This window comes from Mobula hypostoma, chromosome 1 (assembly GCF_963921235.1).
Source record: "Mobula hypostoma chromosome 1, sMobHyp1.1, whole genome shotgun sequence".
Classification (NCBI taxonomy): Eukaryota; Metazoa; Chordata; class Chondrichthyes; order Myliobatiformes; family Myliobatidae; genus Mobula; species Mobula hypostoma.
Window position 1 is genome coordinate 198,725,246 of NC_086097.1, and position 142,394 is coordinate 198,867,639.

The 142,394-nt window shown below is 42.1% G+C and overlaps 1 protein-coding gene across 2 annotated transcripts; it reads left to right on the forward strand.

The window, feature by feature from the left end:
• The first annotated feature begins 16,317 nt into the window (after positions 1-16,317).
• Positions 16,318-121,175, forward strand: tatdn1 (TatD DNase domain containing 1). 2 transcript variants are annotated; one of them, XM_063062923.1, is made up of 13 exons: positions 16,401-16,471; positions 31,687-31,752; positions 38,075-38,134; positions 41,038-41,087; positions 48,953-49,016; positions 49,225-49,368; positions 49,501-49,543; positions 58,201-58,286; positions 63,271-63,311; positions 72,725-72,801; positions 83,523-83,593; positions 96,538-96,664; positions 120,266-121,175. In XM_063062923.1, the coding sequence occupies exons 5-13, from the start codon at positions 48,956-48,958 to the stop codon at positions 120,366-120,368; spliced, it is 753 nt and encodes a 250-aa protein (XP_062918993.1). In that variant the 5' UTR covers positions 16,401-16,471; positions 31,687-31,752; positions 38,075-38,134; positions 41,038-41,087; positions 48,953-48,955; the 3' UTR covers positions 120,369-121,175. The 2 variants fall into 2 exon arrangements, with proteins under 2 accessions (XP_062918984.1, XP_062918993.1); XM_063062914.1 differs by lacking the exon at positions 38,075-38,134 and having other exon boundaries at positions 16,318-16,471.
• The last annotated feature ends 21,219 nt before the right edge of the window (positions 121,176-142,394 follow it).

Here is a 142,394-nt window from a genome sequence, read left to right on the forward strand (position 1 = left end):
GGATCGACTAGGCTTATACTTGCTGGAATTTAGAAGATTGAGGGGGGATCTTATTGAAACGTATAAAATTCTAAAGGGATTGAACAGGCTAGATGCAGGAAGATTGTTCCCGATGTTGGGGAAGTCCAGAACGAGGGGTTACAGTTTAAGAATAAAGGGGAAGCCTTTTAGGACCCAGATGAGGAAAAACTTCTTCACACAGAGTGGTGAATCTGTGGAATTCTCTGCCACAGGAAACAGTTGAGGCCAGTTCATTAGCTATATTTAAGAGGGAGTTAGATATGACCCTTGTGGCTAAAGAGATCGGGGGTATGGTGCGAAGGCAGGTACAGGGTTCTGAGTTGGATGATCAGCCATGATCATACTGAATGGTGGTGCAGGCTCGAAGGGCCGAATGGCCTACTCCTGCACCTATTTTCTATGTTTCTATGTTTCTATTTACTGGCTGTAAAGCTGTCATGGGGTAGTGAACGTTGCTTTTGTTTCTTATGTTTTCATAAATTTCAAGTCAGAGTGGGATGGAATGCTTGCCATATGTAGGTGGGTGAAGTTACAACAATGTTCAGCAGACTGATTTTCTTTCTGGATGTATCTATCTGCATGATAGGCACCCCAGACCGGAGCATTATGACTGAAATTCTAAGTATACAATGCTAGAGCTGATTTTTAACTTCAATGGCACTTCTCTGTCACACAACCACTGCAAATGACAGGAAGAGAAACTATAAGAATATCATTATTTTCAAACTCTCCTCCAAGTTGTAAACAGTTCTGCATAGTAGCATAGAATCATAGAGTAATACATCACGGAAACGGGCCTTGCTGCCCAATCGGTCCTTGCCAACGATAGCATCCTCCCTGCTAGTCCCACATTCAACCCATAACCCCTCAAGTCCCTCCCCTCCATATATCCATCTATCTCCACCTATCAAAATGCCTCTTAAAATGTTGCAGATGTACCTGCCTTCATCACTTTGTCTGGCAGCTCATTCCAGGTACTCATTACACTCTGTGTAAAGGAGTTACCTCTGAGGTCTTTTTTACCTCTCTCTCCACTTCTCTTTTATCTGTCCCCTTTAGTTTTAGACTTCCCTGCCATTCACTGTAATATAGTGAATAATATATTACAGTGAATATACTACATTACAGCTCCTACCCTTGCTTGAATATCCAAAATGCATCACCTCACACTTATCTAAATTGAATTTCATTTGCTATTCTTCAGCCCATCTCCCTATCTGATGAAGATCTCTTTGTAATTCATTGGAACCTGCTTCACTGTTGACAACATCTTCTAATGTAGTATCATCAGCAGACCTGTTAATCGTGTCATGTACATTTACATCCAAATCATTTACCTCCGTGTGAAAAACAGGTTTCCCAACATTGACCCCTGGGGCACCCCATTAGTCACAGGTCTCATCAGAGAATTGACCTTCAATCACCAACCTCTGCTTCTTATCATCAAGCCAACTATAAATTCACCTCACTAACTCTCTCGAATTCCATGCAACCTAACGTTCCAGATCTGTTTGCCATTTTGGACCTTGTCAAAGGCCTTACTAAAGTTCATAAATACATCATCCACTGCCCTACCTTCATCTTGAAAAGCTCCACAAGATTTGTCAGATATGATCTCCCGTGTAAAACTCCCAGAATTTTACAATAGCACAACAAGAGAAAATCTGCAGATGCTGGAAATCCAAGCGAAACACACAAAATGCTGGAGGAGCTCAGCAGGTCAGGCAGCATCTACGGAAAAGAGTACAGTCAATGTTTAGGACCGGCTGAAGGGTCTCGGCCCAAAACCACAACTCGACTCCTTTCCACAGATGTTGCTTGGCCTGCTGAGTTCCTCCAGCATTTTGTATGTGTTGCTTGACCCTTACCATAGACTTGGACAGGGATAGGAGCAGACAGAATGGGAAAATATTCACTGGAGGAGAATTATGATGCTATTAGGCATGAACTTGGGACTGTGAACCGTGAACAGATATACTCAGGCAAAAACATAATGGAAATGTGGAGGCTGCTTTGGGAGTACATGCATGAGGTTCTGGATAGATTTATCCCATTGAGGTAGGGAAGAATGGTTGACAACAGATAGGAACATCTAGTCAAGGGGAAGAAAGAAGCTTGCTTAAGGTTTAGGAAGCAAAGATAAGACAGGGCTCTAGAGAATCAAAAGCAAGCCAGAAGGAGCTTAAAAAAAGTAGTCACGAGCATAAGACGGCCTTGGCAAGTAGGTTTAAGGAAAATCCCAAGGCACTCTACACGTATATGAGGAACAGGATAACTGGAATGATCAGGGATAGAAGAGGAAACATATGCCTGAAGTCAGAGGAGGTAGGGGAGGTTCATAATGAATATTTTGCTTCAGCATTCACCAGTGAGACCTTGATATTTGTAAGGAAAGCGTAAAACAGGCTGACATGCTAAAACATGTTGCATTTAGAAAGATGTCCTGCAATTTTTGAAAAAGGTTTGGATGGATTAGTCCCCAGGGTTGGACGGGATACACAGTTCCTCAGGTTACTACTTAAGCAAGAGAAGAGATAGCTGCATCTTTGGTGTTAAACTCTGCATCCTCGCTGGCCATTGGAGGATGGCAAAGGTTATTCCTTTGTTCAAGAAAGGTAATAGGGATCATCTGTGATGATCCATGATTTCAAAATGAAATTCAGTAGGCACTTGCATGAAATAAACTCTGGAGGTCTATGAGAAACGACATGGGGAATGAGACTGACATCATTTAATAAATAAAATTACCTCCTTCTGTGTTACAATGACTCTATGATTGGTTAGTTTGCTTTGCATTTTAGTTGTGTTAAGGTTTTTTTTCTGAGGCATCTGCTTGTTGTGTCAGCTCTATTCTATCATGGAAATTGCATTGCAGCATACATATTTTCCTGTCAGCTGTTTCAGTGGTTCTCACAACTATCCCCTATGAGGCAAGTATTTACAGCACAACATTTATCTGACTTTGCATTACCTTCTCAGCTTTCACCCTTGCTGGAATGATTTGAGCTCCTTTGAAGTGGCCATATGACCCATGTTTCAGTCTGAACTTTAGTTTCTTCATGTTGATTCCCTTTGCATCTTCAGTCACTTCTCATTCCATTGCAGCAGGAGAAAATGAGTTGTAAACAGAAGAGTACCAGTAAAGAAACAGGGCCCAATCTCAATGTCACAAAAGCTTACCATAATTAAAAGCTGAGAACAAAGTTACGACATTTGAGTCATGAAATACCTTTAAACACATGAAGGAAACTTGAAAACGCAAGATAAGTGTTAACTATAAACAATCATATGGCTGTAGGCTCACTGGACAAATGCAAACTGAAATTAAAAATATCTAAAAATTGGTAAAAATAAAAAGTAGAATTTCATGTATTGAGATGATTTTAACAACCTTGACAGCTCTGCAGCCGAGCTAATTAAACTCTCATCTTCCTCTTATAGTCTAGCTCTGCTTCCAAGTTGTTTCTAGCTCTAGTTCTGTTACCTTTCCCCAAAACACATATTATCTGCTATGGTCTTTACACCAGCAAGTCTATTGGGTCTTTGTTGAATCTCTTCTGGTGTGGTGCTAATCGCAATATGAATCAAAAACCTCTCAAAGTTGCGTTGATGGTGTTTAGGAACAAACTCTTATTATCAAACCAGGACTGCAAAATCCAGGACAATGAAGATTATTTATTCCACTTAGATCTGGCAGGATATCTTCAACCATCTTCAGTGTACTATTAGTAGAACACTTTGGACCCACAAAGGCCAAGCTTGATACCCAAGATAGGAATACCTGCTGGCTTTATAATACTGTATCTGCCTCTTCCAGTCCTTCAAGATCTAGTTTTAGTTTTTCTTTGACAGCTGCCTTAAGAATGCACTATTGATTAGTTACTCTCATTTGGTTCCAGACAGTAATTTTCTTTCCTGCTCTTTAAAAACACATGCAAAAATCATCTAACAGCTACTCCCTGGTGAAAACAGAAATTGCTACTACAATACCATCATCAGATTCTCTGTCTATTATCAGTTTAATTAGCTCGGCTGCAGAGCTGTCAAGGTTGTTAAAATCACCTCAATACATGAATTTCTACTTTTTATTTTTACCAATTTTTAGATATTTTTAATTTCAGTTTGCATTTGTCCAGTGAGCCTAGAGCCATATGATTGTTTATAGTTAACACTTACCTTGCGTTTTCAAGTTTCCTTTCAAATGTTTAAAGGTATTTCATGACTCAAATGTCGTAACTTTGTTCTCAGCTTTTAATTATGGTAAGCTTTTGTGACATTGAGATTGGGCCCTGTTTCTTTACTGGTACTCTTCTGTTTACAACTCATTTTCTCCTGCTGCAATGGAATGAGAAGTGATTGATTTTAAACATACGTGTCATCCTTTTTCTTAAGCTCAGCATTTCTCCTTCGACCATGAACCCCATTTGCCACTTGCTTGTTTTAATATGTTGTGGTTCTTTCCATCTGTAGAACTATGTTGCCTGCCATTTACCCCACCTCATCTTTGAAGAGCTCTGAGCGTGTGCAGAGCTTTCTCAACAGATGCTCTCATTCATAAAACATTAATTCTCAATATATAATTCAATCTCTTAGGTCGCTATTTACAAACAACAATTAACAGTTTCTGTTGAATTAAGTATCAAATGTCTTCTAATTCACTTGACGTCTGTAAAACTTGAACCGATACACCATCCCCCTGTATTGCGGAATATAGAATATCTTCCAGTATTGTAGTGGTAGGTTGGATTGTTTGGTAGAATCCTTTGTGATCAACCAAATGCAACAACACCTTCATGTTCATCCTCTCCTCTTTGTTAGCCATTTACAACTCGATTAAGTCAGAACTTTTCACCTTCTATTGCTTCCTCTCATTTGACCAGTTATTTGCCTCAAAGAGAAGCTACTAAGATTGCTTTCTCCTAAAGAATGTACAGCCAAGTGGAAGAAAATCCATTCTGGCATTTCCTGTCTCTCAGCTACATGTCTGCCATGTATCAGCTTAATATAGCAATCTAATATCTGTAAACATGGCAGTTGGCATCCTTTCTTGGCAGACTAATCCAAAATCTGTCTCTTTTAATGTTCACCATACACTATTTCTCCTCTTGCAATTCTTGTATAATTTCTCAGAGGTGTGATCCGAGCAAAACCCCACATTAACGTGACCTTTCTGACAACATGCTGCATTTTGCTGTAACCTATAGATGTTTGTTCTTAAAATAAAGTATTCCTTGTCATTTTCTGTACATGCTTGGTGAGTCATTACTGAACTCATGGACTGTGATGTCGTCACCCTCCATTTGGCAGCACCCTCTGATCTGGAAACATTTGGTGCTTACTCCTGTTTTTACCATGAGATAGTACTGTGTGGCACTACACTTCTGACATTAACATCTTAATATCGTAAAAATGAATTTGCTTTTATTCTACTTTAATCAGTCCTCATACTCTTTGCTCTTACCATTCCATTTATTAGATCCTCTCTGGCTTATCCACTCAATTGCATCTTTTTGAAAACTTTAATAGTGTCTTTGATCAATATTGCAACTTGGAACTCTCAAATGTACACTGCAATTTATGTATTTATAATCTATTTTGGAAACTGTAATTTCCCAATCCTGTCTTAAGGGATGATAAATCAATTTTAAACCTCCCCTCCACATCCTATCTTGTCATGACATTTTAGGATTATATATGTTTATAATCATGTCTAAGAATCAGGTTTATAATCATTGACATATGTACTGAAATATGTTGTTTTGCAGCAGCAGAATGGTGCAAGACCTAAAAATTACTTTAAGTTACAAAATAAATAAACAGTTCCAAAGATGAAAAAATGAGGTAACATTTGTGGGTTCATGGACTGTTCAGAAACTGGATGATATAGGGGAAAAAGCTGTCCTTAAAAAGTTGAGTATGTTCACTTTGAGGGGGTCTGTGAAAAAGTTCTATTCAAAATGGGGACCTTTCTTATCATATTTTGGGAGTCTTAAGGAATTACCTACTAGTTGAGGGCATTTGATTGTACTTAGGAAGTTGCCTCCCATTTAACACACTTATAATTTACCTCACAGGGTGGTTGATGAATTGTAAATATGAGTGTATTTTGGATCATCTGACATGTTGCAGATGTGTATGAGCTGTCGTATTGAAGTAGTGTGGGGGTACGGTTGTGAAATGTCCATACTTGTATTTGTGAATTGTTGTGTTGTAGCTATATTAGCTGCCATGATATGTTCGGGGAGGGTGGGTGGGGGGGAGGTTTGTTTTGGGGGTATGATACTAAAGCAAAATGGAGGAAAATGTAATCCATATATATTCTGTATTGTGTCATTCCTTCAATAAAAAAAAAAGTTGAGTATGGGTCGTCAGGGTCCTGTACCTCCTCCCTGGTGGTAAAAAGGTGAAGCGATCATATTCTGGATGGTGAGGGTCTTTAATGATGGATGCGACCTTCTTGAGGCAAGCCTCTTGAAGATGTCCCTGATAGTGGGGAGGATTGTGTTTGTGATGGAACTGGCTGAGTCTACAACGCTCTAAACGTCGTCCAATCCCATGTACCTGAGCCTGCATAGCAGGCAGTGTTGCAACCATTCAGAATACTCTCACCGTACACCTGCAGAAATTTGCAAGACTCCACATACTCTCCTTGAGCAGATAAAAACCAACATTGTCATTCCAGATATTAATAAGCTTTCTTTAAACTGCTTCCAAAGCATTAGCATCCTTCCTTAAATAAGAAAACTAATTACATAAATAGCACTTCAGATGTGTACTCCCCAAAGCATAATTTCCAAAGCCTCACTGAAGCATAATTGAAAAATAACTTCATTGCCTTTGTACTAAATTCTGCTAGCAATAAATGATAGCATTATTAGCTTTCCCAATTACTTGTCCTTTCATACTAGCCTGTTGAGAATCACACTAGGTTACTCTGCATTTCAGAATTCTGCAATCTCTTTAAGTGCTGGATAATAGGGAAACAAAATGTGCTCTTTTGTAGCTATATAACTTCTTCACAAGTTGTTTTCCTACCCATCTATCTACATCATCAGCAAATTTAGCAGCCGTGCTTTTATCTTCCCATTCAAGCCACTTAGCCCACACTCAGTGATCACTTTATTAGCCATAGTCATAGTCATAGTCATACTTTATTGATCCCGGGGGAAATTGGTTTTCGTTACAGTTGCACCATAAATAATTAAATAGTAATAAAACCATAAATAATTTAATAGTAATATGTAAATTATGCCAGGAAGTAAGTCCAGGACCAGCCTATTGGCTCAGGGTGTCTGATCCTCCAAGGGAGGAGTTGTAAAGTTTGATGGCCACAGGCAGGAATGACTTCCTATGACGCTCTGTGTTGCATCTCGGCGGAATGAGTCTCTGGCTGAATGTACTCCTGTGCCCAACCAGTACATTATGTAGTGGATAGGAGACATTGTCCAAGATGGCATGCAGCCTGGACAGCATCCTCTTTTCAGACACCACCGTCAGAGAGTCCAGTTCCATCTCCACAACATCACTGGCCTTACCAATGAGTTTGTTGATTCTGTTGGTGTCCGCTACCCTCAGCCTGCTGCCCCAGCACACAACAGCAAACATGATCGCACTGGTCACCACAGACTCGTAGAACATCCTCAGCACCGTCCGGCAGATGTTAAAGGACCTCATTCTCCTCAGGAAACAGAGACGGCTCTGACCCTTCTTGTAGACAGCCTCAGTGTTCTTTGATCAGTCCAGTTTATTGTCAATTCATATCCCCAGGTATTTGTAATCGTCCACCATGTCCACACTGACCCCCTGGATGGAAACAGGGGTCACCAGTACCTTAGCTCTCCTCAGGTCTACCACCAGCTCCTTAGTCTTTTTCACATTAAGCTGCAGATAATTCTGCTCACACCATGTGATAAAGTTTCCTACCATAGCCTCAGTACTCAGCCTCATCTCCCTTGCTGATGCATCCAACTATGGCAGAGTCATCCAAAAACTTCTGAAGATGACAAGACTCTGTGCAGTAGTTGAAGTCCGAGGTGTAAATGGTGAAGAGAAAGGGAAATAAGACAGTCCTCTGTGGAGCCCCAGTGCTGCTGTCGGACACACAGTGTTGCAAGCACACGTACTGTGGTCTGCCAGTCAGGTGATCAAGAATCCATGACACCAAGAAAGCATCCACCTGCATCGCTGTCAGCTTCTCCCCCAGCAGAGCAGGGCGGATGGTGTTGAACGCACTGGAGAAGTCAAAAAACATGACCCTCACAATGCTCGCTGGCTTGTCCAGGCGGGCGTAGACACAGTTCAGCAGGTAGACGATGGCATCCTCAACTCCTAGTCGGGGCTGGTAGGCGAACTGGAGGGGATCTAAGTGTGGCCTGACCATAGGCCGGAGCAGCTCCAGAACAAGTCTCTCCAGGGTCTTCATGATGTGGAAGGTCAATGCCACCGGTCTGTAGTCATTGAGGCCGCTGGGGTGTGGCGTCTTCCGCACAGGGACGAGGCAGGACGTCTTCCACAGCACAGGAACCCTCCAGAGCCTCAGGCTCAGGTTGAAGACTGGCGAAGTACTCCACATAGCTGAGGGGCACAGACTTTGAGCACCCTGGTACTGACACCATCCTGTCCTGCAGCCTTGCTTGGGTTGAGACGTTTCAGCTGTCTTCTCACCTGTTCAGCTATGAAGCCCACCATGGTGGTTTCGTGTGGGGAAGGGGTATAGTCATGAGAGCAGGGTGGGGGACTGTGAGGAGGGTTAGGGGGGAGAGTGGAATATGTGTTGGTTGGGGGCCGACAACAGATGACTCATGTGGGAGATAGGCAGGGGCCACAATGTCAAATCTGTTAAAGAACAAGTTAAGTTCATTGGCCCTGTCCACACTGCCTTCAGCTCCTCTATTGCTAGTTTGCCGGAACCCAGTGATGGTCCTCATCCCACTCCAGACCTCTCTCATGTTGTTCTGCTGGAGTTTCCACTCAAGCTTCCTCCTGTACCTGTCTTTAGCCTCCGTGATCCTGGCTTTCAGGTCCCTCTGTATTGCCCTCAGCTCCTTCCTATTTCCATCTCTAAATGCCCTCTTTTTAGCGTTCAGGATGTCCTTAATGTCCTTTGTTACCCATGGCTTGTTATTTGAATAACAAAGGACAGTTCTTGTCGGAACATTGCAGTCCACACAGAAGTTGATATAATCAGTGATGCACTCTGTGAGCCCATCAATATCCTCTCCATGTGGCTCACAGAGTGCCTGCCAGTCTGTTACCTCAAAACAACCCTGGAGCGCCTCATAAGCCTCCTCCGACCATTTTCTCACTGTCCTCGAGGTTGCAGGTTTACTCTTCACCAGAGGCACGTAGCAGGGTTTTAGATGCACCAGGTTGTGATCAGACCTTCTCAATGGGGGGAGGGGAGAGCAGCTGTATGCATTAGGTCCACCTTTACATCAGCTCATTAATGGAAATATCTAATCAGCCAATCACGTGCCATCAATGCATAAAAGCATACAGACCCCCCCCACCCCGCAAATGACTTTAGCTGATTTAATAAGGTCTAATATTATAAGGTCTGTTATGCCTATAGTACGTCAGTTCATCAATATATTGAAGAAAATTACTTAGTATGTTCACCGTTTTTACAGATGGATCAAAAGATAATTTAACTGGGAATGTTAGTGCGGCTGTTTCTGTGCCTGAATTATAAGTAACTATAAAGAAATGACTTACTAATCATTTATCAGTATATACAGCAGAACTGGTTGCCAGCATTTTCGGCTTGCAGTGGGTGGAGGAAATCTGTCCAATGTAAAGCTGTAATTTGTTCAGATTCCTTTTCAGCTCTGATGAGTTTTAAAAAAGGTCATTCCAGCAGTAGGTCAGACATACTGTTGGAACTCATCAAACATTATTTTCTGTACAAAGTATTGGTTTATATGTTTGCTTCTTATGGATCCCTGCATATCGAGGTGTTGAGGGGAAGGAGTGGGTTGATTATTTAGCCAAGAAAGCTGTTAAAAGTTTAACTGTGGATACAGATCTTCCACTTAGCAAATCAGAAGCTGAGGGGTTGGTAGGAGGATTATGACAACTTGTTTGATCATAGGCATAAAGGGAGACACTTTTATAGAATACATAAAACTATTGGGTTTATGGGAGAAGGGGGTAAAACAAGAAGGGAAGGAATTATTTTGATGCAACTTGTAATTGGACATACTATGATTAAATATTCCTGATATAGTTGGAAGACATTATTCTGGGTTGAGTATGTTTTATCATCATTATAAAACAGTTGAACAAACTACATATTATTACAGTGTGAAGCACATAACGTTGAAAGAAATCAAATGTAGGCTTCGGGGATTGATAGTTTTCATTTAAAAACTTAAGTTATGGGAGTGACTTTAATTTAATTCACAATATTGTCTTTCATTACTTACAATCTATAGGGCTTTTTGGGGTAATTTAGCTTTCATTTGAAGGAAGTAGTAAGGGTTTTTTCCCCAGTTCTCTGCACCACACTCCAGTCCAGTTGGTAGTGGTAATGCACCTTAAAGTTGGACTGCCAACAGCAATAAAAAGTCAGAAGAAGAGGTTCAGTTCTTGTTCAGACCAAACATCAGAAAGTGGAAGAAATGTGATCTAAGCGGCTTTGACTGTGATGCAACATGGGGTGATTTTGAGAATCCTGAACTACTGATTTCCTGGGATTTTCACGCACAATTGTCTCTAGAGGTTACAGAGAATGGCGCGAAAGACAAAAAAAAATCCAGTGTGTGGCAGTTCTGTGAGCAAAAATGCCTTGTTAATGAGAGACGTCAGAGGAGAATTGCCAGACTGGTGCAAGCTGACAGAAAAGTGACAGTTACTTAGATAAACATGTGTTACAACAGTGGTGTGTAGGACATCTCTGAATGCACGACATGCCAGATCAGACCAGGGCTACAGCAGTAGAGAACCACCCCGGGTTCCACTCTTGTACCTAATAAAGTAGCCACTGATTGAATATTGAATAAAGTTAAAGCCCAATACCAATACCTGAGGTACACTACTTGCTACCAGAAAAAAAACTACCAGTATTTATGCATATTCTAATTTTTCTGTTACCTAGCTAAGTTTTCATCCATGCTAATATGTTCCTCCTGAACAACATTTTATTTTCTGCTATGTTTGATCTGGCACCTAATAAAATGCCTATCCAATACACCTACGGGATCTCCTTTAGCCAAAACACATTACTTCCTCAAGTAATTCAATAAATTAATTGAAAATTATTTCCCTTTCATTTGGTCTGATAGCCTTGAATTTTTTCAAGTGCCTTGAATGTTAGTGTTCTGATTTGAGATACACATAATTTTCAGTCAGATGGGATCTTCCCACAATCTCAGAAAACATGGAAAATAAAAACCAACGTATCATCAAAATCACAGATACATTAGAATTACTTCCTTGGTGATGGTACTTTTCTCAAGTTCCTCCCTCCTTCCCATTCCTCGATTTGCAGCTGTTTTTGTTTTCTCCTCTAGAGTGAACATGGACGTAAAATATCTGTTTAATAAATTGGCAATCTGACTGCTTGTCATAATTAATCCACAGACTCATTTTGTATAAGACCACAAGATATAGGAGAAGCGTTGGGCCATTTGGCCCATCGAGTCTGCTCCACCATTTTATCATGGTTGATCCATTTCCCTCTCAGCCCCAATTTCCTGCCTTCTCCTTGTAACTCTTCATGCCCTAACTAACCAAGAACCCATTTATCTCTGCTTTAAATACACCCAGTAACTTGGCCTCCACAGCCGCCTGTTGCAATGAACTCCACAGACTCACCACTTGCTGACTAGAGAAATTCCTCATCTGTCCTAAATGGAGGTCCCTATATTCATGAGGCTGTGCCCTCTGGTTCTAGACTCCCCCACAATCGGAAACATTGAGCCTTTTCCACATTCGATATGGTTCAATGAGATCCCCCTTCATTCTTTTGAATTCCAGTGACTACAGGCCCAGAACCATCAATCAATCCTCATATGGTAATCCCTTCTTTCCCAGAATCATTCTTGTAAACCTCCTCTGAACCCTCTCCAATGTCAGAACATCTTTTCTTAGATAAGGGGCCCAAAACTGCTCACACTATTCCAAGTGAGATGTTACCAATGACTTATAAAGCCTCAACATTACATCCTTGCTTCTATATTCTAATCCTCTTGAAATGAATGCTAACATTGCATTTGTCTTCCTCACCACTGACTCAACCTGAAACTTAACCTTTAAGAAATCCTGCATGAGCACTCCCAAGTCCCTTTGCACCTAAGCTTTTTAAATTTTCTCTCATTTAGAAAATAGTGTAAGCTTTTATTTCTTCTACAAAAGTGCATGACCATACACTTCATGGCATGTATTCCATCTGCCACTTCTTTGCCAATTCTCCTAATCTGGCTAAATCCTTCTGCCAGCCTCTCTGCTTCCTCAACATTATCTACCCTTCCATTTATCTTCATATTGTCCACAAAACTGGTCATAAAGCCATCAATTCCATCTCCCAAATCATTGATATATAACATAAAAAGAAGCGGTCCCAACACAGACCCATGTGGAACTCCATTAATCACCAGCAGCCAACCAAAGATGGCTCCCTTTATTCCCACTCTTTGCCTACTGCCAATCAGACACTGCTTTATCCGTGCTAGAATCTTTACTGTAATACCATGTTATTCTTATCTTTATAGATATACAAACTCCTTACAATTTATTTTTAACATTTCTGGGCAGATATCTTTACCTTTCATTCTAATTCTTCCTTCCTTAATCTTCTCGTCATTCTTTGCTTTTTTAATAATCTGTCAAATATTCTTACTGCCAATCATCTTTGCACAATAATAATAGTTTTTCTTTAATTTTCATACTACCTTCAAATTTTTTGGTTAATCACAGATTTTGGGTCCTTTATTTCCTCCTATATAATTATTTTAATTTAGCTTTATGCAAATCACATCTCCATTTTGGTTTTCTGAACTTGGGTGATCTCACCTTTTCGTTCTAAGATTGTCATTAATTACCAGAGTCACTCCTCCACTTTTACCTTGCACTTTGTTAACCTTAAGTATCAAGAATCCTTCAGTATTTAAGTCCCAGTCTATTAAGCAGCTGTTATGTATCTGCAATGAGTATTATTTATTTCTATTTAGTCCTCAGCACAAATATTTTAGTTTGAATGCTATAGGCACAGTTTTGATGCTTTAGTATTTTTGTAACCACCAACCTTATCAGTTGAAATATCCTTAGACTTGGACTGTACCCTACCTTGTACCATATTCTTTATCATTTCCCTTATGGATACCTTTCCCCTACCCAGTCTACTATTCTCTGATTTAGCAAATCTTCCTAACTTTGGTCATCGTGACATCTGAGGTTCCCATGCGTCTGTTTCCGCCCCTGTCTGTAGTTCAAATCAGAAGACCCTAAATAAAGGGATGTGACTACTTTCTGCTGCAAAGTGTCTCCCCACCTCGAGGGAGGTCTTGACCATAAGCAGGCCAAAACTCCTGAAGACAGGTGGCAGATCAACTGATGAATCCCACTGGTGATAGCACAGGACAGTCAACATCTTAGTCCACCTGCATTTTTAATTCAATGGGTGAGTCTCTATTCCTTGATGTGTTACAATATCTGAAGCTCAGTCTCCAGCCATAGCTTCCTGATCTATGAACACTTACTGAGAGACATTTTACCCTAGTTTACATAAGCAACTGTAAATTCCATCTGGCACAGCCATAACATATCACTTGCCCTGCTGACCGGATCAGTTAATCATTGAATTCAGTCCATTAAATCTGCATTGATTCCTTGTGAGAACTATTTACCTAGTCCCACCTGCTTCCGTAACCTACAAATTATTTTTCATGTATTTATCCAGCTCTCTTTTGAATCCTACAATTGAGTCTCACTCATACAATCCTGGCAGTGCATCCAACATTTTAATTACTTTCCTCATATTACGTTTTCTTCTTTTGCCAGTCACTTTCATTTTCTGCCCCAAAGTTCTTGACCTCCCCACCAATAGGAACAGTAGCTATCTAATTTATCTGAAACCTGACTTTGACTTTGACTTATTGATCTAAATACCCCTGTCAAACTTCTTTGTTCTGAGGAAGGGAAACCCATCTTCTCCAATCTATTCACGTAAATGAATTCTTTTATCCTGGAATCATTTTGGTAAATATTTTCTGCAACTTTTCTAAGGCTTATTGGGATCTTTAATAGATCTTATTAGCACATTCATTATCACTGACATAAGTTTTGTGACAGCATTATAGTGTAAGACATATAAACTTACAAGGTTACTATAAAATTACTATATTTTTGTTACAATAAAAATAGTGTAAAAGAAGAGTAATGAATTATTGTTCATGGACCATTCAGATATGAATGAGGGGGAGAAGCTGTTTCTAAAATGTTATGTGTGGGTCTTCAGGTTGCTGTACCTCCACCCTGACAGTAGTAATGAGAAGAGGGCATGTCCCAAGTGGTGAGTGTCCTTTTTGCTACGCTGTCTTTTGAAGATGTCCTCGATGGTAGGGAGGCTTGCACCCACAATGGAGCAGGTTGAGTCTACAAACCTCTGTAGCCTCATTTGATCCTGTGCATTAAGGCCTCCACAGCAGGCGATGATGCAACCAATCAGTGTGCTCTGCACTGTACATTTGTAGAAATTTGCTAGTCTTTGGTAACATACCAAATCTCCTCAAACTCCTAGTGAAGTATAGCCACCAATGTCACTTCTTCATGATTGAGTAAATATGTTGGTCCCACAAAGGAGATGATGCAAGAAGGTGGAGTGGCCAAATGTGTAGGTTGACAAATAAAATTTATGGCTGTAGGAGAGTTAGTGTATTGTGCATTTAAAAAAATGTTGGGGCTATCTACAAGATGGCACTGGATTAAGATGATTGTCATGCTCTTTGCAGATCTAGTCATCACTTCTATTATTATTGTTCTTCTCTTTTAAATCTAAATACCATGTCTCTAAAAATTACCGATGCACTAATGTGATGAAATAACCTGAAAGAAGGCTTTCACATACATCTGGCAATATTAAACCAACTTACTTTAGTGCATAAAATATTTCAGACTGAAGAAATAATTAATGATTTCAAGGAAATAGGTAGCAATACACAGGAGATGGAGAAGGGTGCCATTTGGAAGATCAGTGGGAACAGATATGATGATCACATTTCTTTATGCAGGGTCTTCTGATTTGATCTGTGATCAGGTTGTTTAAATGGTTGTTCCACAAGTGATCTCATATTTTAGAGGCAGCAGGGAGGTCACAGTAGGTGTAGCGAGTTAGCTATATGTCATCAGCTTGTGCAAATCTGATACTTGGCTTTTACGGAGTAATAGATATGAGAAAGTCAAAGTTAGATCCTTGGGGGATGCTGCAGTTAATAGCTGTGGGGAATGGAGTTACTTCAGGTGATTCCTAGGCTAAATAAGGATAAATAAAAATAGAAACAAGTGAATGTGGTCCCAGGCAGCTCCACAATTGGTGAAAGTATAGCTATCAAAGTAGGATTCAATATTATTATTTTAAGAACTGTGGAAGGGACCGGTGTGTTTTAAAGATGGGTCCACGATAACAATTTTGAAAGATGAAGGAAAAAGCCAAAGGGAGGTAATAACAATATGAGTAAATACTAGGTTGATGAGAGGTATAATTTTAATGAGATGTTACATTGTATGGGGAGAGGAGAGTCAAAACTATAGAAAGCACCTTGGAATAGGCAGCTAGTTAAAGGCTTGAGCAATTGGGTTACACTGTGATATGAGATAGGGTCGACGACATTTGTTGAAGGTATGCAGTAAAAGTTCCTATTGATGCTATTTTTGGAAGGATTTTGACATGACGTGAGGCTCTGAATAATGTATTCGCCACCTCTTGGAGAGGACGAGATTCCAGGAAGAAATGTCATCCAACTACTTCTGAATCACTTTGGTCCCTAAGATATGTATTTGCAATCACAAGTTCGAGCTCGTGTATGAAACCTAACATTTTACCACCAACGCTTAACGCACCCCAGCCTAAAATAAAAAAATTCTGCAATGGACGGATATAGTGAAATAAACTGCAGATGTTGGAAATCTGTCACCTTTTCCACAGATGTTGTCTGACCCGTTGAGCTTCTCCGGCGTTTACTGTTTTAAAAATCTTGTTACGATGTGATAACACAGGCTGCTAAAGCAGGTTTAACCGTACGATGGATCATTATTTGCAGCACATCATTCCACAGTTAGTTGGATCATCGACTGTGGAGGGAGCAGTGACTAATCACTGTCTCTACACCGACCTACCCGGGTTCAAACTGCCTGCCTGCTGAGGTCAGGGGTCGGTGTTAAACCAAACAGTTCCGGAGACGGATGGCGGCTAAATTCCCTGCCGTACGGAGGATGGGCGCCTTCACTTTTATCGGTGAGTCTTTGAACGAAAGTGCAGTCCTTTGGCCGAGGACTTGAGAGGGGACATTTAACATTAGGGAGCGGGCGGCTGCTAATAGAGGCCTTTCTGTGGGCGGGACTCTTGCCGTTGCTGGTTTTAGCTCTGTAGGCCGCTACCAGTGGTTTCTGCCGCTGGTACTCGGCTCAGGTTGGGATCCAGTCCCTCCAATCACCCTGAGGGACATTACAGCGGAGCACATGTGAGTGGAGCTCCCCCCGCCGAGCCCATCCCAGCCTGGCTGCAGATTGAGTTGCTAACGACGTTAACCCACTCTGGCTCATTCAGTAAACCACCTACACCTTCTACCTTGCATTACAACATCACTGAAGGACGTTAAATTTCTTTTCTTTGCCCAGAATTGTACTCTGAATTGCCCTCTCCATTGATGTTGACTCATGGGAGATGAACTTTGTCAGAAGCAGGGTAGAATCATGACTTGAAGGTGGTTACTTTGTCCGAAATGCAGATCTAGATGTGTGTTATTACAGAATTTGCACGAGATGTAACTTTGCAGTAGGATATTTAATTTAAGATCTTTTCAAGAATATAGATGACTTTAAAGTACTACTACTAACATCAAAATATAAACGGTAGGACAGATAAAATAGGCTAAAAAATGCTGTGCCCTGGAATTATGTTGAAAACTTTGGAGAAAGATGAATCTCGGATCCGTGGAGTTTAAACATAAATATTGATTGATATAAGTTAGAAATGGGATGAGTGAAAAAGATATCAAGCTGCATGAATTATTAAGATGAAAATCGATTTTAATACATTGCATTCTCATCATAACAGGATATAGTTAAAAGCAGAATTACTCTAATATAAGCAATATCGTTGCCATTATTCTGCAACAAAATTTGTTTACAGCTCTGCTATGGTGATGGGAAAAGTGATAAGAGCACAGTTTGAAAATCCATACAGTATCTCATTTCCATTTACCAAAAAATGTTTTAATGACTTTGTGATTTATAAATTATTAACATTTCAGTCAATTGAGAAAGATAAAGAAATGTGTAAGTTATTTCATTTTTGCTTAGAAAGAAAGAGACCTCTGCTGAATTAAAGGCCTAGTGCCAAGGTTAGGGCTAAACACCTTTTATTTAAATCCACATCATCTTGAATTTTGAATGTAAGCAAACACAGAAAAAACTGGGGAAATCTGGAGAGCATGTGTGGACAGAGAAACAGTTAATGTTTCAGTTCTGACGCAGAGCTCTGAACTGATGTACTGTACTAACTTTCTATTTCCACAAATGCTGTTTGACTTTATGAATGTTTCCAACATTTTATTTTTTTAATTTCAGATTTCCAGCATCTGAAGCCTTTTAAAATTTTTCTTCCTTGACACTGTTTGTTAGATATTTTAAGTTTAAGATGTTTTATTTTAAGATGATGCGGTTATTCAATAATGCTGCAATCAATGTGTTCCAGTGATAAGAATTTGAAAATTAAGGCCAATGTCCTGTTATCTTGAATACTTCTAATGAGATTCTACATGACTCTTGCTTGCTTGAAAATTCAATATTATCTAATTATTCTTTACATCTTAGTCTTCTGATTCTGAAGATTTTTTTTATTGTTCTTTACTGTATTGCCCTGGAGACTGGAATAATTTCTTCTCAAGATTTCAGAACACAGACCATATTCAGAATTGTGGGTCATCTTATATGATTTGGTAACGAACTGATTGGATTGTAAATCAACTTAGTTCTAACGTAATTGAAATGCTGTGAAGTCAACGTGATTAGCATAATTTTGAGGGGAAAGATTTAAGAGGGAACTGGTAAGCATTTTTTTTCCCACCCAGAACATGGAAAGTGTATGGAACAAGCTGCAGAGGAAGCTGAAGAGGTGATTACAATTGCAGCTTTTTGAAGACATGTAGGCAGATACAGTACATGTACAGGAAGGGTTTGGGATATGGGTCAAATGGAGGCAAATAGGACTAGCTCAGGTAGACATGGTCAGCATGAACAAGTTGGGTCTGCTTATGTGCTGTATGACTATGATGAAATTGGTGCATTGTAATCCTGTCTTAAATTCTGTTTGCCAAATAAGTTTGAAAGAATATTTACTCACTTTGACTTGTAAACCCATCGGCTAAAATATAGCAAACTGTTAAAAGACTACAACATGTCGAGCAGTAACAGTAGAGGCAAAGGGAGCATCGATATTTGAGTTGAAACTGTATCAGAACTTTTCCTCAGTGCTTGTCTTTGTTTAATCCTCCAGGCTACAGTATAGCCGCTGTCTTGCCTTCTTTATAACTATATCGATTTGTTGGGACCAGGTTAGATCCTCAGAGATCTTGACACTCAGGAACTTGAAGCTGCACACTCTCCACTTCTGATCCCTCTATGAGGATTGGTATGTGTTCCTTCATCTTACCCTTCCTGAAGTCCACAATCAGCTCTTTCATCTTACTGAAGTTGAGTGCCAGGTTGTTGCTGCAGCACCACTCCACTAGTTGGCAAATTTCACTCCTGTACGCCCTCTCATCATCACCTGCGATTCTACCAACAGTGGTTGTATTGTCAACAAATTTATAGATGGTATTTGAGCTATGCCTAGCCTCAGAGTCGTGTATATAGAGAGTAGAGCAGTGGGCTAAGCACACACTCCTGAGGTGCACCAGTGTTGATTGTCAGCGAGGAGGATATGTTATCACCAATCCGCATAGACTGTGGTCTTCTAGTTAGGAAGTCAAGGATCCAATTGCAGAGGGAGGTGCAGAGGCCCAGGTTCTGCAACTTCTCAGTCAGGATTGTGGGAGTGATGGTATTAAATGCTGAGCTACAGTCGAAGAACAGCATCCTGATGTTGGTGTTTGTGTTGTTTGGGTGGTCTAAAGCTGTGTGGAAAGCCATTGAGATTGCCTCTGCCCATTGACCTATTGTGGTGATAGGCAAATTGCAATGGGTCCAGGTCCTGCTGAGGCAGGAGTTCAGTCTAGTCACGACCAACCTCTCAAAGCATTTCGTCACTGTTGATGTGAGTGCTACCAGGCGATAGTCATTAAGGCAGCTTAGGCACTGGTGTAATTGTTGCCTTTTTGAAGCAAGTGGAAACTTCTGCCCCTAGCAGTGAGAGGTTGAAAATGTCCTTGAATACTCCAGCTCGTTGGTTGGCACAGGTTTTCAGAGCCTTACCAGGTACTCCATCAGGACCTTCCACCTTGTGAGGGTTCACTCTCTTTTGAAGATAGCTTAACATCAGCCTCTGAGTCAGATATCACAGGGTCATCAGGTGCAGCTGGGTTCTTCACAGCTGTAGTTGTGTTCTCCCTTTCAAAGCGTGCATAGAAGGCATTGGGAATGGAGATGAGGAGGAAATTCTTTAGTCAGAGGATGGTGAATCTGTGGAATTCTTTGCCACAAGCAGTTGTGGAGGCCAAGTCTTTATGTATATTTAAGAGAGAGGTTGAATTGGTCAGGATTGGTCAGGGCATGAAGAGGTACAGGGAGAATGCAGGAGATTGGGGCTGAAAGGAAAATTGGATCAGCCATGATGAAATGTCGGAGCAGATGTGATGAGCCAAATGGCCTAATTCTGCTCCTATATCTTATGGTCTAATACATTTTAGTTTACTCAATCTGTTCTCATGGTACATTGGCCATTTTTGGAACCAATCTGCTAAATATACATTACATTTCCTGAATGGCATTTTTTTTTAAGGAGACCAGTCATAACTGTACATAACTGTAGATGGTAAACAAAAGAAAATCTGCGGATGCTGGAAATCCGAGCAACACACAAAAAAGGCTGGAAGAACTCAGCAGGCCAGTCAGCATCTATGGAAAAGAGTACAGTCATAGATGCTGCCTGACCTGCCGAGTTCCTCCAGCATTTTGTGTGTATAACTGTGGATGGAGTTCTTCTGGTAAAATGGCGGGGTGCTCGGAGGCAGCAGCCACTCTTCATCCAATCGAAGGTGTATTTGTTTGCCTTGCATGTCTTTTTTACAGTTGCAAATCACTGTTGGATACTAAGAACATCAAGTACTGCAGGACTATGCCACCAGTGAGTTACTCAATAGCGATGGAGCTAGACTTGCTGTATATCATTGTTGTGTTGTTGCCCTGGAGCTGTTGTGCTGAGACAGTGTGCGGTCCAAAAAAAATGTGCAAGTGATGGCCTTGGACATTTTGTGATTGCAAGAGCCTATTGGACATTGGTAACACAGAATACTGCAAATCCAATTCACTGGTTCATTGGTGACACTGTTGATGGGGGAGCTGCATTGCCTTGATTATGGCTTGGGCTAGGCCCAATCCGCGAAAACCGACCAGGAGAGGGGACACCAAGGTGATGTGGGAGAACCTCTATGGAGCGCTCTGTAATCCGTACTTGGGTTGGAGACTGGCCACTGCCGCCAGTGCTCCCTACGGTGTTCACTCTGTGCTGCTCTTCAGTGTTCGTTCGATGGAAGAACAACTTGCCATCAATTCTATAGTCATGCCACTCAGGGACTTGGGCTATTTTTTTTGTTTTTCTTAAATTGTAACCATATGTGTTTTTTTTTGCTATGTGCAATGTGTTGTGCGCTATTGGTAATGCGTGGCCCTGGAAAATGCTGTTTCGTTTGGCTGTATTCATGTACAGTTATACTTGAACTTGATACTCAAATGTAGTTTCACAAAAGACTTGTATAATTGCAAAAAAAAATCTGTTGTACCTGCATGTCAGCTTTCAATAATGTGTGTTGAAGAACACTTTGTTTCCTTTGTCGTAGTATTGTCAGTTAAAAAATGGTCTGCTTTTCTGTTTTCTGCACAAAATGTTCTTGTATGTTTCCACATTATACTTCATCTGGTATGTTCTCACCCACTCACTTGTTCTCTTTATATGCTCTATTCGATCACAATTCCACCTTATTGTTATTAAACCCAGAATTCACATTTGACTCCAAGACATATTGTGGATATTGATTCTCTGCTGCCTGACAAATCACAGCCTGTTAACCAACAAAAGACCTGTTTATTTCCACTCCTAGTTTTCTGCCTTTGGACGCATGTTGTAATATTTCCTCTCCACTTCCATGTGATTTAAACTTAACCTCCTGTAAGGGATCCTAGTGAAAGATTTCTGAACATCTAAAGTGTACCACGTTCTTACCTATGCTATTAGATACGTTGTCAGGGAATTCCGATAGATTAATCAAGCATGGTTTCTGTTTCGTGATTCCATACTGAATTTGCACAATCCTATGATGTTTCAAGACAACACACACAAAATGCTGGAGGAACTCAGCAGGCCAGGCTGCATCTAGGAAAAGAGTACAGTTGATGTTTTTGGGCCGAAACCCTTTGGCAGGACTGGAGAGAAAAAGCTGAGGAGTATATTTAAAAAGTGGGGGGGGGGGGGTGGAGGCAGGGGAGAGAGAAACACAAGGTGATAGGTGTATCCTGAAGAGGGAGGGGATGAAGTAAAGAGCTGGAAAGTAAATTGGTGAAAGAAACAGAAGGCCATAGAGGAAAGAAAAGGCAGAAGAAGCACCGGAGGGAGGTAATGGGCAGGCAAGGAGAGAATTTATTGTGTTACTTTTTTTCTCTGCTCCTCATTGGATTCCATATGTATTGCCTTGAATCTCTGCCCTCTGGTTATTGACCTTTCTGGTAAAAAGAGTAGGAAACAGACAAGACTTTCCATCAGTTGATTTTTAGAAACAGAATGTTAGTGCTAAGATGAATGAGGTATTCTGATTTTTTTTTTCAACTGAATTCTCACTATTGTTATACTCACAGGTATTGATCTGTAAGCATAACTGTTGGTTAAGTAGTCTGTACGACAGCTCTCCTAGTTTAGAACACGGGGTTCTGCAGATGCTGAGAATCCAGAGCAACACATGCAGTGGCATGCAAAAGTTTGGGCACCCCTGGTCAAAATTTATGTTCCGGTGAATAGCTAAGCGAGTAAAAGATGACCTGATTTCCGAAAGGTATAAAGTTAAAGATGACACATTTCTTTAATATTTTAAGCAAGATTACTTTTTTATTTCCATCTTTTACAGTTTCAAAATAACAAAAAAGGAGAACAGCCCAAAGCAAAGGTTTGGGCACCCTGCATGGTTAGTACTTAGTAACACACCCTTTGGCAAGTATCACAGCTTGTAAACGCTTTCTATAGCCAGCTAAGAGTCTTTCAATTCTTGTTTGGGGGACTTTCACCCATTCTTCCTTGCAAAAGGCTTCTAGTTCTGTGAGATTCTTGGGCCGTCTTGCATGCACTGCTCTTTTGAGGTCTATCCACAGATTCTCGATGATGTTTAGGTCGGGGAACTGTGAGGGCCATGGCAAAACCTTCAGCCTGCGCCTCTTGAGGTAGTCCATTGTGGATTTTGAGGTGTGTTTAGGATCATTATCCTGTTGTAGAAGCCATCCTCTTTTCATCTTCATCTTTTTTTACAGATGGTGTGATGTTTGCTTCAAGAACTTGCTGGTATTTAATTGAATTCATTCTTCCTTCTACTAGTGAAATGTTCCCTGTGCCACTGGCTTCAACACAAGCCCAAAGCATGATTGATCCACCCCTGTGCTTAACAGTTGGAGAGGTGTTCTTTTCATGAAATTCTGCACCCTTTTTTCCCCAAACATACCTTTGCTCATTGCGGCCAAAAAGTTCTACTTTAACTTCATCAGTCCACAGTCCAAAATGCATCAGGCTTGTTTAGATGTTCCTTTGCAAACTTCTGATGCTGAATTTTGTGGTGAGGATACCGGAAAGATTTTCTTCTGATGACTCTTCCATGAAGGTCATATTTGTGCAGGTGTCACTGCACATTAGAACAGTGCACCACCACTCCAGAGTGCGCTAAATCTTCCTGAAGGTCTTTTGCAGTCAAACGGGGGTTTTGATTTGCCTTTCTAGCAATCCTGTGAGCAGTTCTCTCGGAAGGTTTTCTTGGTCTTCCAGACCTCAACTTGACCTCCACCATTCCTGTTAACTGCCATTTCTTAATTACATTACGAACTGAGGAAACGGCTTCCTGAAAATGCCTTGCTATCTTCTTATAGCCTTCTCCTGCTTTGTGGGCATCATTTATTTTAATTTTCAGAGTGCTAGGCAGCTGCTTAGAGGAGCCCATGGCTGCTGATTGTTGGGACAAGGTTTGAGCGGTCAGGGTATTTATAAAGCTTTGAAATTTGCATCACCTGGCCTTTCCTAACGATGACAGTGAACAAGCCATAGCCCTAACAAGCTAATTAAGGTCTGAGACCTTGGTAAAAGTTATCTGAGAGCTCAAATCTTTTGGGGTGCCCAAACTTTTGCATGGTGCTCCTTTTTTTTCCACTCTAAAATTGTACAAAACAAAAATAATACACTAATCTTGATTAAAATGTTGAAAAGAATGTTTCGTCTTTAACTTTATGACTTTTGGAGATCAGTTCATCTTCTACTCACTTAACTATTCACAGTAACAGGAATTTTGACCGGGGTGCCCAAAATTTTGGATGCCACTGTACATAATGTTGGAGGAACTCAGTAGGTCAGATATCTATGGAGGGGAACAAACAACCAATGTTTTGGGCTGAGACTGGAAAGAAAGGGAGAAGAAGCCAGAATTAAAAGGTAGTGGGGGAGGGGAATGAGTACAAGCCAACAGGTGAAACCAGGTGAGGGAGGGGAAATGAAGTAAGAAGCTCGGAGGTTATAGGTAGAAAGGTAAATGGCTGAAGGAGGAGAAATCTGATAGGTGAGGACAATGGACCATGGAAGAAAGGGAAGAAGGAAGGGCATCAGAAGGAGGTGATGGGCAGGTGAGGAGAAAAGAGGGGGTAAAAAGTGAGCCAAAATGGAGAATGGAAAAATAGGGAAGGGGTAGGGGGAGAAATTACCAGAAGTTAGTGAAATTGATATTCGTTCCATTAGGTTGGTGACTACCCAGAAAGTTATGAGGTGTTGTTCTTCCAACCTCAGAGTGGCTTTTTCGCGGTAGTAGAGGAGGCATGGACTGACATATCGAAATGGATAAATGGAAGTAGAATTTAAATGGTTGCTGCACAAGTGATCTCACATTTTAGGTGCAGCAGGGAGGTTATGGTAGGTGTATATTTATATCTAAGACAAGGTTGGGTAGATTTTTGCATAGAAGGAGAATTAAGGGTTATGGGGAAAAGGCAGGGAGGTGGAGATGAGTCCATGGCCAGATCAGCCATGATTTTATTGAACGGTGGAGCACACTTAACAGGCCAGATGGCCTACTCCTGCTCCTATTTCTTATGTTCTAATGTAGCTACATGTCATCAATTTGTACAAATTTGATTTTTTGCTTTTAGACCATTAGACATGGGAGCAGAATTAAGACATCTGGCCCATCGAGTCTGCTCTGCCATTCAATCATGATTGATCCTTTTTTTTAATCTCCTCCACCCCAGTTCCCGGCCTTCTCCCTGTAACCTTTCATGCCATGTCCAATCAAGAACCTATCAAACTCTGCCTTAAATACACTCAATGACCTGGCCTCCACAGCAGCATGTGGCAACAAATTCCACAAATTCACCACCCTTTGGCTAAAGAAATTTCTCTGCATCTCTGTTTTGAAAGGGTGCCCCTCTAACTTGAGGCTGTGCCCCCTTGTCCTAGACTCTCCCACCATGAGAAACGTCCTTTCCACATCTACTCTGTCCAGGCCTTTCAACATTCTAAAGGTTTCAATGAGATCTCCCCTTCTTCTTTTTGAATTCCAGCGAGTACGGTCCCAGAACCATCAAATGTTCCTCGTATGATAAACCTTTAATTCCTGGAATCATCCTTGTGAACCTCCTCTGGACCCTCTCCATTGCCAGCACATCTTTTCTAAGATGAGGAGCCCAAAACTGTTCTCAATACTCAAGGTGAGGCCTCACCGGTACCTTATAAAGCCTCAGCATCACATCCTTGCTCTTGTATTCTAGACCTCTTGAAATAAATGCTAACATGACATTTGCCTTCCTCACCACTAACTCAACCTGCATGTTAACCTTTAGGGTGTTCTGCACAGGGACTCCCAAGTCTGTCTGCATCTTAGATTCCTGGATTTTCTCCCCATTTAGAAAATAGTCCGCACATTTATTTCTGCTACCAAAGTGCATGACCCTGCATTTTCCAACATTATATTTCATTTGCCACTTCCTTGCCCATTCTTCTAATCTGTCTAAGTCCTTCTGCATCCTACCTGTTTCCTCAAGAGTACCTACTGCTCCACCAATCTTCGTATCATCTGCAAACTTGGCAACAAAGCCATCTATTTCCATCATCTAAATCATTTATATACAACATAAAAAGAAGTGGTTCCAACACTGACCCCTGCGGAACACCACTAGTCACTGGCAGCCAACCAGAAAAGGATCCTTTTATTCCCACTCACTGCCTCCTACCAATCAGCCAATGCTCTAACCATCGTAGTAACTTTCCTGTAATACCATGGGCTCTTAACTTGGTAAGCAGCCTTATGTGTGGCACCTTGTCAAAGGCCTTCTGAAAGTCCAAATATACAACATCCCTTTATCTATCCTACTTGTAATCTCCTCAAAGAATTCCAAGGCTCATCAGGCAGGATTTTCCCTGAAGGAAATCAAGCTGACTTTGTACTATCTTGTCTGTGTCACCAAATACTCCATCACTTCATCCTTAACAATTGACTCTAACATCTTCCCAACCTCTGAGGTCAGGCTAACTGGTCTATAATTTCCTTTCTGCTGCCTTCCTCCTTTCTTAAAGGTTGGAGTAACATTTGCAGTTTTCCAGTCCTCTGGCACCATGCCAAAGTCCAATGATTTTTGAAAGATCATTTCTCTTTTTTTGGCGTGTGCCTGCATGCGTGCGAGTTTGTGCATGATGTCTTTTTCATGGCTTTTACAAGGCGCGGAGCGAGAGAGAGACTGTGTGGTGCGCCACTCCTCACACAGATATTTTCACAGTATTTTTCCCTTTGTTTTATGAGGTCGAGTCGCGATCTCGACACTCAACCCGGCACGGATGGAAAGCGTACTTGGGAGCGGACCCGACTGATTTCGAACCCGGGAACCTCCGCTCCCGAGACTGGCACCAATGTCATTGTGCCACCAGCTGGCCCAGAAAAATCATTTCTAATGCCACCACAATCTCTAATGCTACCTCTTTCAGAACCCTGGGGTGCAGTTCCTCTGGTCTGGGTGACTTATGTACCTTTAGGTCTTTCAGCTTTTTGAGCATCTTCTCCATTGTTATAGGAACTGCACCCACTTCACTTCCTTCACACACTACAACATCAGGCATACTGCTAATGTCTTCCACTGTGAAGACCGACACAAAATACTGATGTATACTTTCTACTTTATACTTTATTGTCGCCAAACAATTGATACTAGAACGTACAATCTTCTCAGCGATATTTGATTCTGCGCTTCCCACTCCCTGGATTACAAATATTAAATATTAAAAATAGTAAAAATTAGTAAATATTAAAAATTTAAATTATAAATCATAAATAGAAAATAGAAAAATGGAAAGTAAGGTATTGCAAAAAAGACCGAGAGGCAGGTCTGGATATTTGGAGGGTACGGCCCAGATCTGGGTCAGGATCCGTTCAGCAGTCTCATCACAGTTGGAAAGAAGCTGTTCCCAAATCTGGCCGTATGAGTCTTCAAGCTCCTGAGCCTTCTCCTGGAGGGAAGAGGGACGAAAAGTGTGTTGGCTGGGTGGGTCATGTCCTTGATTACCCTGGCAGCACTGCTCCGACAGCGTGGGGTGTAAGGTGAGTCCAAGGACGGAAGATTGGTTTGTGTGATGTGCTGCGCCGTGTTCACGATCTTCTGCAGCTTCTTTCGGTCTTGGACAGGACAACTTCCATACCAGGTTGTTGTGATGCACCCTAGAAGAATGCTTTCTATGGTGCATCTATAAAAATTAGTGAGGGTTTTAGGGAACAGGCCAAATTTCTTTAGTTTTCTCAGGAAGTAAAGGCGCTGGTGGGCCTTCTTGGCAGTGAACTCCTCTTGGTTGGACCATGTCAGGTCATTTGTGATATTGACCCCGAGGAACTTAAAGCTTTTGACCTGTTCCACTTGCGCACCACCGATGTAAATTGGGTCGTGCGATCCACTACTCCTTCCGAAGTCAACAACCAATTCCTTTGTCTTGCTGACGTTGAGGGATAGGTTATTGTCTTCGCACCATGCCACCAGGTTCTTAACTTCCTCTCTGTACTCAAACTCATCATTACCCGAGACACGGCCTACAATTGTTGTGTCATCAGCAAACTTATATATTGAGTTTGATGGAGACTTGGCTACACAATCATGGGTGTAGAGTGAGTACAGCAGGGGGCTGAGTACACAGCCTTGTGGGGCACCGACGCTCAGAGTGATTGTAGAGGAGAGCTTGTCCCCTATTTTTACAGCCTGGGTCCTGTCTGTGAGGAAGTTGAAGATCCAGCTGCAGATCTGAGTGCTAAGGCCCAGGTTCCGGAGCTTAGGAATCAGTTTATTTGGAATGATGATATTAAAGGCAGAGCTGTAGTCAATGCAAAGGAGCCTTACATATGCATCTTTATTCTCCAGATGTTCTAAGGAGGAATGTAGGGCCAGAGAGATGGCATCTGCCGTTGACCTGTTGCTCCTGTAGGCGAATTGCAAAGCGTCGAGGTTGACCGGTAGGCTGTGGTTGGTGTGTGCCATAACCAATCTCTCAAAGCACTTCATAGCAATTGATGTCAGAGCCACAGGTCAATAGTCATTCAGGCATGCCACCTTGCTCTTCTTCGGCACTGGGATTATCGTTGCCTTCTTAAAACACGAGGGGATCTTAGACTGAAGCAAGGAGCACTTGAAGATATCAGCAAACACTCCAGCTAGCTCGCTTACACAGGCCTGGAGAACCCATCCCGGGACGCCATCTGGGCCCGTCGCCTTCCTTGGATTTATCTTCAGGAAGGTCCTTCTAACGTCCTCCTCAGTGACGATGAATCTTGATGTCACCAGGTCCGGTTCATCCAGAGGGAGTGGGACGCACCTCTTTTGTTCGAATTTTGCGTAGAATACGTTAAGTTCATCAGGAAGAGAAGCCCCACAGTTATTAGTTATTGATTTAGTTCATCAGCTACCTCCTTGTCCCCTGTTACTATTTCTCCTGCCTCATTTTCTGGCGGTCCTATATCCATTCTCACTTCTCTTTTATTTTCAACATACTTGAAAAAATTTGACTATCCACTTTGATATTATTTGCTAGCTTGCTTTCATATTTCATCTTTTCCCTTATAATGATTTTTTTTGTTGCTGTCTGTAGGTTTTTAAAAACTTCCCAATCCTCTTATCTTCCCACTAATTTTTAGAAACATAGAAAAACTACAGCACAATACAGGCCTTTTGGCCCATAATGCTGTGCCAGACATGTACTTACTTTAGAAATAACCTAGGGTTGCCTATAGCCCTCTATTTTTCTAAGCTCCATGTACCATTTTGCTTTGTTGTATGCCCTTTCTTTTGCTTTTATAATAGATTTGACTTCCCCTGTCAGCCACAGTTGTACTGTTTTACCATTTGAGTATTTCTTTATTTTAGGGGCAATAGATGTAGGAAAGATGTTAGATTCTTGGGGGATGCCAGTTAATAGCTGTAGGAATGGAATTACTGTAGGTGATTCCTTGACTAGATCATTGCTCCCCAACCACCGGGCTGCAAAGCATGTGCTACTGGGCCGCGAGGAAACGATATGATTTGGTGATATGAAATGATATGAGTCAGCTGCACCTTTCCTCATTCCCTGTCACACCCACTGTTGGAACTTGAACGCACGCGAGGTCATTACGCACGCCTCATCCATGTCAGCGTGGGAAGAAGATCAACTCCTCCAGCTTGCAAATGACGGTGGGCTGAAAAGTATGTTTGAGATAACATCTCTGCTGGCATTCTAGATCAAAGTCGAGGCTGAATCTCCTGAGATAGTCATGAAAGCACTAAAAACATTGCTTCCATTTCCAACATCATATCTCTGCGAAGCGGGGTTTTCTGCAATGAATGCAACGAAAACTAAATTGCGGAATAGACTGGACATAAGGAACCCCCTTCGAGTATCGCTGTCTCCCCTCACCCCTCGATGGGACCGTCTTGTTGCAGGGAAACAAGCCCAGGGCACCCACTGATCCAGCGATATTGGTGTGTTGCAATGATTTTGTATGTTCATATGGGGAAAATATACGCTGTGTGTTTAATAGCCAAACGTTACTTAAAATGTTATGATGCTATTGACTTATGTAAGTGACTTATAATTGACTTATCACTATATTCATGCGAGGGAAATATGTGCTGTATGTTTAATATTACATTCGTTAGATAAACCCTTTTAGAAACGAAACTGAGTGTATTAGCCACTTAGAAGTGACTTATAGTTGACTTACCACCTATATTCCGGTCGCGATTAACACCCCGCACCCCCACCGGGTCGGCCAGTCTGCAAGAATATTGTCAATATTAAACCGGTCCGCAGTGCGAAAAAGGTTGGGGACCCCTGGACTAGATAAATAAAAATAGAAACAAGTGAATGTGATCCCTGGTAGCTCAATAATAGCTTTAGGAAAGGAGGTGAAAGTATAGATAGCAAAATCAGATTCAGAATTGTTAATTTAGGAACTGTATGTAGAAGGGATAGAAAACATCCAGTTTTCAAACACAGAAACATGACAGCCTTATACACATGCAGGTGCCTGAAAAATAAGCTGATAACCAAATACAATGGATTCTGATTAATTGGGACACATCTTGGTACATTTTGGCCCAATTAAGTGGCTACCCTGTTTAGCTGAAGTTTTATGGAAAGAGTTAGAGGGAGGGAACGTCGACTCAGACCATGAGAGGCCTGCGTCGGGCACTTTCATGCCTTACAAGGCGCAGATTGGCAGTCTATGTGGGGCACCACTCCTCCCACAGACACTAGAGCAATGTGTGGTTAAGTGCCTTGCTCAAGGACACAAACACGCTGCCACAGCTGAGACTCGATCTAGCGACCTTCAGATCACTAGACGAACGCCTTAACCACTTGGCCACGTGTTAAAATAGTTAAATAAATAGTTAAAATGTATATTTAAAAAAGACAACCTAATATAAGTAAGAAATTATGCATTTAAATGAAATACAAAACAAATAACACTAAATACTACTACAGTATGAAGAAACCGTACTTCCTTAATAGTTATCAATAGCGGGATTTATCCAATGTACATAGCCAAGTTCTTTTGATTGTAAATGAATAACATCGGCACAGACATCAAGTGCAGATAATGAAATGCCCTCGTACAATGCATTTGATGTTTGCATCCTTCAAATCTTCATTTTGATTGTAATATGCAAGATGATAGTTGCTACCTTCAAATTCTACATAGTTCCTAACTTGCTGAAGTAATGAAGTAGGTTCCATTTTCAGTCCCACCCAATCTCTAAGCCTGAGTGCTTAAAACCGCAATTAGCAAAACAGTTTGAAATTACAGTGTTATTACTTATTTCTCGCCAACTATCAGTGACAAAAATCACTGAATTTGAACACACACACAACTGATGCTATTTAAAAATTATTTGCTCTAAGCACGAGAGCTGTAGATAGTGTCTAACTGCCACATAAATGCACACAACTGATACTAGTTAGAAACTTCGTCAACAGTCACCTGTCCCAATTAAGTGGGATAGTGTCCCAAATAAACGAAGGGAATCCTGGCTATTTTCTTGACTAGTTTTTGCTCTTTTAGAAGTTGTACCAAATAACCAGCTTCAGCGATTAACAGATGGCCCAATTAATCGGAATCCACTGTATAGAATATGTGCCAAGACATCTGAAGGAAAGATATTTAGAGAGAGAGAGTGGGGGGGGGTAACAAAGAGTTAATAAATTACAACGCTGCTTTTAATAAATGAACACCATTCAGTGCAGTTTCTATTCTTCCGTGGAACAAATTTTCAATTGGTTTGCTTCCTGAAGTGGTGCTTGCATGGGCCAATTCATGAAAAGTTAATGATAACATTTTGTTTTTATCTTTGGTTGGGAATTGCTTTCATTCTAAAATACAAGAGGGAAATACACAGAGGTATTTGCAATATAAATATTAATGAAGCTAATTACAATCTAAAATAAGTTAAGTTGATTCTCTCGGTCTTTATGTTGCCCTTCAATATTTGTTTTTTACCATTTAATTCCATTGATTTCTTTAATTTGTTTCATCTATTTTACTCCTTTAACAGATATTGGTATAAATCTGACAGATCCTATGTTTCATGGGATTTATCGTGGTACTCAAAAGCATCAAGGTAAGTGTTACAATAAAATATATGTCATTTTCGTATTCAAAGAACATAATTTAAATATTTTGTGAAATGGTACTTGTGCTTGAGCACAGGAACTTAGTATTTTTAAATTACTATGTTGTACTTGATTTCTAAATTTTGTACTTAAATGTGAGAGAACTTTCAGTTCCCTTTTAATGGTCATTAATAGATGGTCGGATAAGCAATTACAAATTTGAATTAGTATTTTGTTCTGGTGAAATGAGTAAGGTCAGATAAGATGGATTACATGTCTTTAATACTATTAGCATTACTACATTATCAAATAGTCAGTGAAGAACATTTTCAACTATTTAGCTGACTTCTTGCTTTTTTCCCTCGGGGCATGGTTGGCAGTTAACATTGTAAGCTGATGTGCCTAGAAATTAGATTGCAATGCACCATTATTTTTGGTTCACTTCATGTTGACGATATCCTGATTCCTAGACCGTAATGCAGGGTTTTGACCCAAAGCATTGACTATCCCTTTTCTTCTCCAAGTGTTGCTCAACCTGCTGAGTTCCTCCAGCAGATTTTGTTGCAAAGAAAAAACAGAATTTGCATGACATTTTTGATTTTTCAGTTATATGGAATCAGTAACAGTTTTTTCATTCAGAATCCCGTTTGTGTTTGGTATTCCCAAAAATACACTGGAAGCTGCACTCCCCCGATTTCGAGTTTTTGCAACTTGCTTCTGTTTGCTTTCATTGCTTTCTCTCCTACACCCCTAATATAAATAGCCTGTCTGGTTGTTGCAAAGGGTAGGTCAGTTATTGATACCGATGCCCCTGTGTCCACTAACATATCGCATTGCCGGCCCCCTAACAATGCTGTTGTGTACATCCGCGGGCCACCAGTGCTGGCAGTGGGGCCCGCTGCCACATCCATTTTTGACCTAGGAGCCGTCTTTACTAGCTGTATGATCTGATCAGATTGGTCAGACTGGGCTGCGGTGGGCTGAGAGATTGCGTGTCTGCTGTGACATTCACCTGTTTTCCTTTCCTTTTTTTTTTGGACACTGCCTCCAACCATGTCCCAACAGGCCACACCTGTAGCATATCAACTCCTTTACCCTCCCATGTCTAATCCAGCAGTTCCTTGCTTCATGCCCTGGTTGCTGACAAACAAAACAAACTCTCTGGGACATCACAGCAGCTGCATCCACTATAGCCACCTTACAACTTCTGTTGCACTTTCTCAGTCTATCTCACTGACCCACGAAACTACCGCAGAGTAGGTCGACCCCACTGTTATGACTAAATCTAAAACTTCCTAGTGGGCTGAGCTCAGGTCTTCCTTCATCATTTTCAGGAAGACTTGGTCATCCCTCCCTGGATTATCCAACCCGGAATACTCCTCATACTCTCAATATTTACATTCTGCATAATCCATAGCCGTCTCTTCTGCTTTTTGATTCACTGCCATTACCATTCCCCAGTTACTCTCACCTTCCCTCAGTCACTTCCTCGCTTCCCCTTTAAAAAAGCAGTATCTTTCTTTATTGTTGACGTTCTTGGTAGTTGCCCAGGTACCATCCCACACCCCCTGGGCCATATTGTTCCATATTTTCCTCGGGCACCACTTTTACCAACACATATATATCTTTAGGGTGCATCTGGTGAATTTCAACCATTTCCTCGAGCTTGCGCCAGAATTCTGAATTTCTAGATGCAACTTTAAGTGAGGGCAACCCTGATGAAATGCTCTTTCTCCCTGGGGGTGAAGGGCTTATGAGTGGTCATAATCAGAATCACAGGCTGGCTTGGATCATCAGAGTTCTTGGCCTGGTGTTGCTTAACCTCAATAGGTACCATCCCGACAGATATATCTGGGTAAAACCTCTCCTTGAAATATCTCCACACTAATTCCCACACTAAGCAAAATATAAAAGACGGGTACCAGTTGAACAGCACATACTTAAAACTGTAGAGTATGTGCTGTGCGATCTGCCACTTTTGAGCCCCTGAACTCATGATGCCTGCTGTATTCCTTTGCATCACACTCGCAAAATGTGTACGCTAAAATGCAGCTCTCCGAGCGAGTATACACGCCCCCACCCTGGCGCCCTGAACCGTCAGTAACCACCCTTCGCAACTGGTGGTTCTGTCTCACCAAATTAACATGCAAAGTTTCTTCTCTTACATCAACACTTGCATGCACACGCACTACTTTTATATCTACCAGCAACGTTCTCCGCGTTCATGATACCTCGTGTTCCCGTGTACCACTGACCCGAACAGATCCAAGTGTGAGTGCTAATTTTAAAAAATACTCACCCATTTAGGCTGCTAAAATCATTGGCCTCACAATGGGTCACAAAGGCATCCCACTCCTGACACCAAATGTTGCGTGAATGAAATCACTGGAGAAAATTCCTGGTAGATACAAAGCAGCTTCTTTATTCGACAAAACAGGGTACAGTAGGCATCATATGGAGATATTTTTGGTGGAAAGGTCACCTGGCCCAACGTGGGGCACAGTATTTTATGTGCCAAACATCAAAGGACAATTCCATGTTTACAAAGTATAGACGATGCTTTTTTTTTTGAAACTTACATACAAACTTCAAACCTCCTGATTCTCGTCCATACCACAAATGCCAGCATCATCTGGACTGGGATTCACAGCTTTTAGGAATCCATTGTACCAAATTAAATCCAAAATACACATTCAAAGGCAAAAGACTGGTAGCCAAAGCCATTTGCTAAATGTAAATGACTTAAACCCAAAAATCACTCTAACACATGACATTTTTGATTTTTCAATTATATGAAATCAGTATGGTTTTTACATTCAGGATCCCCTTTATGTCTGGTATGCTGACATGAGGAAGACCCTATAAGTGTCCTTTATCATTCAGTAGTGTACAGTTCACCTCAATTTTAAGTGCAACATTGCACACCAGTGTTTGTGGATGTGTGTCAAGTGACTGTGAGGCATGACTTAAATTTACTTGGGTGAACTCCATTTTAATATAAGTACTTGGATCTTCTTCAGTAATCCCTTCACCAATGTGTAATATTGCCCTGAATTTGCATCCAACGAACTGCTGACCTAACCCCTCCCATGTCCAATCACACCCATGAACAAGCATTATTTGTCTGCCCCCCTCCCACACAAGTCTTCCTTCTCTGATTACTAACCTTTATCTACTGACCCTAATTGATCCCTGACAGCCAGCTCTTGCCTTAACCACTCCCCTCATCAACTGGCCTGGATTTCCTCCTCTTATCGCTGAGTCTCTGGGGAAAATACCCCTGTGGATCTGGGGCTTGAAGAAAACACATTTCGTATGCAAAACTTATTTTGTAGAACAGGATGGATGACTTAATTTCCTAGCAGCACGCCCCAGAATATTGATTATAGTAACGATGGGTTAACATGACTTTACTGATACACACTATGTTTTACTGAAATGTAACTTACATCAAGTTATGTATATTTTTGATACATCCTGAGGGCTTCTCAATACACTAGATGGACCATATGACATCCTCCGGCAAAGTTAGAGGCAGAGGGGTCTGCTTCCTAATCAACTTCTCTAGGTGCTTGGATGTGATGGTCCTGGTGAGTTCCTGCACACCCAGCTTGAAATAACTAATGGTGAAATGTTGCCCATTACTATCTGCCAGGGGAGTTCACTTCAGATGTCCTGAAGGTAGTCTACAGGTGGCCGTGAAGCCTGCACTCAAAGAATGATACTCTGAGTACAAAGTATAATTCTTTGAGTATCCCACTTCAAAGTCAACAGCTTTGAAATGGGATATACTGAAGCTTTCTTCATTGCTGATGACTTAAAACATGCCAACTTCAAGAGTGCATTGCTAAAATGCTACTAGCATGTCTCCTGTCCCACCAGTGGTCCAAACCTCCTTGTCCATGCTAAACAGCCCTCAAAGATGCTACTGAGCCAACCCCTGCCCACACTGTAGTAAATCAGAGTGCCAGACTGTGCTCCTTCTCCCTAAATGCAAATGGAAGCTGATACATGAGATTGAGTACAGAAAGCCATGTAGTGCTGGTCTGAGGAAATAGATGAGTTTGTAAATGGCTGCTTTGTAGTCTGGTCCATTTTGGAAAAAGTCAGCAGATCACCACCATCAAAAATTTTATCAGCAAGTGTTTTGAGAACTGTGTACCAAAGAGGACAGTCCAGGTCTTCCCAGGCCAGAAACCATTGATAAATCAGGAGATGATCCAGTCCCTTCTGAAGACCAGGACTGCAGCTTTCAAATCAGGTGTCGCTGACCCATAACTGAAATTGAGATGTGACCTCTGTAAAGTTATCGGAGAGTCAGTTGTGGCAGCCCTTGCAAACTATAACGGCTTACACGATGAAGTCAGGCAGTATCGGCAACAACAGCTCATCCCCTTCCAGTTCAGCTAATACATTCAATACACATTTTAACTGTTGGGTGTTAGTGTCTTCACTATGGAAGGCACTAGCACCATGGTGCAAGTTCCAGGTGTCAGAAGGCATGAAATGTGTGAATAACTAAGGTGAAATTTCTTGGGAAACTGTAAGGTCTGAAGGTAGATAAGTTACCTGGACCAGATGGTGTACACCCCAGAGTTCTGAAAGGGGTGGCTGAAGAGATCGTGGAGACATTAGAAATTATCATTCAAGATTCTGCAAAAGTTCCAGAAGACTGGAAAACTGCAAGTGCCACTCCACTCTTCAAGAAGGGAGAGAGGCAAAAGAAACTGTAGGTCAGTTAGTCTGATCTCAGTTGTTGGGAAAATATTGGAGTCGATTACTAAGGATGACGTCTCAGGGTACTTGGAGACGCATGATAAAATAGGCCATGGTCAGCATAGTTTCCTCAAGGGAAAATCTTGCCTGACAGATCTCTTGGAATTCTTTGAAGAAGTAACAAGCAGGATATTAAAAGGACAATTGTTGATGATGTGTACTTGGATTTTCAGAAGGCCTGTGACAAGGTGCCACACATGAGGCTGCCTAACAAGCTATGAGCTTGTGGTATTACAGGGAAGATTCTAGCATGGATAAAACAGTGGCTGATTGGCAGGAGGTAAAGAGTTTCTGATTGGCTGCCGGTGACAAGTTGTGTTCCAGTTGTGTTCCACAGGGGTCTAGTTGGGACCAATTCTTTTTACATTATATTTCAGTAATTTGGATGATAGAATTGATGGCTTTGTTGTAAAGTTTGCAGACAATATGAAATAGGTGGGGGGGGGCAGGTAGTTTTGAAGAAGTAGAGAGGCTACAGAAGGATTTAGGTTAGGAAAATGGGCAAAGAAATGACAGATGGAATGCAGTGCATGACCATACAGTTCCTGACACTGTAGAGGAAATAAAAGGTTGGACTATTTTCTAAACGGAGAGAAAATTTAAAAACCTGAGGTGCAAAGGGACTTGTGAGTCCTTGTGCAGGATTCCCTGAAGGTTAATTTGCAGGTTGAGTTGGTGATGAGGAAGGCAAATGCAATATTAGCATTAATTTCAAGAGGACTAAAATACAAAAGCAAGGATGTAATGTTGAGACTTTATAAAGCACTGGTGGGGCCTCATTTGGAGTATTGTGAGCATGTTTGGGCAACTTATCTTAGAAAGGATATGTTGGAACTGGAAAGGCTTCAAAAGAGGTTCATGAAAGTGATCCAGGATTGAATTGTTTGTCATATGAAGAGTATCTATCTGATGGCTCTCGGCCTGTTTTCACTAAATTCAGAAGAATGAGGGGTGACCTCATTGAAACCTATCGAATGGTGAAAGGCCTTGATAGAGTGCATGTGGAGAGGATGTTTCCTATGCTGGGAGAGTCTAAGACCAGAGGGCACAGCCTCAGAATAGAGGAGTGTCCTTTTAGAATGCAGATGAGGAGGAATTTATTTAACTAGGGAGTGGTGAATCTATGGAATTCTTTGCCACAGGCAGCTATGGAGGCCAAATCTTGTATATTTAAGGCAGAGGTTGATAGATTCTTGATTGGTCAGGGCATGAAGGGGTACGGGCAGAATGCAGCAGATTGGTTCTGAGAGGAAAATTAGATCAGCCATGTTGAAATGGCAGAGCAGACTCAATGGGCCAAATGACCTATTTCTGCTCCTATATCTTCTGGTCTTGTGGTCTAAACTGAGGGATATTAGAACATCACTACCACCTCAACAGTCTCCAGGGCACCTGAACCAATGCCACCATTTGGACATTAGATGAGATTTCCAATAGTCAACCAATAATGTGCATCTGGCCCAGATGGTTTCCTTGGTCATGTCCTTAGACCCTGTGTAGATCAGCTGGCAGTCATATTTGCTGACTTTTTTTTTTAACCTTTCTCTGCTTCAGTCTAAGGTTCCCACCTGCTTTAAGAAGACTATTATCACCCTGGTACTTAAGAAAAACAAGGTAATGTGCATTAATGACTACCACCAAATGGCTCCAACACCCACCATCATGAAGTGCTTTGAGATGCTGGCCTTGGCACACATTAAATCCAGCTTTCCAGACCACCTCGACAGAGAAATCCAATCTATTGGAGATGTCATTTCCCTGGCCCCACATCTCTAGAGTATCTGGACAGTAAAGGCACCTATGTTAGACGATTGTTTATTGACTACAGTTCTACCTTGAATACTATATTTCCAAGCAAACTTATCCCAACTCTCAGACCTGATACTCAACACCCCCCTTGGCAAATAGATTCTTGATTTCCTGACCAACCAGAGTAGTCAGTAAGGATAGGCTTTCACTAGATTATCCTCAACACTGGCACCCCACCAGGCTGTATCCTCAGCACACAACTCTACCTCCTATGCACTCGCGATTGTGTGGCTAGATTCTACTTTTACTCCACTTACGAGTTTGCAGTTGATACCACTGTTGTATCACAGGAAGGAGATAGAGAACCTAGTGACATGGTGTCATTTCAGCAACATTTCCCTCAGTGTCAGCAAAATAAAGAGTTGATCATTAACTCCAGGAATTTGGGGGTGGGGGTGGAATTACACATGCTCCTGTTTAGACCAACAGTGCTGAGATCGGGAGGATTCCAAGCTTCAAGTTCCCAGCTGTGAACATCACCAATGGCCCTTGCTGGTCCAGCCGTGTAGATGCTACACCCAAGAATGCTCACAGGTGCTTCTACTTCCTCAGGTGGCAAAAGAATCTTGGCATGTCCCCAATTTTTATCAATGCATCCTGTCTGAATGCATCATGGTATGGCAACGGCTCTGCCCACGACCACAGAGAGTTGTAAACAGAGTTCAGTGCATGATGGAAAACAGCTTCCCAACCATGAATCTGTTCTACCCGTTTTGCTGCCTCAGTAAAGCAGCCAGCATGATCAAAGACCCCCCCCCCCCAGTACAACTCACCCGCATATTCTCTCTGCTCACAACTCCCATAAGGCAGAAATTACAAAAGCCTGATAGCAGGTATGGGCAGGCTCAAGGGAAGCTATCCTGTTGTTTACTAGACTATCAAATAGTCACCTAGTCTGAGGTAGAATGTTAACCTCACAGTCTAGCTTATTATGATGGCGCGCCTTTTTGTCTACCTGCACTGTCCTTTCTCTGTAACACTTTATTCTGCATTCTGTTATTGTTTTACCTTGTACTATCTCTCTGCACTGTTGTAATGAATTAAACTATATGAATGGTCTACAAGAAACATTTTTCACTATTCCTTGGTACATATGATAGAAATAAACCAATTTAAAATTTAAACCATGCAGTTCAGGTGTCTGACTACTATTGTACTTAGAGTGACCTCTTGTGGTAACAACAGTATCCTAACCTAAAGGAGACATGAGAGTGCACGTGCAGGGATCTGGCTCCTCAACATCAGCTGTCCATATCCTTCCACAGATGCTGCCTGATCTTCTGAGTGCCCCCAGCAGTTTGTTTTTATGTATCCTAGCATACTGAATTGCTAATGATTTTTCCATCCTAACTTGTATTCTTAATCTTATGCAGGATTTTCTTGGAAATGATAACTTCATTTAAGTATTCTCCATTCCAAAACAAAATGATAACTACACAAGTTAGGAGAAAATAATGAAAATTCAAATTTTATCCAGTGCCAAGGAGAAAAATATAAAGCGTGCATATATAAAACAGCTTCTTTTAAATAATGCCTGTTAATATCAAAGCAATGTGTAAAAAGAAAAACGCAAACAACAGGAATTCTGCAGATGCTGGAAATTCAAGCAACATACATCAAAGTTGCTGGTGAACGCAGCAGGCCAAGCAGCATCTATAGGAAGAGGCGCAGTCGACGTTTCAGGCCGAGAAGTCCTGACGAAGGGTCTCGGCCTGAAACGTCGACTGCGCCTCTTCCTATAGATGCTGCTTGGCCTACTGTGTTCACCAGCAACTTTGATGTATGTTGTAAAAAGAAAAAGATCAGCATGTCAGGCATTTTCAATGGAAAGAGGAACAGTTAATGTTTTCGGTCAAAGCATTGTCAGAAATGGGGAAAGAGAATAAGTTTTGAGTTGCAGAGGATGGGGAAAGTGATGAATGTGACCCAAGAAATAGGGTGAGGCCAGGATTGCCATGATGATTGTTGTCATTCAGTCAGTCAGTTACAGGCAGTTTATATTGAGCACTGTTACAACTGTACAAGACAAATAGGTCAGAGTAGGAGTGGAATGGAGAATTAGAGTGACAGGCAACAGCACTCTGAGTCACCTCTTCAGACTGAAAAACAGATGTTTTGCAAAGCAGTCTCCCAATCTGCATTTTGGTTTCTCCAATGTAAACAAACTGACATTGTGAATGCTATAGAATTGGTATAAGCACCAGCCTAATGTACAATTCCATGACTCTACATTTTTATGTTATCTTTGCCAGTGGATTACTTAATATTAATTGACTAAATTAATTCACTCCTTGTAAAATGTCTGAAACAGTTTTTTAAGACAAGGTAGCTGCTGCATAATTGAAAGTATTTTTATTTGATCATTACTGTCCCCTCAGTATCTGAAAATAGAAATATTAGATAAATCCTGAACAATATTAGAAGCCCTCCAGAGATACATTATAGAGGAAAAAGTAGAGAGAATAAACCGGGACAGAATTTGGAATACCATACTTCCAAAAAGGAACAAGCTGTAAACTTGTTTATGATGGCTACTTAATTTTTCAAAGTAGCCACATATTATAATCGCTTACCGTAATATTGGCATAGTGACCTCCCGTATGCAAAACGTTATTTACTTACCAAAGATTTGGTAAATAAGAGCACTTGAACACTTGTCTCATGAGAGGTTTTTTTTAAATACACTATTTGTTTCTGGGCTCTTACAGATGACTTTCTAGATGTGGTGCAGAGGGCAGTAAAAACTGGAGTTCAGAAGGTAAGCAAAATTCTGCTAAATGTTGAAGAAGAAGAACTTTTAAAATTTTTGTTTAAAGTTCTGTTTGTATGCTGTTCAGATATTAGGAGATTAAGACTGAATTGCCAGATTACTTTATAACATTAAATCAAATCCTAAATTCATGGCATGCATAGCAGCAAAATTGATCCTGCGACTGCTACACGGTTGTTATACTTGCATTACACGCTCAGCTCCAATGAGGGGTCGAGTCAGGAGCATTCATGCTGTGACCCTGTTAATCCGAAAGGAGACCAATCCTGACATTACGCGCCAGACCAAGTGATCCATTGGGTGGTAAAAGAAGAGATTAACGCAATAGAAAGGAAGGACATAAGCCGGGAAGATGTGGAATCGATATGGGTAGAGCTGCGTAACACTAAGGGGCAGAAGATGCTGGTGGGAGTTGTGTACAGGCCACCTAACAGTAGTAGTGAGGTTGGAGATGGTATTAAACAGGAAATTAGAAATGCAATAAAGGAACAGCAGTTATAATGGGTGACTTCAATCTACATGTAGATTGGGTGAACCAAATTGGTAAAGGTGCTGAGGAAGAGGATTTCTTGGAATGTATGCGGGATGGTTTTTTGAACCAACATGTCGAGGAACCAACTAGAGAGCAGGCTATTCTGGACTGGGTTTTGAGCAATGAGGAAGGGTTAATTAGCGATCTTGTCGTGAGAGGCCCCTTGGGTAAGAGTGACCATAATATGGTGGAATTCTTCATTAATATGGAGAGTGACATAGTTAATTCAGAAACAAAGGTTCTGAACTTAAAGAGGGGTAACTTTGAAGGTATGAGACGTGAATTAGCTAAGATAGACTGGCAAATGACACTTAAAGGATTGACGGTGGATATGCAATGGCAAGCATTTAAAGGTTGCATGGATGAACTACAACAATTGTTCATCCCAGTTTGGCAAAAGAATAAATCAAGGAAGGTAGTGCACCCGTGGCTGACAAGAGAAATTAGGGATAGTATCAATTCCAAAGAAGAAGCATACAAATTAGCCAGAGAAAGTGGCTCACCTGAGGACTGGGAGAAATTCAGAGTTCAGCAGAGGAGGACAAAGGGCTTAATTAGGAAGGGGAAAAAAGATTATGAGAGAAAACTGGCAGGGAACATAAAAACGGACTGTAAAAGCTTTTATAGATATGTAAAAAGGAAAAGACTGGTAAAGACAAATGTGGGTCCCCTGCAGACAGAAATAGGTGAATTGATTATGGGGAGCAAGGACATGGCAGACCAATTGAATAATTACTTTGGTTCTGTCTTCACTAAGGAGGACATAAATAATCTTCCAGAAATAGTAGGGGACAGAGGGTCCAGTGAGATGGAGGAACTGAGCGAAATACATGTTAGTAGGGAAGTGGTGTTAGGTAAATTGAGGGGATTGAAGGCAGATAAATCCCCAGGGCCAGATGGTCTGCATCCTAGAGTGCTTAAGGAAGTAGCCCAAGAAATAGTGGATGCATTAGTGATAATTTTTCAAAACTCGTTAGATTCTGGACTAGTTCCTGAGGATTGGAGGGTGGCTAATGTAACTCCACTTTTTAAAAAAAGAGGGAGAGAGAAACCGGGGAATTATAGACCGGTTAGCCTAACGTCGGTGATGGGGAAACTGCTGGAGTCAGTTATCAAGGATGTGATAACAGCACATTTGGAAAGCGGTGAAATCATCGGACAAAGTCAGCATGGATTTGTGAAAGGAAAATCATGTCTAACGAATCTCATAGAATTTTTTGAGGATGTAACTAGTAGAGTGGATAGGGGAGAACCAGTGGATGTGGTATATTTGGATTTTCAAAAGGCTTTTGACAAGGTCCCACACAGGAGATTAGTGTGCAAACTTAAAGCACACGGTGTTGGGGGTAAGGTATTGGTGTGGGTGGAGAATTGGTTAGCAGACAGGAAGCAAAGAGTGGGAATAAACGGGACCTTTTCAGAATGGCAGGCGGTGACTAGTGGGGTACCGCAAGGCTCAGTGCTGGGACCCCAGTTGTTTACAATATATATTAATGACATGGATGAGGGAATTAAATGCAGCATCTCCAAGTTTGCGGATGACACGAAGCTGGGTGGCAGTGTTAGCTGTGAGGAGGATGCTAGGAGGATGCAGGGTGACTTGGATAGGTTGGGTGAGTGGGCAAATTCATGGCAGATGCAATTTAATGTGGATAAATGTGAAGTTATCCACTTTGGTGGCAAAAATAGGAAAACAGATTATTATCTGAACAGTGGCCGATTAGGAAAAGGGGAGGTGCAACGAGACCTGGGTGTCATTATACATCAGTCATTGAAAGTGGGCATGCAGGTACAGCAGGCGGTGAAAAAGGCGAATGGTATGCTGGCATTTATAGCGAGAGGATTCGAGTACAGGAGCAGGGAGGTACTACTGCAGTTGTACAAGGCCTTGGTGAGACCACACCTGGAGTATTGTATGCAGTTTTGGTCCCCTAATCTGAGGAAAGACACCCTTGCCATAGAGGGAGTACAAAGAAGGTTCACTAGATTGATTCCTGGGATGGCAGGACTTTCATATGAAGAAAGACTGGATGAACTGGGCTTGTACTCGTTGGAATTTAGAAGATTGAGGGGGGATCTGATTGAAACGTATAAAATCCTAAAGGGATTGGACAGGCTAGATGCAGGAAGATTGTTCCCGATGTTGGGGAAGTCCAGAACGAGGGGCCACAGTTTGAGGATAGAGGGGAAGCCTTTTAGTACCGAGATTATTAAAAACTTCTTCACACAGAGAGTGGTGAATCTGTGGAATTCTCTGCCACAGGAAACAGTTGAGGCCAGTTCATTGGCTATATTTAAGAGGGAGTTAGATATGGCCCTTGTGGTTACAGGGGTCAGGGGGTATGGAGGGAAGGCTGGGGCGGGGTTCTGAGTTGGATGATCAGCCATGATCATAATAAATGGCGGTGCAGGCTCGAAGGGCCAAATGGCCTACTCCTGCACCTATTTTCTATGTTTCTATGTTTCTAAAAGGATAAACCCTCGGCCCACTGGAAATCATGAAAATCGTTAGCCACAACATCGGAGGCTTCAGCCACTGTAAAGCAGAAATTCTGACAAACTTAAAACCGGACATCTTGTGCATACAAGAAACTCATAGGCTGAACAACCAACCCTATGTGCCAGGAATGCACTTGGCTATTGACACCCCTAGTCAAATTTATGGAAGTGCAATCTTTGTTTAAGATAAATCTGTTAGCAATGAACACAGCAAACATCCAAGCTGGCTCAATGGAACTTCTGAAAGTTGAAACAAAACACATAAATATTATCTCGGTCTACAAGCCCCCTAATGAGCCATTCATGTGGCCACCTAACCTAGATCTCCAGGACAAAATGTACCTCATTATTGGTGACTTTAATAGCCATAGCGCCAACTGGGGATACGAAGATGACGATGCAAATGGAGAAGAAGTTGTATCATGGGTTCTCAACAACAGCCTTGAGCTACTATATGAGTCAAAGGACACCCCTACCTTCACAAGTGACAGATGGAGAAAAGGATACAACCCAGACCTTGCCTTTGTTACCCCGGCAAGCTCCAACCTCTTCACACGAACAGTCCTCCAACATATACCCAAATCCCAACACTGCCCAGTCCAGGTAGAATCCGTTACAGTTCTGAGACCTGTACCATCAATGTACCTACCAAGATTTAACTTGAGAAAAGCGAATTGGACATCTTTCGCAGAATCCCTTGTTCAACTTATCGATACCATACCACCAGAACCTGATCGTTATGATGAATTTGTCCAACTAATCTGGAAAGTAGTGCAGCAGAACATACCTAGAGGCTGCAGAACCAAATATATTCATGGATTGACTAGTGATATCAAGCAGAGTTATCATGAGTATGTCAACTTACATGACCAAGACCCGTTTGGTCAGGACATAATTGAAATGGGAGGGTCAGTTCTGTCTCTACTGAGCCAAGAGAGATAACAGCGTTGGCAGGAACTTATAGAAAACACGGACATGACCAAGAATAGTAAGAAGGCATGGGCAACTGTTCGGAAACTCAACTCAGACAATAGACCACCACAGAGAATTGCTGCCGTAACACCCAATCAGGTTGCCCACCAACTAATACTAAATCGTCGACCAAATAACGAGGAACGGAGGCAAAAGAAAAAACATCAGGAGATGGAGTCAGCTCTCTCAAATGGGAATAACAATTTCCTACCTCTCACCCTAGAAGAATTAAAGGATGAAGTATCACAGCTAAAATCCAACAAAGCTGCTGGCATAGATGGGATTCTTAATGAATTCCTTAAACATCTTGGACCTAAAGCACTCCACTGGCTTCTGTCCCTTTTTAACTGTTGCCTAAGATAATTAAAAATACCTCAAAAGTGGAGAAGAGCCAAAGTTGTTGCTCTCCTAAAACCCAATAAAGACCCAACATTCCTAAAAATTACAGACCGATTTCCTTGCTCTGCACCCTCTATATACTCTACGAGAGACTTATATTGAAAAGAATATCCCCCTTAGTCGAAGATCTTCTAACACCAGACCAAGTCCTGAACTTAACCCAATATATTGAGGATGGCTTTGAAATGTGACAAGTTACAGGGGCAGTATTCGTTGACTTAACAGCAGCATACGACACTGAATCACAGAGGCCTTCTACTGAAATTATCAAAAATGTTAAAGAACGAAACCACAGTCAAAGTATTAAGAAGCCTCCTAGAAAATCGTAGATTTTATGTAGAAATAAATGGAATTAAGAGTAGGTCTCATCCACAAAAGAACAGACTACCACAGGGATCAGTCCTGGCACCTCTACTATTTAATGTTTACACAAACACCAGCTAACCTTTCCTAACACATGCAGGTTTACCTATGCAGACTATCTATGCATAGCAACACAAGCTAACTCCTTTCAAGAAGTTGAAGTACGACTTACAGCAGTCCTCGAAACAATGAAGCAGTATTATGAAAAATGGTCTCTGAACCCAAATCCATCAAAAACTCAAGTGTGTGCATTCCGAGGAATCGAGAAGCAGCTAGGAAACTCAAGATCTTCTGGTGTGGGAAAGAGTTTGAACACCATCCGACTCCAGTTTACCTGGGCGTGACACTGGATAGGTCGCTCTCATTTGCCACTCACATCCAAAAAATACGAGAGAAAGTTGGCTCTCGCAATTCTCTCTTGACAAAATTGGCAGGCATGAAATGGGGAGCTAATGCTCACACACTTAGATCAACTGCCCTAGCACTCTGCTGTGCACTTGTGTGGGGCAGATCAGCACATGCGAAGAAAATAGACCCTTTGCTTAACGAAGCCTGCCGAATAATCACGGGCACACTGCACCCCACACCCACGAACATCATTTACAGACTTGCAGACATTGCTCCCCCAGAGATTCGAAGGGACACTACAACAACAATTGAAAAAGGTAAACAGAACTGGGATCCACGGCACCCACTACATCATCATGTGCCAGTTTCCAACTTCCTGAAATCGAGGAAAAGCTTTGCTACAGTGGAGGAACTACCGCACGGAACATCCTCCCAAACATATAGGGTTGACCTCTGGCAACAAACAGAAGCCAGAACCCCACCAAACAATACAGTGCAAGACCCCACAGAAATGTTGCCAGACAGGGCACTGCTTGATAGACAGAAGTGGTGCACTCTCAACAGAGTGAGAGCGGGAGTTTGTAGGTTGGGAGACAATATGGTGAAGTGGGGTTTAAAGACCAGCGAATCCTGTGAGTGTGGTGAAAGGGTGCAGAACATGAAGACATTCTGCGCAACTGCCCACTCTCACTTGATTTAGCTGACACTGACCTGCTCAACATCAACCAAACAACACGAGTGGCTGGCTGTCTGGTGTGACAAGCTGTGGTGATGAGCTTCAATGAAATGATTGTTCCAAAGATTTGAATCCTTTATTCCATCCTGTATGAAGGGTGATTGATAAGTTCGTGGCCTAAGGTAGAAGGAGTCAATTTTAGAAAACCTAGCATATTTATTTTTCAACATAGTCCCCTCCTACATTTACACACTTAGTCCAGCGGTCGTGGAGCATATGGATCGCTTCTTTGTAGAAGTCGGCGTCTTGGACCTCCAGAAAGTGGTCCACAGCAGGGGTGAGGTGGCCTAAGGTAGAAGGAGATGAGTTATACAGCTCTCGTTACATGCACGTGCAGTTCGACTCTTTGAGTGATTATGCAGAAAGTTTGAAGTCAATAACTCATCTCCTTCTACCCTAGGCCACAAACTTATCAATCACCCCTGCTGTGTTTCTCCTGCAACTTAAGTTACTGCTTCTTTCTCTGAAGTTCTTCCTGGTTTCCCCAAAGCTGCTCCTCCTTTTCTTCCAATGCATGTTTGTCCCTCAATATTTATTGTCTCGTGTATAACTCGGCTAGATCAGCCTCCATTCTAATGCATGCCAATGAGGTATCAGATGCATGAGTCATTCTGCTAGAAATAGAACATGCTGTATGCACATTAGATACACTGTCGTCATTCTGTAACTCATCAGCTTTAGACGTAGTCACAGCCTGTTCTCAGGCTTTATAAATATTTTAATTTCCTCAAATAAACTGGCCTTCAACATTGTATGTTTGTTTAGTTTCTTAGTCTTGGCATCAAGGGCACTGCTTCCAGCTGAACTCATATTATTTTCCAAATGCACAAACCAGACAAAACAAAGGCAAATTCAATTCTGCCTTTAACAATGGAAGCAATCCAATTCTTAAGATTTTCAACAGAACCAAGTAGTTGAACACTTCAGGCAAACACCACTATACAGTTTTTCAGTCCAACTTAGTTTGACACAACAATGCTGACTATTCAAAGCTGTTTTAAACCCAAACACACAGCATGAATCAACAAAATGTAGTTACTTGCCACAAACTACTCCAGGCTGCAGTGCTTATAATTGCATGGACATGTCCGTATTCTTAGTGTTCATTAAGTATAACTGTCGAAAACTTTTGCTAATAAAAAGATTGAGACAAAGAAAACTTCTGCTGACAGAATGCAGCAGCAAAACCAAACGAAAACAATTGCCACTAGCCTGCGACTGCTACGGAGTTTTTGTACTTGCATGACCCGCCCCCCAGCTCCAATAATTGTTCCAAAGAGTCATCCTTTATTTGATCCTTTATTAGTAAACATGCAATTTTGAAGCAATGAACTTAGATGTACCCAAATGTGAGCTAAACATGATTCAGCGTTGTGTTATTTCAGCAGTCAGCAAAAGATACAACTTCAGCCGGTCCCATGCTATAAAGTGCCGTGAAATAAGCAAGAATACGCAACTTATTGCCTTAGTTTCTACCATGCACCCACTGATGTGACTAGTTACCATAATAAACATAATAAATGAGCAGAAATAAAGCAGAAAATTTGTGGGCAGAACTGAAAAAGCGTGTGCGAGCAAGGAGGCCTACAAACCTGACTCAGTTACACCAGTTCTGTCTGGAGGAATGGAACAAAATTCCAGAAACTTACTGTGAGAAGCTTGTGGAAGGCTACCCAAAACATTTGACCCAAGTTAAACAATTTAAAGGCAATGCTACCAAATACTAACAAAGTGCATGTAAACTTCTGACCCACTGGGAAAATGATGAAAGAAATAAAAGCTGAAATAAATCCTTCTCTCTACTATTGTTCTGACATTTCACATTCTTAAAATAAAATAGTGACCCTAACTGACCTAAGACAGGGAATGTTTTCTAGAATTAAATGTCAGGAATTGTGAAAAACTGAGTTTAAATGTATTTGGCTACGGTGTATGTAAACTTCTGACTTCAACTATATATACATTTAAGGTTTGTCTTGCCTAATGATTTGTTTTAATTTTCAGTTCATGATTACAGGAGGCAGTTTGCAAGATAGTACAGATGCAGTGGAGCTGGCAAAGACAAGTGGTAACTTAAAATTTATTCTGCCTTACTATTTCTTTTGGAAAATGTGCTGTACAGCTACAGGAGTAGCTGCATTTATCTTGTTAATTCCAGCCATTAACTTGCTCATCACTAGGGAGTGTAAGCTATGTATACACAGTCTGTCTGTTGCCATGATAAATGGTTGGTGCAAGTACACTGACAATTTCTTTTTCATTTTGCTGGTTCAAAGATATTTTCTACAGTACAGTTGGCTGTCACCCCACACGGTGTGGTGAATTTGAGCAGAATAACCCAGAGCAGTATTTGAGTGACCTGAAAACATTGGCCACAGAAAACAAACGGAAAGTAGTGGCCATTGGCGAGTGTGGCTTGGGTAAGTTTAACTAAAAATAAAATCAAGTGATAATTTTGGTCTATTTTGTAATGGAAATAACCATTTAATAGCTTCTGTAAATAGACTATGACAGAAGACTTTTGAATGATTGTTGTATTTTAATTTTCATAGATTTTGACAGATTGGAATTCTGTCCAAAAGAGATACAGTTAAAGTAAGTATTCTTTTTTTGTTTGAACCACATCCAGTGATATCTTGTTCTCAGCCCTCCCCAGTTTTCTTTCTAAGTCATTAAAACACGTATTAATGGCTAGGAACAATCTTCACCCAGAAAAGATGAGAATGAAAAGCAAGCAGTGTTGTTAAATAATCTTTTGCTACTGTTGTACAATATGTCAATGTTACCACAGTGTTTTGTGCTGAAAATTACATTTTTTATTGTGAAATGTAAGTTCAATAAATCATGGATAATTCATCAAATTATGTTCCTTGAAATGGTAGTGAGCAAAATCTGTTCATCGAAAAATGGTTTGTGGAAATATTTAAACAATTTCTGTTGTGGTTATTTGTAAGTTGTTCTCAAGTGCATTTTATTTTTTGGGTGGAATTAACCAATTGGTCTCAGTGGGAGGATGTATCCATGGTTCTTTTAGTATGCCATAAGTAGTCTCAGTTGAGTTTTCATTGTTTAAGATTCAATCACTAAGCATTTCTACAACATTGTACAGTTGAAAAGCAATATTTTTCTTCTGAATGAAACAAGGAAACAATCATTTCCAGACTGTTCTGTGTCACTCCAGACAATTAACTGGGTATGAACCATCCTTGTTCCCTTGACTTTCTGCATCACATTGCACAGGACGACGTTATTCCTTTGACAGCATTCCACTGGGATCATTGCAGATCTTGCACCATTTTGTAGAATGTAGTTGTCTGGCACTCCTGGAACAACTCAGTTTTCCCAACGGTTAAGAAGAAAGGAATTTCCCAATACCACCAGACAATTTGAGCACAGCATACCACTCGTGCCTCCAGACCACCCATGACCATATTTCCCCCTCATCCTCTTGATCGGTTACCCCTCCATTGCCATCATCATTGATATCAAAATATTGCCAGAATTTCAAATTTCCCCTCATCACCATCACATTGTTCCCAGTCATAAAAAGGGCCTTGGCCACAGTCCATCCTGAGCTCTGCTTTCATGTGGACACAGCTTATGCATTTTCAGTGCTGAAGTTTGCAGTGGTCGTGATAGGGATGCAAAAACTGAATTGTTAGTTATGTCCCACTGATAAAGTTATCAAAAACTCCATGGGGACATGTGGGTCATATACCATTAATCTCTCTTGGCAAGGTTTGTTCAATAATGCCTTTTGATCTGAAATAGTGGTAAGTTTTAAGTGCATTTTGGACAAATTAATTAGCATATAAACAGATAAGGAGACAACTTATGGAAAATTGTGAAAGAAAAAAGTTTGTCATCCCTTACTGAAGTGAGTGAGATTAATTTTCCCAGTATTGTCTGGGACTTCCTTAGCTCTGAAGGCTTAGAGGATATTCCAAATTTTGACTCAGTGTTTTCCCTCTACTTTTTTTTCTGTTGTAATTTCCCGAAGGTTGACAGGCCACATCAAAATCAGGTTTAATAACACCAGCATATGCTTTGAAATTTGTTAACTTTGCAGCTGCAGTACAATGTAACACACACACATATATATATGACACCAGCAGTATAGTGGAAGTTCCAGGTGTCAGGGGGGCATGAAGTGTGTGAAGTTACCATAACCAGACAGAAGGTTCTCAGAAAACTGAAAGGTCTGAAGGTAGATAAGTCACTTGGACCAGATGGTGTACACCCCAGAGTTCTGAAGGAGGTAGCTGAAGAGATTATGGAGGTATTAGTAATGATCTTTCAAGAATCACAAGATTCTGGAATGGTTCCAGAGGACTAGAAAATTGCAAATGTCACTCAACTCTTCAAGAAGGGAGGGAGCAGAAGAAAGGAAACTATAGGTCAGTTAGTGTGAACTCTGTGGTTGGGAAGATGTTGGAGTCTATTATTGAGGATGAGGTCTCAGGGTAGTTGAAGGCACAGGATAAAATAGGCCAAAGTCAGCATGGTTTCCTCAACAGAAAATCATGCCTGACAAATCTGTTGGAACTCTTTGAAGAAGTAACAAGCAGGACATACAAAGGGGAATCAGTTGTTGTTGTGTACTTGGAAGGCCTTTGACAAGGTGCCACACGTGAGGCTTCTTAACAAGCTATGAGCCCTTGGTATTACAGGAAAGATTCTAGCATGGATAAACCTATTGAATGGTGAAAGGTCTTCATACAGGTGTGGATGTAGAGAGGATGTTTCCGATGGTGGGAGAGTCTAAGACCAGAGGAGACCGCCTCAGAATAGAGGGGTGTTCTTTTAGAACAGAGATGAAGAGGAATTTCTTTAGCCAGAGAGTGGTGAATCTGTGGAATTCTTTACCACAGGCAGCTGTGGAGGCCAAGTCTTGATGTATATTTAAGGCAGAGGTTGATGAATTCTTGATTAGTCAGGGAATGAAAGGATATAGGGTGAAGGCAGAAGATTGGGGCTGAGAGGAAAGTTAGATCAGCATGATGAAATGGAGGAGCAGACACGATAGGCCAAATCTTGGATACTACTGAGGCTAGTACCCATGATGGAGCTGACTAATTTTACAACTCTCTGCAGTTTATGACAGTGATGCAGCCAGTCATATGCTCTCCATGGTACATCTATAGATGCTTTTGCGTGTTTTAGGCGACAAGTCAAATCTCCTCAAACTGCTAATGAAATATGGCTGCTGTCTTGCCTTCTTTATAGCTCCATCAGTATGTTGGGACCAGGTTAGGTCCTCAGAAATATTGACACCCAGGAGCTTGAAAATACTCACTCTCTCCACTTCTGATCTCTTGTGAAGATTGGTTTGTGTTCATTCTCTTACCCTCTCTGAAGTCCATAATCAGCTCTTTGGTCTTGCTGACCTTGAGTGCAAGGTTGTTGCTATGATACCGCTCAACTAGCTGATATATCTCACTCCTGTACACCCTCTCGTCACCATCTGAGATTCTGCCAACAATGGTTGTATCATCAGCAAACTTATGGATGGCATTTGAGCTATGCCTAGCCACACAGTCATGTACAATTCTATGACTACATTTTTACATTTTATCTTTGCCTATGAATTATGGAACATTAATTGGACCCTATTAATTCACTCTGTGCAAAATGTCTGAAACAATTTTAAGGCAAGGTACCTACTGCGTAATTGCAAGGTGTTTTTATCGTTACCCTCCCCACCTTACCTGAAAATAGAAAATATCAGATAAGTCCTGGGCAATCTTTTTCTATCCAGTGGCCCCTCCATACCAGATGGTGATGTAACCAGTTAGAATGCTCTCCACAGTATATCTATAGAAATTTGCATGTGTTTTTGGTGACATACCAAGTCCCCGCAAACTCCTAATGAAATGAAGCTGCTTTTGTGCTTCCTTTGTAATTGCATCAGTACTTTGGGCCCAGGATAGATATTCAGAGATGTTGACACCCAGAAACTTGAATCTGCTCACTATTTCCATTGCTGATCCCTCGATGAGGACTGGTGTGTGTTCCTGCGACTTCCCTTTCCTGAAGTCCACAATCATTTCCCTAGTCTTATTGACGTTGAATGCAAGATTGTTGTTGCAGAACCACCCAAACAGCTGATGTATCTCTCTTCTGTATGGCTCCTTGTCACCATTTGAAATTCTGCCAATAATAGTTGTGCCATTGGCAAATATATATATTATGCCCTGGTTAAGATTTTTACTGCTACGCTGGAGGTATTTTATTTTTATTATTTCTGTAAGAGCACTCTGTTCTGCTTTTAACATGTTTGGGTTTGAGCTAAAGATAAGGGGCTATGTTGTTCAAGTTAGGAATTTTGCGTCGGCCAATCAGGACGGTGGAATTAAAGGAAGGTTCTAGAGAATACTAGGCGGGGAGGTTTTTGCGTGGTTGAAGTCTTTTTCGTGGGAGCTGGGAAAAGATGGAAGGGAAGATGGCTGAAGATGCCATCCCTGTTGCACAGGGTGCTTTGTGCAGATGAGTGGCTTCAAGGAGGAAGGACAATTCTCCTGTGGGGGAGCTCATTTTTCCAAGATGGATTTTGAGCAACGTTATGAAAGTGTGTGCTTTCATGCGGACCGTGGATCCAGCATACTAGTTAAAGACAACTTCAAGATGAGCTCCAACTTATGTGTACATTTGGACTGGGTTAACTGTAATAGAAACATAGAAAACTTACAGCACAATACGGGCCCTTCGACGGACAAAGCTGTGCCGAACATGTCCCTACCTTAGAACTACCTAGGCTTTACCTATAACCCTCTATTTTTCTAAGCTCCATGTAGCCATCCAGGAGACTCTTAAAAGACCCTATCATTTCTGTCTCCACCGCTGCCGCCAGCAGCCCATTCCACGCACTCACCACTCTCTGCGGGGGAGAAAAACTTACCCTTGGCATCTCCTCTGTACCTGCTTCCAAGCACCTTAAAACTATGCCCTCTCATGCTAGCCATTTCAGCCCTGGGGAAAAGCCTCTTGACTATCCACACCATCAATGCCTCTCATTATCTTGTACACCTCGATCAGATCACCTCTCATCCTCTGTTGCTCCGAGGAGAAAAGGCTGAGTTCACTCAATCTATTCTCATAAGGCATGCTCCCCAATCCAGGCAACATCCTCTGCACCCTTTCTATGGTTTCCACATCCTTCCTGTAGTGAGGCGACCAGAATTGAGCACAGAACTCCAAGTGGGGTCTGACCAGCGTCCTTTATAGCTGCAACGTTACCTCTCGGCTCTTAAACTCAATCCCACGATTGATGAAGGTCAATGCACCGTATGCCTTCTTAACCAACCTGAGTAGCAGCTTTGAATGTCCTATGGGCTCGGACCCCAAGATCCCTCTGATCCTCTACACTGCCAAGAGTCTTACCATTAACGCTATATTCTGCCATCATATTTGACCTACCAAAATCAACCACCTCACACTTATCTGGGTTGAACGCCATCTGCCACTTTTCAGCCCAGTTTTGCATCCTATCAATGTCCCATTGTAACCTCCAACAGCCCTCCACACTATCCACAACACTCCCAACCTTTGTGTCATCAGCAAATCCACTTCCTCATCCAGAGTAGGGGTCCCTGATCAGATCCCTGAGGCACACCACTGGACACCGGCCTCCATGCAGAATATGACCCGTCTACAACCACTCTTTGCCTTCTGTGGGCAAGCCAGTTCTGAATCCACAAGGCAATGTCTCCTTGGATCCCATGCCTCCTTACTTTCTCAATAAACTTTGCATGGGGTACCTTATCAAATGTCTTGCTAAAATCCACATACACTACCTCTATGGCTCTACCTTCATCAATGTGTTTAGTCACATCCTGAAAAAATTCAATCAGGCTCGGAAGGCACGACCTGCCTTTGACAAAGCTATACTGACTATTCCTAATCATATTATGCCTCCCCAAATGTTCATAAATCCTGCCTCTCAGGATCTTCTCCATCACCTTACCAACCACTGAAGTAAGACTCATTGGCCTATAATTTCCTGGGCTATCCCTACTCCCTTTCTTGAATAAGAGAACAACATCCATAACCCTCTGGAACCTATCCCATCCTCATTGATGATGCAAAGATCATTGCTAGAGGCTCAGCAATCTCCTCCCTCGCTTCCCACAGTAGCCTGGGGTACATCCCGTCTGGTCCCGGTGACTTATCCAACTTGATGCTTTCCAAAATCTCCAGCACATCCTCTTCCTTAATATCTACATGCTCAAGCTTTTCAGTCCACTGCAACTCATCCCTACAATTGCCAAGATCCTTTTCCATAGTGAATACCGAAGCGAAGTATTCATTAAGTACCTCTGCTATTTCCTCCTGTTCCATACACACTTTTCCACTGTCACTTGATTGGTCCTGTTCTGTCATGTCTTATCCTCTTGCTCTTCACGTACTTGTAGAATGCCTTGGGGTTTTCCTTAATCCTGTCTGCCAAGGCCTTCTCAGGGCCCCTTCTGGCTCTCCTAATTTCATTCTTAAGCTCCTTCCTGCTAGCCTTATAATCTTCAAGATTCCTATCATTACCTAGTTTTTTGAACCTTTCGTAAGCTCTTCTTTTCTTCTTGACTAGATTTACAACAGCCTTTGTACACCACGGATCTTGTACCCTACCATCCTTTCCAAGTCCCATTAGAACGTACCTGCTCAGAACCCCATGCAAATATGCCCTGAACATTTGCCACATTTCTTCCGCACATTTCCCTGTGAACATCTGTTTCCAACTTATGCTTCCAAGTTCCTGCCTGATAGTGTCATATTTCCCCTTACTCCAATAAAACATTTCCCTAACTTGTCTGTTCCCATTCCTCTCCAATGCTATGGTAAAGGAGATAGAATTGTGATCACTATCTCCAAAATGCTCTCTTACTGAGAGACCTGACACTTGACCAGGTTCATTTCCCAATACCAGATCAAGTACAGGCTCTTGTTTTGTAGACTTATCTACATAGTGTGTCAGGAAGCCTTCCTGAGCACACCTAACAAACTCCACCCCATCTAAACCCCTTGCTCTCGGAAGATGCCAATCAGTATGGGGGAAATTAAAATCTCCCACCACGACACTTATTATTACACCTTTCCAGAATCTGTCTCCCTATCTGCTCCTTGATGTCCCTGTTACTATAGGGTGGTCTATAATAAACACCTACTAGAGTTATTGACCCCTTCCTGTTCCTAACTTCCACCCACAGAGACTCAGTAGACAATCCTTCTATGACTTCCTCCTTTTCTGCAGCCGTGACACTACCTCTGATCAGCAGTGCCACACCCCCACCTCTTTTGCCTCCCTCCCTGTCTGAAACATCTAAAACCTGGCACGCTAAGTTACCATTCCTGCCCTTGAGCCATCCAAGATTCGGGAGCTTAGTACTGATGAGTACCCATATTATTGCTTGTCATTGAAGCTGGAATTTTCGGAAGCAGATGATGGAGTATTGACACACCAGTGTTGGTCTGCCCACATCTGATTACCAAGCTTCCATTCTAGTGGAAACAAATACTGCCATTGTGAAAAGGCTCGAGGGAGCATGCAAAGTGAGAAATGGAGAGAACTTTTTGAAAACTTTGTCCATTCACCCTGTGTTCAAAGCTGCTTTTGAGAAGGTGCAGGTTCCTCCTAAGCAGGATGATGAGCAGAAACAAGGAACTGTGTGGTACACCCAGTCTAAACCTGTCATGTTATGTTCTGGAGGAGTAGCTTTGATGACAGGAACCCCCAAATTTCCCGGAATGTCCAAGGAATGGAAAAGGAGATTATACTGGAATGCTAAGTGATTATACTGATGATTATACTTATGGGATGATTATGCTGACAAGTAGAAAACTCCTTGGTTACTCCAGAAGTACTTGCCACACTATTAGAGTGACCGAGGACACCCCTTTCCGAAACATGTCTCACAGATTAGCACCAAGGGAGGTTGAAAATGTTTGGAGCACCTGCTTAAACTGATGGAAGTTAAATTCAGTCGTGGAGCATGACGACGTAACTATTTTTGGCGAGGGAGAGTGTAATGCCCTGGTTAAGATTTTTACTGCTATGCTGTAGGTATTCATTTTAGCAGTTCTGTAAGAACCGTCTGATAGGCTTTTAGCATGTTTGGGCTTGGGCTAAAGATACGGAGCTATGTTGTTCAACTTGGAAACGTTGTGTCAGCAAATCAGGAATTGGGAGATGGTTCTAGGGAATGCTGGACGGAAAGGTTTTTGTGATTGACACTGTTATGGGTCTAAGTCTTTTTCACGGGATAAAACTGAGAAATCTCCTTTATTAAAACCAGACATACAAGCTACAGATGTTACAGAGTAAAGCCTAGAGGATATTATTATTACTTGGTGCATCAAATACATTCTTTATTGTGTTAAATTAACATTTGGCTTACATTTTAATTAATATTTTCAATTTTAAGCAAATAAAACTCTGAAATACAAAGCATTTTGAGGATCATTTGCTCAGCAGCAAGAAAAGGTATTTAAATAGGATGAATGAAATGCTCTTAATTTTTCATTGTAACATAAAAGATGTTGATTTCAATTGTTTTCCCTGTGTAACGTACAAAAGCCAAACATTGATTCAGCTTAAGTATTTGTGATTGCAGATCTCAATCTCATTTATTCCACGAATGGGACAGAGAGTGAAAGGACAGTACTTTTTTTAACTTTTGAAATTATTTCCTGAAATCCTAGAGTACATTCACTTTCAACACTCACAACACACTGGAGGAACTCAGCAGGTCGGAAAAGATAGGTCGACGTTTCGGGCCGGATCCCTTCGTCAGGACTGTAGAGGGAGGGGGCAGAGGCCCTGTAAAGAAAGTGGGGGGAGGGTGGGGAGGAGAAGGCTGGTAGGTTCCAGGTGAAAAACCAGTAAGGGGAAAGATAAGGGGGTGGGAGAGGGGAGGGAGGGAGGTGATAGGCAGGAAAAGTGAAGAAAGAGTAGGGGGAAAACACAATGGGTAGTAGAAGGAGGTGGAACCATGAGGGAGGTGATAGGCAGCTGGGGGAGGGGGCAGAGTGACATAGGGAGGGGGGAGGGAATTACCGGAAGCTGGAGAATTCTATGTTCATACCAAGGGGCTGGAGACTACCTAGACGGTATATGAGGTGTTTCTCCTCCAACCTGAGTTTAGTATGTTCACTTTAGTATATCAACAAGAATTAGCTAACATTAAGATTGAATAAACTGAGGTTCTTTTGAACTTTTTAAATTTGTAACAAAACAATAAGGCTATACTTTTTTCTTTCAGATACTTTGAAAAGCAATTTGACTTGGCAGAAGCAACTAAATTACCCATGTTTCTACACTGCAGAAATTCATCTGCAGAATTTTTAGGTATGATTGGGAAAATCAAAGTAAGATTTCTTTGATATTACTGTTCTTTGATAGATAGATACACCATGTTTATACATTTAAACCCTGGCAAGAATACACTTTCTGTCCACGTCTAATTACTCTATGTGCCTTACAAGGTAATTACATATTTTGGGTTTGAAGAAAAAGCTGGCACCTTTTCTGAATAACATTACTGCACTTGTTGAATTTTGTTACCATATGAATAAGGAAGTATAATTCTGGATGGTAAAATCACTGTCCAATTAGATAAAGGGGAGAAATATAGGGATGGAGTCTAAACAGCTTTTTGTTTAATACTATTGAAACCTGAAGGAAATGTGAAATTTTCAATGCCCATGAGTTAATTGGGTAGTAAATAACATATATCGTGCAGTTAAAAGGCTATGTGAAATCAAAGGCCAACCCAATGAGACATTCCTAGTTTGTATCTTCCAAGCAAGCACAAGAATGTCAGACCATTTAATTTATTTGAATGATGAATCACTGTACCATTTTTGTACGGTGGACTGGTGCTGTCAGATAACATAGATTCATTGAGTCATACAACATGGAAACAGCATTTGGTCAGACAGATCCATGCCAACGAAGATGACCATCCAAGTTAATCCCATTTGTCTGTATTTGGACCATAAACTTATAAACCTTTCCTATCCCTGTACCTGTGCAACTGTATTTTAAAAGTTGTTATTGTGCCTGCCTCAACTACTTCCTCTGGCAGCTCATCCACATGTATCACCTTCAATTTCTAACAAAAAATGCCAGTCAAGCTCCTGTTAAATTTTTCCCCTCTTGCCTTGAATCTATGTCTCTACTTCTTGATTCCCCTGTTGGCCGTTCATCAATGGAACTAGGTTAGGAAACTCACTATGCAACTCTTAATTAACCGTAGCTTGCACTTTATTGTGTCTACCCAAACAACAACGTAAGTATTTTGACCCCAAGCCAACAGCTTAGAACATGAATTCTACTGTTCTCCCTGTACCAATACTTATTCAGACTACTTGCCCAAATTATAATACCAAAACGGGACGGGGTCTCCCATTGGCCAGATGATCGATCCTTCTTCCAGCCCCTGGCATGGGTTATCTTCCTTGAGATGGTGAATCTCTGATCGAAGTTACCACTATCTTGTATCCGAAAAGCTCTGTTTTTATGTTCATTCCTTACTAGTTCGAATGTTACATTTCAATGTCATTGGCTATGGGTCATCCAAGCCAGCATCAATTTATTGCCTTACTTCTGCAAGTGAGAACTGACATTGCTAATTTATGGCTCTCTGTTCTCAATTAGTAATCAACTCAAATCACACAGGCAGACACAGACCCCAACATTCAGAAACTTGCATGTTATGTGCAACCAAAGAACACTTCACAAATAACTTCTTATTTGGAAATGATCTCAAGTTCTGCAGATTACCTAGGGTACCATTGTGTCCACTTAAAAACTTAATCAAGCCAAGCAACTTCAATCCACAAAATAGAGGATGTAGAGCAATGGCTGCCTGCATATCCATCAACATCATGGCAAGAACAGAGACAATTAGTTTGTTTGCTTCCACTGTCCTTGATCCATTCAAGTTCTTTGTTCCTTCCATAATTTAATTCCTCCATGGCCAACACCTCTGCTCTGTGTGGAGAAGAAAAGATTTGAGTGCATTCTCTCTATCTGTGCCATCATGATTTTATATACTTCTTTAAAACCATAATACATAGGAGCAGAATTAGGCCATCTGGCCCATCGAGTCTGCTCCACCATTTCATCATGTCTGTTCCATTTCCCTCTCAGCCATATCCCCCTGCCTTCTCCCCATAACCTTTCATGTCCTAAGTAATCAAGAATTTATCAGCCTCCGTCTTAAATACACACAATGATCTGGTCTCCACAGCTGCCAATCGCAACAAATTCCACAGATTCACCACCACTGGCTAAAGAATTCCCACCCCCCACCCCCATCTCTGTTCTAAATGGACGTCCTTTTATTCTGAGGCTGTGCCCTCTGCTCCTACACCTCCTCACTATAGAAACCATTCTCTCCACATCCACTCTATCTAAGGCTTTCAACATTCGATAGGTTTCAATGACATCACCCCCCCCCATTCTTCTAAATTCTGTCAAGTAAAGGCCCAGAGCCATCAATAGCTCCTCGTACAATAACCCGTTCCTTCACAGAATCATTCTTGTGAACCGCCTCTGAAACCTCTCCAGCATCAGCACATCCTTTCTTAAATAATGGGCCCAAAACTGCTCATAATACTCCAAGTGAAGCCCACCAGAGCCTTATGAAGACTCAGCACTCAGCATTACATCCTTGCTTTTACAGTCTAGTCCTTTTCAAATGAATGCTAACATTGCACTTGCCTTCCTCACCACTGACTCATCCTGCAAATTAACCTACATGAGGACTTCCAATTCACTTTGCACCTTGGATTTTTGATTTTCTCCTTGTTTGCATGCCATCTTGGACAATATCTCCCATCCACTACATAATGTACTGGTTGGGCACAGGAGTACATTCAGCCAGAGACTCATTCCACCGAGATGCAACACAGAGCGTCATAGGAAGTCATTCCTGCCTGTGGCCATCAAACTTTACAACTCCTCCCTTGGAGGGTCAGACACCCTGAGCCAATAGGCTGGTCCTGGATTTATTTCCTGGCATAATTTACATATTACTATTTAATTATTTATGGTTTTATTACTATTTAATTATTTATGGTGCAACTGTAACGAAAACCAATTTCCCCCGGGATCAATAAAGTATGACTATGTTTAGAAAGTAGTCTGTGCTTTTATTCCTTCTCGTAAGTGCATGACCATACATTTCCTGACACTGTATTCCATCTGCCACTTCTTTACCTATTCTCCTAATCTGTCTAAGTCCGGGGTACCCAACCTGGGGTCCATGGCATGTAAAAGATTGGGAACTCCCAGTCTAAGTTCTGCAGCCTCCCTACTTCCTCAACACTACCTACCCCTCCACCTATCTTTATATCATCCATAGAGTTGGCCACAAAGCTATTAATTCCGTCATCCAAATCACTGACGTATAACATAAAAAGAAGTGGTCCCAACACAGATCCCTGTGGAACACCATTCGTCACTGGTAGCCAATCAGAAAAATCCCCCTTTATTCCCACTCTTTGCCACCTACCAATCAGTCAGTGTTCTATTTATGCCAACAACAGGAATTCTGCAGATGCTGGAAATTCAAGCAACACACATAAAAGTTGCTGGTGAACGCAGCAGAGTCCTGACGAAGGGTCTCGGCCTGAAACGTCGACTGTACCTCTTCCTAGAGATGCTGCCTGGCCTGCTGCGTTCACCAGCAACTTTTATGTGTGTTGCTTCTATCTATGCCAGTATCTTTCCTTTAATACCATGGGATCTTATCTTGTTAAGCCTCAAATGTGGCATCTTCTCAAAGACCTTCTAAAAATCCAAGTATACTTTGTCAAAGAATTGTTCTGCTTTGTCAAAGAATTTCAATAGATTTGTCACGCAAGGTTCTTTCTTAAGGAAAACTGTGCTGAGTTTGGCCTATTTTATCAAGTGTCTCCAAGTTCTCAAAACCACATCTTTAACAATCAACTCCAACATCTTCCCAACCATTGCGGTCAGGCTAAGAGGCCTATAACTTCCTTTCATAGAATCATAGAAAATCTACGGCACAATACAGTCCCCTCAGCCTACGAAGTTGTGCCGACCATGTCCCTACCTTTGAAATTACTAGGCTTACCAAAACCCCTCTATTTTTCTGAGCTCCATGTACCTATCCAAAAGTCTCTTAAAAGACCCTATCGTATCCGCCTCCACCACAGTTGCCAGCAGCCTATTCCACGCACTTTCTTTTGTCTCCTTCCATTCTTGAAGAGTGGAGTGGCATTTCTAATTTTCCCGTCCTCTGGAACCATGTCGGAATCTATTGATCCTTGAAGGATCATTACTAATACCTCCACAATCTCTTCAGCTACCTATTTTAGAACCCTGGGGTGTAGTCCACCTGGTACAGATGACACCTACCTTCAGACCTTTCAGTCCAAGTGCCTTCTCCCTAGTAATAGCAGGTCACTCACTTCTGCCCCTGACACTCTCGAACTATTATTGCTAGTGTCTTCCTCAGTGAAGACTGATGTAAAATACTTAATCAGTTCATCTGCCATTTCCTTGTTCCCAATTACTATCACTCCAGCAGTCCAAAATGTACTCTCGCCTCTCCTTTACTCTTTATATATCTGAAAAAATCTGGTATTCTCTTTGATATTGGCTATTATACCTTCATATTTAGTTTTTCCCCCCTTATGATATTTTTGGTTGTCTTCTGTTGGCTTTTAAATGTCTCTCAACCCTCTTACTTTCCACTAATTTTTGCTCTATTATATGCTCTCTCCTTTACTTTTATGTTTGCTTTGACTTCCCTTGTCAGGCATGGTTTACAAGGGAATAACACTTTCCTCGTTATCCTGCCTTTAGAATATTCCCTCTTCTTTGGGGTGTATCTATCCTTCGCCTTCTGAATTGCTCCCGAAAACTCCACCCATTGCTGCTCTGCCAGTGTCCCCTTCTAATCAACTTTGGACAGCTCTTCTCTCATACCTCTTTACTGCACTATAATACTGCTACATCTGACTTTAGGTTCTCCCTCTCAAGTTGTAGCGTGATAACCCTTCATTTTCCTATTCCCCAAGGAAACATATCCTAACCTGTTCAACTTCTCCCTATAACTCAATTTCTCAAGTCATAGCAATGTTCTTGTAAATCTTTCCAGCACTTTCTTCAGTTTAGTAATATATTTCAGATAGCAGGTTAATCAAATCTGAACACTATACACTAGTTGCTGTCACCCCACCATTTCTACCAATGCACCATAACCTAATAACTTCTATATTCAATACACTTAATGTAAAAATACATTAGACATAATCTGTAATAAAATTCTCAACAATTTCTTCTGTTTCATTTGTAGATATAGCAAAGAGAAATATGGATAGATGTGTTGGAGGCGTGGTAAGTGCTTATATATTACCCTACCTATAATGGAGAATTAGCACGATTTGTACCTGTAATCAAATCTCACATGATCTTTGTTACGCAAAATGGCCCATGAGATCCACACAGAATCTTACTGATTTAATAAGTAAGAGGGAATCTTCAATTCACTTAAACGAAATATACACATCAAAATGTAATGCTATGAAGTAAATTTTACATTGTCTTGTCATGTGAACTTCATCATGATCATTTGCCTCCTGGAACAAGCAACGCAATGAAAGTTAGATGAACTCTTAACAAGTCCACTCTGGCAGATCACCACCTGGCATATTCTCTGGAAAATGGAGCTCAGCACCATTGTCAATCCCTAATTTCACTTCACAGAACCAAGTGTGTTCATTCATAATTTAAGTGGGCTTTTGAGTCAATCGCATTGGTGCATTTGGCAAATTTCCTTCCCTGAAAGGTGTCTAACTTTGATAGAGCCTGATCCTGCTTTTTTCTGCTTATCCGAGTCCATAGTTTTTACTTGCAATTCATTTTAGTAAGTAGGGAACTGTGTGTTGTTAAATTAATAGAAACAGTACACGTAACTCCATGTATTTAATTTCTGTGTATTTCTTTTCTTTTTAAATCTTTTTATTGAATAAGTATACAAAAAGGTAAGCCATATAGGCACTAATACACTGTTAGAATATAATAAAATTACAGGAGATATTAATACAGAAAAAAAAGTGATACAAACAATGTAATTTAAACATAACATACTAAGGTAAAATAATAGTATAGTAATTTATATATATATATATAGAGAAATAGAGAAAAGGAAAAAAAAAACCCACCGTGCAACTAAACTAAAAGCAAAGCAAAGCAATGGGCCAACTTGGAACCAAGTAGAGTTAAAGAACTCAAAATCACGTCCTCAAACCCGACCTCCATTAAAAACAGTAAAAAAAAACAAGAAGGGTATATAAATATGGAGCAAAAAAGAGAAGAAAAAAATTACATTAAATGAAAATATTGAATAAAAGATCTCCAGGTCTGTTCAAATTTAAGTGAGGAGTCATAAAGATTGCTTCTAATTTTCTCCAAATTCAAGCATAATATCGTCTGAGAAAACCAAAAAAGGGTGGTTGGAGCGTTAAGCTGTTTCCAGTGTTGTAAGATACATCTTTTCGCCATTAAAGTAAGAAATGCAATCATTCTACGGGCTGAAGGAGAAAGATTACTGGAAATTTTAGGTAGTCCAAAGATAGCAGTAATAGGATGAGGAGAGATATCTATATTCAATACCTTTGAGATAATATTAAAAATGTCTCTCCAAAAAGTTTCCAGAGTAGGACAAGACCAAAACATATGAGTTAAAGAGGCTATCTGCCCCGGACATCTATCACAAAAAGGATTAATATGAGAATAAAAGCGAGCTAATTTATCTTTGGACATATGTGCTCTATGAACAACTTTAAATTGAATTAGGGAATGTTTAGCACAGATAGAGGAAGTATTGACTAATTGTAAAATCTGCCCCCAGTCATCCACGGAAATGATAGACCCCAATTCCTGTTTTCAATCTACCCTAATCTTATCAAATGGAGCTTTCCTAAGTTTCATAATAATATTATAAATCATAGCCGATGCACCTTTCTGACATGGATTAAGGTTAATTATAGTATCTAAAACATATGTAGGAGGAAGCATTGGAAAAGAAGAAAGTTTAGTACTTAGGAAATTTCTAACTTGTAGATATCTAAAAAAATGTATTCTTGATAAATTATATTTATTAGATAATTGTTCAAAAGACATAAGGGAACCATCTAAAAATAAATCCAAAAACCGTGAAATACCCTTAGTCTTCCAAATTTGAAAAGCATGATCCGTAAAAGAGGGAGGAAAAAATATGTTACCTAAAATAGGAATCGCTAGCCCAAATTGGTTAAGATCAAAAAATTTTCTGAATTGGAAGCAAATACGTAAGGTATATTTAACTATCGGGTTAGATACCTGTTTAAGGCGTTTCAAATCAAAAGGAAGAGAGGAACCTAAAATAGAGCCAAGTGTATAGCCCTGAACAGATTGTAATTCCAATGCTACCCATTTAGGAATGGATAGTATATCCTGGTCAAGTAACCAAAATTTCATATGTCGAATATTGATTGCCCAATAATAGAATCTAAAGTTAGGTAAGGCTAAACCTCCATCTCTCTTAGCTTTCTGTAAATGTATTTTACCCAGTCTCGGGTTTTTATTTTGCCAAATAAATGAAGAAATTTTTGAGTCAACGTTATCAAAAAGATTTTGGAACAAAAATCGGTAATGCCTGAAATATATATAAAAATTTTGGCAGAAAAAACATCTTAACTGCATTAATACGACCAATCAAAGTTACATATAAAGGAAACCATTCAGATGAAAGTTGAATAATATGGTCAATTAAGGGTAAAAAGTTAATCTTAAATAAATCTTTGTGTTTACAAGTAATTTTAATCCCAAGATATGAAAAATAATTATTAATCAATTTAAATGGAAAGTTATGATATAAGGGAAGTTGTTTATTAATCAGGAAAAGTTCACTCTTACTAAGATTTAACTTATAACCTGAAAAGAGACTAAATTGTGCTAATAACTCTAAAACAGCAGGGAGGGATTTTTGAGGATTAGAAATATATAAAAGTAAGTCATCAGCATAGAGTGATATAATTTCTGTGTATTTCTGTATTAGAATCATAGAAACATAAGACATAGGAGTGAATTAGGTCATTCAGCCCATTGAGTCTGCTCCACCACTCCATCATGGCTGATCCTGGATCCCACTCCCCCTCCTTCTCACCATATCCTTTGATGCTCTGACTGATCAGGAAACAATCAAGTTCCGCCTTAAATATACACACGAACTTGGCCTCCACCGCAGTCTGTGGCAGAGCATTCTACAGATTTACTACTCTCTGGCTAAAAAAATTCTTCCTTAACTCTGTCCTAAAGGGTCGCCCCTCAATTTTGAGGCTGTGCCCTCTAGTTCTGGTTACTCCTACAATAGTAAACATCCTCTCCACATCCACCCTTTCCAGTCCTTTCAACATTCATGAGGTTTCAATGAGATTCCCCCGCATTCTTCTAAATTCCAGTGAGTACGGGCCCAAAGTTGCCAAACGCTCCTCATACGCTAACCCCTTCATTACCAGGATCATCCTTGTGAACCTCCTCTGGATTCTCTCCAATGACAACACATCCTTTCTGAGATAAGGGGCCAAAAACTCTTGACAATGCTCCAAGTGCACTCTGACTAGTGTCTAATAAATCTTCAGCATTGTAAGATCTTAAGACATAGGAGCTGAATTAGGCCATTTGGCCCATTGAGTCTTAACCCCATTCAATTCTGGATTATCCTTTTCTCCCCCTTGTTTTTATATCCTTCCCCTTGAAATAAATGCCAACGTTGCATTTGCCTTCTTTACCACAGACTCAACCTGTAAATTAACTTCCTGGGAGTCTTGCACAAAGACTCCTAAGTCCCTCTGCATCTCTGAAGTTTGAACCTTCTCCCCTTGTAGATAATAGTATGCACTATTGTTCCTTTTACCAAAATGCATTATTATATATTTCCCAACACTGTATACCATCTGCTACTATTTTGCCCACTCTTCCAATTTGTCTAAGTCCCGCTATTGCTACCTCAGCACTATCTGTCCCTCCACCTATCTTTGCATCATCCGCATACTTTGCCACAAAGCCATCAATTTCATTATCTAAGTAACTGACAAACAATGTGAAAAGCAGCGGTCCCAATACTGACCCCTGAGGAACACCACCAGTCACTGGCAGCCGAACAGAAAAGGCTGCCTTTACTCTCACTCTCTGCCTCCGCTGTCCGTGCCTGTATCTGTTGAAATACCTTTTAAACATTATGATTATATCTGCCTCCACCATCTCCTTTGGCGGTTTGCTCCAAATATTTACCATCCCATATGGAAGTAGACCCCTCATTTCTTTTTTTTAATTTTGCCTCTCACCTTAAACCTGTGCCCTTCAACTTTAGACTCTCCAGCTGTGGGAAAAAAATTTTGACTACCCCATATGATTATTATAAACCTCTGTACTGTCAGCCCTGAGCTTCCTCTGTTCCATCGAGAATAAGCCCAGATAATCCAATCTCTTCTTATAACCATCGTCCTCTATTTCAGGCAATATCGTGGTGGATCGCTTCTCCACTCTTTGCTATCACATCATCCTTGTAGTCTTGCAGCATGGCAGGCAGAACTGTACACAATATATCAAGTGCAGTCTGTCAACGGATAGGAACCTATGGTATGCACAAAAATTGACATACACAAAAATTTGCTACCCTTCTACTCTTTAAACCCCACCCATAATAAAAACAAACATAATGATCATCTTTACTACCAGATAAAGCAGCAAATTATTTTTTTTACAACCTGAGAGCAGTGAGATGTTTTCAGAGGAAATGTCTCACACCAGCTAGATGGTTGTGAAAACACATGACGTTGGATGATACATTTTGAAATCCTCACAGATCAGGTGTACACATCAATATTGTGATAGTAAATGGTTGAACCAGTTGACATCGCTCTTGCTCTGCGTATATTTTTTCTTCTGTGGCTTGTGAGTGAATAATGGATATACATAGAACATAGAATAGTACAGCACAGTACAGGCCCTTCGGCCCACAATGTTGTGCCGACCCTCAAACCCTGCCTCCCATATAAGCCCCCACCTTAGATTCCTCCATATACCTGTCTAGTAGTCTCTTAAACTTCACTAGTGTATCTGCCTCCACCACTGACTCAGGCAGTGCATTCCACGCACCAACCACTCTCTGAGTAAAAAACCTTCCTCTAGTATCCCCCTTGAACTTCCCACCCCTTACCTTAAAGCCATGTCCTCTTGTATTGAGCAGTGGTGCCCTGGGGAAAAGGCGCTAGCTGTCCACTCTATCTATTCCTCTTATTATCTTGTACACCTCTATCATGTCTCCTCTCATCCTCCTCCTCTCCAAAGAGTAAAGCCCTAGCTCCCTTGATCTCTGCTCATAATGCATACTTTCTAAACCAGGCAGCATCCTGGTAAATCTCCTCTGTACCCTTTCCAATGCTTCCACATCCTTCCTATAGAGAGGTGACCAGAACTGGACACAGTACTCCAAGTGTGGCCTAACCAGAGTTTTATAGAGCTGCATCATTACATCGTGACTCTTAAACTCTATCCCTCGACTTATGAAAGCTAACACCCCATAAGCTTTCTTAACTACCCTATCCACCTGTGAGGCAACTTTCAGGGATTTGTGGACATGTACCGCCAGATCCCTCTGCTCCTCCACACTACCAAGTATCCTGCCATTTACTTTGTACTCTGTCTTGGAGTTTGTCCTTCCAAAGTGTACCACCTCACACTTCTCCAGGTTGATCTCCATCTGCCACTTCTCAACCCACTTCTGCATCCTATCAATGTCTCTCTGCAATCTTTGACAATCCTCTACACTATCTACAACACCACCAACCTTTGTGTCGTCTGCAAACTTGCCAACCCACCCTTCTACCCCCATATCCAGGTCATTAATAAAAATCACGAAAAGTAGAGGTCCCAGAACAGATCCTTGTGGGACACCACTAGTCACAATCCTCCAATCTGACTGTACTCCCTCCACCACCACCCTCTGCCTTCTGCAGACAAGCCAATTCTGAATCCACCTGGCCAAACTTCCCTGGATCCCATGCCTTCTAACTTTCTGAATAAGCCTACCGTGTGGAACCTTGTCAAATGCCTTACTAAAATCCATATAGATCACATCCACTGCACTACCCTCATCTATATGCCTGGTCACCTCCTCAAAGAACTCTTATCAGGCTTGTTAGACACGATCTGCCCTTCACAAAGCCATGCTGACTGTCCCTGATCAGACCATGATTCTCTAAATGCCTATAGATCCTATCTCTAAGAATCTTTTCCAACAGCTTTCCCACCACAGACGTAAGGCTCACTGGTCTATAATTACCTGGACTATCCCTACTACCTTTTTTGAACAAGGGAACAACATTCGCCTCTCTCCAATCCTCCGGTACCATTCCCGTGGACAACGCGGACATAAAGATTCTAGCCAGAGGCTCAGCAATCTCTTCTCTCGCCTCGTGGAGCAGCCTGGGGAATATTCCGTCAGGACCTGGGGACTTATCTGTCCTAATGTATTTTAACAACTCCAAAACCTCGTCTCCCTTAATATCAACATGCTCCAGAACATCAACCTCACTCATATTGTCCTCAGCGTCATCAAGTTCCCTCTCATTGGTGAATACTGAAGAGAAGTATTCATTGAGGACCTCGCTCACTTCCACAGCCTCCAGGCACATCTTCCCAGCTTTATCTCTAATCGGTCCTACCTTCACTCTTGTCATCCTTTTTTTCTTCACATAATTGAAGAATGCCTTGGGGTTTTCCTTTACCCTACTCACCAAGGCCTTCTCATGCCCCCTTCTTGCTCTTCTCGGTCCCGTCTTAAGCTCCTTTCTTGCTTCCCTATATTCCTCAATAGACCCATCTAATCCTTGCTTCTTAAACCTCATGTATGCTGCCTTCTTCCACCTGACTAGATTTTCCACCTCACTTGTCACCCATGGTTCCTTCACCCTACCATGTTTTATCTTCCTCACCGGACAAATTAATCCCTAACATCCTGCAAGAGATCCCTAAACATCGACCACATGTCCATAGTACATTTCCCTGCAAAAACATCATCCCAATTCACACCAAGTTCTAGCCTTATAGCCTCATAATTTGCCTTTCCCCAATTAAAAATGTTCTTGTCCTCTCTGATTCTATCCTTTTCCATGATAATTATAAAGGCCAGGGAGCGGTGGTCACTGTCCCCCAGATGCTCACCCACTGAGAGATCTGTGACCTGACCCGGTTCATTACCTAGTACTAGATCTAGTATGGCATTTCCCCTGGTCGGCCTGTCCACATACTGTGACAGGAATCCATCCTGGACACACTTAACAAATTCTGCCCCATCTAAACCCTTGGAACTAATCAGGTGCCAATCAATATTAGGGAAGTTAAAGTCACCCATGATAACAACCCTGTTATTTTTGCATCTTTCCAAAATCTGCCTCCCAATCTGCTCCTCTGTATCTCTGCTGCTACCAGGGGGCCTATAGAATACCCCCAGTAGAGTAACTGCTCCCTTCCTGTTCCTGACTTCCACCCATATTGACTCAAAAGAGGATCCTGCTACATTACCCACCTTTTCTGTAGCTGTAATAGTATCCCTGACCAGTAATGCCACCCCTCCTCCCCTTTTTCCGCCCTCTCTATCCCTTTTAAAGCACTGAAATCCAGGAATATTGAGAATCCATTCCTGCCCTGGTGCCAGCCAAGTCTCTGTAATGGCCACTACATCATAATTCCATGTATGTATCCAAGCTCTCAGTTCATCACCTTTGTTCCTGATGCTTCTTGCATTGAGGTACACACATTTCAGCCCTTTTACCTTACTGTCTTTACACCATTTATTCTGCTTCTCTTTCCTCAGAGCCTCTCTGTATGTTAGATCTGGCTTTACTCCATGCACTTCTTTCACTGCTCTATCGCTCTGGGTCCCATCCCCCTCGCAAATTAGTTTAAACCCTCTTGAACCATGCTAGCAAACCTACCTGCAAGGATATTGCTCTCCCTCGAGTTCAGGTGCAACCCATCCAATCTGTAGAGGTCCCACCTTCCCCAGTAGAGATCCCAATGATCTAAAAATCTAAAACCCTGCTCCCTGCACCAACTCCTCAGCCACGCATTCAACTGCCATCTCCTCCAATTCTTACCATCTCTGTCACGTAGCACTGGCAGCAATCCTGAGAACGTCACCCTTGAGGTCCTGTTCTTCAGCCTTCTGCCTACTTCCCGAAACTCACACTTCAGGACCTCATCCCTCTTCCTGCCTGTGCCGTTGGTCCCAACATGTATCACGACTTCTGGTTGCTTTCCCTCTCGTACCAGGATGTCGTGCACCTGGTCAGAGACATCCCGGACCCTGGCACCCGGGAGGCAACAAACCATGCAGGTGTCCTTCTCACGTCCACAAAAGCTCCTGTCTGCCCCCCTGACTATAGCGTCTCCAATGACGACAGCTCTCCTCTTCTCCGTCCCACCCTTCTGCACCACAGGGTCAGACTCAGTGCCGGAGGCCCTGCCACCGTGGCTCACATCTGGTTGGTCGTCCCCACCAACAGTATCCAGGATGGTAAACATTATTCAGGGGAATGGCTACAGGGGTGCTCTGCACTACCTGTCTGCTCACCTTCGCTTTCCCCCCTCTGACTGTCACCCAGCGACCTGCTTCCAACAGCCTAGGTGTGACTACCTCCCTGTAGCTCTCATCTATGACTGCCTCATTCTCCCTTCAGTGATGATAATGGCAAATATTGTGTGCACTTTAGCACCTCCATGAATATTTTTTCACAATAAACATTTATATTAGAAAAACTATGTTTTAAGATCATCGGTGAGATATTTTTAAGTTATGTTTACCTTTTCCATTCTATCTTGTTCACAACACTATATTCTGAGGTACAATAACAATTTAGAAATGATGTTATTTTTCTATTGCCTCTTTTAAAGATTAATAACAACCTTTGAACGGGTTTTCTAAAATGCTTCATTTATTTCAATCTGTCTCTTATACTTTTACTGATTTAATATTCCTATAATTCAGAGTAAAGCAATGAGTAGTAAAGCAATGAATAAGCAACAGGACTCAACCTTTTTTTCCTTTTAAAATGTCTATGATTATTGTTACTAACTCATTCATCAATAATAATCTCTCCATTGCGCACAAGATTTTTTTTTGATTATTGCCTATTTGGGCACATGTTCCTAAAAAGGTTTGCCATTCCTGGTCTAACCAGTGTTTTGTACACTGTAAAATAGTATCCAACTCTAATGCCCAATTCCCTTGCTTATAAAGACCTTGAAATCTCTAAAGAAGAAAATTCCTTTCTCGTCATCCTAATGACCTGCTTCCTCTACTGAGGAGCTATAGGTATGCAGCCCAAGATTTTTGATCATCATTCCTCCTAAAATCCCTGTCATTTATTCTATGCCAAAATTCGACTTCCCAAAATGTTAATCTTTTATTGTCTTTTCTTTCTTCTAATCTCACTGTCCGTAATTTCTGCCTTGCTTTCTCATTTTAAACATTCTTGGAGGTCTTATTGATAACCTGTGCAAACTAATCAAAGCTTGATTTTTGCTTCTGGTAATGCGATCTTGGTGTGCTACCTGTATCTATAAGGGCGGATTCAGACTAACACACTCACACTTGTGCATGCTCTCTATCCTACTTGAAAATAATTACCACTTGATAAAGCCTGGAAATAGAGGTTAGTGTATTTTAGAAGTGACTTATTAATTTCACTTAATTATTTTAGGTGCATTCTTTTGATGGCACAAAAGAAGAAGCTGCTGCTTTTCTAGAAATGGGCCTCTATATTGGAATAAATGGCTGGTAAATTTGAGTGGTACTATGAACTTGTAAATATTTGTAATTTTTTCTCATCTTGTTAGAAGCTAAAAAGGTCTGTATTTTAAACAGTTTTATTCATCGTTCTTTTGTTTTCAATATTAATATTTTTGTGGTCTAATTTAATATTCCTATAATTCAGAGTTTTTGACATTTGTATGTTCTACCAAACAAAGCATAAACATCTCTACTCTATTTCTACAATGTGATTATAGCTATTTTCATAACTGGATCATTAAATATTAATGATTATCCCCATATATCTAAAATCATACTAAAAAGACAGCAATTTAAATTGTAAACCAATTCCAACAGATTCCAGCAAGAACATTTTTGAATTGACATTTGACCTAGTGAATTTTGGAGTCATGTACATGAAGGCCGAAAGAGCCAATGGATTATGACACTGGAGATGCTAATGAACCAGTTTACTGGAGGAAAACCATTTTACCAGGCTACTGTAGTTGAAAGGTCGATGGGAGATGATGTAATAAGCAGTAATTTTGAAGAAGACTGATAGAAATTTGTTTTGAGACAATGAACATAATTCTGACTGAGGTTATGTTTGGGTTTGAAAGGGGCAAAAACTAATGGATTCTTTGAGAAATGACAAGCAGTAGTACTTACTAATATCATCAATATTTACTAAAATGTCAGTTTTTCACCAATATATATAATTAAAATTTAGGTAAAAAGTAGAGAGCTGTATTGTAAAGTGTGTAGCTAGACAATGAAAGTGAATGCAGAGGAAAGTAGGCCAATTGGGTAAAGCACTGAAAGATTGCGGTCAACAAGGGAATGGTAAGTTCACTATTTTTGAAGTCCTCAAGTATCTGTCCCAGAATTCTGCATTTCAGTCTTCCCCAATGGTACTGGTGTGATATCATTATCTTTGCACTTGACCTTTTTGGATATACAGTATCAATGGCAAAACTACCCTGAGCAAAATTAATGATGTCCTGTCTGGTAGCTGGGACTAACGTATAATGCTGTCAGTTAGATGTATGTGTAGTGTTACCTGTACTCAGAGCAAGAACGATGACGGAGTTGTATGATTAAATGTTTTTACAGAATCATGTTAGTAACAGTACATGTTGGGCACCTTATAGTGTAGAACTTCAAACCGGGAGAAAGGGCCCTCCGCACATTGGAGGCCCAATTAATTCACTGCATGATAAATCGGCCGCATGTGCATACGCTACATTCTCACACTCAGCCCGATACAGTTCAGGCAAAAAATAAGTGTTTGACATTAACAGCACGCAAAATCATTCCTCGGGTCTTTTCAGCTGTCTAAGCTGACAATTTAGAAACTTCTGAATTCATTCCTTTGAATAATCCACTAGAAATTAAATGTCTAAATTAAACAATTGCATTTTAAAAACACTCAAAATTAAAAGAAGTTGAATCATTTAACCAAATAATGAAAAACATGAAAACAAACTTAATGTATAAATTTAATTAAATATCAAAATTTGATCTCGTCTGTAGCAGCACAAGCTGATAAAGCTTTCAACGCCTCCCAGCATTTTCCTGTCCAGTGTAGTTAGGGGATCTCATGTGCTCCGCTTATCATTTGAATCACCATCTAGATGTGGGATGCTGAAAAGATGCTTCCAGATATAGTATTTGTATTGTTGTGCAAGTGTAGAATCCATTGATTGAAAATAATAGGGTCTTGCATCCCAGTTCTTGATCCATTGTGGTAGTATAGAGAATGAATGAAAAGGACTTCATTTTTTGTGGCAGTAGAAAAATTCTAACAAGGTCATCAATCTGAAGTATTAACTGTTTGTCCACAAGTACTGCCTGATCTGCTGAGTGTTTCAGATTTTCAGCATCTGCAGCTTTTGCCTGTTCAAAGAAAATTATAATGTAGCTAAACTTGAGGCATACAGTCTATACAATTTGATGTAATTCATAATGAATAGATTATTCAACCCTCTTCCAGTCTGCTTTTAAAACTTTTTCATTGTTTACTGCTTCGTTGCTGTCTTTCCCCTACACCTGGTCCTGATTCAGTTCTTTCTTCCTTGAGATTTCAAGCTCATGTTGGCATCTCATCTGCCATCTATAAACCCTCTTAAGTACAGTCTCAGGTTATAAAGTAGCACAGTAAACTCATAACAACATTCAGGAAACAATTTCTATATGGCAGATTAGGATCTATTTTAATTTGCTGTGGATGAGTCAGCAAGGTTCATTCCTGAGCTGACCTCAAGAAAATGATGAAATACTACAGTCCACAGAGTTGCAGGATTTTGATGTGGTGGCTATTAGTTAAGGAATGGCTATTTGTTTCCAAGCAAATGTTGCATGATTTGGGAGAGAGGGATGGGGTTGGATGCTTCTTGCAGGTAAAATGTCACCCTTCTCTTTCTAGATTATATATCATCAATTTGGTAAATTTAGTCCAAGGAAGCTTTCTCTTTTTCTCTTGTACATCTTGATGATATTCTAGAGCACTCTGTCAACATATTTTCAATATTCTTGAAAATGCATTCTTTGTGCACAGCTTATGTAATCAATTATACTGTATTTGGTCTTTAGTCCTGGTGCTATTGTAGTTATACACCATGTCCACAAGATGGCAGAATAATTCCACAGTATATTATAATGTACACAGATGACAAACTAGGCATTCACAAAGCCATTTGGGAAATTCAGATATTCCCAAGACACTTCAACGGTATTATCAAACAAAATTTGGTCTACAACTACAGTAGGGGATGTTAGTACTGGAATTTAAAAGATTAGACAAAGGAGCGTTTAAAGGTATGACTGTTTTAAGGAGCATCTAAAGGAGAGTAAAAGAGAGATGGAGGCAATCCAGAACTCTGGTCTTTAAAAATAAAGTTATGACAGTAATAAAGGATACACAGTGCCAGAACTGGAAGAGAACCGATAGCTATGACTGATGAAGAGCTGGAGTATATAACAGTTATGGGGAGGAGAAAAATATGGAGGTGATCTGAAACAAGAATGAAACTTTTAAGTTGAGGTAGTATCAGAAACGAGGTCATTAAGCATTGGGATTATTGATCAAGGTGGTGTATTTGCTTTAAATGGTTCCTCTCAGGCTCTAAAGACTTTAAGTAAAGAAGAGGTATGGAATGCTTGCCTTCATTGGTAAGGGTATTGAGTAAAAGAGTAAAGTAGTCATATTGCGGCTGTATAAAACTATAGTCCGACCATACTTGGAGTATTGCGTGCAATGCTGGTTGCCCCATTATAGGAAGTATGAGCAGCCCACAGAAGAGGTTTACCAGGATGCTACTTGGACTAGAGGATATGAGTATAAGGAAAGCTTGGACAAATTTAGGTTATTCTCTCTAGAGTGTAGGAGGCTAAGGGGATACCTGTTTTTTTTCTAAATTAAGAGGCATGGATAGGGAAAACAGGCAGTATCTTTCCCAAACAACAGGAATTCTGCAGATGCTGGAAATTCAAGCAACACACATCAAAGTTGTTGGTGAACGCAGCGGGCCAGGCAGCATCTCTAGGAAGAGGTGCAGTCGACGTTTCAGGCCGAGACCCTTCGTCAGGACTAACTGAAGGAAGACTGAGTAAGAGATTTGAAAGTTGGAGGGGGAGGGGGAGATCCAAAATGATAGGAGAAGACAGGAGGGGGAGAGATGGAGCCAAGAGCTGGACAGGTGATTGGCAAAAGGGAAACACTAGAAGAAGACATGTTTTTAAAGTTAATGGTGACAGGAGGGGCAAGTTTTCTTTTTACACAGAGAGTGGGATGGTAATGGAAGCAAGCAGTTTGGAATATAAGAGGCCTTTAGGTAGACACATGAATATGAAGAGAATTGAAGGTACAGATGATAAACAGGAGGACATTTAGAACATAGAACAGTACGGCACAGGACAGGTCATTTGGCTCACACTGATGTGCCAAATCAGCTAAAAAGCAAATCAAAACCACCCTAACACTAACGCTCCTATATACACAAAGGATGCTGCGTCCTTTTCAAGGCGGTTTGTTCACCGTTGGTTCCCACCTTGCACTCAGTTCTCACCTGTGGCTCCCCGTAGCTGTTTGCATGCGACAGTGGCCACACCCCAGGCAACAGCTTCAACGTGCCGGCTAAACCAGGTGAGGGTAGCCGACGGGTCTCAAACCCTCGGTGAGATAGGGAGTTGTCTATCCCAGCATGGGAAGACAGACTCCGGCGGATTGAGCGGACGAGACCAGTGGAAAGTCCAATGGTCAAGAAGGCGGTCTCTGCAAGCATTGTGGAACGTGTAGAGCAGGACAAGACACAAAAGATGCCCTAGTCATCCACTGTGCCTAGTCCCATCTCCAGCCGTCTCGACTCTGTCTTGCCACTGGATCCAGATGGGAATTGGGAAGAGAGAGTGAGGCTGACGCTGCACAACTCTCCCTCACTTAAATCCAAATCACGTGCTAGTCTCGACACCATCATAATGGTGTCGAAGTCTTCATCGACATCAATGATGGACAAACAACCAACATATCCCTTCATCTTCCTTATATCCATGTGGCTACCACCATACCAGACAGCACATTCCGGGTATCCACAAATTCCCCTTGAATCTATCCCCGCTCACCTTCAACGTACCCCTCTGGTATTAGACATTTCAACCCAGGGAAACAGATACTCTCTGTCCACTCTATCTATGTCTCTCATAATCTTGTAAACTTCTATCAGATCTCCCCTCAGCCCTTTGGCACCCTAAACAACCCAAGTTTATCCAGCCTCTCGTGATGGCACGTGCCTTCCAGACCAGGCAGCATCATGGTGAACCTCTTGTGCACCCTCTCCAAAGCCTCAACATCCTTCCGATAGTGGGGTGACCAGAACTGTATACAATACTCCAGATGTGGCCTCAGCAGAGTTTTATAAAGTTGCAACACAACCTCGTGACTTTTGAACTGAATGTCTTGATTAATAATAATAAGCATTCCATAAGCCTTCATAACCACTCTATCGACTTTAAAGGAACTACGAACTTGCATCTCAAGATTTCTCTGCTCAGTGACACTGTTAAAGACCTTGCAAGGACTGTCTCCTTATGTTTGCCCTACTGAGGTGCAACACCTCATTTTTCTGGCTTAAATTCCAACTGCCATTTCTCAGCCCATATCTGCAACTGATCTATATCGTGCTCTATTCTTTGTCAGTCTTCCATGCTATCCACATCTCCACCAATCTTGGTATTTTCTGCAAATTTACCAACCCACCTATCTACATTTTCATCCAGGTCATTTATGTACATCACAAACAGCAGAGGTCCCAACACAAATACCCGTGGAAGTCCACTAATTACAGACCTCCAGCTCGAATACGCCTCTTCAATCACTACCCTTTGTCTTCTATGTGCAAACCGGTTCTTCATCCAAACAACCAATTCGCCGCAGACCCCATGCATCTTAATCTTCTGATTACTAAAAGCCATGTAGACAACATCCACTGCCCTCCCCTCATCACTCTCTCTCATCGCCTTGTCAAAAAACTCAATCAAGTTGGTAAGATATGACCTATCCCGTACAAAGCCATGCTGACTCTCCCTAATTAAGCTGTGGGTTTCCGAATGCTCATATATCCTGACCCTAAGAATTTTCTCCAGTAGTTTCCCTACAACTGACATGAGTTTCACCAGTCTATAGTTCCCAGGATTTTCCCTTGTTCGCTTCTTAAATAGAGGTACATTAACCACTCGTTAATCCTCTGGGACCTCACCTGTGGCGAGAGTGGACACAAAGATACTGGTCAAGAATCCAGCAAATTCATCTCTTGCCTCCTTCAATAACATGGGGTAAATCCCATCAGGCCCTGGGGACTTGTCCACCTTAATACTCCTGAGGAGCCCCAATACTTCCTCCTCCTTGACTTCTAAACATCCTAATGTATTTATAGTCAGCACTGATCTCCTGTAATCTTTAGTACTAATTGGCACAAACTCAGTACTAATATCTGGTAGAAATTGACATGAAGACTGGTACATCATGGGCTGAATAGCCTGTCCAGTGCTCTATTATTTATGTTTAAACAGCTTTTAATCATTTTCTCAGTTTACTCATTCATTTTAACTGGTGTTTTCTCTAGCCCTGAAAATCAAGTAAATCTTCTCAGCCCCTAGTTATACGTTCCAAGGGTTGGTGATGTCAGTAGTTCTGAAAGTTTAATTTTAACACATTAATATTGTAATTGAGATTGGGGATTGTAATTAATTAATTGCAACTTTAAGGATAATTTTGAGTGAAAGTACACAATTTTAGGACTTTTAATAGCAAAATAATCACAGAGGTAATTTTACAGGTAACATTACACAGTTGACTAGAAGGTCTTGAGTAGATCCTTATAATTAGGAATCATTCCTTCAGTAGTTAAAATATCTGGACCAAAACTTCAATGTGATGCGTATGATTTTCAGCACTGTACAATTGCTTTGCCTTTGAAATTCATAAGTGAAAAATGACAAGCAACAATAGCTTGAATTGGGAAGAATAGTTCAAGCATTTCTTCTATTAACAATCTCTGGAGACTGTTTAGAGAGCACACAGTCACCATGCAATTGTCAATGGAAGAATGAATCATGTTATATTATTAACATGCAGTGTGCAATACAGACAGGAGAGCACATCTTAAACATCACCTAAAACTGCACTGTTTTCTGAATTATTAGCCAGCTGCATGTTTGTTGAGTCTGTTGCAACTTAAGACCCCAGGGAACTAGCCATAGGTCAGCAGTGGAAGGTGTTGTGTGGAAATATGATGTGCTGACCTCATAAGTGACACTAATCACTGGAAAGTGCATACTTTAGTGATTGCCCTGTTGATTTTGTAGAATGACCAAGTTCAAAGCAGGGACCAAATACAGCAACAGCGTGCCAGTTCAGCCTGAAGGAGGAGAGCAAGTGAGAAGGAAGCCTGTGCTAAGGGAGCCTACTACTCCCCTCTGAAGTCTTCAGGAACCACAGTCTTGCCTCCATCAGTCAGAGCATCAGTGCATCTGGGTGCCAAGGATCTCAAAGGCAATGACTCCAGACATCTATTAATTTCAAGAGTGCATCTACAAAGTCAGGAAGTTATGTTGCACCTTTATAAAACTGACTTGGCCACATCTAAAGTATTGTATACAATTCTCGTTGCCTCATTATAGGATCAATGTGGAAGCTATGGTGTAGGAAAACAGGAGATTTATCATGATATTATCTGGATTAGAGGCCAACCCTGAGCTTTCACTGTGCTCCCTCATTCGCACCCTTTACAGGCATAGTGCCATCAGCGAGATACTTGACACTGGTTGGAATGTAGGTCATATACCCTTTGTTATTTCCAGGTGCTTACTCATTTACCTACTTTGAAGCTGGGCCTTTAACAATAAAGGAGGGGGAAGAGTTTTGTGAGTATTTTGCAGATTTGGTGGATGAGGGGTGTGTGTGGTGTGTCGGTCACCGTAATATTGCTTATCCAGATAGACAAGGGTTGCGGCGTCTCTACTGACCTTCACCAGATAGCAAAATCATTAAATTCCTTTTAACCTTGAGAAGAGGTCCGTAACCTCAGTCCAGGTATTTGATTTCCAGTATTTTCTCCTGTGACTGCTCATCTTTCTTGGACGGTCTCATGAACACCTTTATCTCTTCCTCTTTATCCTAAATATAGAACAGAAAATAGTACAGCACAGTACAGGCCCTTCAGCCCACAATGTTGTGCCGACCCTTAAACCCTGCCTCCCATATAATCCCCCCCACCTTAAATCCCTCCATATACCTGTCTAGTAGTCTCTTAAATTTCACTAGTTTGTCTGCCTCCACCACTGACTCAGGCAGTGCATTCCACACACCAACCATTCTCTGAGTAAAAAACCTTCCTCTAATATCCCCCTTGAACTTCCCACCCCTTACCTTAAAGCCATGTCCTCTTGTATTGAGCAGTGGTGCCCTGGGGGAAGAGGTGCTGGCTATCCACTCTGTCTATTCCTCTTAATATCTTGTATACCTCTATCATGTCTCCTCTCACCCTCCTTCTCTCCCAAGAATAAAGCCCTAGCTCCCTTAATCTCTGATCATAATGCATACTCTCTAAACCAGGCAGCATCCTGGTAAATCTCCTCTGTACCCTTTCCAATGCTTCCACATCCTTCCTATAGTGAGGTGACCCGAACTGGACACAGTACTCCAAGTGTGGGCTAACCAGAGTTTTATGGAGCTACATCATTACCTCGCGACTCTTAAACTCTATCCCTCGACTTATGAAAGCTAACACCCCATAAGCTTTCTTAACTACCCTATCTACCTGTGAGACAACTTTCAGGGATCTGTGGACATGTACCCCCAGTTCCCTCTGCTCCTCCACACTACCAACAATCCTGCCATTTTTTTTGTACTCTGTCTTGTAGTTTGTCCTTCCAAAGTGTACCACCTCACACTTCTCCGGGTTGAACTCCATCTGCCACTTCTCAGCCCAGTTCTGCATCCTGTCAATGTCTCTCTGCAATCTTTGACAATCCTCTACATTATCCACAGCACCACCAACCTTTGTGTCATCTACAAACTTGCCAACCCACCCTTCTACTCCCACATACAGGTCGTTAATAAAAATCACGAAAAGTTGAGGTCCCAGAACTGATCCTTGTGGGACACCACTAGTCACAACCCTCCAATCTGAATGTACTCCATCCACCACGACCCTCTGCTTTCTGCAGGCAAGCCAATTCTGAATCCACCTGGCCAAACTTCCCTGGATTCCATGCCTTCTGACTTTCTGAGTAAGCCTACCGTGTGGAACCATGTCAAGTGCCTTACTAAAATCCATATAGATCACATCCACTGCACTACCCTCATCTATATGCCTGGTCACCTTCTCAAAGAATTCTATCAGGCTTGTTAGACACAATCTGCCCTTCACAAAGCCATGCTGACTGTCCCTGATCAGACCATGATTCTCTAAATGCCCATAGATCCTATCTCGAAGAATCTTTTCCAACAGCTTTCCCACCACAGACGTAAGGCTCACTGGTCTGTAGTTACCCGGACTATCCCTACTATCTTTTTTGAACAAGGGGACAACATTCGCCTCCCTCCAATCCTCCGGTACCATTCCCGTGGACAACGAGGACATAAAGATCCTAGCCAGAGGCTCAGCAATCTCTTCCCTCACCTCGTGGAGCAGCCTGGGGAATATTCCGTCAGGCCTCGGGGACTTATCTGTCCTAATGCATTTTAACAACTCCAACACCTCCTCTCCCTTAATATCAACATGTTCCAAAACATCAACCTCACTCATATTGTCGTCATCGTCATCAAGATCCCTCTCATTAGTGAATACCGAAGAGAAGTATTCATTGAGGACCTCGCTCACTTCCACAGCCTCCAGGCACATCTTCCCACCTTTATCTCTAATCGGTCCTACCTTCACTCCTGTCATCCTTATGTTCTTCACATAATTGAAGAATGCCTTGGGGTTTTCCTTTACCCTACTCGCCAAGGCCTTCTCATGCCCCCTTCTTGCTCTCCTCAGCCCCTTCTTAAGCTCCTATATTCCTCAATAGACCCATCTGATCCTTGCTTCCTAAACCTCATGTATGCTGCCTTCTTCCACCTGACTAGATTTTCCACCTCACTTGTCACCCATGGTTCCTTCACCCTACCATGTTTTATCTTCCTCACCGGACAAATTAATCCCTAACATCCTGCAAGAGATCCCTAAACATCGACCACATGTCCATAGTACATTTCCCTGCAAAAACATCATCCCAATTCACACCAAGTTCTAGCCTTATAGCCTCATAATTTGCTCTTCCCCAATTAAAAATGTTCTTGTCCTCTCTGATTCTATCCTTTTCCATGATAATGCTAAAGGCCAGGGAGCAGTGGCCACTGTCTCCCAGATGCTCACCCACTGAGAGATCTGTGACCTGATAAATATATGTTATCTTTTTCCAATAGAGTATTTTCCATTTTCTTTTGAATGTTTCCAATAAATCAGCTTTCACCATCTTTTCAAGCAGAACTCCCTCCCCTCCCGTTTCCAGGAGGAAACATATTTGTGCACCTTTTTGGTTGAGAGACAATCTGCAAGAACTAAATAATAATTTGACTGTGAAGAATGTTTTGTCAGTTAACATTTTTAAAAAGAAGCCGAATCCTTCATTTTTGTTGTCATTGTCAGTTTGCTCCTTTGATGTAATTCCTTTTACTGTTACTAATTTATCATAAATAAGTGACATATTATGGAAAAATTCTAGAGTATCAATCGAATAGATTTGATCCAGACCCTCTAGAGAACAAACAGTACTTCATTTTTCGACTTTGATGAATCTAGAGGTAGAGCAGGAGGTCAGATGCATTGACAACTGACCTGTAGTGCATCTGACTTTCACATTTCAATGCATGGGCTTGGAAGTCCAAGACTAACTGTCTTGAGATGAATGCAATTTTCTCCCAGCTCTACCATCCAGAAAAGTTTGAATTTGCCTTATAGGTATCATAGCAGTTAGAATTGAATAATTCAAAACATCCCAAATAAAATCAAGAATCATACACAAAATGTTGGAAGAACTCAGCTGGTCAGGCAGCATTTGTGGAAATGAATAGGTAGCAGAGTTCCTCCAGCATTTTGTGTGTGTTGCTTTGGGTTTCTAGCATCTGCAGACTTTCTCTTGTTTAAAATTAAAATTTTCTTTTCAATTTTAATTTTTCAGTTAAGTACAAACTTTATTTTTTACAGTTCTTTAAAAACAGAATCCAATCTTGAAGCTATGAAATCCATCCCAAGCGAAAGACTGATGATAGAAACTGGTAAGTTGTATTTTAAATAAAAACAGTAAGTGCTGTAAGTGACATGCAAGGTCATAGAGAAAGAAACAGCTTTATGTTGCAGGCTGATAATCTTTACAAGGACTGAGAAAGTAGATTTTTGTAACTACTTGATCAGAGGTGAGATGAGAAATATAAAGTGATGAATGAGAACAAGTTAAAAGAAATAAACTAATCCTATTGGGGTAAAGGCTGATTTTTAAGTGAAGAATTCCTGAAAAAACAATCGTACAAAAGGAAAATAATCCTGCTTTTGGAAATCAGAAGTCTCAATTCAAGACGTACATTAATGATCTGGATATTAATGTAGCAGGTATGTTGACTGACTTTGCAGGCGAATCAAAAATTGATAGTATTTTTGATTGTGAGAAATAATCATAGCTTACAGAACTAAATTGTTATGCTGGTAAATTCGGTAATGGCGGGTGGACTTTAATCCCAGTAACTGTGAGGTGATGCATTTAGGGAGGTTTAGTGAGCACAGGATATACACCATGAACAGTAGGGCTCTATGAAGCAATGAAGGGATCTTTATGTTCAAGGCCTTGGATCGCTAAAGATGGCAGCACAGGTTGATAAGATGGTGAGGACAATATACAGCTAATTGTTCAAGAATTTAAGAGCATTGAGATCATGGTAGAGCTTCATAAAATATTCATTGGACCCGAGCTGGTTTAGTGTATACTTTTGATTGCCACACTATAGGAAGCACATGATTATACTAGAGAAGATGTAGCACATTGTTGCCACTTTGGCTGAGGAAAACTGAATAGACTGGTATTGTTTTCCTTGAAACAGAAGGGACTTGAAGGGGGAACTGATAGAGGTATACAGAGATGTGAAGAGTGGCTAGAGCATAGTTTTATGGTGAGGTGTTTCTCCCTCTCTCCAATATATATTGATGTTTGATTGTTAATGAGGTTCTGTGGCATTCAAGCTCCCAGCAATTCAGTGAACATCAGCATGCTACTTGGTGAGTGAATTATAGTCCTGTCCTCTCCCATGATCTGTAGGTGTACACCCAGCAGCAGCTGCTGAATAACTAATGTGAACTGGAACCAGCAATTACTCCGCATCATCACAGCAGAGAGGTGCTGGAGATGTTTGCATCTCCCTGTCATGTTTGTAACTGAGATTGTATAATCTAGAAGTGGGAATGCAGCCTGGGAACTTAGTAGATTCAAAGTCTCAGCTCTTGAACTAAATTTATTGAACCGTTGGATTTATTATTCCCTTTTTCATGCTGCTCTTCGAAAAACTGTGCATATATAATGCGGGGGAAGGAAGGGAGGGAGGGAGGGAACGTCGACTCAGACCATGAGAGGCCTGCATCGGGCATTTTCATGCCTTACAAGGCACAGATTGGAAGTCTGTGTGGGACGCCACTCCTCGCACAGACAGTAGAGCAATGTGTGATTAAGTGCCTTGCTCAAGGACACAAACACACTGCCACAGCTGAGGCTCGAACTAGCGACCTTCAAATCACTAGACGAATGCCTTAACCACTTGGCCATGTGCCCAACATTATATGTACCCTGAATTTCAGAGGGATCTCCAAAAAACCTGCCCTACCCCACGTGCAATCAGTATAATCACCCAATTTCAATCATGACAAGGGCAAGAATGGAGAGCAAATGGCTCCTTTCCCTTTCATCCCTTAACAACTTTTCATTTGAAGCAAATTATGCCTAGGAATTTCTAGTGCATGTGGTTTTAAAATGATTATAACATATAGGAGCAGAATTAGGGCATTTTAGCCCATCAAGTCTGTTCCACAATTTCATCGTGGCTGAACTATTTCCCTCTCAACCCCACTATCCTATCTTCTCTCCATAATCTTTCATGCCTTGACTAATCAAGAGCCTAACAACCTCGCCATTAAATGCACCCAGTGATCCGGCCTCCACAGCAACAAATTCCACAGATTCACCACCCTCTGGCTAAAGAAATTCCTCCTCACCCCTGCTGTAAATGGACATCTGATCCTAGACTAACCAAAAAGGAAACATCCTATTCACATCCACTCTCTGTAGGCCCTACAATACTTGATAGGTTTCACTGCGATTTCCACCCCCCCCTTTCTAAATTCCATTGAATACAGGCCCAGAGCCTTCAGTCATTGCTCATATGATAACCCTTTCATTCCTGGAATCATTCTCGTAAACCTCCTCTCTAACCTCTCCAATGTCAGCACATCCTTTCTTAAACAAGGTGCCCAAAACTGCTCACAATACTCTTAAGTGAGGCTTCACCAGTGCCTCAGCATGACATCCTTGCTTTTATATTCTAGTCCTCTTGAAATGAATTGCATTCACCTTCCTCACCACTGATTCAATCTACAAATTAACCTTTAGGGAATTCTGTACGATACTGCCAAATCCCTTTCGCACCTCAGATTTTTAAATTTTTTCCCAGTTTAGAAAATAGTATACGCTTTTATTCCTTTTACCAAAGTGTATGGTCATACACTTCCCAACCCTGTATTCCATCTGCCATCTCTTTGCCCATTCTCCTAATCTGTCTAAGGCCTTCTGCGGCATCTGTGCTTCCTTAAAACTGCCTTCCCCTACATCTGTCTTCGTATCATCGACAAACCTGGCCATAAAGCTGTTAATTTCATGATGTACAACGTGAAAAGAAGCGGTCCCAACATTGACCCCTCTGGAACACTACTAGTCACTAGCAGCCAATCTGAAAAAGATCCCTTTATTCCCACACTTTGCCTCCTGCCAATCAGCTCTATCCAGGCTAGTATCTTTCCTGGAATATTGTGGGCTCCTATGTATTTAGCAGCCTTGTGTGCAGCACCTTGTCAAAGGCCTTCTGAAAATCCAAGTCACAACATTCACTGATTCTCCTTTGACTATCCTGCTTGTAATTTCTTTAAAGAAAGCCAACAGATTTGTCAAGCAAGGTTTTCCACACTAACTATGAACTATTTTATCATGTGCCTCCAAGTACCCCAAAACCACATCCTTAACAATCGATTCCAACATCGAAGGCTGGGTAAGTTCCTTTAATTAATCTAATTAATTTAGGAGTAGGTAATGGAGACGGCAGTTCGGGCAGTTGAGTGCTCCGTTTGCAGTATGTGGGAAGTAAGGGCAAGCACAATTGTCCTTGATGACTACACCTGTAAAAGGTGCATCCAGCTGCAGCTCCTGACAAACCGAGTTAGGGAGCTGGAGCTGGATGAACTTCGGATCATTCATGAGGCAGAGGCAGAAATAGACAAGAGTTTCAGGGAGACAGTCACCCCTAAAAGTCAGGAGGCAGGTAGCTGGGTGACTGTTAGGAGAGGGAAGGGGAATAGACAGAATGAGCAGAGCACCCCTGTTGCCGTTCTCATCAATAATAAGTATACCGTTTTGGATACTGTTGACCTTCAAGGTCGGCGGAGGCGCGGCAGTGAAGGAGTAAGTGCAGGGATTGGCTGAGAAGGAGCAGTTGATGAAAAAGCCGGTTGTGAGCAGCCAGCAACACAGACCTTCAAGGTCGGTGGAGGTGCGGCAGCTGAAGCTAATTACTCAAATTATCAGCTAATATAAGCAAGGTTTGCTCTAAGGGAGCGGCCTTGTTGAGGGAAGTGCCTTGTGAGAAAAGTGCGAGTCTTTGGCGAGGAGGCTGAGAGAGGAGACTACGCCACCGTTGGAGAGGGGGAGAAGTGGTGAGGAAATGACCTCTAGGCTGATTCAGTGTGCTGCGTGCATGATGTGGGAGGTCAGGGACATTGATGGTGCCTCTGGCTCCTACAACTGTGGAAAATGCATCCAGATTCAGCTTCTGAAGGACCATGTTGCAGCACTGGAGAAGCAACTGGATGACCTCAGTTTCATCCGGGAAAACGGGAGTTTTCTGGACAGGACCTATAGCGAGGTCGTTACACCGAGGATACCAGAAGAGAGAAGGGGGGTGACGATGAGGAAGGAAAGGATGCTTGAAGTACTGGAGACCCCGGAGGATGTACCTCTCATAAACAGGTTCACCCTCTTGGAAGCTGTTGGGACAGAAGACACTGCCAGCCTGAGAGGCGGTCAGGTCTGCGAGTTGAAAATTGGCTCAGAAGCAAAGCCAAGGAGACAGACGTCAGGCAGAGCCATGGTAGTAGGGGACTCCATAGTGAGAGGTACAGAAAGGGGTTTCTGCGGCAACAGGCGAGATTTAAGGATGGTGTGTTGCCTCCCTGGTGCCAGGATCCAGGATGTCACGGACTGGGTACAGGGAATCCTCAAGGGTGAAGGTGAACAGCCGGAAGTGGTGATGCATGTCAGCACAAATGACGTCGGGAAGAAGAGGAAAGACATTCTGCAGAGTGAATTCAGAGAACTCGGAAGAAGGCTGAAAAGCAGGACTTCCAGGGTGGTTATCTCCAGTTTGCTTCCAGTTCCTCGTGCTGGAGAGGGCAGGAACAGGGAGATAATGGATCTGAAAGTGTGGCTGAGGAACTGGTGCAGGAAGCAAGGATTTACATTCTTGGACCACTGGGGTATGTTTTGTGGTAAGAATGAATCGTACAAAAGGGATGGGTTGCACCTTAATAAGTGGGGGACCAGCATTCTGGCAGGCAGGTTTGCCACTGCAACACGGGTGTGTTTAAACTAAGTAGTGGGGGGGAGGGGACGAACTGGAAACATAAGGATGGAGTTAAAGGGGAAATGAGAATAAGCAAAGTTAAGAAAGACAACAGAATCAACGGAGCAGAAAGTTCAAGAAGGAATCGTACAGTATGGCCAAGTGAAATAGGAATTGATATGAAAGGTGAGGGGAGTAATGAATTAAAAGTATTATATATGAATGCACGGAGTATAAGAAATAAAGTAGAAGAGCTTGAGGCACAGTTGGAAATTGGTAAGTGTGATGTTGTGGGAATAACAGAGACATGGCTTCAAGTGGACAGGGCCTGGGAAATGAATATTCAAGGATATACGTCCTATGGCAAGGACAGATTGATGGGCAGAGGGGGTGGGGTGGCTCTGTTGGTGAGGAATGATATTCAGTCCCTTGCGAGGGGGAACATAGAATCAGGAGACGTAGAGTTAGTATGGATAGAACTGAGAAATTCTAAGGGTAGAAAGACCCAAATGGGAGTTATCTACAGGCCCCCAAACAGTAGTCTGGATGTAGGGTGCAAGTTGAATCAAGAGTTAAAATTGGCACGTAGCAAAGGTGATGCTACAGTTGTTATGGGGGATTTCAACATGCAGGTAGACTGAAAGAATCAGGTTGGTGCTGGACCCCAAGAAAGGGAGTTTGTGGAGTGCCTCCGAGATGGATTCTTCGAACAGCTTGTACTAGAGCCTACCAGAGAGAACACAATTCTAGATTTAGTATTGTGCAGTGAACTGGATTTGATCAGGGACCTCGAGGTAAAGGAGCCATTAGGAGGTAGTGACCATAATATGATAAGTTTTAATCTACAAATTGAGAGGGAGAAGGGAAATCAGAAGTGTCAGTATTACAGTTGAACAAAGGGAACTATGGAGCTATGTGGGAGGAGCTGGCCAAAGTTCAATGGAACAATACCCTAGCAGGGATGACAGTGGAACAACAATGGCAGGTATTTCTGGGAATAATACAGAAAGTGCAGGATCAGTTCATTCCAAAGAGGAAGAAAGATTCTATGGGGAGTAAGGGGAGGCCGTGGCTGACAAGGGAAGTAAAGGACAGTATAAAGATAAAAGAGAAGAAGTATAACATAGCAAAAATGAGTGGGAAGCCGGAGGATTGGAAAACTTTTAAAGAGCAACAGAAGATAACTAAAAAGGCAATACGCGGAGAAAAAATGAAGGTAAGCTAGCCAAGAATATAAAGGAGGATAGTAAAAGCTTCTTTAGGTATGTGAAAAGGAAAAAAAAGTTACGACCAAAATTGGGCCCTTGAAGACAGAAAAGGATGAATTTATTAGGGGAACAAGGAAATGGCAGACGAGTTGAACAGGTACTTTGGATCTGTCTTCACTAGGGGAGATACAAACAATCTCCCAGATATAATAGTGGCCAAAGGACCTAGAGTAATGGATGAACTGAAGGAAATTTATATTAGGCAGGAAATGGTGTTGGATAGACTGTTGGGTCTGAAGGCTGATAGTCCCTGGGACCTGATGGTCTGCATCCCAGGGTACTTAAGGAGGCGGCTTTAGAAATCGTGGATGCATTGGTAATCATCTTCCAATATTCTATAGATTCAGGATCAGTTCCTGTGGATTAGAGGGTGGCTAATGTTGTCCCACTCTTCAAGAAAGGAGGGAGAGAGAAAACGGGGAATTATAGACCAGTTAGCCTGACGTCAGTGATGGGAAAGATGCTGGAGTCAATTATGAAAGATGAAATTACGACACATTTGGATGGCAGTAACAAGATAGGTCCGAGTCAGCATGGATTTACGAAGGGAAATCATGCTTGACTAATCTTCTGGAATTTTTTGAGCATGTAACTATGATAATGGACAAGGGAGAGCCAGTAGATGTAGTGTACCAGGACTTTTAGAAAGCCTTTGATACAGTCCTTTGATATAGGAGATTAGTGGGTAAAATTAGGGCACATGGTATTGGGGGCAGAGTACTGACATGGATTGAAAATTGGCTGGCTGACAGAAAACAAAGAGTAGCGATTAATGGGTCCCTTTCGGAATGGCAGGCAGTGACCAGTGGGGTACCGCAGGGTTCAGTGCTGGGACCACAGCTGTTTACAATATACATTAATGATTTAGTTGAAGGGATTAAAAGGAACATTAGCAAATTTGCCGATACACAAAGCTGGGTGGCAGTGTGAAATGTGAGGAGGATGTTATGAGAATGCAGGGTGACTTGGACAGGCTGGGTGAGTGGGCAGATGCAGTTTAATCTGGATAAATGTGAGGTTATCCACTTTGGTGGTAAGAACAGGAAGGCAGATTATTATCTAAATGGAGTCAAGTTAGGAAAAGGGGAAGTACAACGAGATCTAGGTGTTCTTGTACATCAGTCACTGAAAGCAAGCATGCAGGTACAGCAGGCAGTGAAGAAAGCTAATGGCATGCTGGCCTTCATAACAAGGGGAATTGAGTATAAGAGCAAAGAGGTCCTTCTGCAGCTGTACAGGGCCCTGGTGAGACCACACCTGGAGTACTGTGCGCAGTTTTGGTCTCCAAATTTGAGGAAGGACATTCTTGCTATTGAGCGAGTGGAGCATAGGTTCACAAGGTTAATTCCCAGGATGGCGGGACTGTCACATGTTGAAAGATTGGAGCGACTGGGCTTGTACACACTGGAATTTAGAAGGCTGAGAGGGGATCTGATTGAAACATATAAGATTATTAAGGGATTGGATAGGCTGGAGGCAGGAAGCATGTTCCCGCTGATGGGTGAGTCCAGAACCAGAGACCACAGTTTAAGAATAAGGGATAGGCTATTTAGAACGGAGTTGAGGAAACACTTTTTCACACAGAGAGTGGTGGATATGTGGAATGCTCTGCCTCAGAAGGCAGTAGAGGCCCAGTCTCTGGATGCTTTCAAGAAAGAGATGGCTAGAGCTCTTAAAGATAGCGGAATCAAAGGTTATGAGGATAAGGCAGGAACTGGATACTGATTGTGGATGATCAGCCATGATCACAGTGAATGGTGGTGCTGGCTCAAAGGGCCGAATGGCCTACTCCTATACCTATTGTCTACTGTCTGTTGATGACCTACCAGGGACAAGTTGCAGTGATCGCGTCTCTGGCACTGAGACTGGACCCTCAGCTCGGAAGGGAAGGAGGGAAAAGAGGAGAGCAGTAGTGATAGGGGATTCAATGTTAGGGGGACAGATAAGAGGTTCTGTGGGAGAGATCGAGAATCCCGGATGGTCTGTTGCCTCCCTGGTGCCAAGGTCCGAAATATCTCGGATCGAGTTCTCGGTATTCTCAGGAGGGAGGGTGAACAGCCAAATGTCGTCGTTCATATAGGGACCAATAATGTGTATAGGAAGGAGGAGGGGAGTTTAGGCAGTTAGGTGCAAAGTTGAAGGACAGGACCTCTAGGGTTGCAATCTCAGGATTGCTACCCGGGCCATGTGCCAGTGAGACTAGAAACAGGAAGATAATGCAACTAAATACATGGCTAAGGAGTTGGTGCAGGAGGGAGGGCTTCATGTTTCTGGACAATTGGGCCTTGTTCCAGGGAAGATGGGACCTGTTCCGACAGGATGGGTTGCACCTGAACTGGAGGGGGACTAACATCCTTGCGGGAAGGTTTGCTAGTGCTGCTCCGGGGGGTTTAAACTAGATTTGCAGGGGGAGGGGGACCAGAGTGTTAGAGCAGATAGTGAGGTGGAGTAGGATAAAGGTCATGCGAGAACTGCAAGTATAGTGCATGGAGTAAAGCCAGACCTAACGTATAAAGAGGCTTTGAGGAACGAGAAGCAGAATAAAGGGTGTAAAGGTGGTAAGGTAGAAAGGCTAAAGTGCGTGTACTTCAATGCAAGAAGCATCAGGATCAAAGGTGATGAACTGAGAGCTTGGATACATACATGGAATTATGATGTAGTGGCCATTACAGAGACTTGGCTGGCACCAAGGCAGGAATGGATTCTCAATATTCCTGGATTTCAGTGCTTTAAAAGGGATAGAGGGGGGGAAAGGGGAGGGGTGGCATTACTGGTCAGGGATACTATTACAGCTACAGAAAGGGTGGGTTATGTAGCAGGATCTTCCTGAGTCAGTATGGGTGGAAGTCAGGAACAGGAAGAGAGCAGTTATTCTATTGGGAGTATTCTATAGGCCCCCTGGTAGCAGCAGAGATACCGAGGAGCAGATTGGGAGGCAGATTTTGGAAAGGTGCAAAAATAACAGGGTTGTTATCATGGGTGACTTTAACTTCCCTAATATTGATTGGCACCTGATTAGTTCCAATGGTTTAGATGGGGTAGAGTTTGTTAAGTGTGTCCAGGATGGATTCCTGTCACAGTATGTTGACAAGCCGACTAGGGGAAATACCATACTAGATCTAGTACTAGGTAATGAACCGGGTCAGTTCACAGATCTCTCAGTGGGAGAGCATCTGGGAGATAGTGACCACCGCTCCTTGGCCTTTAACATTAACATGGAAAAGGATAGAATCAGAGAGGACAGGAAAATTTTTAATTGGGGAAGGGCAAATTATGAAGCTATAAGGCTAAAACCTGTGGGTGTGAATTGGGATGATGTTTTTGCGGGGAAATGTACTATGGACATGTGGTCGATGTTTAGGCATCTCTTGCAGGATGTTAGGGATAAATTTGTCCTGGTGAAGAAGATAAAGAATGGTAGGGTGAAGGAACCATGGGTGACAAGTGAGGTAAAAATCTAGTCAGGTGGAAGAAGGCAGCATACATGAGGTTTAAGAAGCAAGGATCAGATGGGTCTATTGAGGAATATAGGGTAGCATAAAGGAGCTTAAGAAGGGGCTGAGGAGAGCAAGAAGGGGGCATGAGTGCACATGCACCGGTCATGCATGCAGCCTGTTACAGCCGTTCTGACTGGTATTCTTACTTTTAAACTTATGTTATTTTTTGGTTTTTTTTCTCACGGTAACACGTCAAAGCTGCACCCTCTCTAACATGCTGGTAGAGAGAGTTTTATTTGGGTTTTTAGCGCTGGAAATAGTTACATTCTGACATGTCTCATTAGTGGGACAGAAGCATGGTCGCATTGTTTATTCCAGGGACCAGCTGCTTGCGCTTATGCCGGCCGGTTTAGCGAGCAGACCGGCGGACACCCCAGCTGAAATCTGGAGGAAAACACACAGAGGATGCAGAGGCGGATCACAAAGTTGAGGAAAGAGGACCGGGTTGAGACAACAGAGACTTATGGAGAAGAGGAGTTCAGTGGGTAATAAAATGGACGAGTTCACAGCGCTAGCCAGGCATCAGAGAACATTTCGGGAGTGCAGTGTTATGTGTTTCACTGGAACGGGGTTACACGAGGACATACCTGATCAAGACCTTTCCATGGACAGCTTCCAGACCGTTCGGGCTGACTGGAGGTGCACTGAGAGCGGTAAGCGTAAAGGAGTTGGGTGCTTACTGTTCTGGTTAACAACAGATGGTGCAATCCGGGTCATATTACGATCAAGGAACGTATTTGTAGACCAGATATTGAACTTTTTGCTGCTGGACTTCAGCCATATTCCACCAAGATACAACACTGGGCGGCACGGGAGGTTGTTCCTGCCTGTGGCCATCATACTTTGCAGCTCCTCCCATGGAGGGTCAGACACCCTGAGCCAATAGGCTGGTCCTGGACTTATTTTCCATCTGGCATAGTTTGCAATTTGTTGTTTAATTGTTTGTGGTTTTTGTATTGCTATATTTATGCTCTATTCGTGGTTGGTGCGGCTGTAACGAAACCCAATTTCCCTCGGGTTTCAGTAAAGTATATCTCTCTATCTATCTATGAGAAGGCCTTGGCGAGTAGGGTAAAGGAAAACCCCAAGGCATTCTTCAATTATGTGAAGAACAAAAGGATGACAGGAGTAAAGGTAGGACCGATTAGAGATAAAGGTGGGACGATATGGCTGGAGGCTGTGGAAGTGAGCGAGGTCCTCACTGAATACTTCCCTTTGCTATTCACCAATGAGAGGGAACTTGATGACGGTGAGAACAATATGAGTGAGGTTGACGTTTTGGAGCATGTTGATATTAAGGGAGAGGAGGTGTTGGAGTTGTTAAAATACACTAGGATGGGTAAGTCCCCGGGGCCTGATGGAATATTCCCCAGGCTGCTCCATGAGGCGAGGGAAGAGATTGCTGAGCCTCTGGCTAGGATCTTTATGTCCTTGTTGTCCAAAGGAATGGTACTGGAGGATTGGAGGGAGGCGAATGTTGTCCCCTTGTTCAAAAAAGGTAGTAGGGATAGTCCGGGTAATTATAGACCAGTGAGCCTTACGTCTGTAGTGGCAAAGCTGTTGGAAAAGATTCTTAGAGATAGGATCATGGTCTGATCAGGGACAGTCAGCATGGCTTTGTGAAGAGCAGATCGTGTCTAATAAGCCTGATAGAGTTCTTTGAGGTGGTGACCAGGCATATAGATGAGGGTAGTGCAGTGGATGTGATCTACATGGATTTTAGTAAGGCATTTGACAAGGTTCCACACTGTGGGCTTATTCAGAAAGTCAGAAGGCATGGGATCCAGGGAAGTTTGGCCAGGTGGATTCAGAATTGGCTTGCCTGCAGAAGGCAGAGGGTCGTTGTGGAGGGAGTACATTCAGTTTGGAGGATTGTGACTAGTGATGTCTCACAAGGATCGGTTCTGGGACCTCAACTTTTCGTGATTTTTATTAACGACCTGTATGTGGGGGTGGAAGGGTGGGTTGGCAAGTTTGCAGATGACACAAGGTTGGTGGTGTTGTGGATAGTGTAGAGGACTGTCGAAGATTGCAGAGAGACATTGATAGGATGCAGAAGTGGGCTGGGAAGTGGCAGATGGAGTTCAACCCGGAGAAGTGTGAGGTGGTACACTTTGGAAGGACAAACTCCAAGACAGAGTACAAAATAAATGGCAGGATACTTGGTAGTGTGGAGGAGCAGAGGGGTCTGGGGGGTACATGTCCACAGATCCCTGAAAGTTGCCTCACAGGTAGATAGGGTAGTTAAGAAAGCTTATGGGGTGTTAGCTTTCATAAGTCGAGGGATAGAGTTTAAGAGTCACGAGGTAGTGATGTAGCCCCATAAAACTCTGGTTAGGCCATACTTGGAGTACTGTGGCCAGTTCTGGTTTACTCACTATAGGAAGGATGTGGAAGCATTGGAAAGGGTACAGAGGAGATTTACCAGGATGCTGCCTGGTTTAGGGAGTATGCATTATGATCAGAGATTAAGGGAGCTAGGGCTTTATTCTTTGGAGAGAAGGAGGGTGAGAGGAGACATGATAGAGGTATACAAGATATTAAGAGGAATAGACAGAGTGGATAGCCAGCATCTCTTCCCCAGGGCATCACTGCTCAATGCAAGAGGACATGGCTTTAAGGTAAGGGGTGGGAAGTTCAAGGGGGATATTAGAGGAAGGTTTTTTTATTCAGAGAGTGGTTGGTGCGTGGAATGCTCTGCCTGAGACAGTGGTGGAGGCAGATACACTTGTGAAATTTAAGAGACTACTGGACAGGTATCCCTGCTAATGGCCCAATCAACTTTGGCTGGCTCCTTTTCCATACTGTAATTTCCGTTACTTCACTGTAGTACCAATGCTTCTGACTTTGAGAGAGAGAGAGAGAGAGAGAGAAGCTAATTTGCAGGGTGAATTCTGTCATATTATGATCACTACCTCCCAAGGGTTCCATTACCTTAAGCTCCCTAATCATGTCCGATTCATTACACAACACCCAATCCAGAATTGCTGATCCCCTAGTGTACTCAACCACATGCTGCTCCAAAAAGCCATCTCATAAGCATTCCAAAAATTCTCCCTCTTGGGATCGAGCATCAACTTGATTTTCCCAATCTATCTGCATATTGAAATCTCCCATGACTAATATAACATTTTTTTTTGACATGCTCTTTGTCTCCTGCTGTAATTTGCAGACCACGTCCTGGCTACTGCTTGGAGGCCAAATAACTCCCATCCCTATCAGGGTCGTCTTATCCTTGCTGTTTCTTAACTTGAGGATCTCAGCAATTCTAAGAGCATCTGGGGGTGGCATAGAGGGAGGAAAAGAAAGGAACAGTAAGGAACAGTCAATATTTCAAGCTGAAAGCCTGCATCAGATTCTCAAAGTGTTTTTGAAATAAAAGATAATCAATGTTGTTGTGGAATAGAAAGGCAGGCTTGAGGGACCAAATGTTCTAGCCCCTGTTCCTGTTTGTTATGTTTGAATATATAAATACATTTTCCAGAAAAGAATGTTGTATTATATTGTCTGGATCAGTTTCTATTCATGAGATGTAGGTTTTGACATGGTTTTTAAAAACCTGTCATGTAATTTGTTTATCTTTGATAAGATGCACCGTGGTGTGGAGTAAAGAACACTCATGCAGGCGCTAAATATGTGAAAACAACTTTTCCAACAAAGAAGAAGTGGGAAGAAGGATATTGCCTTAAGGATAGGAATGAACCATGCCATATTATGTAAGTATTCTTACTAAAGAAATTCCTTCCTTCTCCCCCACCCCATCCTTCAGTAATTCAAGTTATGGCAAGTATTGCTGTGATTCTCTTATCCTTATTGTAAACATAGGGCCATTGGGGACATACTTTCAAGGTATCACATATGCTAGCAATTAATGTTGTGTGACTAAGAAACTGCTATTCAGCATGCTTCATTAACTGCATCATATTTTGGTATCCATTAACACCACTAGTTCCATTTGCTATGTTTCATCCAAGATAGAACATGGCATTAGGCACAATTCCCTGTATAAATCAATAAACAAAGCATTCAATGAACAAGCCTCTTATTGTTATACCCCCCTTATCAATTCAAATGTTGGCTTGGCCTGTCTAGCTAACGTGTCAAATTCTCATTGGCTCTGATTTGAGCCAACATCATTTTATTGCCTTTCCTTCAAGTGAGAAGTTGTAATAAATGTCTCTTTGTTCTGAATCAGAGCAGACCAGCCCTTTACTAGGCTCAGGTCAAACACAGATTTCCTTATTCATAAACCTGCATGTTTTATCTTTCCAAAGAACACGTCACAAATAACTTATTAATTGGAAATTACCTCTATTCGTGAGCAAAACCAGTTCACAAGACAGCACACAAAATGGAGGTTACCAAGCAGCTACCCAAAATAAGAGCTTCCATTCATTCAACCACATGGCAAGAACAACGACAACTGGTTTGTCTACTTCCACTGTCCTGACTCATTCAAGTTTGATGTTTTCTTCCATATTTTACTTCCTTAATGGCCAATATCTCTTCCCTTTTGATCCACAGAAAATTCTGAGGATCACACTACTGTTATGTCTGAGTGAATATAGTACAAAATTAATGCTGGTGTTCCTTTGGTACTGTATTCATTCAGACAAACAGTAGAAAGTAACCATGAGGTAATAGGTTGTACAAACAGCATCCTTAGCATTTGAGTAGTTTCATTATTAACTCTGCCAATAATTCAGTTTGTCATATCTCTCAAGGGATGTAAAATGTGGAGCATCTCTGAAACTACATTCGCTTGTTGCTTAGAGAATTTAATGGAAAGTTTACAGTAATATATCTTGCATATTTACTACTTTACCATGGAAACTCCAGCAGCATATCCTAATTCTTACATTCATTAAGCCCCCTTCTTTGCCTCTCTCGTGTTTTAAATTTTGAATGGGTAAACTGTTCAATTAATAAATGTTAGAAAACTTCCTTGTTGGAAATGTTGGAGGCTTATTCCACACCAACTAGGAATTTGGAGAGATGTTAGTTGAACAACACTTGAACATGTCTTTATCCTGGTACTAGAACAATTTGTTCTTCTGTTTTGTCTAATAAAAGCCCTACTCCCTTTGTATCTGTCTGAATCTCATCACACAACAAAGTTCTAGTAACAGATGTCACTACAATTGTTATGGTACAAGTTGTCATCGACTCTACCATGGGATGTATGGAAGATTGAGGCTCAGGAGCAACTGAGATTGAGTTGTCTGGGGCACATGCTAACTGATCTCGGTTCTAATTTGTGTCCATGCCAACAATACTACTATGTTCACAATGAAGATATACCTGAGTTACAAGTCCTTTTTTTCCTGAAGCAGGACCCAAAAAGACATGCCTTCCCACTATTATCCTAGTACTCCCATTTTTTCCCCATTACACAACCTTGATTATCAACAGACATTGGTCTTACTTCTTTTACAAAATCTTGTATCAGTTCATCATGAGCTCATACTACCAGTTCACCTTCCTCATCCACAGTCTTCTACCATTACCAGTGTATCGGATGCAATTCAAATAGACATGTCCATGAATGTTGTTAATTGTGCATCTGCAGCCAATCTAATCTTCATACCTTGTAGCTGTCCAGATGAAAATGCATTTGGTCAATACACTCTATAATAGAACATACCTTCAGCAAAGCCTTCAACTACTAAGAGGCCACTCATCAGTAGTATTACAATACCAATCATTTGCAAACAACCGGAGAAAAAACATCAAGAGCAATTTCTATACTTATTGAGTCATCTGATATTTCCTCTAAATTTAACTCTTCCATTGTTCACTTTATATCCAGAAGATCTAGTGATGAACACAGTTTCCCATCTGTTTCTCTTCCATTGCCTCTGCCATGGCTTAGGTGATTGCAGTGGTTGCCTTGCCTTAAACCTCCCTTCTTGATGCTGAGTATGAAGTGAACTATTGTTAACCTCTGGATGCGAACTAGAAGTGGTTGCCCAACCACTTCCCGAACATCATATTGACAATGTGCCTTTAGACCTCAGCTACTAGAGAACAAGGGGTTTAAGTTGGTTAATATGATCCCAACCTGACTTATTGGGAACAGCTTGGATTCAATAAACCGATGGACGGTCTCTGTCAGTGGCGTTATATGGCATCATATACAAATCTCGGAGATGTAAAAGAACCTGGCTGATGTACTGAGGTCATACTCAGGCAGTGATAAATCTAACCCAAAAAGGAATTCTAACCCTCTCATTTCTCTCCCTGTCATCAACTTAAAAGGTGTAAATCCAGCAAAAGCAGCTTCTGTGGTACAGATGATCATAAGGACATAGGGTAAGGCAGTGACCCAGATGGTCCTGTGCTGTTTAGCCATTATAGCCAACACTGTCTTTAAAGTCCTATTCATCCATTCAACAATTCCACTGGATTGGGATCGATAAGGAACATGAAACCTCCATTTTATACCAAACAGCTTCAAGAGATTTGCATCACTTGTGCAGTGAAATGAGGACCTTGATAAGATTCTAAACTCCCTGAGTAAAAGTTCCATTGAACAAAATCCTGGCTGTAACTTAGCAGAGTTATTTATATTTGGCAAAGTCTCTTACCCACTTGGATATATTCCACTATCACTAGGATATATTTCAATCCTTCAGGCAATGGAGGTAAAGGTTCCACAAAATCAGTCTGCAAGTTAACCTATGGTTCTTCTATGGGGCTTATTTGTCTTAGAGCTGCTTTTCGAGCCATTTTATCTGGGATATACTGAGCACAGATCAAACTATTCTTACAATAATGTCTTTATCTCTTCCAATTTTTGGCCACCAACAGAGATTCTTCTGCTCCTTGTTGCCCAAAAATGTCATGGGGCACCAATACATCATCTAATTTCTTTCACTTTCTGGCAACACAAATTTACCATTAAGTACAATCCCATTCTGTACCTGTATTCCTGGATATTTCTCATTCTCCTCAGAATTCTCTCCTCTCTCTACCTTTGCTAACTTATGATCCTGGTGCAGCACCTTGACTAAGTCTGTAGGTACACTCTTTGCTGGTTTCGTTGTTATCACTCCCTCTATATTTGGATTCCATTTCACCCCGCACCTTGCTCCTATTTTGGCTAATTCATCTGTTCCCTTCTGGGGATGTTTATAAATGAGCTTTCACTGTGTTTACTATCTGTTTCCTCTTGCCTTCTCAAAATATATATTTCAGCAAAGTTACTAATGCAAGGTCTACCATCTGCTGTAACGTAATTTCTAGCTTCCCGTAATGGTAAATATTCAGTAAAACTATTACATCCTTTCTGAGTGTATAACTGCTCCTGAAGGATATCTGTCTGGATGGCTAACAACAAAAGCTATAACAGCGGTCTCTGCCACTTTTTTTTAGGTAACTTGATCACAACACTTTCTACCTTTACTCCTTCCTCATCCTCTACATGTATACCACATCCCGTAAGCTTCTTCTCCATGATCTGATGACGATTTGTCAACAAAGATCCTCAAAGAGGAACTTTCTGGTTGCATGACTTTATTATCCTCTCCTGATTTTAAGGTGGGGAATGAATGGTCCTTTCCATCCTTTCAATACTGTTACCTGACATCCGTGAGGTCTACCCCACTAAGTTAAATTGTCAATGAGCATGATTGTACTGCTAACTCTTAACTGCAACATCCATTGGACAAGTTGAGTTTGACTGATTACCCCATACTTGTTGTGGCCATCCAACAAAAGCTGAATTGGAGCATGCTCTGTTAAAATGGTTAGTGGATTAAGACCATCAATACAAGTGAAATGTTTGACTGCCTGAAACACTGCTAATAGATGATATTCACAAGTTTGAGATGCTTACACCACTGGTTTCAGTCTGCTATGCATCTCCTGGAGTAACACAGCTAATATCGTATTCCTGGTGGCAGTGACATCTGAAGAGAACGGCTTGGAAGGGGTTAGGGTGTAAAGAGCAAGTGCTTCTGCAAGGCTGATTTTAGGACCTGATTCTGCCATAGACTTTTCTGGTTTCCATTCCCATGGAACACCTTCCTTCAAGAAAGTGGGTGAGCTTTGGTGTCAAAGCCATCTATGTGGTCTGTACAATGCCCCACTAAACTAAGAAACAACCTCAATCGCTTCACGTCAGTAGGAAAAAGTAGTTTTGCCATAACATCTACATGCTGTTTATCAACATCTCATCTCCCGGGGTTATGACTACCCCAAGTAACTAACCTGCTGCCTCATGATTTGAGCTTTTTTAAGGCTTACCTTAAAGCCCATCTTCTGTAACAGTTGAAGTAGTTCTTTAAATAACTCATAATGCTCCTGTCAGGTCTCTGTCAACAACAGTACATCAGCTTTTTTTGTGTGTGCCATACTCTGCCAGAGCCTCGGTGACCACTTTTTTCAAGTGGTTGTTTTGGAGGAAAGATTCTGTGAGTGGTCCCCCACGTCCTTCTCACAGTACATCATCTACATATTGAATTAAACACTGGGGAGCTCGAATGGCTTTCAGTGCATTGGCCAAACATTGATGGAAAATGGAGGGCAAATTATGAAACCCTTGTGACAAAATTGTCCATGTATACTCTTCTCCCTTGCAAGTGAAAGCACATTTATATTGACATTCTCTTTTCAATGGGACTGATCAAAATCCATTACTTGTATCCAGTTCTGAGAACCACTTTGCTACAGTATTCAGCTTAATCATAGTCTCGGAACCTGTGGCTACAGTAGAGGCAGTTTGTAGATGCTATTTTTTGCAAAACTCACTGTTAAGAAACAATAATTTTCTCTATATCTCCCTCTGCTTAGAAACATAGAAAACCTACAGCACAATACAGGCTCTTCAGCCCACAATACTGTCCCAAATATGTACTTACTTTAGAAATTACCCAGGGTTACCCATAGCCCTCTATTTTTCTGAACTCCATTTATCTATCCAGGAGTCTCTTAACAGACCCTATCGTATCTGCCTCCACCACAGTCGCCAGCAGCCCAATCCACGCACTCACCACCCTCTGCATAAAAAAAAACTTATCCCTGAGAACTCCTCTGTACCTACTTCCAAGCACCTTAAAACTATGCCCTCTCGTGTTAGCCATTTCAGCCCTGGGGAAAAAGCCTCTGATCAATTCCTCTCATCATCGTATATACCTCTATCAGGTCACGTCTCATCCTCCATCGCTCCAAAGAGAAAAGGCCGAGTTCACTCAACTATTCTCATAGGGCATGGTCCCCAGTCCTGGCAACATCCTTGTAAATCTCCTCTGCACCCTTTCTATGGTTTCCATATCCTTCCTCTAATGAGGTGACCAGAACCGAGCACAGTACTCCAAGTGGGGTCTAATCAGGGTTCTATAAAGCTGTAACATTACCTCTCAGCTCTTGAACTCAATCCCACCATTGATGAAGGCCAATGCACTGTATGCCTTCTTAACCACAGAGTCAACCTGCGCAGCAGCTTTGAGTGTCCTATGGACTCGGACCCCAAGATCCCTCTGATCTTCTACACTGGCAGGAATCTTACCATTAATACTATATTCCGTCATCATATTTGACCTACCAAAATAAACCACCTCACAATTATCTGGGTTGAACTCCATCTGCCACTTCTCAGCCCAGTTTTGCATCCTATCAATGTCCTGCTGTATCCTCTGACAGCCCTCCACACTATTCACAACACCCCCATCCTTTGTGTCATCAGCAAATTTACTAACCCATCCCTCCACTTCCTCATCCAGGTAATTTATAAAAATCACCAAGAGAAGGGGTCCCAGAACAGATCCCTGTAGCACACCATTGGTCACCAACCTCCATGCAGAATATGATCCGTCTGCAGCCCCTCGTCACTTTCTGTGGGCAAGCCAATTTCTGGATCTACAGAGCAAGATCCCCTTGGATCCCATGCCTCCTTACTTTCTCAATAAGCCTTGCATGGGGTACCTTATTAAATGCCTTGCTGAAATCCATATACACAAATCTACTGCTCTACCTTCATCAATGCTTTTAGTCACATCCTCAAAACCTCAATCAGGCTCATAAGGCATGACTTGCCATTCACAAAGCCATACTGACTATTCCTAATCATATTATGCCTCTCCAAATGTTCATAAATCCTGCCTCTCATGATCTTCTCAATCATCTTACCAAACACTGAAGTAAGGTCTATAATTTCCTGGGCTATCTCTACTCCCTTTCTTGAATAAGAGAACAACATCTGCAGTCCTCTGGAACCTATCCCGTCCCCATTGATGATGCAAAGATCATGACCAGAGGCTCAGCAATCTCCTCCTTTGCCTCCCACAGTAGCCTGGGTACATCTCATCCAGTCCCGGTGACTTATCCAACCTGATGCTTTACAAAAGCTCCAGCACATCCTCTTTCTTAATGTCTATATGCTCAAACTTTTCAATCCGCTGTGTCATCCCTACAATCACCAAGGTCCTTTTCCGTAGTGAATACTGAAACAAAGTATTCATTAAGTATCTCCGCTATCTCCTCTGGTTTTATATACACTTTTCCACTGTCACACTTGATTGGTCCTATTCTCTCACGTCTTATCCTCTTGCTCTTCACATACTTGTAGAATGCCTTGGGGTGTTCCTCAATCCTGCTCGCCAAGGCCTTCTCATGGACCCTTCTGGCTCTCCTAATTTCATTCTTAAGCTCCTTCCTGCTAGCCTTATAATCTTCTAGATCTCTATCATTACCTAGTTTTTTGAGCCTTTTGTAAGCTATTCTGTTCTTCTTGACGATTTTCAACAGCCTTTGTACACTACGGTTCCTGTACACTCCCATCCTTCCCGTCTCATTGGAACATACCTATTCAAATGTCACGCAAATATCCCCTGAACATTTGCCACATTTCTGCCGTACATTTCTCTGAGAACATCTATTCCCAATTTATGCTTCTGAGTTCTTATTTCCCCTTACTCCAATTAAACGCTTTCTAATTTGTCAGTTCTAATCCCTCTCCAATGCTATGGTAAAGGAGATAGAATTATGATCACTATCTCCAAAATGCTTCCCACTGAGAGACCTGACACTTGACCAGGTTCATTTCCCAATACCAGATCAAATACAGGCTCTTGTTTTGTAGGCCTATTTACATATTGTGTCAGGAAACCTTTCTGAACACACCTAACAAACTCCACCCCATCTAAACCACCTGCTCTAGGAAGATGCCAATCAGTATTGGGGAAATTAAAATCTCCCACAACGACGACACTTATTATTACACCTTTCCAGAATCTGTCTCCCTATCTGCTCCTTGATGTCCCTGTTACTATTGGGTGGTCTATAAAAAACACCCAGTAGACTTATCGACCCCTTCCTGTTCCTAACTTCCACCCACAGAGACTCAGTAGACAATCCCTCCATGACTTCCTCCTCTTCTGCAGCCGTGACACCATCTCTGATCAGCAGTGCCACGTCTCCACCTCTTTTGCCTCCCTCCCTGTCTGAAACATCTAAAGCCTGGCATGCTAAGTTACCATTCCTGCCCTTGAACTATCCAAGTCTCTGTAATGGCCACAACATCATAGCTCCAAATACTGATCCACGCTCTAAGCTGATCCGCTTTGTTCACGATGCTTCTTGCATTAAAATAGACACATCTCAAACCATCAGTCTAAGTGTATCCCTTCTCTATCACCTGCCTATCCTCCCGCTTACACTGTCTCCAAGCTTTCTCTAATTGTGAGCCAACCACCCCTTCCTCCATCTCTTCAGTTCAGTTCCCACCTCCCCAGCAATTCTAGTTTAAAGTCTTCTCAATAACCTTAGTAAACCTTCCTGCCAGATATTGGTCCCCTTTGGATTCAAATACAACCTGTCTTTTTTGTACAGGTCACGCCTGCCCCAAATGAGGTCCCAATGATCCAGAAATCTGAATTCCTTCCCCCACTCACGCATTTATCCTCCACCTCACTCTATTCCTACACTGCCTGTGCCACACGACAGTGAGTAATCCTGAGATTACTACCTTTGAGGTCCTGCTTCTCAACTTCCTTCCTAACTCCCTGTAGTTGGAAATCTATATTGCTTCCGGAGTTTTGGGTCAGGCCTTGTATATGCACATCCTCGTGCATCCTGCCACAGTCGTGTTGTAGGTTGGAACATAGATTGGGAGACGGCTTTAATGAGCACCTACGCTCCATCCGGCAGCAAAAGCGGGATCTCCCAGTGGCCACACACTTTTATGTTTAGCCAATACTGCCTAACAATCGAAAATAATTTGTCTGGCCCGCAAGTCCTCCATCATATCTTCTGCTTTCAGCCATATCTCCCCAACTATACATATTCTATCCTCATGTCATCCATCTGGAATGTCAATAGGGCCCTTCTCCCTATCAAATCATACAATTAATTGGATCAAAACTCAAACCTGCTTTCCTAATAAAATCACTTCCCAAAATGTGTTCTTGAGCTGTTAGCATGTTGACAAGCATAACCAAGTGGCGCACATTCAGTCGTATGTTCAGGGGTGTAATCAGCTCCCCTACTTGCAGTTAAAATAACATTATCTTGTATTTCCCGACTCGGTAGATTGAATGTGGATGTGTTTAGGGTGGTTCGTGAGCCTCCTGTATCCCAAAGAAATTTCATAGGGTGGCGTCCTACCCTAGCTTGTACAAGGGGTCTACCCGCACCATGCCACCTTGCAGTGCTCGGCCACGTAACTGAGACCTGACACCATCATTGTGTACTAGGAGTCCCCACAGGTAACTCCAGATACAGTCATGGCTTCTCCTCTGCAACCTGAATGTTACATTGTGGGTGACATGGTGCACTGTCCAAGGGCAATGGAACCTTTGTTACATCGTGACCATTGCCAGCCTGTCGGAGTTGTGGGCAATCCCTCGCAAAATGATCTCGGTGTCTGCAATTGAAACATTTCCTTGGGGATCCGGTATTTTGACTGAATGTAGGCATTCCGACTGCATCCTCAACCATGTCCTATAATAGATTGTGCCCTGATAGGGATCGCATCTCCTTTCATTCTGGCACTATACACCTTGTTCCTTTAGAACCCAGTTTCCCCTTAGCCTCCTTTGTACCTTTCTCCCATACTCATATCATCCTTCTGAGAACCCATGCTTCAGTGTTTGTGGGATCAAACACGTCATACTCTTCTTCTGTCCTCGGTACTCTGCGATGCCAGGGTCCTAAGCCAGATACTACTACTTTGTTGTTGTTCTGCCTATCCATAAATACTCGAGAACTGGCCACAACCTTGTCGCAAGCGCATTAGGATGCTCCCCTTTCTGCTGTCACTGGATCACCTTGGTTAGACCCAGCAGATCCCAAGATAGCATCCTATAAATCACCCAGAGTCCACTGGCCTTGTGCCTGTTCCTCCGGCAGGGCCGAGTGTAACACTGAAGTTAGATACGGAAGGGAATAATCCACTCCCTTGCCTCAGTTAAAACGTGAATCATCCTATGCTGCTGAGTGCGCTGGAAAAGATCGAGGATCCAATCCCAGCCCATGCTTAGCTATTTTTGCAGCTATAGCACTCAACTGGCCTACGTCAAAAGGGGTAGAATACTATGTCATGGGCCAGCTGGTGGCGCAAGGACATCAGCGCCGGACTCTGCAATGGAGGTTCCTGGGTTCGAACCCAGTTGGGGCCGCTCCCGAGTACGCTTTCCATCCGTGCCGGTTGAGTGTCAAGATCACAACTCGACCTCGTAAAATAAAAGGGAAAAATGCTGCAAAATGTCTGTGTGGGGAGTGGCGCGCCGCACAGTCTCTCTCCCTCTCCGCGCCTTGTAAAGGCATGAAAAAGACATTGTCCTGCCAACATCATATGAATACTATGTCATAACTGGTTCCCCTGGCTCTGTTGTCTCCTGAACTCTCTTTTACCATGGGCACCACTGCGGTAGGGAATGCTGATGGTTCCATCCACTCCTGGAAAAATCCACAAGGAGGTAGGCCATTTCCCCAATTATCTTAACTATAATAGTGTGTTGCTTCATATCCAATCTATATCACCGTCGTTGTTAGTTCTCGCCCCAAATACACATATCACTCTTCTCTGAACTGAAAGTTGACCTTGCAACTTCTCGATCTGTTTCAAACACCTGGTGTGATTGGTGCTGCTTTTCTTCTCAGCACAACGTTCATAGCAGTCTGTAAATCCTGACACTGACTTGCATTTCTCTACTTCCATATTCTCCTTTTCACTTGTCACGTGTTCGCACAGAGTCTGAAACTGACTGGTGTATCAAATTTGCCTGCTCCTGCTCCCTCCGTATTTCATTTTTTCCCTCTTTCCAGGTCCTTCCTCTCTCACTCTTCCCTACACTTACACAATTCCACTTTCTTCTGTTTTTCATTCTTTCCTTCAATTATATCTTCCAGTATACTGTAGTCATTGAAAAGTACAGCACTGAAACTGGCCCTTTAGCCCATTTAGTCCATGCCAAAACCATTTAAACTGCCTGCTGCCATTGACCTGCACTGGGACCATAGCCCTCTGCTACCAACCATGTTACCTATCCAAACTTCGCTCAAACATTGAAATCGAGCTCATTCCACACTCTCACAACCCTCTGAGTGAAGAAGTTTCCCTTGTGTTATCTTTTCTTCATCACTTTTCACCCTTAACCCATGACCTAAGGTAGTCCCGCCCAACCTTAGTGGAAAAAGCCTGCTAGTATTTACTGTCTATACCCTTAATATAATTTTGTTTACCTCTATCAAATCTCCTCTCAGTGTTCTATGTTCTAAGGAATGAAGTCCTAATCTATTCAATCTTCTCTTTTAACTCAGGTCCTCCAGTCCTGATAACATCCTTGTAAATTTTCTCTGTATTCTTTCCAAACTTATTTACATCTTTCCTGTAGGTAGGTGACCAAAACTACACACAATCTTCCAAATTAGGCCTCACCAACGTCCTATACAACTTCAACGTAACTTCCCATTCCAGTACCCAGTACTTTGAATTATGAAAGCCAATATTCCAAGAGCTTTCTTTACAACCCTATCTACCTGTGACACCATTTTCAACAAATTATGGGCCTGTATTCCCAGATTCCTTTGTTCTACCACACTCCTCAGTGCCCAACAGTTCATTGTAAAAGACCAACCTTGGTTGGTCCTACCGAAGTGCAACAGCTCACACGTCTCCGCATTAAATTCCATCTGCCATTTTTCCAGCTGATGTAGATCCTTCTGCAAGCCATCATAGCCTTCTTTACTGTCCACTCCACCCCCAATCTTGGAGTCATCTGCAAACTTACTGATCCGGTTAACCACATTATCATCCAGATCATTGATATAGATCAAAAACAACAACAAACCTAGCACCCATCCCTGCGGCACACCACTAGTCACAGCCCTCCAGTCAGAAAGGCAACCATCTACTACTGCTCTCTTAGCTTCTCCCACAAAGCCAATGTCTCATTCAATTTACTACCTCATCCTGAATGCCGAGCGACTGAACCTTCTTGACCAATCTCCCATGTGGGATCTTGTCAAATGCCTTGCTAAAGTCCATGTAGACAATATCCACTGCCTTGCCTTCGTCCATTTTCCTGGTAACTTCCTCAAAGAATCTACAAAATTGGTTAGATGTGCCCTACCATGCACAAAGCCAAGCTGACTATCCCTCATCAGCCTACATCTATCCAAATGCTTATATATCAGGTCCCTTAGAATACCTTCCAATTACTTTCCCACTACCTCTGTCAGACTTACCAACCTATAATTCCTTGGTTTATGTTCAGGGACTTTCTTAAGCATTGGCTATCCTCAGTCCTCTGGTACCTCTCCTGCACATCCTATCATAATAGCTTTTTAAATCGTCGATTTCTTTTCACTAACTTATTTCCACAAAGCATCCCTGAGGGTCACTGACCCTACACTCTCATAGTCTGGCCATTATCTTTGTATATAACTATGACCTTCATTGGAGTACTGTGCAAGTCTGGCAAAGAGCTTTAAAAAGGATGTTTTTTTCAGCGGGAGATACTGATTGAAGTAGTGTGCAGATGTAGGAAGTGTTCTTACACAAGTCTGGCAATTTAAAACCCAGTCTCCATAAAAGAGCAATATGATTGTAGCAGGACTTAGACAAATTGGAAGAAAGAGCAAAAAAAAAGCAGTAGACGGAATAAAGTGTTGAGAAATGTATGATAATGCGTTTTGGTGAAAGCAACGATAGTGTGGACTGCTATATAAATGGAGAGAAGGTTCAAAGATCAAAGGTGCAGAGACAGGAGTCCTTGCGCAAGACTCCCAGTGGGTTAATTACGAGTTGAGTCTGTGGTAAAGAAGGCAAATGCAATGTTGGCATTTATTTCAAGGGGAATAGAATATAAAAGCAAAAAGATAATGCTGAGCCTTTATAAGACACTAGTCATGCCGAACTCAGGGCATGAACTCATGCCGAATCTGTGGAGTATTTTCAACAGCTTTGAGCCTCCTATCTCAGGAAGAATGTATTGTCATTGGAGGTGTCCAAAGGAGGTTTACAAGGATTATTCTGGGAATGAAAGGGTTAATATGAGGAATGCTTGGCAGTTTTGGGACTGTACTCACTGGAATTTAGAAGAATGTTGGTGGGGGGGGAGGGGGAGGTGTTGGAAATCTCATTGAAACCTACCACATGTTGAAAGGACTAGATAGGGTGGATGTGGAGAGGATGTTTCCTATGGTGGGGGTATCCAGAACTAGAGGGCACAACCTCAAAATTGAGGGGCAACCTTTTAAAACAGAGGTAAAGAGGAATTTTTTTTTTGCCAGAGGGTAGTGAATCTGTGGAATGCTCTGCCACAGACTGCGGTGGAGGCCAAGTCTGTGGGTATATTTAAGGCAGAAGTTAATAGTTTCCTGATCAGTCAGTACATCAAAGGATATGGCGAGAAAGTATGGATGGAACGGGAGAGCGGAATGGCCTAATTCTGCTTCTATGCCTTATGGTCTCATGAATGTAATCTCTGCAATCTTCCAAACCTCCTGGGTTCTTCTTGTCCTTTTCTTTCCCCCCCTTTTCCCATTTTAATATCCTAACCTACTGGGTGGAACTTGAAACTAGACTCCCTGACCTCTGTTTTCCTTTTCGAACCCAGCCAGGGACGCCAAAATCTGTTGACTATTATCTACTGATCTACATTAGGTAATTCACTACCCAACTGTTAATTAATAAAAGAACGATACTGTATTGTCCCTGCACAAATATGACATTACTATGTTGACACCAGACCAAGAAGTTAAACATGAATTATGCTCTTCCTTCTGTACCAATACTCAGTCAGACCACTTCTCCAATTTATATAGGGGATCTCCTGTTGTCCAGATGATTGATCCTTCTTCATCCAGTCCCTGGCATGGGAATCTTCCTTGTGATAGTTAATTTCTGGAGCTCTCAATGCTTTGCATTTGAAGCTTCTCATTCTTATAACCATTCTTATAAGTTCCAATGTTGTTTCGATCTCATTGGCTCTGTCCTATCAGGCTAACATGTGTCAGCTTCCCATTTGTTCTGGCCCAAGCCACCAATCATTTTTTTGCCCTTCGCTCAAGTGACAACTTAAAATGAATGTCTTTTTGTTCTGAATTGGAGAGACCAGCCAGTAACTAGGCTTAAGTTACTCATGTCAAGCACAGACTCCCCTATTCATAAACCTGCATGTTGTATCTTACCAAAGAACACCTCACTAATAACTTAATTGCAAATTATTTCTAGTTCAGCAGATTATCAGGAGCAGTGTCCACTTTAAAACACTTTGATACAACTATTCCTGAGCAAAACCAATTCAAAAGACATCTCATAAAACTGAGGTTACAAAATGGAAGCCTCAATTCCTTCAACCACATGGTAAGAACAAAGACGATTGGTCTGTCTACTTCCACTGTCTTTGACTCATTTGAGTTCAAAGTTTTCCACCGTAGTTCTTCATGGCCAGCATTTCCAATCTTTAACCATTGTACCCTGATCTTTTTACCATTCTGCCACTCCCATTTACCCTATTTGTTCATATCCTGTCCTTCTCTCTGCTTGCCACCATTTTTCAAGCTGTTATTACTTGCAAATAAAATTGTGGAGATGATTTACCACCACTGCTTACACCCCTCCCCCCCAACCAACATCTGTCTTGTTTGACAACCAATTAATCAGAAGGGTTTCTGCGGTTACTGATAATCTTGAGGAACACAGAAAATGCTGGAAGAACTTCGTGAGTCAGTCAGCTGCTATGGAGGGGAATAAATAGCCGATGATTCAGGCTGAGACCATCAGTCCTGATAAAGGGTCTCAGCCTGAAATGTCAAATATTCATTTTCCTCTAGTATTTGTGTGTTAAACACAATTAAATCATTTACTTTTATCAGTTGTATTTGCAAACCCTTAGGTTCGGCCAGCATACATTTGTCTAGGAGAAGACAGCACAGCCTCTGGCCCCACCAAACTGAGAAATCTTGTTTGTGTGGATGCTGCATGATGTGTTGCCCGGTTACAAATCCAAACCGCAAAATATTAGACAGTACACCATATGCGATTTAACAATTGAACTTCTCTTCCTCAATCAACAGGGAATTAGCAAAAGGCAGCATATACCACACATCCAGGTCCTCATCCTCCGACTCAGTATCCCTGTCAGGGGTGGGGGCCGGCCTAACCTCTCCTGCTGCGGGCCCTGTAGTCACCCCGCATTTCCGCAGAGTCCTCTTACTAGATGTAGACTTCAAGTCAGGCTCTGGGTCTACCTGCACCTCCTGTCCTGGGGCAGCAGGTGGTTCCGATGGAGAATCTTGACAGGCCTACTTCCATCCTCTAGTTTCACCTGGAAAACTGGTAGGTTTGGCATTTGACTCTCCACCACATAGGGCTTAACCACCCAGCAATCTGCCAATTTATGTTTCCCAGGTAGCCCCAAACTCCTTATGAGGACCCGGTCTCCCAGCAGGAGTTGGGAGAACCTCACCTTTTGATCATACCTCCTATTTCCTTGATTCTGCTTGACAGCCGCAACCTCAGCTAATTCATAAGCCCTTTTCAGCTCTCTTCTCATGTCAGACACATACTTTCAGATAAGTCATCGGTGGTAAGTCACCCTCGTCAGTCTCAAAACAAAGGTCAATGGGCAACCTCGCCTCGCGCCCAAACCTCAGATAATATGGTGAGTACCCAGTGGCTTCATTTCGAGTACAGTTGTAACTGTGAACCAGATGCCCAATATGTTGACTGCACCTACTCTTCTTGCTGATCTCCAAGGTCCTGAGCATGTCTAGCAAGGTCCAATTAAAGCTCTTGGGCTGGGGATCACCCTGCAGATGATAGGGCGTGGCCCTCGATTTCTCGACTCCAAGCATGCCCAGTAATTCATGGATGAGTCTGCTCTTGAAATCCCATCCTGATCACTATGTATCGGCCTGGAAAGCCCATAATAAATTAGATACTTCTCCCATAACACTTTTGCCATCATAGACGCCCTCTGGTCCTTGGTAGGAAAAGCCTGCGCATATCTGGTGTAGTGGTCCATCCTGACTAAGATATTTGCCGTGTTGCTGGAATTGGACTCTATTGACAAGAAGTTCATACACATCAGGTCCAGGGACCCTGCACTTTGCAAGTGGGACAAGGAAGCTGCCCGCGTAGGCAGCATCTTCCGCTGTATGCATCGAATTCATGACTTACGGTATTCTTTGACTTCGGACTTCATTCAGGGCCAGTAAAACTGGTCTCTGAGCAATCCATAGGTCTCTTCAACCCCCAAATGTCCAGAATCATCATGAAGTAACTTCAACGCAATCCTCCGATACTTCTCTGGCAGAACCAGCTGGCGAGGTCGGTCCGGGGGTGGGGTGACGTGACCCGGTATAGGATCTGGTTCTGCAACTCCAACCGAGGCCATTCTCTCAGTAATCGAGGCACCGCCACATGTTTCATCTTCTCTGCCTGAAACTCATCTCCTTTTTCAACCGTTGACCAAATGATATCGATGCCTGGGTCTTCTCGTTGAGCAGCTGCCACTTCCCCAGAACTCAGTTCTGGCAGCTAATTTGTCTTCAGAGCAGTCAGGTTTCAGTAAACTTGGGGAATGGCATCATCGGAAGCCCCCAACTGATCCACCACTCAGTCCTGCCCGATTTCCCTCTGCCTTCACAGTGATGGCAAACTGACACATGGCCTTCACCCCCGGTGCAGGAACTCCTCGTCTCTGTCCAGTCCCTAATGCGCCCGTCGGGACAAAGCATCAGCATCATGTTCCTGCTTCCTAGCCGGTACTTCAGGCTGAAATCATAGGCAGAGAATGCCACCAACCACCGATGGGCTGTGGCATCCAGTTTCGCCGAGGTCATGATAGGTTGGCCATCCTCACCTCAAACTTGGCTCCATAGAGGTAGTCACTCAGCTTATCTTCCACCACCCATTTCAACGCCAGAAATTCCGACTTGTGTGTGGGATAGTTTTTCCTCGGAGGGCGACAGACTCCAGCTGACAAATGCAACAGGTCTCAACCCGGTGCCCTAATCCCTGGCAATCGTGTGCAGTACATACAGCAATTGGGGGTCTGCAAAAGCCAGCACCAGCACCTGGGTCAGCAGCTTCTTCAGCGACTGAAAAGCCTCCTCACATTTTGCATCCCACCTCAGTCCAAAGGGCTCCGACGGGCTAAGATACTCTCCACCCTTCTGTCTTTTCCCCCCCTTCCTTTCTTTCTCAAGGGAGGGTAACCACATAGAAGCTGATTCAACAGGTGACTCACTTTCGCGTAGCCTTTCAAGAACCTCTGATAGTAAGCACAGAACCCGAGGAACGAGTGCAGAGCGCTCACAGTCTGGGGTTTTGGCCAAGTGGTCACTGCCTCTATCTTAGAGAAGTAGCTACTCCCTACTGTGAGACTATGTGCCCAACATAGCTAACAGACATTTGGCAGAACAGGCACTTGTCCAAGGAAAGTTTTAACCCTTCAGCTTTCAGGCAGCCCAGCACCTTCAGTAGCCTCACTTCATGTTCTTCCAATGTGGATACAAACACGATGAGGTCATCCAGATACACCAATACCTCAAGCAAGTTCATATCCCCCACTGTCTTCTCCATGACCCACTGGAAGGTTGCAGGGGCTCCCGACATACCCTGGGGCATCCTTTCAAACTGGAAAATATCCATATAAATGCTGTCTTCTCTTTGTCAACCTAACTTATGAGGATGTGGTAATCTCCACTCCTCAAGTCCAACACACTGAACCACTTTGCACCACTCAGACAGGCCAGAGCGTCTTTAGACCTCAAGACCATATACTGGTCAGGGACGGTGCACCTGTTCAGAGTCCTATAGTCCACACACATTTATACCTTCCCTTTCTTCTTTCATGCCACTACTATTGGGGACGCATAGGGTTTTTCGGGACTTGGTGATGATCCCAGCTTCCTTCAACTTCCACAAATGTTGCTGAGTGTCTTCCACCTGCAGGGGCTGGTCTCCTCGACCTCTCTCTAAACAGGGTATCCTCTGTCACCCAGATAGTATAATGAGTGCTCTTAGAACAACCCACATCAACCTCGTCAATGGAAAAGACTTAGCTTCAGCAGCTTTTCTACCAACCACCTTTTCCAGCCCGCAGGAATCAGGGATTCCCCAAAGTTGAATGACCCAGCAGTCAACTTTCCCCCTTTTTCCAATGGTTTCTCCCCGGCTTGTCTCGGAGGGACACTAGACGTTACCGACGCCAGGTTCAGATGTGCAAGGGGCATTCCCCGCTTGAAGGTGACCTTCCTCTTTGTAGTGTTCCTGACAATCACTGCCATCTTACTCACCTGTACAACCGAGGGCTTCTGCAGTTCAGGCCTCACCACTACCCCAGCAGGAAATCCTGACTCCCCCTCGTGGTCTTCTGGAGCATCCATTAAGGGGACCTCCAGGAAATTTGGGGGTCTGCATCACTCTTGCTACTTCCCCAGGCCATACCACCATTGGCTTTGACTGGGTGAACCACACAGTCCCTCGTCGAAATTTGGTATCCGGCCCAATGCAGCCACGCACTTCCTCAAAAGCAGCTCAAAACACCGGGTGCATGGACAATGTTCCCAGAAAGCTCTCACCAGTTTTCTCATGAGCCTCATCACAAGAGGGGTGTTGGTCCCTGCCAGAATTGAAACGCCACTCTTCTCAGTGGGGTCCGGACAAACAAGCACTAATATATCAGCTTCACTGACAAATAACTGTCGTAGGGATAATCACCAGCACTGAGACCCCAAATCTGCAGTACCCTGAATGGTGTCAATGGTAAATGCTTCAGATACCAGTTGTAAAATGAACGGTACAACAATGTGACCTGCGACCCGGTGTCGAGTATGGCTTTAGCATAAATTCCCTCTATCCGTAGTGATACACTGGAGCATGGTCCTACTAAGCTTTCAGGAATGGGTCTTTCGCTTTCAGGAGTTCCTTGCTGCATTGCTGGGAACGTGTTCCCCCAGAGACACCAGACTGTTCCCTCACTGGGTCTCCTCTAAGTTTTCCCAATGACTCTCTCTCCTTAGGTACCCAGGGGCTCACTCTGCTTCTTGCATGACACTGACAGCCCTCCACATTGTTCGTCCCCTTAGGGGATCCGCGCCCCCCCCCCCCAAATCAGCTCCATCATATGGGGCGGGGGGGTAACACCCACTGATAACAGCTGAGACATCTCAGTTCTCAACTCTGCCACAATCTCTTCTACTGCTCCCTGAGGCAGGCTATCCGTGGTCACTTCACCACAAGGGGCTACCTCCGAGGACTGTACCATGCTGACGGAGCCCTCCCGAGCTTCCGACACATTCTCCTCTTCCCGTACATCTCTAATCAGCTCAACTGAAGAGGGGATGGGGGTCACGTTTTACGAGCCAGTTAGAGACCCCAAGCAATCAGGTCCTGGGACTGGGTACCCTTGGCTACCTGGTCCATTCTTAACTGATCCACTTCAGCCAGCTGAACGACCCCTCTGCACCACAAGCAATTTAGTTGCCTCTCTAGCTGAAAAATGTAAGCAGAAAACTTCTCCCCACCTTCTCCTGTCGCATGTTCTGAAACCCCACTATAAGCTCCAGCTCCCTGTCGTACCAAAGGTGCTCTCCAATGCACCCAAATAATCGGCATGGTTAGCTAAAGGTTGGCGTGTTTTCACAGCTCTTGCCACGTCAGTAGCCCGCCTACTCATTCTCAACCAATCTCTGTCACTTTATGTCATCAGAGCACTACCACTCATTTAACAACTGAGAGGGCTGCTCCACCCAAGTCTCATACCCCTCTTCCCCTTTAGGGGTGGGCGTTATTCCAGAGAATAGGCGGAGCCTACCATAGCAGGGACTTTGAACCTGGGCATTTTTCCATTTATTCGCTAGAGAGGCAAGGGTGGATACTACCTCTGAATTCTCACTTTTCACTGGGAACCAGGGACTGATTAGGCATTCCAAATCTGACCACTCCTTCCCCTCACTCCTCAGAAACGATAGAACCCTGTCTTTGAAGTCTCCACCCCCGGCTATGAGAAGCCCGACTTGTGACTTGGCCCGCTGTGCTACATTCCCCTCTTCCTTGACAGTACAGACAGGCCATGGGGCACAGATAGAAGTGGGCAGTTCCACCGCTGTTACGTCAGCGCTAGTCTGAACTAAAACAAGGTCTGAGCCTGCCATTTTATCAAATCTCTGCACTCTAACCTCAATTTTGCCAACAGTTTTAACAATACTCAAAAATTGAATTAACAATTTATCAGGGGTACGAATGTCCACCCTACTCAACACGCATGCATTAGTTGCCAGGAACCCCATGGAGGCACACCACCGCTCCACCCCAGCAGCATCCGTACCAACACAGACTTAAATACGCAACCCATTGGTTCAGTGCTCAGGGCAATCACACAGCATGCAACTGAATCAATCCCGGACGAGCCCCCACAATTGTAACCCTTAGGTTCGGCCAGCATGCGTTTGTCTAGGGAAAAGACAGCCTCTGGCCCCGCCAAACTGAGAAATCTTGTTTGTGTGGATGCTGCATGATGTGTTGCCTGGTTACAAATCCAAACTGCAAAATGTCAGATAGTACACCATATGCAATTTAACGATTGAACTTTGGAAATCTTAATCTGACTATGGGGTTAGTAAAGAAAATAAAAAGAAAAAGGGCCCATTTTAATGAAACCGTCTAATGCACACGTAGGAGCTCACGGATTCGTCCATTCGTTCCCCCTCGACCTCCGAGCGCCGTTGGACCCTCGCTCTGAGCCCACTCCTTGAACAGGTCTTCTAACTCGTTCCAGTTCCACTTGCATCTTCACTCTTCATCTCTCGCTGACAAAAGACCACAAAATATCTGCTCCCAGACCCACAAGAAAACAACATGCCTCTCATTGGATAGCCCACATTCCGAGGCCCTGTTATCTCTAGTCATAACCCAAACATTGCTGCTACAGAGAAACCATTAGCTTAACAGTGAAATAGTACAGAGGCTATTACATTAGCAGTGAAACCTTACAGCACATTACATTTATCATGAAACTCTTTAAAACCAGCTGAGGTGGACTATTCCATGTAGTTCAAAAGGACTGTTAGAAAGAAAACTAGAATCTGCAAGAGACCAAAATTGTGTAAGGTCATAAAATAGAATATAGTTATGATAAAAGCAAATTTTCTAAAACATCACACAAACTGGAAAATGTTTCATAAAACATTACAGCAGCTCTTAACATAGAAACATAGAAAATAGGTGCAGGAGTAGGCCATTCGGCCCTTCGAGCCTGCACTGCCATTTATTATGATCATGGCTGATCATCCAACTCAGAACCCCGCCCCAGCCTTCCCTCCATACCCCCTGACCCCTGTAGCCACAAGGGCCATATCTAACTCCCTCTTAAACATAGCCAATGAACTGGCCTCAACAGTTTCCTGTGGCAGAGAATTCCACAGATTCACCACTCTCTGTGTGAAGAAGTTTTTCCTAATCTCGGTCCTAAAAGGCTTCCCCTCTATCCTCAAACTGTGACCCCTCGTTCTGGACTTGCCCAACATCGGGAACAATCTTCCTGCATCTAGCCTGTCCAATCCCTTTAGGATCTTATACGTTTCAATCAGATCCCCCCTCAATCTTCTAAATTCCAACGAGTACAAGCCTAGTTCATCCAGTCTTTCTTCATATGAAAGTCCGGCCATCCCAGGAATCAATCTGGTGAACCTTCTTTGTACTCCCTCTATGGCAAGGATGTCTTTCCTCAGATTAGTGGACCAAAACTGCACACAATACTCCAGGTGTGGTCTCACCAAGACCTTGTACAACTGCAGTAGTACCTCCCTGCTCCTGTACTCGAATCCTCTCGCTATAAATGCCAGCATACCATTCGCCTTTTTCACCGCCTGCTGTACCTGCATACTCACTTTCAGTGACTGGTGTATAATGACACCCAGGTCTCGTTGCACCTCCCCTTTTCCTAATCGGCCATCATTCAGATAATAATCTGTTTTCCTATTTTTGCCACCAAAGTGGATAACTTCACATTTATCCACATTAACTTGCATCTGCCATGAGTTTGCCCACTCACCTAACCTATCCAAGCCACCCTGCATCCTCTTAGCATCCTCCTCACTGCTAACACTGCCACCCAGCTTCGTGTCATCCGCAAATTTGGAGATGCTGCATTTAATTCCCTCATCCAAGTCATTAATATATATTGTAAACAACTGGGGTCCCAGCACTGAGCCTTGCGGTACCCCACTAGTCACCGCCTGCCATTCTGAAAAGGTCCTGTTTATTCCCACTCTTTGCTTCCTGTCTGCTAACCAATTCTCCACCCACACCAATACCTTACCCCCAATACCGTGTGCTTTAAGTTTGCACAATAATCTCCTGTGTGGGACCTTGTCAAAAGCCTTTTGAAAATCCAAATATACCACATCCACTGCTTCTCCCCTATCCACTCTACTAGTTACATCCTCAAAAAATTCTATGAGATTCGTCAGACATGATTTTCCTTTCACAAATCCATGCTGACTTTGTCCGATGATTTCACCGCTTTCCAAATGTGCTGTTATCACATCCTTGATAACTGACTCCAGCAGTTTCCCCACCACCGACGTTAGGCTAACCGGTCTATAATTCCCCGGTTTCTCTCTCCCTCCTTTTTTAAAAAGTGGGGTTACATTAGCCACCCTCCAATCCTCAGGAACTAGTCCAGAATCTAACGAGTTTTGAAAAATTAACACTAATGCATCCACTATTTCTTGGGCTACTTCCTTAAGCACTCTAGGATGCAGACCATCTGGCCCTGGGGATTTATCTGCCTTCAATCCCTTCAATTTACCTAACACCACTTCCCTACTAACATGTATTTCACTCAGTTCCTCCATCTCACTGGACCCTCTGTCCCTTACTATTTCTGGAAGATTGTTTATGTCCTCCTTAGTGAAGACAGAACCAAAGTAATTATTCAATTGGTCTGCCATGTCCTTGCTCCCCATAATCAATTCACCTGTTTCTGTCTGCAGGAGACCTACATTTGTCTTTACCAGTCTTTTCCTTTTTACATATCTATAAAAGCTTTTACAGTCCGTTTTTATGTTCCCCGCCAGTTTTCTCTCATAATCTTTTTCCCCTTCCTAATTAAGCCCTTTGTCCTCCTCTGCTGAACTCTGAATTTCTCCCAGTCCTCAGGTGAGCCACTTTCTCTGGCTAATTTGTATGCTACTTCTTTGGAATTGATACTATCCCTAATTTCTCTTGTCAGCCACGGGTTCACTACCTTCCTTGATTTATTCTTTTGCCAAACTGGGATGAACAATTGTTGTAGTTCATCCATGCAACCTTTAAATGCTTGCCATTGCATATCCACCGTCAATCCTTTAAGTGTCATTTGCCAGTCTATCTTAGCTAATTCACGTCTCATACCTTCAAAGTTACCCCTCTTTAAGTTCAGAACCTTTGTTTCTGAATTAACTATGTCACTCTCCATATTAATGAAGAATTCCACCATATTATGGTCACTCTTACCCAAGGGGCCTCTCACGACAAGATCGCTAATTAACCCTTCCTCATTGCTCAAAACCCAATCCAGAATAGCCTGCTCTCTAGTTGGTTCCTCGACATGTTGGTTCAAAAAACCATCCCGCATACATTCCAAGAAATCCTCTTCCTCAGCACCTTTACCAATTTGGTTCACCCAGTCTACATGTAGATTGAAGTCACCCATTATAACTGCTGTTCCTTTATTGCACACATTTCTAATTTCCTGTTTAATACCATCTCCGACCTCACTACTACTGTTAAGATTCATTCAAGAACAAGATTTATGTATATAGATTTAGAAATGTATTGCTTTTCAAATTAACAAGTCTCTAAATTTTTTCCTTAATAGTCAAATATTGGAGATAATGGCTGCTGTACGAGAAGAAGATATGCGTGAACTGAGCAACACCATGTACAACAATACTGTGAAAGTTTTCTTTCCTAACAGCTGATTGCCAAGTATATTATTCCAGTCTATTTGCTCTCAGCGTGACACAACTGGCAGCTCTTAGAGATACTTGGGTACTTTTCCCTGGTTTATTCTGATCAAGATGGATGTTGAACTCTATGCACCACAGAATTAGTTGAATTTTACCCTTGATATTCAGACACTTCCTGATAAATTTCCTGACCTTAGTAGAAATTATTTAAACATGTAGTTTGAATATAAGGGAAATAGCTTCCTTGGCAACCCCACAAGTCCAGAACCTCAAGATATTTAGTGAAGTATCTTAAAATGATTTTTAAAAATACCTCATGTTAACACTTTACAATGTTGTATTTCAAAATCAATCTTAATTGCTTACAACTTTGTTTTAATACATCTCTAATAAGCAGATCAGAGTGGTTTAAATATCCAGTCATATATGAAGAATCAAAAGGTCAATGATAATTTACATTGGGCCAGTCTGGTTCCGAGCAGGATGTATTACAGTGACTGAAGCAAAGATGCAACAGTATAATGTTGGTGTACAATTTTACTGTATCTAATCATTTGTAACATATACTATATATTATCAACTCGATTTATTCAAGTGCTTATGTTGAGGAGACCATTAAAACAGCATGTTCGTCTGTATATGCACAATTATGTTCTGTGCCAATTCAGGTAAAAATTAAAATGGCTGAGCTAAGGAACAGTGTAGTTACCATGATGTAGACAATCAATGTTAATGACCCAGGACTGTGGTAAAATTACTTATGAAGTTGCCAAGAAATGGCAAATCATTGGGTTAGTATCATCATTTATTTTAAAATGAATAAATAAAGTAAATAAATGATGCTTAGAATCTGTTTAAGTTGGATATAATACTGGTTCAATGAAAAATACTACTGCAGATGGAAAAGCAACGGAAGAGACTTGGAACATAATTCAGAACTGGTAGTTCAAACCACATTTATGGAGGCAAAATATGCAAGTCGACATTTTAATTGAGCCCTTCATCAGAACTGAAAAGAAGAAATATTGCCAATAGTTTGATTGGGGAGGCGGGGGTGATAATACGCTGATGGATGATAGATGGAACAAGAAAGGGAGGGGTTGATGAGCAGATACAGCCAGGTGGTGTAGGGAAGAGAATGGGGGAGGCAGATGAAGGAAGAAGAAAACGAGGTGGACAACTATCTGTGGAAATAGAACACTGGGAGTTTAGGTTAGCTGAAAATGGAAAAAATCCACATTCTTACCATTGGCTTGTAGCTACCCATGCGGATGGAATATTGTTCTTCCAATCTGCATTTGTTTCTTTCTTTAGCAATGGAGAAGGTTGACGCAGATAGGACAGTGTGGGTAGATTAAAATGCCATGTAAATGGAAGGTCAGTTGCCATTGCTGACAGATGCTAAACAAATCACTAGGATGCATTTGGTTTTACCAAAATAGAAGATGCAATACTGAGCTTTGGAGGTAGACAAGTAGGTTGGAGGAGATGCAAGTGAACCTGTGTCACATGGAAAGGCTGTTTAGGTCTATGGATAGTGAAGGAGGAGAGGGAAGTAAAGGGTGTGGCAGAATGTGCCAGGTTATGGGGAAGATTGGCTGGTGAGAAATAAGCTGACCACATCATAAAGAGAGTGATCCATACACAAAGGTTAAGTGGGAGGAGAAGATGTGACTGGTAGTCAGAGCTGGCAGAAACGGATAATATATTGGAGGCGGTAGCTGATGAGGGCAAAGGGAATTCTCTGTTCAGCTGGTGTGGGGAGATGGGTGGGATGAAAAGGGAAAGATGGAACCACATTTCTCAGAAGCCACAAATCAGAGGACCTCATCACAAGAACTGTTGCGACAGAGAGATTCAGAAGAGAAGGCATCTTTCCAAGAGATAAGGTAGCAGCAGGTATAGTCTAGATAACTGTGGGAGTTGGTAGGTTAATGGATGTCATTGTCAAGTCTGTCTCCAAAGGAGACTGTGAGCCATGAGAAGTATTAGACCTGGTGAACTTAAGGGTAGGGAGCAGTTTAGTAACAAAGGTGACAAGTTCCACTTCAGTGCAGAAAGCAGCACTGATGTTTTAGCAATGAAAGCATTTGGGGGTGGTGCTGGAATAAGCTTGGAGCTAGAATAGTTTTGGAACAAAAATTGTAGTGAAACAAAGACAGACATAGTACATACCCACGTGAAATACCTATGCTCAGAAAATGATACATTTTGAGATATTCTGGTGAGAATCACTCCCTGTCACCTGGGGAGGTCAGGGCAATGAAGATATGGCAGAGGTTGGAGCCGGAGTGAGATACAAGGTCAGGAGGGTGGATCAGTGGTCACAAAATGGAGTTGGAGGAATGGCAAAAAAAGAAGAGGGGAGATCCCCATCAAGTGTCAAGAGCCTGGAGTAAAATGAGTTTGCAATCCTTGGTGGCCAAAAAGAAAGCAAAGAGCAATTGGTTGCAGTAGTGGATAGGACAGGAGGACATTGTAACTACTGACAGTAGCAAATTTGAAACGAGCTGGAAACAGAGGGAAAAGGATCAAAAAAGGTATTGATGCATAGCAGTTAGGGTAGATGGCAGAATGCAAAGGGGAGTCTTGGGGGATGCAATAAATGGATTGAACATACCGAAGGTCCTGGCTGTGACTGAACTAGGGTGCTCCAAGTTAGAAAATCCGTGGGATGATATGGTAGTGAGCATATGCGCAGAAGAAGGATGGTAATTAGTCTTGGTAAGGACTAGAACTCAATATAAAATTAAAAGCCCATAGAAAAGCAGTGGCCTCTTTAGAGAGCCCAGTACCTGTGTGAAAAGGACAACAGAACAAGTATCTTAAATAGACAATTGTTTTAAGCAGCATATGTGAACTAGGACAAGTTAGAATATTTAATGCTAGTCTGGTAATGAATGATGAAAACATGACTGATCTCTGCCATTTGGGACACAGCAATACAGCCCAATGGCTTCACCATTCTCTGCAAAGACAGAACACTTCAGCCTTTTAAAAGTAGAGGAGTTGGAGAATACTTTATAACTAACTCATCGTGGTGTCTCATTCCTACTCACCTGACATGGAACACCTAGCAGTCAAACATCATCCACTTTATCTGCTAAGGGAGTTTTCTGCCATCACCCTGGTAATGGTGTATATTTCACCTCAGGCCAATGTCAGGCAGACACAGGAGGAACTGAGCAGTCATGAAACAACACACCTTGATGCCTTCCCTATCTTTACGGAGTGGTGTCCCTCTGTAATTGGATTATTGACTTCCTAACCAGAAGACCACAGTCTGTGCGGATTAGTGATAACATATCCTCTTCGCTGATGATTAACACTGGCACAGGGGTGTGCGCTTAGCCCACTGCTCTACTGTCTCTATACACATAACTATGTGGTTAGGCATAGCTCAAATACCATCTACAAATTTGCTGACAATGCAACCATTGTTGATAGAATCTCAGGTAGTGACGAGAGGGCATACTGGAGTGAGATATGCCAACTACTGGAATGGTGCTGCAGCAACAACCTGGCACTCAACATCGGTAAGATGAAAGAGCTGATTGTGGACTTCTGGAAGGGTAAGACAAAGGAACACATACCAATTCTCATAGAAGGATCAGAAGTGGAGAGTGTGCAGCTTCAAGTTCCTGAGTGTCAAGGTCTCTGAGGATCTAACCTGGTCCCAACATATTGATGTAGTCATAAAGAAGGCAAGACAGCAGCTATACTTTATAAGGAACTTTAAGAGATTTGGCATGTCAACAAATATACTCAAAAACTTCTATAGTTGCACCGTGGAGAGCATTCTGACAGGCTGCATCACTGTCTGGTATGGAGGGGCTACTGCACAGGACTGAAAAAAGCTGCAGAAGGTTATAAATCTAGTCAGCTCCATCTTGGGTACTAACCTACAAATTACCCAGGACATCTTCAGGGAGTGGTGTCTCAGAAAGGCAGTGTCCATGATCAAAGACGTCCAGCACCCAGGGCTTCCCTTTTCTCACTGTTACCATCAGGTAGGAGATACAGAAGCCTGAAGGCACACACTCAGCGATTCAGGAACAGCTTCTTCCCCTCTGCCATCTGATTCCTAAATGGACATTGAAGCTTTGGACACTACCTCACTTTTTTTTAAAATATATAATATTTCTGTTCTTGCACATTTTTATAAATCTATTCAATATATGTAATTGATTTACTTGTTTATTTATTATGTTTTGTTTTATTTATTATAACTTTTTTCTCTCTCTCTGCTAGATTATGTATTGCATTGAACTGCTGCTGCTAAGTTAACAAATTTCACGTCATATGCTGGTGATAATAAACCTGATTCTGATTCTGATTCATAGCGGGGGATTGCAACCAGGCCAGCTTGAAGAAGTCTCTGAGCAACTGCCACCAATACATCATCTGTGGAACCAGAAGAGCCAACACACTTGACCACTGTTATACCACCATCAAGAACACTTACTGTTTCATCCCACACCCACACTTTGGAAAGACCGATCGTCTGGTTGTATTTCTACTCTCAGTGCATAGGCAGAGTCTAAAGACTGCAGCACCAATGGTGAGGACCAAAAAGGTATGGTCAATTGGGGCGGAGGGGCACTATACTGTAGGTCTGCTTTAAGACAGTGGACTGAATAATACCCAGGGATTCATTTTCGAATCTGAATGAATATGCCACAGTTGTCATTGGCTTCATCAAGACCTGAATGGATGAGTGTGTGCCTTTGAGAATATACCAGACATACCCAAACCAAAAGCCGTAGATGAACCAGGAGATTCGTAGTCTGCTAAGGGTTAGGTATGTGGCATTCAAGATCACCAGTCTTGAATGTCACAGATCTAGCCCTTAGTAGACTACGAATATCTGAAGGCATGACCTACAGAAGGCTATTTCGAAAGTGAAAAAAACAATTCTAATTGAAGTTAGAGAAGGAATCAGATGGGCGTCAGCTCTGGCATTACCTCCTACAAAGTGAAATCTAACATGATTGGCTGTGATGCTTCACTCCAAGATGAGCACATCTCCTTTTATGCACGCTTTGAAAGGTAGAATAAAACTACACCTGTGCAAATCCCAGCAGCACCTGGTGACCCTGTAATCTCTAACTTTGAGCCCAACATCAGAACATCTTTCAAGAGGGTGAACCCTTGCAAAGTGTCAGGCCCTGATGGTTTACATGTAGTACACCGAAAATCTGTGCAAACCAAATGGTGGCAGTGTTCAAGGACACCAATCTCTCACTGCTGTAGTTGGAGATTCCCATCTTCTTCAAAAGGACAACAAGCATACCAGTCCCGAAGAAAAGCAGAGGGAGCTGCATCAATGATTATTGTGATGTGGCACTCAAGTCCTCTGTGACAAAGTGCTTTGAGAGGTTGGTCAGCCAGCTCCGTCATAGGCACTGGCCTCCCCAGCATCCAGGACACCTCAAAAGGTGATGCCTCAAAAAGATGACATCCATCTTTAAGGACCCCTATCATCCAGCACATGCCCTCTTCTCATTGCTACCATCAAGGAGGTGGTACAGGACCCTGAGGACTCATACTCAATGTTTCAGGAATTGCTTCTTCCCCTCTGTCACCAGATTTCTGAATGGACAATGAACCATGAACACTACCTCAGTATTTTTTGCTGTCTCTTTGCACTACTTTATATAACACACACACACTTCTTCCTATTGTAATTTATAGTTTTTTTAAAAAAATGTGTATTGCATTGTACTGCTACTGCAAAATAGCAAATTTCACCACCTGATTTTGATTCAGAGGAAGGGGGAAGAGCGGTCAGTCAAAGAAAGACGGTTGTAGCCTTTTTTTAAAAAAAACCTTTAATTAAAAATCTTAATCTGTCCAGTCACCAGAAAAATTGTGTTGTTGTACTGAAAAGTTGAGTACTGTCAAACACTACACTGATATATGCAATCTTTCAATTTTTATGAATTGACTGAATGGTGAATTATTAAGTAGCTTTGCACCTTTCATCTACTCCAATATAATATGATAGGACAACTTTGAAGAAAAAGGCGACTTAGATTTAGAACTTTGATTTAGAAACATAGAAAACCTACAGCACAATACAGGCCCTTCGGCCCACAAAGTTGTGATGAACATGTACCTATCCAAAAGTCTCTTAATAGACCCTATCGTATCCTCTTCCACCACCGTTGCCAGCAGCCCATTGCATTCCACACACTCAGCACTCTGAGTAAAAAACTTACCCCTGACATCTCTGTACCTACTCCCCAGAACCTTAAACCGATGTCCTCTTGTGGCAACCATTTCAGCCCTGGGAAAAAGCCTCTGACTATCCACATGATCAATGCCTCTCATGAACTTATATACCTCTATCAGGTCACCTCTCATCCTCCATCGCCCCAAGGAGAAAAGGCCAAGTTCACTCAACCTATTCTCATAAGGCATGCTCCTCAATCCAGGCAACATCCTTGTAAATCTCCTCTGCACCCTTTCTATGACTTCCATGTCCTTCCTGTACTGAGGTGACCGGAACTGAGCACAGTACTCCCAAGTGGGGTCTGACCAGGTTCCTATATAGCTGCAATAATACCTCTTGGCTCCTAAATTCAATTCCATGATTGATGAAGGCCAATACACCGTACACTTTCTTAACCACAGAGTCAACCTGCGCAGCTGCTTTGAGCATCCTATGGACTCGGACCCCAAGATCCCTCTGATCCTCCAGACTGCCAAGAGTCTTACTATTAATACTATATTCTGCCATCATATTTGACCTACCAAAATGAACCACCTCACACTTACCTGGATTGAACTCCATCTGCCACTTCTCAGCCCAGTTTTGCATCCTATCAATGTCCCGCTGTAACCTCTGACAGCGCTCCACACTATCCACAACACCTCAATCCTTTGTCATCAGCAAACTAACCAACCCATCCCTCCACTTCCTCATCCAGGTCATTTATAAAAATCACAAAGAGTAAGGGTCCCAGAATAGATCCCTGAGGCACTCCACTGGTGACTGACCTCCATGCAGAATATGACCCATCTACAACCACTCTTTGCCTTCTGTGGGCAAGCCAGTTCTGGACCCACAAAGCAATGTCCTCTTGGATCCCATGCCTCCTTACTTTCTCAATAAGCCTTGCATGGAGTACCTTATCAAATGCCTTGCTGAAATCCATATACACGACATCTACTGCTCTTCCTTCAATGTGTTCAGTCACATCCTCAAAAAATTCAGCCAGGCTCGTAAGGCACGACCTGCCCTTGACAAAGCCATGCTGACTATTCCTAATCATATTATACCTCTCCAAATGTTCATAAATCCTGCCTCTCAGGATCTTCTTCATCAACTTACCAACCACTGAGGTAAGACTCACTGGTCTATAATTTCCTGGGCTATCTCTACTCCCTTTCTTGAATAAAGGAACAACATCTGCAACCCTCCAATCCTCCAGAAGCTCTACCATCCCCATTGATGATGCAAAGATCATCGCCCGAGTCTCAGCAATCTCCTCCCTCACCTCCCACAGTAGCCTGGGGTACGACTCATCCGGTCCCGGCGACTTATCCAACGTGATGCTTTCCAAAATCTCCAGCACTTCTTCTTTCTTAATATCTACATGCTCAAGCTTTTCAGTCTGCTGTGAGTCATCACTACAATCACCAAGATCCTTTTCCACAGTGAATTCTGAAGTAAGGTATTCATTAAGTACCTCTGCTATTTCCTCCGGTTCCATACAACTTTCCCACTGTCACACTTGATAGGTTCTATTCTTTCACGTCTTATCCTCTTGCTCTGCATTAAACTACACACAAGAGGTCTCAAGAACTTCTGTTTAGTTTACAGTTCATAAATTGTTTTTTTTAATATAGTAGAATACACCCCAAAAAATCAATTATCAAAATATTTTTGCAAGATCTCATGAAATAGCAATCAACTTTTTAGAAGGGTCCCTAAGGAAGGTAGGAGTCCATTAAAATTTCAAAGCTAGGCACAGAAAATAACCAAAATGCATAATAATTTATCTGGAGAACTGAACTAGAAATATGCCACCCTTGCCAAACCACCAATGGATAAGTATTCATTTCTTGAGACTGTAACTTAGGAAGCTTATTAGTCTGGGGGATATAGGGTACATTTGATAGAATTCTATCTGGAGTCCAGGAATAAATTACAAAGAGAGATCGTGCGAAGAATTTTATATCCTGTAATAAAAAGATGAAAATTGATTTGATCAAGGATTTTAAGATTTAAAGTGAACTGACCAGAGACTGGTTCCTTATGAGTGTCGTAGCTGAGCGAGCTAGTGAGGAATAACCTCCCACCTGTTAAGTGCTCCCAATGGCGTGCATCTCCAGTAGCCTCTGACAACCAAGTCTAGCTCTTGATCTTCGTGTGTGGCTTAGCTACTAAGCCCGGCAGAACCATTTCAACCTACAGGAGAAGGGGCAAAGGTGGATTACCAGCACCCTAAAAACCAATTGCTTCAGGCAGATAGGGCTCATCAGCCGTGGCTGGCAGCTCATCTAGGAAGAGGAAATCTCTGATTTCATACCTCCACTGCCTTGTGGCTATATTCACTAATGGGGAAGGCTTTGGTAGTAAATCCCAAGGAAAGATCTGGAGCTGGAGACCCTAAGGCAGTCCTACATCAAGTTCAATGCTGACAGGCAACTCCTGTGACACCACTGGTGCCAAACTATCAGTCTCTCCCATTCCTTTGGAATCATCAGCTACGTGGAAACAGGGAGCCTACTGCATGGGCAACAGTTTACTTTCCATATCTTACCAACCAATGGAGGGCCTCAATAATCAGTAACTCTATAATTATGGGAGAGCAGGAAACAAATTTGTAAAGTAAGGAAACACTGACATCCCTCGAAGGCTGTTGGAAGTTCAGATATTTTAAATCTGAGTTTTTGTTTAAAACCCTGTATTAAAGAATAAAGGAATAAGGCAAGTACCTGAGCCAGGCCAGTAATTCTGATAAGTGGTTTAGGACATCTGAGAGAACAAAACTCCAAAATATCTGTATGACTTGCATCTGCTCTCAGAATAAAAATTGCATTAGTTTTTTTTTGCTCTTTGTGGGGTATAGCCAAGTACATGCACAAAGTTCCCTGATTTGAAGGGATAACAGTAAAGGTAAAAAAGATGTTCATGAATATATAAGCTCTAATATTCTGTTAGCCTAGGGGTATGTCTTAACTGTCAAAGCAATACTGAAGTAGGGCTTAACATTTAAGATCAAAAAGTGTGCTGATCTCACCCACTGAGTGGGTGCCAGATTATATGGAAGGTTACACATGGGGCAGATCCTTGAAAAGAGGTAGTTTTCAAAAGTTCAAAATAAATGAAAGTACATATATGTCACCATATACAACCATGATTCATTTTCTTGCTGGCATACCCAGTAAATCCAAGAAACAGTAGAATCAATGAAAGGTCACACCCAGTGGAACAAATGTACAAAAGGCAACACTGCAAATACAAAAAAAAATAATAAGAAAGCAATAAATATCAATAATATGAGATGAAGTGTCCTTGAGAGTCCATAGGTTGTGGGAACAGTTCAGTGATAGGGCAAGTGACATTGAGTGAAGTTATCCCTTCTGGTTAAAGAGTCTGATGGTTGAGAGGTAATAACTGTTGCTGACCTGATGGTGTGGGTCCTGAGGCTCTTGTACCTTCTTCCTGATGAGGAGAGAGGCGAAAGCATGGTCTGGATGTTGGGGGTCCTTGAGGATGGATACTGCTTTACTGTGACAGCACTCTGTGTAGATGTGCTTAGTGCACTGGGCTGTGTCCACCCATGTTCTCAGTATTTTTGTATATATATGTATAGTTTATCTTTTTGATTGTCAACCCTTGTTTATGCAAATTCTATTGATTTTTCCCCCTGTGTGCCTACAAGGAAATGAATCTCAAGGTAATATATGATAACATATCCATACTCTAATAATAAAATTTACTTTGAAATTGAGATGAGTAGTGAGCTTGGGCAGTCAGCTGGTCAAGAAATTAATTCCGGAGTTCATACAGATCAGCTATAATCATATGAAGTGGCAGAACAGATTCAAGTAGCTTAATGCCATAAGTCAAAATCAGAATTAAATGAATTAGTTTTTTTAAATTAGGTGCCAACATAATACCATTCCCTTTCTATTGCATACTGTGACCTTAGAATCCACCCAAACATAGAATTAGACAATAGTTTGGTGTTTCCTCAAATAATTGCATATATCTAACACAAACTTAGTATTACATCTAATTTTTTTTCTGGAGTGAAACTGATCTTTCAGCTTGGGTGGGTGGTGCCAACCAATTAACTTTTGTTTTCTATATTTTCTGAAAAAGTACTAGACAAATATAGCTTAACCATACAAAAATTAATTCAGATAATATCAATATAATGCCTTATATTACAAGTGAAAAAAATATTTCTGGATTAGAAATATCACTGGTGGTCATTTAATGACTCATCAAATTTGGCCAATGTTAACCCAAGTCAGATGGATCAAGAAACATCCTTGTAATTAATTTGCTGATTGAAGCAAGTATTGTTCAAAGTTCAAAATAAAATTTGCTTTCAGCATGGAAACATGTCACCACATACAACACCAAGATTCTTTCTCTGTGGGCATACTTAGCAAATCTATAGAACAGCAACTATAAACTGCAAACATCAGGAACTATAAAATATAAATTGCAAATGCATATGTAAATAGATAACAATAAATAATGAGCATGAAATAACAATACAACAGTCCTTAAATGAGCGAAGCTACAGTATCGCATTCTGTTCAAGAGCCTGGTTGCTGAGGGGTAGTAATTGTTCTTAAACCTGGTGGTGCAAGGCCAGGAGCACCTGTATCTTTTACCCGAGCAGCGGCGAGAAAAGAGCGTTACCTGTGGTGACGATCTTTAACGATGTATGCTGCTTTTCTACGGCAACGTTTCATGCAGGCGTGCTCAATGGTTGGGCGGTTTTTTTACCCGCGATGTACTGGGCTGAATCCACTACTTTTTATAGGATTTTCCTACAAATAGCTATCAAAAGATACATTATAACATTATGAATGCATTGGGAAGTGGAAATTGGCCAGAAATCTCATTGTTTTACAACAATCAGCTAGAAATTGTCTGTGGATGTTGACCAAAAATAAAACGAAGCAAAATAAAACTGGATACAATTATAATGAATCTGCATTTCAGAAGCTATTTGTCAATAGCATTTGAGGCTTATAGATGAATAACAGATATTTTTGAAGGAAGTTTGCAGATTAAAATAAATGTAAGCCAACATCAAGAAACAAAGAGAAGGCCGATACTGGCAGAACTCAGTCAAGCAGGATCTGTGGGTGGGAGGAATTGTCGACGTTTCCCATTGTAAACGCATCAGGACTGAGGCAAGATGGCCAGTATAAAGGGTAATGGTGAGAAAGGAGTACGAGGTGATTGGTAAAGTGAAAAGAGGTGTAGGATGACAGGTAGGTTGAACGAGTTAGGGTGGGGAGCGGGGGTAGAGTTGAGATACAGTGATAAGAGAAGATGGAGGAGGTGGGAAAATGGAGAAGCAGATGAAAAAAGATGGGGCAGGTTGGAGAGGGGAGTTACGAAGTTTGGAGACAGCTGCTGGAGAGAGTTAAGAAGAAATACGAAGACAGTTACTAGTTTTGGACTCTAAGTGGTGTGGATGGAAATGCTAGGGGATAAGTGAATGGCCATTGGCACCAGAGCCAGAAAATACCTATTCTACTTGGTGTAATTTTAATCACATAGTCATGTGTTTCTGCTTATCCCTCTCCAGAAACTGTTTTCAAACCTTACTCCATCTGCCTTTCCATATATTTCTCCTCCCCCACCCATTTGAAATGAAACGCTTTGAGCGGCTGGTCATGGAACCTTTCCAGTTTGCTTAATGACGATGCAATAGCTTCTGCCCTCCGCTCTCTCCTGTTCTACCCGGAAAATGGGATCTCATGCGCCAGACTTCAGTTCAGTGTTCAACACCATCAAACCCCAGAAGCTGGTGGGGAAACTGTCCTCGCTGGGTCCGAACACCTCACTCTGCAATTGGATACTGGGCGTCATAACAGTAAGGCCGCCATCAGTCCGTGGGGGCGGCAAGGTCTCTAATCCCATTACACTGAGCACTGGCGCTCTCCAAGGCTGTGAGTTTAGCACATTGCCATTCACACTGCTGTCGCATGACTGTGTCGCACGATTCAGCTCAAACCGTATTAGGTTTGCGGATGACACAACAGTTGGCCTTATCATGAACGATGACGAGACGGAATATAAAGAGGAAGTGGAGTGGCTGGTGGATTGGTGTGAGAAAACTCCAAACCTGACAGAATCATAGAAAGTAGGTGCAGGAGTAGGCCATTCGGCCCTTTGAGCCCCCACCGCCATTCAGTACGATCATGGCTGATCATCCAACTCAGAACCCTGTACCCGCCTTCCCTCCATACCACCGCCCCCATCCCTTTAGCCACAAGAGCCATATCTAACTCCCTCTTAAATATAGCCAATGAACTGGCCTCAACTGTTTCCCGTGGCAGAGAATTCCACAGATTCACCACTCTCTGTGTGAAGAAGTTTTTCATCATCTCGGTCCTAAAAGGCTTCCCCTTTATCCTCAAACTGTGACCCCTCGTTCTGGACTTCCCCAACATCGGGAACAATCTTCTTGCATCTAGCCTGTCCAATTCCTTTAGAATTTTATACGTTTCAATAAGATCCCCCCCTCAATCTTCTAAATTCCAGAGAGTATAAGCCTAGCCGATCCAGTCTTTCATCATATGAAAGTCCTGCCAGCCCAGGAATCAATCTGGTGAACCTTCTTTGTACTCCCTCTATGGCAAGGATGTCTTTCCTCAGATTAGGGGACCAAAATTGCACACAATACTCCAGGTGTGGTCTCACCAAGGCCTTGTACAACTGCAGTAGTACCTCCCTGCTCCTGTACTCGAATCCTCTCGCTATAAATGCCAGCATACCATTCGTCTTTTTCACCGCCTGCTGTACCTGCATGCCCACTTTCAATGACTGGTGTACAATGACACCCAGGTCTGACAAAGAAAATCATTGTAGACTTCAGCAAGGAGCAGATGGAGCACCCCCTTCTCTGAATAAATCGCTCCTCCTTAGAAAGAATTAAGTGCACCAAGTTCCTGGGGGTTCACATCATTGATGACCTCACCTGATCCCTTAATATCGCATCCCCGAACAAGGCGGCACGTCAGCCCCTTCGCATCCTAAGGAGATTGAGGCAAGCAAGGCTCCCCCCTCCCCAGTTTAATTCCGTCTTACAGGAGCACCACTGAGAGCGTCCTGACAAGTTGCATCTCCAGCTGATATGGGAACTGTCGAGCATCAGACCAGAAGTCCCTACAAGGGACTGTGAGACCAGCTGAGAAGGTCATAAAGGTCTCCCTACCATTAATCGGGGACATTTATCAAGAGCGCTGCGTATTCGGAGTCTTAGTATTAAGGACCCCACCCATCCATTCAGCATCTTTTGACTTTCTACCATCGGCAAGGAGACTAGGATGCAACAAGAAGAACAGTCAGGATGAGAAATAGTTTCTTCCCCCAGGTTATTAGGCTTCTGAACTCCTTATTGCATCGTATCTGAAGTGTCACTGGTTAATTTGTTCCGTGCCTTACAATATTTAATACTAATGCACTTTAGCTTGTTATTCTTGTGTGATTCGTCTGTAGACTTTATCTTTCCCTTCACAAGTTATTGTGTGTTATGTGTACTACTGTGTTTTACACGCTAGTTCGGAGAAATGTCTCGTTTCTATATACATTTTATGGTTATATAGGTAGAATGCGTGCACGTATTCCAAATGACAATAAAATTGACTTGATTTATCGCCAAACACCCGTCATCACCCAGCTCCACTCTTGCTTCCTTCCTCTGCCCGATTCAATCTGCCTGTCGTTTTAGACAAGATGCTGCAGATGCTGAAATTCCTGAGCAACACAGGAAACACTGGTGTAATTCAGGTCAGACAGCATCCACAGAAGGAAATGAACAGTCGACATTTCTGAGCAAGACCCTTCAGCAGAACTGGAAAGGAAGGGGGCAAAAGCCAGAATAAGAAGGGTGGGTGTACAACAGGCAGGTAATAGGTTAGAGAACAATGTATGAAGTTCGGAGGTGATAGGTGAATGTAGAGGACTGAAGAAGGGGGAATCTCAAAGTGTGTCATGGAAGAAAAGATAGTGAACAGAGAGGAGTGGTTACTGGAAGTTAGAGAAATTGTGGTTGATGTCGATATCATCAGCAAGATGACTACCCAGACAGAATAAGAATTTGGCCTTGTCATGGTAGTAGAGGAAGCCATGGAGAGACATGTCAGTGTGGGAATACAAAGTTGAATACAAAGTGGTAGTCACCATGGTCTTGGCCTGAAATTCCAAATGTTTATGTTACCTAACCTACTGCATTTTGTGCTTGTTGCTGCATGTCATTTTACATCCCCCCTCAGTCCACCTGAATCTTGTCTCAACATTCCTCTTCCCCTCTTTATACTGGACATCTCACCTCTCTAGATTTAGATTCTACATGCAGGGTTTTAGCCCCAAAAGCCAACAATCCTTCAGGCAGATTGTTTGCTGCTCACATCAATATTAGAAATTGAACAAGATACTGTACAGTAAGACAAGTTATCAGCAATTACAAATTATGTAGAAAAATAAGAATGGTTGTAACTAACCTCTACAGCATAGTGAATTTTGCATGTTAATATTTTCATGTGGAGAACACTGGCAAGTGGGAACTACATCAGTTGCAGAAAAGCAGCAGAGATAACAATTAGTCACAGATCTTTTTGATCATCAGATGAGTATATATAAAATTGAAATTTTGTACACATACAACAGGAAAAAAAAAAACCTCATCCATATAGGAATTTGGTGGATAAATTCAGCACAAAGCTAATTACCATCATTATAGTCAGAGTACAACAGCACAGAAACAGGCCTTTAACCTATGCCAACATAGTCTTCTGCCTAGTGCCATCTACCTGAATTTGAACCATTGCTCTGCATACCTCTCTCAGAAATGTATCAATCCATACTTCTCTTAAATGTGGCAACTGAACCCACATCTACCTCTTCTGCAGGTAGTTCATTCCATGCTTGCATCAACCCAAGTGAAGTTGTTTCCCCCATCGAGTCCTCAAATATTTCACCTTTCACACTAAACCTGCACCTTCTAGTTTTAGTATCATTTAACATGAGGGGGCAAAGCCCACATGCATTCACCCTACCTATATTCCTCAATTTTGTATGCCTCTAAGATTTCCCCATGCTCCTGTGCTCTAGTGAATACATTTCTAACCTATTTAATCTTTCCCTGTAACTCTGGTCCTCCTGTCCTAGCAACATCCTAGTGTGTTTTCTTTGTACTCTTTCAACCATATATATGGAATTTAATGCAGACAAGTGTGATATTTTGCACTTCAGTAGGACCATCCAGGGAGGTCTTACACAGTGAACGGTAAGCACTGAGGAGTATGGTATAAGAAAGGGATCTGAGAACACAGGTCACTAAATCATTGAAAGTGGGGTCACAGGTAGATACGGTCATAAAGAAAGCTTTTAGCACATTGGTCTTCATAAATCAATGTAATGAGTACGGGAGATGGGACATTATGTTGTAGTTGGTGAGTCCTCATTTGGAGTATTGTGTGCATTTTTGGTCACCTACCTACAGGAAGGGCGTAAACAGGATTGAAAGAGGTAGAAATATTTACAAGAATATTGCCAGGTCTGGAGGTTAGGACTGTTCTTTAGAACATAGAAGATCGAGAAGAAATTTGATAGAGGTATACAAAATTATGAGGGGTAGAGATAGGGTAAATGAAACTAGGCTTTTATTCTAACAACCAGAAGTCATGGGGTAAGAGTGAAAGGTGAGAAGTTCAAGAAGAACATGAGGGGAAACTTTACTCAGAGGGTGGTGAGAATGGAATAAGCTGCCAGCACAAGTGGCACATGAGCTCGATTTCAACATTTAAGAGAAGTTTGAATAGGTACATTGGTAGTAGGGATATGGATGCTTTGGACCCAGTGCAGGTCGATGGGAGTAAGCAGTTTAAATTGTTTTGGCATGGACTAGATGGGCTAAAGGGCCTGTTTCTGTGCTGTACTTCTCCTTGACTCTATATCTATCCTGTAGGTAGGTAACTGGAGCAGCACACAATACTCCAAATTTGACCTCAATTTTCTATACAACTTCAACATAACATCCCAACTGCTATATTCAATACCTTAATTTATGAAAGCTAAACTGCTAAAAATTCTTTGTATGGCCCTATCTACTTGTGATGCCGCTTTCAAGGAATTATGGATCTGTATCCCCAGATATCTTTGTTTTACCACTAACCTCAGTGCACTACCATTCACTGTGCAAGCCTGGTTTGTCCTCCCAAAGTGAATCACCTTACACTTGTTTTTCAGCTCATTTTCCTAGCAGGTCCAGATCACACTGCGAGCTTTGATCTTCTTCACCTGTTCACTACATTTCTAATGTTGATGTTTTCTGCTGATTTGGTTTACCACATTGTCATTGAGATCAGTAATATAAATAAACAACAATGGCCCCAGCACTGATTCCTCTGGCACACCAGTAGTCACAGATGTCCAGTCAGAGGGACAACCATTTACTCCCACTCTCTGACTTTCCCATTAAAGCTAAAGTTGAATCCAATTGACGTAATACTCAGGATCAGTCTCCTTTGTGGGACTTTGTAAAGGCTTTGCTAAAGTCCATGTAGACAATGTGCACTGCTTTTCCTTCAACCATCTTCTTGGTCAACTGGAAACAACATGCTTGTTCAGATGTGACCTGCCACGTACAAAGTCACATTGATTAACCCAAATTGGACCCCGTCTGTCCAAGTACCGACATATCCTATCTCTTAGAATACTTTCCAATAACTTACCCATTTCTGACATCAGGTTCACTAGCCATATAATTTTGTAGTTTATACTTTGAGCCTTTCATTAACAACAGAACATTAGTTATCCTCCAGCCACCTCATCTATGTCCAAGGACATTTTAAATATTTATCCACCTAGTTCACTTCCAAACAGCAAGTACCTTTTTCATAATCAGGATATGGTCGATGACCTCAGTACTCTTTTGCCTCAGTTCTATAGTTCGGTGTCTCCCAAGTACAGATACAAAAAAAAAAAATCACTTAAAATCTCCTTATCTTTCAGCTTGATGCATAAATGACCACCCTGATCTTCAAGATCAATTGTCCCTTGTATCCTTTTGCTCTTAATATAGTTATAGAAGCCTTTGGGTTTCTTTCAGCGCGTCTGCTACAGCAATATTATGTTAACTTAGCCCTCCCAATTTCTCTCATGTTCTCTTGCATTTCTTATACTCCAGATACCTTTGTTGATCCTAACTGCCACTTCCTGATATGACTCATTTTTCTTTGCCAGGGTCTCAATATCCCTCAGTAACCAAGGTTCCCTAAACCAGTTAGTCATGCCAATTATCCTAACAGGAACATGATGATTCTGAACTCCCAGTATTTCACTTTTGAGGCCTCCCAAATGCTAAGCACCTCTTTGCAGAAAACAATCCATCCCAATTCATGCCTGCTAGATCCCTTTTGATGTCATCAAAATCAGCCTAATTTAGGATCTTAAACCACGGACCAGTCCTATCCGCCACATAATTAGCTTGAGGCTATTGGAATTATGAACACCTAGTAACGTTGAAACTAATGGAAAAATCATTAAAGGTTTACCAAGTTATTTTAAAGTAAGATTGCAAAAAAAACAATGGAATGGGATTGCTGAATGCGTGGGTATCTCTTCTGTCATAATAATTCTTACTCTTCAAATAGGCTGTGATTAGTGAGAGATGATCCAAAATCTAAGGAGCAGAATGTTGAATCCATCTGGGTAGAGATTATGAATAATAAAAGGAAGATAGATCATTGGTGGGAGATATCGGTCACCGAATAAAAACATTACAGTGGCACAGGCAATAACCAGAGAAGTATCTGAGGCATGCAAGAATGGAACAGCAGTTATTGAGGGGGACTTTAGATTAGGTGAATCAAGTTGATCGAGGCAGACCTGAGGAGGACTTCATTGAATGCATCCACAAAGGCTTTGTTGAACAGCATGTTATTGAACCTATAAGGGGATGTGCCATCTTAGATCTATCTGGTCCTGTTCACTGAAACAGGTAAATTTAGTTATCTTGTAGTTAGGGATCCTCTTGGAAAGAGTGATCACAGTACCACTGAGTTTCTCATACAAATGGACAGTACAATAGTTCAATCAAAAACCAGTCTATTATGCCTAAACAATGGCATAAGGGAGGATTTGGTTAGTATAGATTGGGAACACAGGCTATATGGTGGGACAGTTGATGAACAGTGGAAGACTTTTCAAAGAGATTTTGCAGGGTGCTCAAAGTTATATTCCAGTTAAAAGCAAGGACATAAGGGTAGGAAGACCCAGCCTTGGATAACTAAAGAGAGGCATCAAACTAAAAGCTCATGCATACAAAGTCGCCAAGAGTAGTGGGGAAATAGAAACATAGAAAACCTGCAACACAATACAGACGCTTTGGCCCACAAAGCTGTGCCGAACATGTCCTTACCTTAGAAATTACCTAGGGTTACCCATAGCCCTCTGTTTTTTTAAGCTCCATGTACCTATCCAGGAGGCTCTTAAAAAACCCTATCATATCCGCCTCCACAACTGTCGCCAGCAGTCCATTCCATGTACTCACCACGCTCTGCGTAAAAAACTTATCCCTGACATCTTCTCTGTACCTATTTCCAAGCACCTTAAAACTGTGCACTCTTGTGCTAGCCATTTCAGCCCTGGGAAGAAGCCTCTATCCACACAATGCCTCTCATCATCTTATACACCTCTCATCCTCCATCACTCCAAGGAGAAAAGGCTGAGTTCACGCGACCTATTCTCATAAGGAATGCTCCCCAATCCAGGTATTATCCTTGTAAATCTCTCTGCACCCTTTCTCTGGTTTCCACATCCTTCCTGCAGTGAAGCAACCCAGAAGATTGGAAAAGCTTTAAAAAGCAACAAATTACCACTCAGAGAGCAATAAAGAAAGGGAAGCTGGATTATGGAAATAAGCCAGCACAAAATACAAAAATGGATAGCAAAAGTTTTTATAATTACATAAAGCGGAAAAGAGTGGCTAAAGTGAATGTAGGTCCCTTGAAGGACAAGGAGAAATAAATATTGGATAACAAGAAAATGGCAGAGGCTATTGTGTTCACAGTGGAGTACACGACTAACATGCCAGAGTGATGCTATGGATGTAATAGGAGGGGAGGACGTCGATACAATAGCTATTACTAAAGAAGTAGTGCTGAGCAAACTTGTGGGTCTGAAGATAGACAACGTCCTTGGTCCTGATGGAATGCATCCCAGGGTACTGAAATGAACAACAGACTTCATAGTAGAGGCTTTAATGATAATTAACCAGAATTCTCTGGACTCCAAGCAGGTACTGGCAGATTGGAAGATGGCAAATGTCAAGCCACTGTTCAAAAAAGATTGTAGGCAAAAGGCAGGTAACTATAGGTCGGTTAGTTTAACATCTGTAGTTTGGAAAATGCTTGAAGCTATCATTAAAGAAGAAATAGTGAGGCATCTGAAAAGAAATGGATCCATCAGGCAAACATGACATGGATTCAGCAAAGGCAGGTCCTGTTTGACAAACTTACTGGAGTTCTTTAAGGATATAATGAGCATAGTGGATAGGAGAAAAGACTTATCTAAAGATAAGGATGCATGGGGGTAATGTATTAGCATGGATAGAGGATTGGTCAACTAATAAAAATCAGAGTTAGGATACATGGGTGTTACTCTGGTTGGTTATCAGCGGTGAATGGTGTGCCGCAGGAGTCAGTGTTGGGCCCACAACTGTCCATGATATACATTAATGATCTGGAAGAGGGGACCAAATGTAGTGTATCCAAGTTTGCTGATGATACTAAATTGCGTGGAAAAGCAAATTTGCAGAAGATACAGATAGGTTCAGTGAGTGAGCAAGGGTCTGGCAGATGAAGTACAATGTTGGTAAATGTGAGGTCATCCACTTTGGAAGGAAAAATTATTTAAATAGTATAAAATTGCAGCATGCTGCTGTGCAGAGGGACTTGGGAGTGCTTGTGCATGAATCACAAAAGGTTGGTTTGCAGGCCATCAAGAAGGCCTATCACATCCATAACATCACTCTGGCATGTTGGCCTTCATTGCTAAAGGGAATAAATTTAAGAGAAGGGAGGTTATGCTACAACTGTAGAGTACTGGTGAGGCCACACCTGGAGTACTGCATGCAGTTCTGGTCTCCTTCCTAGAGGAAGGATATACTGGCTTTGGAGGCAGTTCACCAGGTTGATTCCAGATGTGAGGGGGTTAGACAATGAAGATTGAGTCACCTGGGACTGTACTTGCTGGAATTCAGAAGAATGATAAGAGATCTTATACACACATATAAAATTATGAAAGGGATAGAGCAGGAAAGTTGTTTCCACTGGTAGGTGAGACTAGAAATAGGGGACACAGCCTCAAGATACACAGGAATAGATTTAGCACGGAGATGAGCAGGAACTGCTTTTCCCAGAGAGTGGTGAATCTGTGATTCTCTGCCTAACTAAGCAGTGGAGGCTACCTCAGGAAATATATTTAGGACAATGGTGGATAGATTTTTGCATAGTAGGGGAATTAAAGGTTATGGGGAAAAGACAGGTGGGTGGAGATGAGTCCATAGCCAGATTAGCCATGATCTTATTGAATGGTGGAGTAGGCTCAATGGGCCGGATGGCCTACTTCTGCTCCTTTACTTATGTTCTGATTAATTTAAAAAATATTACAGATCCTGTTAAAGAACATTGGATGTGGAAAAAAAATGTATCACTTGAGAAAAAAAAATCAAAAACGAAGAGGTCTTTAGTATAGTTACAAATAAATCTAATATGGAAAACAGAACAATGTCTTTCCTTGAGGAGGAACCTTCAGTTTTAACAGTGGCTTAGGTTCAAAACATGAGCTGTAGCAACTCTCACAACATGCTGGAGGAACTCAGCAGGTCGGGCAGCATCCGTGGAAAAGAACAGTCAATGTCCTTCGAGCCGGAACCTTTCATCAGGACTGAAGAGGGAAGGGGCAGAGGCCTTCAGGGTTCTGAGTTCCTCCAGCATGCTGTGAGTGTTGCTTTGACCCCAGCATCTGCAGAGTATTTGTGTTTAGCTGTAGTAACTGCTGGCCAAAACTTCTGAAAGCACAAAACCTTAAGTGTGAGGAATGATTTTGTTTAAAGTTACTTATGGCACTGAAGAAATAGTGCAGAATTAATTTATGGAGTATCCCAGCAGTGAGAGGCTAGAGTTGCTGTAGAAGATGGGGAGTTTTAAGATTTGAGAATTGAATGCCAAGGTTTGCCAGTGTGTGGAATCTTCAAAATATACATTTGTGTGCGAGGACATTAGCAGTGAGCTGCATAGGAAGCAATACACAAGACAGTAATGTGAATGCGGACACCTACCTGGTCTCCTTGGAACTTTCCAGCACTGATTGTACACCATTTAATGCCAAATAGAACCTTCAAGGCAAGGCTTACTTCACTGTTCAAGGTCACATTAACAGCACTTGTTAACCACAAACCTGCACAGTCTGACATGACGGCATCAGTCCAGCATCCTTCTCAACAGTAGTGCAGATTACAGGTACAGAAGGGCCAACAAAAATTAACCCATGGTGTTCTTATCAAATCTACAGATGATTTTTCAAGCACAATAGTTTGATTACCCATAGCTAGATGCCTTCAAAAGATTAAATCTAGGTGAATAAAAAGAAAGTCATACCTTTGAAGAGGTAGAATGGAAGACAACTTGAGGGGCTAGGATACCTGCACAAACTAGCTGGGCTAATTAATTATTTTTGTGATGTATAATTAATACTTTGTCAAAGGGAGCAGACCATTTCAACATAAGAAATGGTAATTTTCCCCTAAGGGAGAAGATTGAGTT

Bases quoted from the DNA above. Each gene is read 5' to 3' on its own strand.
- tatdn1 (XM_063062914.1), top strand. From the start codon at position 16,420: ATGGCGGCTAAATTCCCTGCCGTACGGAGGATGGGCGCCTTCACTTTT. The intron at 16,472-31,686 runs GTGAGTCTTTGA...CTCCTTTAACAG, and splicing joins GGGCGCCTTCACTTTTATCG to ATATTGGTATAAATCTGACA. The intron at 41,088-48,952 runs GTAAGCAAAATT...TTTAATTTTCAG, and splicing joins TAAAAACTGGAGTTCAGAAG to TTCATGATTACAGGAGGCAG.